General features: G+C 44.0%; 2 long non-coding RNA genes and 1 pseudogene across 2 annotated transcripts; 1 reads left to right on the top strand and 2 right to left on the bottom strand.

Moving 5' to 3' along the window:
* Positions 11,667–79,083, bottom strand: LOC102166040. The gene is made up of 4 exons (XR_002338656.1): positions 78,675–79,083; positions 59,725–59,897; positions 51,277–51,362; positions 11,667–12,326 (listed from the first exon to the last, which is right to left on the bottom strand). It is a non-coding gene; the product is annotated as an uncharacterized LOC102166040 (long non-coding RNA).
* LOC102165957 lies at positions 49,775–60,512 on the top strand. Its single transcript, XR_307378.3, has 3 exons — positions 49,775–49,862; positions 50,778–51,375; positions 60,340–60,512. It is a non-coding gene; the product is annotated as an uncharacterized LOC102165957 (long non-coding RNA).
* On the bottom strand, positions 107,689–108,508 carry LOC100157248 (annotated as a pseudogene).

The raw sequence follows: 119,711 nt of genomic DNA, 5'->3' as shown, positions 1-119,711 counted from the left end.
GCTTCACCAGGGCCCCGAGCCCAGCCTGGGGGCAATGGAGAGCCAGATATATGAGCCCCACTGGGGGGCCCTCCTTTGAATTGGGTTGCCCCCAGGCCCTTGCTCTAGGCCTGTGATGGGAGGGTGGCCCAAATTCTGACTAACAATTGATTAGCGATCCTATCTTTAAGTCTTGTCTCTCTTCTTGTATTTTACTCTAAGCAGTCAGGAGGAGCTTAGAGTAGGCTTCCTTCAACCCTCACTTTGAGATTTTCTCAGACAAGTATCCACTCATCCCTTGCGAGCTGCATCTTCCCCAAAACCCTCGGACATGAACATAATTCAGCCAAGCTCGTTGTCCCTTTGTGACAAGGATGGGCTTTCCTCTATCCCTAGTGACCTGTTCCTCATTTCCGTGTGAGATCTCATCGGAATGCTTTTCACATATTTCCACCAAAATATGGGGTTCCGAAGGCATTCTCTAAGAAGATCAGGGTGTTCTCTGTAGCTCTCTTCATTTCTTTTTTTTTTTTTTTTTCTGGCCATGCCTGCGGCATGTGGAAGTTCCCTGGCCAGGGATCAAACCCACACCACAGCAGCAACCTCAGCCTCAACAATGACAACCTGCTGTGCCACCAGGGAACTCCTATGCTTTCTGGTCTCTTTCCAGAATTGCCATTCATGGTCTGTTCCTGGCAACCAGGCTGCTTCTCTCAGGAACCTCAAAGCTCTTCCAGCATCTTGCTGTTACCTAGTTCCAAAACCACTTCCACATTTTACAGATTTGTTCTGGCAGACTCTTGGTACCCATGTCTGCCTTCGTCCCTTATAGCTGTAGCAGCAGCAGAAGACCACGGGTTGGTGATTTACATGCAGCAGACATTTATTGCTGTGGTTCTGGAGGCTGTGAGTCCAAGACGGTGGTGCTGGCAGATTCTCTGTCTGCCAAGGACCCTCATCCTGGCTGATGGCTATCTTTTCACTATCCCCTCTGACAGGAGCTTTGTGAGGGCTTTTTCCTAAGGGCAGAATTCCCTCCTCAGGGCCCTGTCCTCAGGCCCTAATCACCTCCGAAAGGCCCCACCTCCTCACACCATCACACAGGGTGGGGGTGGGGGTGGGTTTTCAACATGTGAATTTGATGGCATCACTAACATCCAGCCTACAACAGCACCTGCCAGAAAAATTATCTCTGGATAAACGGAAAATTCTTTTTCATTGAACATTGGACATTTGAGTCATGGAAATAGGTGGTTTTTCCTTTTTTTTAGGCATAAATAGTCTCTCATGGTTGATGCAGCTCTGAATTCCAGGCCTTTGGCAAATCACCACCACGGAGTTGATGAGAATGGCTGTGATGCTGCCCGCAGAGCAAACAGGTGAATTCTGCTCCTTCTGTCCTCAGGCTCTATTTCCTCCCCCAAGGAAATGGCTATCTGTCACAGGGCTGTTTATTCTCTTGGGCTCAAAGCACCCTGTCACAGCTATAGCTACTGTGAAGCCGCTTCTTTACATGCTTTTCTGCTGAGATCAGGGAATAGTTGCTGGATTAAATTAGCCACAGGAGGGCTCCATTGCAGTTTCCAGAAAAAAAAAAAAAATGTCTGCAGTTGTACTTTCTTGGCACAGAATTGCATCTCTGCAGTTTCAGTGGGTCAGAGCTATTTATACAGGTGAAATAAGAAGCCAGGGCATGGACATGGGCACAACATTCAGGTGTTCATTTAAAAAGTCCAGAGAATTTTCTGGAAGCCTGGAGTGTATTTCTGCAGGAAATAGCATGACAATGAGACTTGGAATAATAAGCTCTGGTTTATTTATTTCATTTTTATCTTAGGCATTTTAAAACTCAAAGCAATAGTATATATTCAGGATATGCAATTAATTTATAGGTGTGTAATGCATGAAAAACACACTTACGCTAATGCATTATCCAGTATTTTTCTTCCTGTCAACCAAAAAGACTGTTATTATAATCCAGTCTGATGGGCCAGATGTTGCATGCCTTTGTTTTCACATACAACAGTGCTTCCTAGAATGTTCTACAGGATAACAGCTTTTACTGAAGAAAAGCACATAGACTTCCAGGGGAAACAAAATTTAGCAAAATCCTTTATTTCAGAGCTTATCAGCGCATCACTCTGCATTTCCTAGAGATGCATTTCATGCACATCTGCTGCTCTTCTTAGAGGCTAAAATCACAGTTTCAAACATTACCATATGGAAAAAACACACCTGAAAAGAGAGTTCAAAACCTGAGACCATACCTGTTCTGAGAAGTGGTGAAAAACACATGGAAAATAGAGAGTATTGTGTTTCCTGATGCTTTTGGAATTTCTTCCTATTCCTCACTCCCAGAAACCCTACAGGAATGACAGCCCAGGGCCAGGAGGCTTCTGGGGTACTCCCGGAAACACCTGGGACACCCCCGGTTTTGAAGTTCTAGCTCATTCTCCTGCAGCTGTCAAGGGCTGCACTTATCATTTTATTTGTTTCTTTTTAATTTGGAAAAAAGTAGTAGCTGCAGAGTCTAGTAAATGCAAATTCTTGATGATGAATATGACTGTGTTTTTGGATTAAACCATATGAGCCAGATGGGGCTCTGAGGAGAGAAATGGTCCCCTAGCAGAGAGGAAGGAGCAGCAGGTGAACTGCTGATTTTGGAGAAGAGTCACTGGTCTTCTCATTTCACAGGGTAAGAGCTCTATAAGTCATCAAACATAACAACAGGTAATGTGTACTTCTTTAAAAAAAAAAAGGCATTTTGTGGCTGCATGGCACTTAATGTCACGCTTCCTAAGAAGTCACTGAAAATCATAAGTGATTGAGCAGATGAATTACTTTTTCTTAGTTTTTGACAGATCCACCCTCTAGGCCATCCCATTATGTAATTGCCTCATCTGAGTCCAATGACCATTCTTTCCTGAATCTCATACATCCCTCCTCACCCTCACTCCCTCTAGACACTCCAGAAGATTAAACCAAAGCACTTTTTCTTTTTCAGCCACACCTGCAACACATGGAAGTTCCTGGATTAGGGGTCGAATGGGAACTGCACCTGCTGGCCTATGCCATAGCCACGGCAATGCAGGGTCTGAGCGGCATCTGCGACCTACACCAGAGCTCACAGAAATGCTGGATCCTTAACCCACTGAGCAAGGTCAGGGATCGAACCTGTGTCCTCAGGGACACTATGTCAGGTTCCCAACCTGAGTTCCAGTAGGGAACTGGACACTTCGACTGGTGTTTTTACTCATCTGGGTTGAGGAGAAGGGTTAGCTGCCCAGGTTCCTGAATGCGGGATGGTGCAGGTAGAGACCCTTCTTGCACAGGGTTGTCAGATGGCAAAGAAATAAATAGGCTGGAGCTCAGGAAAATGTGTCATGTGGCTGGAAGCTCGCAGGCAGACAAGGATCTTCCAGATGTACTCCTTTGTTAGGGTTCTTAAAGATGCTCTTTTCTTTTTTGTCTGTGTAGGGCTGCACCCAAGGCATATGGAGGTCCCCAGGCTAGGGGTTAAATCAGAGCTGCAGCTGCTGGCCTATGCCACAGCCACAGCAACGCCAGATCTGAGCTGCATCTGCATCCTACATCACAGCTCATGCAATGCTGGATACTTAACCCACTGAGCGAGGCCAGAGATTGAAACCACCTCAATGGTGCTAGTTGTGTTTGTTACCCCTGAGCCACAACAGGAACTCTCCAGCTGCTCTTCTTCAGAGGGGCAGGGTGCAGTGATAGCATTCACTGCCCCATCTAACCCTGAGGTCACCTTCTACATCCCTGCTGGTCAAGCAGGACGTCAGATTAGCCAGACCTGGACCATCTTGCCCCTTCCCTCACCTTGTTTCCTTGTCTCTACCTCCCGTTCTGGAAAGTTCTCTCCAGGGTTTGGAAGTGGACAATATTGGTTTGAGCCCCTGGTCCTTCACCACCACACCTGTCCCCACCCCCCAGCTTTACTCAATATCACTAGGTTTTGATTTTCTCCACTGTACCTGCAGATGGTAACAGTATATACTTCACAAGGGCGTTGAAGGGAATACATAATAATATGCACGTAAGACACCATATTTAGCTATTATCACACAGCCTTCACGTTTCAAACAAGTCTTCTCTGATGATGATCTGTGTTGGAAAGGATAGTTTCCTTTGCTAATTTCTTATAGGACTTACTGTGCTGTGACTATGAGAGACACAGGATACACAGTCTTGTGGTCTAGTTACTGTGTACAATTTCTCATCAGAACTGGAGGCAACATTTCTGGATGGCAGGGACTGTGTCTTACACAGTATCTAGCACAGCATTGGTTATACAGCAAACATTTAAAATTTTTATTAATTCAGAAAGTCAAATGAGTATATTAATGAATTGGTTGAGTCAATAGATGGTTTAAGTGGTCAGAAACCTGTAGTGGTCTTACTCCATTATGTACATGGAAGGTATAAGGGTCTCTGGAGAACTTGGGGGGTGGGATTCAGCTCCTGGGGACCCAGAGGCACCTGAGTGAGTGGGTGCCCAGGGAGGGGGTGGTGGGAGGCCAAAAAGAGCGAAGTCTCAGCTCCCCTTGGCCATCTCAGGCCCTAGCTGAGAGGGAGGATGCTGACTGTGAACGAGGGTTGAAATTTTAACTTACTGCACCCGATTGGATGTGCTCATCACTGGATCAAAAGAAAATTTTAAGGGCCTCACACTACTGGAGGCTTTTTGTTATCTAAGGGTGACTATAAGAGTTTTTGTCCAAATGCAAGAGGAAGAGCCTGCCCAGGAAGTGGATGTGAATGGTCAGGTAGGATTTCACCCCAAGGGGTCAGTGGCCAGGTACCAGCCTCCCAGTTGACTCAGTGTGGCTTTGGGTCTAAACAGCAGCTAAAGTGGAACAGCAGCTAAAGTGGAAGTGTTTGCAGGGAGAGGAAGGAGAGCCATGATCTCGAAGGGAGGAGCTGCCCCTGGCAGCCCAGGAAGGACACCTGCTGCTGCAGGGACACCCCCTCCCTCCCTCCAGATGCCTTGACTGCCACTGAGGATGTGGTGTGTCTGGGATCCTGGGCTGTTACTTTTCTCTCCTCCATCAAGTGACAGACCCCTGTCATCTCCCACCGGCTCCCTCCCCGAGCCACTGCACAGGTTTTGCTTCTGGGCCCCAGAGCTCAGAGCTCGAGTGAGGAGCATACATCCAACTGACCAGGCTCTCAGGGAAGCACTGATTCCTCCGAATCTCTGTTAGATTACTTCTCTCCTAATGTTTCTATTAGGATATAATTGTCAGTTGCCATGGTATTCTGTGCAAACAGAAGCTCTTTTATTCTGTGGGATGCTTTCAGAGACGTCATCCTGCGGTGACTGTCACAGAATGAATTGCTATTAGAGCTAGCTTGTTTATAGGTTACACCTCTAGTTGGCAAGCCCTTGAGATTTAATTATGTACATTAGCTGTGCCTGAGATCCATCTGAGAACCTGGTGCTCACAAATTATTCCACGTGAAACTGGGAACTCTCACTGAGGTGTGGTTGAGATTGGCTTGTGGAGGAAAAGGTGCATTTTGAGGGCTGGCTCAGACAGCAAGTAGGTAGACTGTTTCCCTTTAATGCCTAGGGATGTGGATAATAATTACAGAATGCAGCCTTGGCTGTAGCATCATAACAACTGCTGGGTCAGTGGCCAAAGGTGGAAACTAAATTGAGGATGTTTGTCTTGTCATCTCCCCAGCTTCCTTTTCTTTTCTTTTTTTTTTAATTCGAAGTATAGGGAGTTCCTGTTGTGGCTCAGCGGGTTAAGACCCCAACTAGTATCCATGAGGATGCAGGTTCGATCTCTGGCCTTGCTCAGTGGATTAAGGATCTAGCAGCACCTTGAGCTGCAGCATAGGTTGCAGATGTGGTTCTGATCTGACTTTGCTGTGGCTGTGGTGTAGGCCAGCAGCTGCAGCTCCAGTTCAACCCCTAGCCTGGGAACTTCCATATGCCTCTGGTGTGTCCCTAAAAGGGGAAAAAAAGTCAAAGTATACTTGATGTACAGTATTATATGCTACAGGTGTACAATAGAGTGATCCACAATTTTTAAAGGTTATATTCCAATTATAGTTATTATAAAATATTGGCTATATTCCCCATGTTGTACAATATATACTAGCAGCTTATTTTACAACTAACAGCTTGTATCTCTTACTCCCCCACCTCTGTACTGGTTCTCCCCCTTCCATTCCACTGGTAACTACTCATTTGTTATCTCGATGTTGTTGTTTTTTTTTAAATTCATTAGTTTGTTGCATTTTTTAGAGCCCAAGTATAAGTAATATCAGAGTGTTTGTCTTTCTCTTCCTGGCTTATTTCATTTAGCACAATGCTTTCCAAGTCCATCCATGTTGCTGCAAGTAGCAAAATTTCCTTCTTTTTTACAGCTAATATTCCATTGTATACATGTATCACGTATTCATGTATTCATCACATGTATCACATGTATTCATTCCTCTGCTGATGGACACTTAGGTTGCTTCCACATCTTGGCTATTGTAAATAGTGCTGCCATGAACACTGTGGTGCATGTATCTTTTCAAATTAGTCTGTGGTTTTTTTGGATATATCCCCAGGAGTGAATCGCTAGGTCATTGTTCTGTTTTTAGTTAAGAAACCTCCATACTGTTTCCCACAGTGGCTGCACAAATTTACACTCTCCTCAGCAGTGTCCCAGGGTTCCCTTCCTCGCCAACACTTATCTGTCCATCTTTCATTTCATCTGTGCCTTGTCACTGCCTCTCCGGTGTCACCCACCACTTCCCACCTTAGAGCCCTGGCAGAGTTTGTAACTTCTGGGTGGTGTCCCCTTTCCAGACTTTCCTGTCCTTCAGTGGTCACTTGTCACTGCCAGGAGGACAGCTGGAAATATTACATATAAATCAAAGTCAACCTACTACGGGGGTTAATGGCTGAGGGCACAGCACTGGGGCTTGAGATGCCTGTTTTTAAACTGCGATGGAAAAATAAACTTCAAAAGCTGCTAGTGCAGCAGGGGCCCAGCTGGAGCCAGCACCCCAAGAAATACAGTCTCCTCGAGGATTTGGCTGGAGGAGAGTGGTGTGTGCACCACCCACAGGAAGCTGTGGGAGGCCCAGGGCAGCTCAGTGGGTTAGAGCACAGATTCTGTAGCCAAAGGCCCTGTGGTCCAGTCCCAGTTCTTCTGCTTAGTGGCTGGTGACAACCCTGAACAAGCTGCTCAATCTCTTTTTACACATAGGGATGTTCTCAGTTGTGTGAGAACAGGGGTGTTTGAATTTGTGTCACTGACTTCAAGCTGTGCATGGCTGGATCACGTGCTTTTAAGTGCCAGTCCTCCAGTTCCTGTGTCTCTCCAGCCCTGTGTCGTGGGCTCCTAGCCCAGCTGGCAGAGGAGAGAAGACTTGTGAGATGCCGGATATGGCTGCTCTGTGTTTATTCTCCACTGAAAAAGTGTGGCCCAGTGAGGGAAAAGGATCCATCTGCCTGTTCCCTTGGGGACACTGGATGTGGTGCAGTGAGGACCCCAGGCTTCAGGGCCCCGGGGCTTCCCTCGCTGGGAAGCAATGCAGACTCCAAGGAGGCCCAGTGCTGATGCCGCCTCTGAGGGCAGTGAGGGTAAAGAGGGCAGCTGTCTGTGCATGAAGAGCTGTCCCAGTACTCTGGGACATGGCTTCCAGGGGCTCAGGTGGGATTGGTAGAGCAGGATGGGAGTCAGTTTACTCTGAGCTGTCACTTGCATGGCCCATACGGATGAAAGGTTGGCAGGGCCTTGAGGACTCCAGTTGTCCCATTAAGAGAGAACTCATGGAATCCATCAACTCTTGGAGTCTCTTCTTGCTTCCCTACCTCCCTCTCTCTGTTAGGTCACGCACTTTCCCCCAAACGTCTGCATCTTAAATGCAGTTTTTGTTGTGTCTATGGGACCCAGAAGCCAGTCTGGGAAGCAATTTGCTTATCACTTCTACTCTGGGTTGGGGGGCTTTCCTGCCGGTGCTGCCTCCAATCGACCCCCTTGATCTCCACACGCAATACTGCTCATTAATGAAATACAATTACTAGAGGACTCAGGCACAGGCATTGTTGGCAACGCCAAGATAATACTTCTGGTGCCCCAGGCAGGGCTGAGCCTGCTCAGTATTTCAAACTCTGAGTCTAATTTCTCCCTAGATCATAGCTTTGTATAAGCTCAAGTTCTCTTTCCAGAAAGAAGAGTATTTCTTGGGGGCAAGTGTGCCTCTACACGTCTTCAATATTTCTGCAAAGTCCAGACCAAAGCCTTACTAAACACTTAATTGCTTCTGCAAAGAAATGAGTGCCATGGAGCAAGCATTTCCTTCCTCTTCACAGTTCCTGGGGCATCCACACTGCTCCTGCCTGCGGGCTCTTCCCCTGGAAGGAGGGAGGCGTCCATCTGCTCCTGCTCCACACTGTCCCCTGCGACGTGGCTGATGGGGACTTTTTACACATTAGGGAAGATGCTGCTGCCATGTCACTCATACTAAAACAAGCAATGAGGCTTTATAGGAAAGCCGATTGTACAAAACAAACAAACAACTTGTCACTTATAAACACAGATCTCTTGTGAATCAGGTAAATAAGGAAAATACACCAGGTGCAAAGGGGATCTGGTGGGTCTGTGGAACTTCAGACTCTGTGTGGAAATGAACACGTGCTGGACCAGAACACAGAAGTGTCAAACAAGAATTTACAGATGGGAGTTCCCATCGTGGTGCAGTGGTTAACAAATCCGACTAGGAACCATGAGGTTGCGGGTTCGATCCCTGCCCTTGCTCAGTGGGTTAATGATCTGGCGTTGCCGTGAGCTGTGGTGTAGGTCGCAGACGCGGCTCGGATCCCGCGTTGCTGTGGCTCTGGCGTAGGCTGGCAGCTACAGCTCCGATTAGACCCCTAGCCTGGGAATCTCCATATGCCGCAAGAGCGGCCCAAGAAATGGCAAAAAAAAAAAAAAAAAAAAAAAAAAAGAATTTACAGATGGATCCTTATTTATTTATTCCACAAGAGTACTTCTTTCTGTCCCTGTTTGTTAGAGCAGGTTTTCTGCTAACCATGCAGACATTTGACACTGACTTGCATAGTTGTTCTTATGTGTTTTCACACACACCACATTTTGAGAACATACGCCATGTTTTGAGAGGGCAATAGAGGATGGGGTTCTTGCTCACAATCGCTCTCTTCTGCTGCTCTGACACAGAGATGACTGTTAGCAGACTTCTCTATGAGGAGCGGACCTCTCCTTCTCCAAATATTGAACATGAGGCTGAAGGCGGTGAGTAGGCCAGCAGCTCCTCCATCACAAATGCCACTCCGCCCTCCTGCTCTGCTGCTCCCACTCAGGTGCTCCTTCTCTGCCCTCTTCACCATCCTGCTCCCTTTTTCCAGTTCCTGGCAGGGCCTCCAGGGTTGTTGGAATCTCCCAGATTCCACCTAGGGGGCTGTATGTGATTGCCAGGGCTGCAAAAAACCCCCACTGACTGAGTGGCTTAGACGACGGAAGTGTATTTTCTCCAGTTCCGGAGGCTGGAAGCCCAAAGTCAAGCCATCCACAGGTGGAGCTTCCTGGAGGCCTTTCTCCTTGGCTTGCAGATGGATGCTGCCTTCTCACTGTGTCCTCACATGGTCGTCCTTCTGCTGTGGCTACTGTGTCCTGATTGTCTCCTTGTATAAGGACACCAGGTGTACTGGATGAGGGCCCACCTGTTTGACCTCACTGTAACCTAATCACCTCTTTCAGGGCACCATCTCCAAACAGTCACATCCTGAGGTACAGGACTTATGGCATCAACACAGGGATTTTGTGGGGACACACTTAACCCTTAACAGGCTGCTCTTTGAAAATGTTCTTGTATAGTCTTGTTCTAATTAGAATAAAGATACATAAGCTTAAGCATGATTCTTGAAATATTAGAAGTAGATGTCATCTTTTAAATACGTAGTAAATAATTTCCTTTGCTTCTCTTAAATGATTAAACTAGCGATTTTCAGGGAAGGCAGAACAGCTCCTGGTAGCATTTTAGACATTTTCTGGAAGTTTTGGTTGCCAGTGACTGGAGGGTGTAACCACAAGGCAGAGCTACTGATGATCTCTGTTGCAGCTACACACTGAACTATGTTAGAAAAAATTACAACCTGCTTTCTTATTTCTATTTTATAATTATAAATATATGATGATATGATATTTTATAATTTATATTACAATTAGGGGATTACAGTGGTTTTCTGAATTTATGGGTAAATGACTTAGGAATTTTATATCAAAGACATGATGGTGGCATTACAACATGTTTTGAAATAGCTGTTGGAGAGTTCCTGCCATGGTGCAGTGGGTTAAGAATCTGACTGCAGTGGCTCTGGTCATTGTGGTAGGCGCGGGTTTGATCCCTGACCCAGCCCAGTGGGTTAAAGAATTTGGCTTTGCCCAAGCAAAAGTCATAGCTGTGGTTTGGATTCAGTCCCTGGCCTGGGAACTCCCATATGCCATGGGTGCAGCCATATAAAAAAAAAATTAGTGCTGCCATGAACATGAGGGCGCAACTAGAGGTACTCATACTAAGTAAGTCAGGAAAAGAAGGACAAATACCATGTGATATCACTTATATGTGGAAGCCAAAATACAGATGAACTCACACACATAGAGAATAGACTTGTGGTTGCTAAGGGGGAGGGGGGAGGGAGTGGGATGGATGGGAGTTTGGGTTTAGAATGGATAAACAGGGAGTTCCTGTCGTGGCGCAGTGGTTAACAAATCCGACTAGGAACCATGAGCTTGAGGGTTCGATCCCTGCCCTTGCTCAGTGGGTTAACGATCCGGCGTTGCCGTGAGCTGTGGTGTAGGTTGCAGACGAGGCTCGGATCCCGCGTTGCTGTGGCTCTGGTGTAGGCCAGTGGCTACAGCTCCGATTAGACCCCTAGCCTGGGAACCTCCATATGTCTCGGCAGTGGCCCAAGAAATAGCAAAAAAGACAAAAAAATAAAATAAAAAATAGAATGGATAAACAATGAGGTCCTGGTGTACAGCACAGGGAACTATATCCAGTCTCTTGTGATAGAACAATATGGAAGACAGTATGAGAAAAAGAATGTGTATATGTATATACATACACTGGGTCACTGCCATACAGCAGAAATTGACAGAGCATTGTAAATGAAATATGTTTCAACAAAAAAAAAAAATTAAAAAAAAAGAGGTGTTGGGTTTGAGATTCTGCACTAGATGTTAAACTTTTTTTTTTTTTCTTTTCTCTTTTGGCCACCCTGAGGCATATGGAGTTCTTGGGCCAGAGACCAGATCTGAGCCACAGTTGCGACCTAAGGCACAGCTGCAGCAACACCAGATCCTCCATCCGCTTGCGAGGTCAGGGATTGAACCTGCTCCCAAGATGCTCCCATCCCACTGTGCCACCACAGGAACTCTGATGTTAAACTTCTTTTTTTTTTTTTTTTTTTTTTTGTCTTTCTGCCTTTTCTAGGGCCACTCCCGTGGCATATGGAGGTTCCCAGGCTAGGGGTCGAATCGGAGCTGTAGCCACCGGCCTACGCCAGCCAGAGCCACAGCAACGCAGGATCTGAGCCGTGTCTGCAACCTACACCACAGCTCACGGCAACACCAGGTCCTTAACCCACTGAGCAAGGGCAGGGATTGAACCCTCAAGCTCATGGTTGTTAGGCGGATTTGTTAACCACTGTGCCATGACAGGAACTCCCTGATGTTAAACTTCTTAAAGGCTGGAATGACCCTTACTTGTTTTTCTTTCCTAGATTCTAAACCACTTATGGTGCATAGGGGGTATTCAATGCATAGCTATTAATTAAGTACTTTCCATTGATCTTTTCACTGCCATGGAAATGCTGACGAGGAAGAAATGTCCACAGCTCTATGTCACACTGAATGTGTTCACTGATTTCTGTAGATCTTTGGGTAGCAAACTCTTCATTAATAAAGGAGAATCGAGGGGTTGGCCAATCACAGAGGAAGGAGGAAAGTCAGATCTCCTGTCCTGAGAGGCTGAGAGAGCTCCAGGAGGCGGGCAGTACCACAGCCTCAGTTCCTTGTGGTTGCTGAGATTAATCTGCAGATTGAGGGCTGCCTGGGTTCATGGTCATGTGAAGCTGGTTCTGAGTGTTTTCCTAAATAGAACCCTGTAATCCCTGCCCTTCAAATTCCCCAGAGAAGAGAAATTGGAAGATGAGTAGGATTCAGATCCCAGAACCTCCATTCCTCACCACTAAACCTAGGAAAACAAACAAATCAATCAACATACCAGGGAGGTCACTCAGCGGTGCTGGAGGCCCTGTTCCCTGGACGCCGGCTCTGAGGTCACCAGGTTTACACCTGTGGACGAGAAGGAACATAAGCAGGATTGTTGGAGGAGAAAGGTGGGCTCCAGTGAAATCTTGCCATAGGCCCCAGCCAACTTCATGGGGAGTGCTGACACAGAAGCCTTTGTAAGGTTTTCCAAATTTTGGCTAGGGGAGTGGACTTTTACACCCCACACTGACCAGTCCCTGTGCAAGCTGCCTCCAGAAACAGGGTGACCTTGAGTGAGCCGGCTTTTCTCAGATGAGAATCATTCCCAGAGAGCCTCAAAGAGAGCGGCCAGCACTCAAGGGTGAAGGCAGAGGCGGGAGTGGGGTTGGGGGCGGGGCGGGGACAGGGGTGGGGGCAGAGGCGGAGGGGGCGGGGTTGGGGGCAGGGGCGGGGATTAGGACCGCTGCCCTTGTCCTGTGCATCTCAGATAACTTCCTCGCCGATTCTGCTAAAAGCCAGGGCAGATTCAAAACCCCGTGGTGGGAAATGCAATCAGTAAACCAGGGTGGGGGGACTGTTCTCCTTCTGACTTGTGAAATCTCTTTGCCTTCTCTTTGAGGATTTACAGTCTTGCTTTTCTCTTTTTCCTGAAAACAAATATGAAGACTGAGGCAAATGCACCAAAATCTGAAAACGGTCAGTGTAATAGCCCATCTAAAGCAAATGGAGGAACACGTGTTTGCTGCTCTAACAAAGAAGGCTTTTCTCCTTTATGGGATCAAGGTGATAAAGCTCATGACTCAGTGTGGGAACTGTCACAGCAAATAAAACAACTTTGCTTGGACACTAGCCTCTCACTTACCTTTGAAGTGCATCACCAAATTCAGCCACCACAGTGAGTGTACAGCAACTCCTTGGGCCATTTTTGTTTCCTGTTGGTTTTCTCCCCTCTTCTTGCCAAGATACTTTTATGGGAAATTCTTAAATCGTGTCCTTAGCTGACCTCCCACATCCAAACATGTTTTCTCAGTTGAAAGACTTAGGCTCTTTATTCAAACTAATTCTAGCTCTCAGACAATCCAAAAAGGCTGGCATTTGTTTGCTTGCTTAGGAGAGCTTTCTGCTTTGGGGCTAGAAAATCTATTTTGATTTCCATCCCAGCAGCTGAAAAACGTGTGATTCCACGTTTTATGTTTGTGGGCATAAAAACAGCAGCAAATTCAAGTAATATTTCTCACGGTTTGTGTGGCAGGGGAGGGGGGCTTTCACCCACTATTCACACTGGGCATTTCTATCTTTACAGAAAGGTATATGAATGACAGCTTTCAGGTCCCTTAATTTGTAGATCACGATGTTCAGATAGTGTCACACGCATTATAATGCTCAAAAAGGACGTCTCTTTGTGCCCTGCTCAAAGCGGTTCCTGAAGCATCCAAGGAACTCTGTAAATTTCCTCACTGGTTGGGTGTCTCTAACTGTTGGAAATTTGGGCTTTGACTTTCCACATGGGTTCCCTCTGGCGTGACTTTGGAAGGCAGATGACCTTGGGGTTGTAGGATGCCGCCAAACAGGCGAAGGCTGGGCACCCAGTGGCTTCAGAGAGGAGGGGTGTGAGGGCCACAAGGGGGTGTCTTCTGTGTTGGCCTTGTGTCTGGCTCTGCAGTCCAGCCTCCTGTGTTGTGGGCTATTCCCTGTCTTTGCTGTGTGGGGGTCATTTTAACCTCTCCCCCTTACTTTCCTTTCATCATCCAGTGCTGTCCATGTTATCTTCAGATAGACCTACAACCTGCTCCCCATGCCCTCTCACAGACCCTATGCAGGGCCGGGCACCTTGCTGGCTGCACGGCTGAACCTTGTCCTTGGAGGGCGTCTGGTTCCTTTCTGCTCCCTCCACTCCCACCTGCACAGGCCCAGCCTGGCTTTTAAAAAGACCACAGCCTTTTTAGGGAGAAGGCCCACTGCCCACGCGGGGTCACAGGTCCTGTGTGCCTGGCTTCAGCCTCGCACCACCCACCCACCTCCCGCCAGGATCTCAAGAGGCAGGCTCCGCCCCCTTCTCAACTTTGGGACCTGTTATTTTTCCTACTTAACCTGGCAAATCCCTACTCAGCCATTTCTCGGAGAGGACTTCCCTGATGCCCTGTCCACACTAAACCTTTCATTTCCGTGAACAGTGGTGGCCACACCCCATAACGAACAGTAGTTCCTCTTCCCACTGGGCTCTGACATTGCGGGGCACATGTGTTTTGCTTACAGTATTCAGCGTCTGGCACGGTGCTACCCCTCGCCCGCTTAGTTCTGCAACAAACAACTGATTCAAGTTTCAGGGACATCACCAAAGTTGACCAGGAAATGTATGAAGGGGACTTTCATTTAAAGCTTTAGGATCTGAAGCTTTGTCTTTGAAATTGGGTATCAGAATTTCTGAGTACCGTGTGTCTCGGTCAGTCCCTGGAGGCAGCTCTTCACTTGGGGAGTTGTTCTGGCCAAAGCGTTTTAGAGAAATATAGCCCCTGAATTAGAAGCCGCATGAACGCCATGCCAGAGCCCGGGTCTGGAGCTTGAACACTGATTCCATCCACACGCGCTGCATCCAGAGGCAACGTTTCTGTCCCAGCCCCCTGCCGCTTCCCCAACTGCTGCAGCAAATATATAATTGATTAAGCAAATGTGCAGTGAATAAAATGACCGATAAAGCTGGCCAAAACGTGGGTTGCCAATGGCTTTTTAGGCCACAAGAGGGAGCTGTTTAAATTCCTGTTAAACACAAACAACTGAAAGAAATTGGCAATCATAACGTTGGCCAGATGGACACCTATTTATATGATGTTGACTCCGGAATTCCATTTATTTTTAAGCTACAAAAATTCCAATTCTTTTTGTCTGCAATGCAATTTGCATTTTAAATAGTGTTATTAAAGGCAGAGAATTGTTTTTGCCTTGAAATCTAATTTTATGTCTAATTTAACTAGTGTGAGGAAGTGTAAGTATTCAACGAAGTGACAAAGAGATGAAAATTCCTTTTGAAATGAATCTTTTTTTTCTAAACACTTTTTTTTCTAAGACAGCCTCAGGGATGAAATAAACTTTTCTTTAAAAAGTTACTGTTTCCTTCAATAATTAGCTTGTATGATTTTAAATATTTAAATATCTGTGACAATCATCATATTTACAAAAGAACTGTACATCCCATGGCTTGGGAAACCTATTTCTTAAGAACACAGTCTAGTTACAGACCTGTTTACCTTCAAGAGTTCATTTACAATAACTACACCTGCCAGTCCCCCCACCCCTCTTGCCCTGAGGACACGATGGAGTTGTTGAAAGCCTGCCCACAGAAGCAGACTTTTCTGAGAAGCTAGAAGCTGGTGAGAGGACACGTGGATGCATCTTTGGAGTTCATGACCTGTGATGATAGAAACATATGTGGAGCATCACATGGGCCAGGCTCTGTGCTGGGAGCTTTGTGTGGACCAGCCCGTCATTCCTCACAGCAATGTGAGGAAGCCACTGTTAATTTTTCAGTTTGGGGATGACAAAAGTGAAGCTTAGAGAGAGAGGCTGAGTGACTTGTATTGGGGGGTGGGCACGATTTGCACACACAACCCCCCACCCACCCCCAGGGACAGGATCCTGAATGGGATTCTACTCAACTGGTAAGTCTGAGTGCAGGTCAGGTCATTGGGCCTGGGTGACATGCTTCTTCGCCATCAGAGGCCAAGCCATTGTGACCACAACTCAGCCAAGATTCTCTTCCTCCCCTAAAATGTTTTTTCCTAAGAGGGGAGAGGAGAGCTTTTACGGTGTCTAAAAGGCAGCTATTTCTGGGATGATTGTCAGCAAATAGTAAATGTGGTAAAGATGCTGGTTTTCTGTGGATTCACCCATGTGATGTCAAGCCTTGTGGGAACACAGATTCGTCTGAATCATGATGAACACACACCATTTAATGTCAAACAAGTCATCAAAAATGCTCTAAGCAGATGACTTTGAAAAATTCCTCTATTTCCTGTAGTTATCTATAGCCTGAGCATGCATTCCTGAATAAATACATCTTCCTGGCTCAGGGTGGGAAGAGCAGGGTCAAAATCCTGTTGCTACTGGTATCTTCTGTCAACCCACATTCTTTCCTTATGCTGCCTCGTCCCTGGTCCTGACTGGACTCCTTTAGGTACTTGGGGAGCATTGCTGGTTTTTCTCTTCAGAGTACCCATGCGATAATGGCATTCCTGAACACAAAAATAAATGACCCATTTCTCATCCTTTACTTTTTAAAATGTCTCCTCAGGTCTCCACTCAAGTTTTTATGAACCAGGCTCAGAGTCTGAATGAATTTTAGGAAGGACTGAAAATCACAGTGCCTTAAGATGCCTGCTTTCTATTGTTAATGCAGGGTCAAGCCTGTTTGCCTTTTTTTTTTTAAAGGCCGCACTCAAGGCATATGGAGGTTCCCAGGCTAGGGGTTAAATCACACCTACACCACAGCACAGTGATGTGGGATCCAAGCCACATCTGTGACCTACACCACAGCTCAGAGCAACGTTGGATCCTTAACCCAGTGAGCAAGGCCAGGGATCAAACCTGTGTTGTCATGGATGCTAGTCAGATTCGTTTGTGCTGAGCCATGACGGGAACTCCAAGTCTGTATGCCTTTTAATTTCAGTGGCTGACCAAAGTCCAGCATCAGGACTGGGCCATGACGCTGACCTTAGGAGCAGATTCCAGAAGGTTCTCTGGAATTAGGCTGAGGCTCCAACTGCAAGCATTCCTTCCCTGCAGGGTTGTCAGTTTAAATATAGGCTCTTGGATCAAATTTGAATTTTGGATAAACCATGAATAATTCTTTTAGTGTAAGCATCTCTCAAGTATTGCATGGGAGACACTTGTACTTAAATTATTCCTCACTCGTCTGAAGTTCACAGTGAACTGCGTGTCATGTATTTGCTCAGCCTGGCAGCCTTTCTCCCTGTCTCAGCAACCCCGGAGCTTCCTTGTTGAGTACAGGCCCCGGAACCAGAGCACTGGGATGCCTTGCCAGCTGTGTGGACTTCAGCCAATCACTTGGCTTTTCTGTGCTTAGTTTTCTCATCTGTACAATGGGGACAGTAACAGAATTCCCCACTTCAAGGGTTCTGTTGTCAGGATTAAAGGAATTAATGTATTAAAGACTTAGGAATCAAGGTAACACTCAACACATTACTGCATTATTATTACTATTACTTTTAGAGATGGTCTAAAAGTGGGGGTAGTAGGACTTCCTCGCCATCCTGTGGAGGTTGTGGTGGGAACTAAACAGGATAGCAAGTGCTTGGCTCCAAAACAGACTTCTTTTTTGAAGCTGTCTATGGCATTAGAACTCTTTCAGCTATTTTAAAGGACTATGGGGACCTGAAGATAAAGCCCCATCCCACTAACCACTGATGACAGGTCTCTCTTGCATGTCTCTGATTCCATACACTTTGGGTTGAGCTTATACATTTACCACTCCATGGTATCTGGGAAAGCAGGACCCACTCTTGAGTAGGGGCTTGAGAGCTAGTGGGGCGGGCAGATCAGCCCCTTACTGTTTATGGCCATTGACTGGGCCCCCTCACTCTCTAGAAAGCTCCCACTTACCCCCAGGTGATGGAGAGAGGGGCGTGAGCTTGGCAACTGGCCAACCATTCCCCAGAGGTGCCTTTAGGAATCAATGAATCCACTGGGCAGGCTCTTTCACCCCAAGGGACAGACTTGCATACTAGGGTGAAGCAGGATTCACATAGAGCCCCAGACACATCAGAGGGATGTTGACTATTAATTCAAGGCCTGGTAATTTGTATTATTTAGTAGCAGCTGAAGGTCTGTGATCACTGGGATCCACCGCTCCTGAGAGCTACGTGCCTGCAATGTTGATGAGGCTTTCATCCTATCATCAGTTTTCTAATTTGGAAATCATGAAAAACAGGACAAAAAGAAACAGACTTTTCTTTCCATCCTATTATTTACTCAAAAGATTGCTCGGCGGGGCATCAGAATAGAAACCTCCTGTTCTCCTACTGCCAGCAAAGTCCAGAAACCTCAGTGCCTCGTGCTTGGGCCCAGCTTTGCTGAGAGAAGAAACCAGATGGGGATGAAGATCAAGTCCAAACAAGAAAGCACCTGCCCCTTCGATGTGTGGGAGAGGACCAAGGTCAGAGCCAGGAGAGGCACAAACACCAGCTGCCAGTTTGCAAGAAGTCAGAGCCTGGGGCAGTGATGCGGTTGCAGATGGCACGGGTGGCTCATAAGACCAGGAGGCTTAGAGATATAAGCTCCTATTTAATAGAAGATGAAACATCTGTGAGCTTTTAGTTTACAGTTCCCTGTGCTATACAGCAAATACTTGTTGGTGACCTATTTTACAGACAGTAGTGTGTATCTGCTAATCCCAAGCTCCTTATTTATCTATCCTCCCCCACTATCCCCTTTGGTAAACATAAGTTTGTTTTCTATGTCTGTGAGTCTGTTTCTGTTTCATAAGTAAGTTCATTTGCATTATGTTTTAGAATCCACATATAAGTGACAGCATATGATATTTGTCTTTTTCTGAGACTCTCTAGTTGCATCCATGTTGCTGTGAATACCATTATTTCTTGCTTTCTTATGGCTGAACTTTCTACGTGAATATACTGTTCCTACTTAGAGCTGGAGGGCTGTAAGGCACTGCTAGGGAATCATCAGAAGATAGGCAGCAACATGGGGGAAACTCACAGGAAATATGCTCAGTGATGGAAGCCAGATTCAAAAGATGACATACTGTGTGAACCCCTTACATGACATATTCTGAAAAATCAGGACAGCGGAGGTGCAGACCAGCACCCCAGTTCCCAGGGGCTGGGGTGAGTGGAGGGTCTGACTGCAAAGGGTCAACATGAAGGAATTCTTGGGGTGATGGAGTCATTCTGTATCCTGTTGTGTGATGGTTACAAGAAGCTCAGAGAACTGAACATGAGACATTTTACTGTACAAAAATTTAAAACATAAATAAGAAAAAGCAGGTTAATTATGTTCAGATAGTTGTCTGGAAATAATATTTTTAGCTATCCAATTTTTCAGAACTGATCAATTCTTTATAGTATACATGGCAAATCTACATAAAAATTTAATATACAAATAATTATATATCAATAAATCATATATTAACATATGTTGAATTAATCAGAATAATTACTAACTGGCTATCAGAAAAAAACTTGCTATATATTCTCAAATATTCAGGTATTAAAGATTACACTGGCTCTCTTGTATTAAATAAATGACACTCATGGATAGTACATTTTTTTAACATTTAAAGATTTTTTACACATTCTTCTTCCAATCTTATGTTAGAAACTTTCATAATAAACTTTTGACTATAATCATACTAAATGTAAACCTCAGATCAGATTGGATCTCACGGATTTTGACTTAACAGTGATTTAAGATAAAAGTAGTTTGGGAGTTCCCGTCATGGCGCAGGGGTTAATGATTCCGACTAGGAACCATGAGGTTGCAGGTTTGGTCCCTGCCCTTGCTCAGTGGGTTAATGATCTGGCATTGCCATGAGCTGTGGTGTAGGTTGCAGATGCGGCTTGGATCCCGCGTTGCTGTGGCTCTGGCGTAGGCTAGTGGCTACAGCTCCGATTAGACCCCTAGCCTGGGAGCATCCATATGCCACGGCAGCGGCCTAAGAAATAGCAAAAAAAAAAAAAGACAAAAAAAAAAAAAAAAAAAAAAAAAAAAAAGAAGTTTGAAGTCTGGTTGTTATGCTTTTCTACTAGCAGAAAGTCTCACTAATAGCCGACTATCGACAGCATTGAATTGAAATCTTTCAAACCATGTTATCAATGCGCTGTGGACAGAAAGTAAAGGGCTTTGTTGTTTATTACAGATCAGAAGAAAAAGAGGGATTGACCTATTACAGATTAGAAGTTCCCAAATGATTTCCTTCTGTTTCCTTTGAACCTCCTTCCCAGTTATTCTAACCTCACTCTGTGTTTGGACTAAAATAGTGGTTGATGATTCTTTGAAAAGAACTGCTTTTTGCCTTAAACCTGTGTTTGCTTTGTAGAATAATAGATTTGGGAACCTGAGTGCCAAGTTCCTCAGTGCCACCATGATCACAATTTTTGTGTTAGTCGGGGTGATGCTTCCAGCCAAAAAGGCACCTCCCGCAATCCAACTTCTCTGAGGGCCATGGGTCTGCAGTCATAAGCCATACAAAGTTTGGTGGCTTGGATTGGAATGAACAGTCCCTTGGCATTTTAATTTTTGTTCTCATGAAGGACTGATGATAAAAGGCAATTATATGTTGTTAGAACTATTTCTGAATTAGTAAAACTAGGTTGTTGGGATTTTAAGTTCCTTAAGTGTTCCAGGGCACTGCCTCCATCAGATGTAACTGATCCTGTTCCCTGGAAGTTTTATTTCTAGCATGTTGTTCCTGTTTCTGCCCCTCTGCCACTGGACAGAGCCCCTGAGCCTTCACTGTTCTGGCGACCCCTGCTTGTACTCCGTTGTCTACACTGCTGCAGAATCAATGACAAGCAGGTGTAAACTCTTGAGGGAATCCTTAATGTTCTCAGGATAAAATCCAGATCCTCAACGGGACGGAAGAGGTTGGTGTGGTCTGGCCCTTGCCTGCTCTGGCAGCTATTGCTTCGCCGTGGTTCTTCCCCCCTTAAAGTCTTGGGCTCAGGCTCCCTCTGCCTGGAGGGCCCTCTCTGGACCCCCCTCCTGACTCAGGACACCCCGAGTGTCCCTTTCCAGCAGCAACCTCCCTGAACTTCCGGGTTGTCAGGGCCTCTAGATATTAACATCTTCCACTTCTCCTTTGTGGAACCTTTCAAAGATGTAGTTGAGCAGTTATTTATGCAATTGTTCGTTGCTTGCTTCTCTGACAGAATTAGTCCCTGTGCTTCTAGGGAGCATTTCTGTTTTGTGCTCTGGTGTCTCTCCAGAACTCCCCCAGCTGCTTTGCTCATAGTGCTTCTGCAGTGAATACTCACTGAACAGATAAATGAAAACCCAAGGCAACTATAACTTTAAGTGTAACAATTTTTTAAAAGTTAGTGCTATGGAATGAGTCAAGTGGTGCAATGGGGAGGGGCACAGGTTGATTCCAGCCTGCATATCCATGGGTCTCTTAGTTACCTGGGGAGCTTCTTGAACAAGCAACATCTCAGACCTCACTCTCAGAAACACTGATTTCATGCATTTGGAGCAGTGGCCAGGAGTGTGCACGGGTCCTGTGCATCCTGGGTGACTTGATGCAGGTGTTTGAGGACTGGTCTTTGAGAAGCCCAGCTGTGACATGACCTGCACGTAAAACCAGCCCAAAGTTATAACAACTGCATTTGCGAACACGATTTGGATAGGGTAATGAAATTCAACTAGCTACCTTAGAAACAGGTTTGCTACCTTATGGAAAACTTAAAAATAAACTTTTTATAATCAAGTAGTAATTACGATGTGGAAATAATCGGAAAGTTTTTCATCATAAAGTTGGATTAGAATGCTACAACTAAACAATAAATAAGCCAAAGGGCCTGATGTGGTTCAAATTAAACCAATGAATATTGATACATATAATGGAAAGTGTAAGACAGTTATGACAAAAGACTGATTTTTCCTGATTAATTCTTTACAGAAAAGCCCATTCTTATGATGGAGCATGATAATGTGAGAAAAAAGACTGTATGTATGTATGTGTGACTGGGTCACTTTGATGTACAGCAGAAAATTGGCAGAACTCTGTAAACCAGCTATAATGGAAAAAAAAATCATTGAAGCAAAAAAAAAAAAAAAAAAAAAAGCACACTTCTTCCTCCCCCCACCCCCTAACAGTGTGGGCAGCAGAGATGATGGTTCTTCTGGGCACCTGTCAACAGTGTTTCCTATAATTTCTGGCATATACATCAGTGTGGGTATTGGGCAGGTTGGGGATGGTTTTATACACCTTCCAGTGTGATCACACAATTTCATCTAATTTCACATCAGGTGATGGTGATTCAGAATTCACATGAAGAGAAAAAAATTCAGAGGCAAAAGATTATGATTTTCACCCTGTCTGTTCCATTTGGGGCAAAACTCAAGGCTGATTGGACCTTTCAGGGTTTCCCTTTAATGGGATAACAGAAGGGAAGACTATGAAGAGTACAACCAAGAGGGTGTCCCCTCCCGAAGGTCTGATTCTTCATGACATGTTTTGTTAGAGGTGCCAGAAATGCATTTTCTCTCACTTCTTTTGGAGAACTCTTTACATTGTAACTATCTGGGCAAATTACCACCCTACTAAAATCAAGCATCCTTAAAGAGATCAATTCACTGTCTCCGAGCTAAATTCCATGTAGCAATTACTGCCTGAGAAATTTCAAGAGAGCTCCAGGCTTTGTCAGGGCTGAGTACTAATGATCTTATTCCAGGTCTCAGCATCCAATTTGCATCACAGAGCCGGCTGGCTGCAGGTTAAGTTAGAAGATGTCAGGAGAACGGGAACGACATAAAAGATCATGTTTTGATTGTCACTGCGAATATCTCTGCTGTATAATACATTTATATTTAAGGCTTTGGAATCTGAGAGAATGCAGTTGTTTAAAAAATCATTGCTTCTTGAATTTCTGTCTTAATGTCTTTCTAAATCAGTAAGTTTGTGTGTTGGGGAAGGGTGAGGATGGTGAAATATCCTTTACATTTCTTTTTCTTTTCTTTTCTTTTCTTTCTTTCTTTTCTTTTCTTTTCTTTTTTTTTTATGGCCACACCTGCAGCATACAGAAGTTCCCAGACTAGGGGTCAAATTGGAGCTTCAGCTCCCAGCCTACACTGCAGCCACAGCAACACTGGATCCGAGCTGCCTCTGCAACCTACACTGCAGCTTGCAGCAATGTTAGATCCTTAACCCACTGAGCAAGGCCAGGGATCTAAGCTGCATCCTCACGGACACTATTCCTGCTTCTTAACCTGCTGAGCCACAACAGGAACTCCTATCCTTTATGTCTCACTGAGTCTTTTCAGTACCAGGATTGTTTTTATTTAGATGGAGATCTGCCTTGGAAATGAAGCTGTCATTGGACATGATCAATTATTATTCTTAAAGTGTCCAGGTATCAGTTTGTCCATAATGATATTTAATTTAACAAATATTTTCAGTGTTACTGGCAGTGTAAAAAGGCACTGGAGGGACATCTGGCAGGTCTTGGTGTTCACCTGGGAAAGATCCAACTCTGGGAAAGTAAATTGCCCGAGTATGCTGCCATTTAAGCTAAACTGTTCCCCAGGCGCATGGCTGCCCTTGGGAATCCTAAGTCTGGGGCAGCGGTGGTGGCGGCAGGAATAAGCCAGCTCTCCCACGCTACAGGAATTATAGCTATATGGGTGTGAGACTCTTTACCAGCCCATAGCCTCCTGGGGTGGACCTGTCAGAAACTCAGGGTGAAAGCCCTCAGGCTTTCTGGAAGGACTTTTGCCAGAAGGGAGCTATCCGGGGTGCTGACCGGGAGGCCCTGACCCTTTGAAGCCGCTCTGTTTGCTGAGAATTTGATGTTTTCTCAGAAAGGAACTAGTGCCTCCTGCCTGAACCATGTTTTGCCCTGCTTAGCCTGGCCTGGACCAACCTCCACCTTTCCTGACCTGGGCTGTTGGAGCTGGGACACTGTCCGCTTGTGACCACTGCCCTCGTTCTGCCCTAAATCAATGGCTCCCAGCCTGGCTCTGACCAGTCATGAACATCATGAATCAGAGCACCTGGGAGCAGGTCTAGGAACCTGAAGGTCACTGTCCTGCATTTAATTCTCGGTTCCCTCACCATGTTTCCTTTCAGTGCCAGGTCTAATTTTCCTCTTCTCTCTCTTTCACCAAATGGAAAGTGACTTGTAGGATCTAAAATTTTCAGAGAGGCCATTGGATAAAAGTAAACAAACAAACAAAACCAAACAAACCAAAAAACCCACACCCTATGGAAAAGAGTCTGGAGACTCCTCGAAAGATTAAAATTAGGACTACCATATAATCCATCAAGCCCACCTTTGAGTATTTAACAAAGGAATTGAAAGCAGGATCTTAAAGGGATCATAGCATTTGTATGTTTACTGCAGCCCTATTTACAACAGTCAAGATATGAAAACAACTTAAATATCCATGAAGGATGAAGGAATAAAGAAAATACAGTATTTACACACACAATATTATTCAGCCTTAAAAAAAAAGGAAATTCTGACACATGCTACACTGTGGTTGAATCTCAAGGATATTATGCTAAGTGAAATAAACCAGCTATGAAAAGATAGTTACTGTACGATTCCACTTAAATGAAGACTCCAATGTGGTTAGTCTCAAAGAAACAGAAGTTTGGGTGGGGGTTGTCAGGGAGAGGGGGAGGGGGAAGGGGAATGGAGAGTTGCTATTTAGTGGGTGTAGAGTTTCAGTTTTGCAAGATTAAAAAGCTCTAGATTCTTTTGTATGACAATGTGACTAAGTTAACACCACTGAACAATGAAATATGGTTAAGGTAGTGAATTTTATTTTATACATTTTTGGGCCATATTTAAAACATTAAAAACAAACTAACCCTCCTATTCTGACAAATGTTATATTTTGGGGAGAATCAGTTCAAGGTAGAATATAAATATTTACAGCTGCCTCAACACCTGTTTCTACTAAGGAAAGGGAGGATGCTTTACACTCTCCTCTCTCCTGGGGAAAGTTGTTCTGACTGGAGTTAAAAATTTCTCCCTATGCATAGATGTAACTTGAAAATACTGAAGAAAAATCGGAATTGCTCTGAGAGAAGTTTTATTTCTATCTCAACCTCAGATGTTAGTATCACAGAATATCTTATCATTAGCCAGCTCTGACCCCACCCTCCACCCCTCTAAGGATTCATCTTTAAGGGATGACAGGCAGTTATTTTCTATTCACTTGTCAAGTCCCTTCTGTTTCTCTCCTGCACTAGTGAGATTATAAAAGAATGAGATGAAATGAGGGGCTTTGAACTGCACTCACATCTCTCTTGTTTTCCGAGTGTTTCTTGTAAATCTTCCTTGGGTATCTTAAAGACAATGGTTTCACTTGTCTTATCTACTGACTGTTGATTATCTAAAATTTGCTCCATATTGGGGCAGACCTAAGGGGTGTCACTTCTGTACATCATGATTTAACAATGACTGTGAAACAGCTGAAATCCACTTGACCAGAATGGAAATTTCACCTATACCTCTCTGGGGTCCTTATGGCTGAACTAAGAGTAAAATTAGCACAAAGATTAACAGGAGAAAAAGAAATACATTTCAATTTATGTGCATGAAGGTCTCATAGAAATGGGACTTAAAAAGTGGCTGAAGCCGGCAGTTTTCATACTTTTAAACAAAGAAACTATAACTTTATGAGGAAATGACAGGACAAAGAAACCTAGATTTTGGATGCTTGATTCATGGAGAATCTAAACAGAATTTGGGCTTGGGGTAGTCAATAAAAGAAGCTGAAATGTTCTTTATCTAGGCTTCTTGTCCCAAATTCCTTGCCTCTGGTGATAAGCATGTGCTTCTTCCTCCAGAGGCCGGGAGAACACCTTCCACATGGGAGGTTAATTTCCTGCTTCAGGGAGACAGAGAGGAGGGTCAGAGGGTCCCTCTTGTGCTGGCTGTTTCTTTTCTTTTTTAAGTCTAGTTTACTCAGCTTTCCTTAAGGTGTTTTTTTGGGGGGGAGGGCAGGGAGGGGCTGGGCCCATAGCCTGTGAAAGTTCCCAGGCCAGGGATTAAAACTGTGCCACAGCAATGACGATGCCAGATCCTTAACTCCTGGGCCACCAGTGAACTCTGCATTGGCTATTTCTTAAGTAACATTAATTCAAAATAGTCAACATAACATAGAGACATATTTTGGGGGAGCCTGCTCTGAGCCCCAACAGTGGACTACATGCAATATAAAATCTGCAGGAGGTTCTTAGAGTCTTAGCAAAATCTCCATTACCTCTCTAAACTTGAAAATAGCTTTAAAAATATTTATTATCTTCTGAAATAAGGTCTTCTCTAATTATAAAAAGAACATACACCCTTCCATGTACAAAATTCAGGAAACACTTAAAAGTATTAAGTGCAAAGAAGAAAAAAGAGGTAATATTTTTGTATAATAATAGGTGCTATTATTAAGTGCCTTTCTTTCTTCTTTTGTCTTTTTAGGGCCGCACCTGCAGCATATGGAGGTTCCCAGGATAGGAGTCGAAATGGAGCTGTAGCTGCCAGCCTACACCACAGCCACAGCAACGAGGGATCAGAGCTGTGTCTGAGTCATGTCTGCAACCTACAGCACAGCTCACAGCAATGCTGGATCCTTAACCTACTGAGCGAGGCCAGGTATTGAACCTGTGTCCTCATGGACAGATTTGTTTCTGCTGAGCCACGATGGGAACTCTTATTAAGTTCTTTTCTATGGGTCAAGTATGCTGTTAAGTGCTTTACAATCATAATCTTTTTTTATATTTATAATAATCTTAAGAATTAGTATCATTATCCCAGATTTACAGATGAGGAAAGTGAGCCCTAGAGGCTAAGTGACTTGGTTAAGGTCACAGGCTTGTGAGCAGTAGAGAAGATATTTTAAACTTATGTTGGTTTGTCTCCAAAATCCAGATTCTAACAGGAAGCTACTTTTTTTCATTTAATTTTATGTTGTGAGAATTTTCCCATGTTGGGGAGCAAAATTTGCCACCTCAGAAAGTCTCTTTGGCATGAGGATTAATTTAGGGTATTTTTTTTTTCTTTTTCTTTTTAGGGCCACGCCTGAAGCACATGGAAGTTCCCAGGCTAGGGGTCCAATCAGAGCTGCAGCTGCCAGCCTACACCACAGCCACAGCCACACCGGATCTGAGCCACATCTGCAACCTACATCACAGCTCACAGCAATGCCAGATTCCCAACCCACTGAGTGAGGCCAGGGATCGAACCCACATCCTCATGGATGTTAGGTTCATTAGCACTGAGCCACAACAGGAACTCCTAGGCTGACTATTATTAAGAAACAGAAGATTAGGAATGTCTTTCTTGTTACCTCCCTCTTAAGTGCCTAAAAGAATTTAGCTACGGGTCCTGTTTCTGGAACAGAACCATCACCAGAGATGCCTGCAGTGAACAGGGGCTGGGTGTGGTGGGGGAACTCGGCAGGGTCTAGGAACCAGAGGCCACTGTGGGTTCCACTGTCTCTGCTTGGAACCAGCAAACACGTGTTTATCAAACCCTTGCCTTCCCATCTCCACGTCAATAGCTTTCCTCCCATCTCAGGTCCCAAACCACTACCCCTAGCATCCTTTTCTGTCTTGGATAAAGAAGGTATTTAAGGTGAGAATTTGGGCCATTTTGGTGAATAACTCAGTTTCCCTGGGTCTCTCCCTGTATACATGTTACCAAACTTTTGTGTGATTCTCTCCTGCTGATCTGTTTCCTGTTAACTTAATTCTAAGAAGATCCTAGAAGAAAATGTCTTCCTCCCCAACACCTAAGATAAGATAATCCTATTAAAACTTACATCTGGAGTTCCCGTCGTGGCGCAGTGGTTAACGAATCCGACTAGGAACCATGAGGTTGCGGGTTCGGTCCCTGCCCTTGCTCAGTGGGTTAACGATCCGGCGTTGCCGTGAGCTGTGGTGTAGGTCGCAGACACGGCTCGGATCCTGCGTTGCTGTGCCTCTGGCGTAGGCCGGTGGCTACGGCTCCAATTCAGCCCCTAGCCTGGGAACCTCCATATGCCGCGGGAGCGGCCCAAGGAATAGCAACAACAACAACAACAAAAAGACAAAAAGACAAAAAAAAAAAAAAAAAAAAAACTTACATCTGCATCTATTCTACCAGCTGGATGGGACAGAATCTGTTTAATCATTACTGCTTTGCTGGACGTTCTTTCTGATGTTGTTTACTGACATGATAAATGACCATGTCGTATGTTTTATAGCCATCTCTGATTATTAGCCTGGTATGAATCCCTAGAAGTGTGCTATGGGGAACGAGGATGGCAGTCATAGATTGTACTTATCTGCTCTCAAAATAGTATCAATTTATATGAAAATTATACCCAAACCTCCCCTGATGGCAGTGAAGATTGTTATTAAAATTTTTAGCCATTTTCTAAGTGAGAAGTCATATTGTTTCTCTCAGCTGTCTCTGATGGTTAGGGAGTTTGGATTGTGCTGACACAAGCCTCCAGTAAAGCTGGGCTCTCCCCTCTGGGAGGGACCGGCCCCTCCTCCTGGCCTTTCCTTCTGGCCAGGGTCTGCCCGACCCTCGCTTCTCCATGGGGTGGGCCACCTGGCTGCCCACACAGCTGCCCTTCTCACGTGGTTCCCTTCCGTTCTTCTCAGTGGCCCTGGTTCTGATTTTCACTGGCATGAGCCTTTGCAAGGTTACACTCCTTGGTGCACTGAAATCCTCTCCTTCAGCCCACAGATTCTTACTGCTTCTTAGGTCCTATTCCAGCTCTGGGAAAAGAGCAGCGGACAAAGTCATAAAAGTCGCTGCTTCATGGAGCTTAGGCTCTGATGGAGAGAAAGGGGAAGGCACAGTGAAAATGAACACACAGTTGGCTCTTCAGTGATGAAGCTGTGAGAAAAGAAAGCCTCGAAGGGGATGAGAGGTGCAGGCGGCGGTTGTTTACAATGTTAGTTACACAGGTCAGGGAAGCCTTCCTGGAGAAGGGGACATTTGAGTAAAGACTTAAAGCTTCCCTTGTGTTTTGAGGGAGCAGATTGTGTGCCTGTCGGGGGAAGTACTTCCAGGCAGCGGAACAGAAAGTACAAAGACCCTGGGGCAAAACGTGTTGGCGGTTTAAGGAATGGGATGTCACACAGCACTGGTACTTGGCAGTTGGGGTCTTTAGAAAGGCACCTGCAGGACACCTGTCTGATTCAACTGGTGTGGCTGAAAAACTAACCTCTGTTGTGTTAACCCCGTGAGAACTTGGGGCAGATGTGTTTACACAGTGACCAGTCTTCCCTCATGAATCGAGGGGAGCCCACAGGAAGGTGATAACTACAAGTCTGTGAGGGGATCAGCATCTCTCTTCTTTTTAGGAAACTGACAAAGACCTAAAGGATGGAGTAAGACAAAATCATTTTAAGTAAATAAGAAGGACTTTATCTTCATCCTTTCGGTCTTTGTCAGTTTCCTAAAAAGAAGAGAGATGATCCCTTAATTGACTTATAGTAAGAGACAGGTGTGAGGTGTGACCCCTGCTCACACTGTCTGTAATTAGCCATGAAGGGAGGGGTGGGTTGAGGAGGTGAGCTCCGCTCTACAGAGCTGTCCAGGATGTAACATACAGTTCTTTGCCTGTTCCTGCTGAGAAATTAGAAATTCACAAAATGTGTTGGCTGTACATTGCTTCCTATTGATTACAACAAAACTTCCAAGAAAATGCTCTAGTTACTATTAGTCTAATTCATTTCATTGCTGTATGATGATTGGCACAGATGTTCAGACTGCATCTGAATATGGAGAAAGATGTGAGAAGTGTGGGCATCTGGCCAGGAGACTTGGTCATAACACAGAAATACAGTATGTAGTAAAAGACAAAGACAGATGATAAACTGACAGGCTTGAAAAGAGAAAAGAGCAGTAAGTTTTCAGCCATGTGTCTTGCTTCTCCTCACCTAATACTGCATTATAGAATTATTTAAAGAATTGGAAATGCTTGGTAAGAATGTAACTTGTTGCAACTACTATGGAAAACAGTATGGAGGTTCCCTAAAAAACTAAAAATAGAGCTACACTATGATCCAGCAATCTCATTCCTAGGCATACATCTGGACAAAACTTTCATTCAAAAAGATACATGCACCCCTATGTTCATTGCAACACTATTCACAATAGCTAAGACATGGAAGCAATCGAAGAGTCCATCAAGAGATGAATGGATAAAGAAGATGTGGTACATATATACAATGGAATATACCCAGCCAGAAAAAGAATGAAATAATGCCATTTGCAGCAACATGGATGGGCCCAGAGATTATCATACTAAGTAAATCAGAGAGAGAAAGATAAAACCCGTATCATTTATACGTGGAATGTAAAAAATAATACAAATAAATCTATTTACAAAATAGAAACAGACTCACAGACATAGAAAACTAACTTATGGTCGCCAAGGGGACAGGGAGGGGGGAGGGATAAATTAGGAGTTTGGGATTAACAAATACACACTGTTATATATAAAATAGATAAGCAACAAATATTTACTGTATAACAGAGGGAATATTAAATATCTTGTAATCACCTATACTGGAAAATAATCTGAAAAAATGTAACTGAATCACTTTGCCATACAGTGGAAACTAACACAATATTGTAAATCAACTATACTGCAATAATAAAAGATGGCATAAAAATGAATGGGTTACACTGAAAACATGGAGGCATTACAACTGTATTAAAATGATGTTGAAAATCATTGGATCGAGATGTAGAAAACATGTCTCTAATGTCAAATGACAAAGGCATGCTCTGTGACTTTCAGACATGAGGTGAGTTTAGTAAATCAGGAATAAACAGGAAATGCCCCGAGGAAGTCAGTGAACCAATAAAATGGGCATCTTGAGGCTAATGTTCTCATCTCTTCTCTACAAACGCACTCCCCCCAAAGCTTGTGGTTTCAAAACCCATGAGTACTTATATTCCAATGACTCCCAAACTAATACCTCTTGAACTTTTTCAGTGGGCTTTAGACCTAGACACCCAGCTGTCTACTTAACAATGTCCAATGGATAATACGCATTTCGCACTTGATATGTTCTCCACAGAACCTCCGCCTTCCCCCACCTGCCCCATTTCAGAGGGTGGCACTGTTTTCTACCCAAGGGAGGGTTCCTTGGTTTCTCTCTTACTCTCTGTCCCCACAAAAATCCATCACTAGGTTCCATGAGTTCTACCTTCAAAATCCACCTCGTAGCTATACAATCATCAGAAATGCCTTGGGTTTTTGCACCAAACTTTTTTTTTAAGGGCCATACCCTCGGCATGTGGAGGTTCCCAGGCTAGGGGTCTAATCAGAGCTGCAGCCGCCAGCCTACACCACAGCTCACCGCAATGTCGGATCCTTAACCCACTGAGCAAGGCCAGGGATTGAACCTGCAACTTCATGGTTCCTAGTCGGATTTATTTCTGCTGCACCACGACGGGAGCTCCTGTACCAAACTTTTAACTGCCATTATGTTTTCACACTTGCCCATACATCTCTTCCTCTACAGAACAGAGAGATCTTTTAAAAATAGAAATCATGCAGCTAGATATTCTCATACAACCGAAGTAAGCCAGAAAGAGAAAGACAAAAACTATATGAGATCACTTATATGGTATGTAAAATATGGCACAAATGAGCCTATGTACAAAACTACAATGGACTCACAGACATAAAGAACAGATGTGTGGATGCCAAGGAGGAGGGGGAGGGAGTGGGATGGGCAAGGAGTTTGGGGTTGGTAGATGCAAACTATTATTACATTTAGAATGGATAAGCAATGAGGTCCTGCTGTACAGTACAGGGAACTATGTCCAATCTCTTGGGCTAGACCATGATGGAAGATAGTATTAGAAAAGGAATATATATATATATATATGTGTATAACTGGGTCATTATGCTATAGAGCAGAAATTGGCACAACATTGTAAATCAACTATACTTTAATAAAAAAATTAAAAAAAAAAAAAAAGGGCATGAGACCATGGCCCCCCACTGCTGCTGAAAGCAATGCCTTCCCATCACAGACCCCTGACCGTGGCCTGTGGTAGTCGCATCTGCCCTTGCCCGCCTCCCCCACTGTGTCTCCTGCCTCTGTCCCTTCTGCTTCCCCTGCCTTGTGGGTCCACAGGCCATCCCCAGTCTTGGGGTTTCTGCACTAGCAGTCTTCCTCCCCCACATCCTCAAGTGTTTGCACATTATGATTTACCTCTTATTTTTACTATTTAGCTCTTAGCTCAAATGGTGACCTCTCAAAAAGGCCTTTCCTGACCAGCCTAAGGAATTCCAATCACATGTCTTTCTGTTTTCTTCAAGATACTTACCAATGTTTGAAATCATTGTGTTCATTTATTTGTTTCCTAGTTCTATGCCTAACAATCCCCCGTGAACTGTAAGTTCCAGGGTGCAAGTTCTCTGTCGGTTATTCACCTTTTATACCCAGAGCCTGGAATAGTGCCTGGTTCATGGTGAGCACTCCTCAAAACTATCTGCTCAATGAATGAGTGGATGAATGAATGGTCTGCCTAGTCTGTGCATGGCCTTTGCACCAGGGCCTAGCTCTTTATGTGGATGGTTGGAATGAGACATTTTGTCACCTGTACCTCTATGGGGCAGTCAGGTAGCATGGAGAAGGCAGACCTAAAGTGACCCTGTAAGATGGGTGACCCTGCACGAACTTCCCAGCCTTTCTGCCCTTGGATTTCTAATCTATGCAATGGTAAGAATTATATAGATTTCTGGAGTTCCCACTGTGACTCAGTGGCAATGAACCTGACTAGTATCCATGAGGACTCAGGTTCCATCTGTGGCCCCACTCAGGTGATATGGTGTTGCCATAAGCTTCGGTATAGGTTGCAGACACAGGTCAGATTTGGTGCGGCCGTGGCTGTAGTGCAGGCCAGCAGCTACAGCTCTTATTTGACCCCTAGCCTGGGAAATCCCATATGCCATTGGTGAAGCCCTGAAAATGCAAAATAATAAAAAAAAAATTATACAGGTTTCTACTGCACCCGAGGCACACAAAATTTCCATGGCCAGGGATCGAACTTGCACCATAGCAATCGACCTAAGTCACAGCAGTGACAATGTCAGATCCTTAACCCACTGAGCCACCAGGGAACTCCTATACAGGCTTCTAGAGTTTCTCAGTAACATTTATAGAATTCAAGTCCAACTGATATCAGAACCTCTCTCTGTAACTTATGAATAGCATAACAGCCAAGAATATATGCATGTATAGATATACATATATATTGTTGCTCAGAAGAACAGTTAATTCCTTGAGGGTTAACTTTCTAGCATGAAAGAGTCCTTAACAGCTTTATTTAATTGCTGTTAATTGGCACTAATAGGGTAAATTAAAAAAATTATCTTGTCTTAAAAAAAAGAATTTTGACCCTTGGGGAGAAGAGCCACGAAGCTTACCATTCAAGAAGACCCTGCAGCCTGTGGCTGACATACAGGTCAAGGAGAAAGGCATTGAGGGACCTTTCAAAGTACTTGAAAATCCCCTGAATGTCAGTCCATCAACGGAACCCTCTAAATGAAGCCCATGTCCACTTGGAGGCCAGTTGTAGGTTTACAATCTCTTCCTCATTTTTCTCCCAGAAGAGCCAGTGAAATGTATTTCTTCCCCTTTCCTTTCAGGAACACCTGTTAGTGGCTTTTTCAGATTAGTTTACCCTGCTCCAGATTTTGAGGTTATTTTCTAGCATTTGGTAGGTAGGCTGGATCACAAAACTAGAATTTGACGTTGGAAGGGGTCTTGATATCATTTAATTCGAATCACCTTGTGCATTTTTCTTAGAAAAAAAAAAAAAAGGTGCTGCTGATTCTTTTTTTTCCTTTTTGCCCGCCCCACAGCATGTGGCACTCCCCGGCCAGGGATCAGATTCGAGGCACAGTTGTGATCTAGGCCACTGCTGGGACAATGCCAGATCCTTAGTCTACTGTGTCTGGCTGGGTATAGAACCTGCATCCCAGCACTCCCAAGACGCCTCCAGGCCTGTTGTGCCACAGTGGAAATTCCTGATTCTTAACACTGTTTTCTAGTTTTTGAAAGAAAGAATTTTGCTTTTCAGAATCACATGCCAGGACTCCCTGCATCCTAGGCTATGAGCTCTTTGAGGGTGGGATGGTTTCATTTGTTTTATACGCCCAGAATCTGGCATGGTACCCACAATAAACGCTTGAAGAATGAATCATTCCTAGTCTGTAACTTCAGTAATTAGACAAGCAAGTGAACATTTAATTGCTTACAACAAAATAAAGGTTTAAAGGCCTGGGCACCCTAAAACAACAGGTAATGCAAGAATGATTTTTATCAGGTTTAGGGAGTGAGTGAGAAGGCCCCCAAACAGGCATAAACTTGCAGTTCCTGCTGTGGCTCAGTGGAAGCGAACCCAACTAGTTATCCATGAGGATGTGGGTTCAATCCCTGGCCCCACTCAGTGGGTTAAGGATCCAGCGTTGCCATGAGCTGTGGTATAGGTTGCAGAGGCGGCTTGGATCCAGCATTGCTGTGGCTGTGGTATAGGCTGGTGGCTGTATCTCTGATTCTGCTCCTAGCCTGGGAACTTCCATATGCTGCACCTTCAGTCCTAAAAACAAACAAACAAGAACAAAACAAAACACAGGTATAAACTTTTCCACAGCACTTCCTGATTTCCACACCATGTTACTAGCTTAATATTTCCATTGGTGATTCATGCTTAATTGTGCAGGAGGAACATAAAAGCTCTGAATATCCTCAGATAATTGACAGAGCAGAAAATCGATTTGAGGACAGAAAAGAGAAATCAGGGTGTAAATAATGATTACCATCTAACTCATTTCACCTTCTACAGAACTCAGTGGGGAAGGTACTGTCTTATTTCCATATTCTACGCTTGCAGCCCTCCATTACAAGGCTCATCACGTATAGTGTGGTTCTAGAACAGCGCTGTATCATTTGCAATGGAACCAGGGGCACAGAGAGGTTTCATAATTAGCATAGAAGTCCAGAAGTCCAACTAAGTTGGCCCTTGTTTCCTCGATGGTTCTGCCTGACAAGTCAGAGCAGAAGGGATTTGGACGTGACTTAACCATGAGACTGGTCACTGATGAGGACCCTGGGGCATAGGTAAAATGAAGGCTTCTTTATGTCTACATAAATATGTATTATTGGTGTTCCAGAAATTATATGGAATTCCTGGAAATCATATACATCCTGACCTTAATGTTTTCTGTCATCAGCATTGACTCCCATTAAAGGGATTAAACCTGAGTATTAGAGAAATGCCCTAACCGACTTTCAGACTTTCACGTAAAGACATCAGAATCTGGAAAGATTAAAGCACATGTAGACAAAGTCCATTCGACCTCTACAAAAATTAAGTCTTCCTTATTGTCAGAATTTTGCCAACCTTATGTCCTTGTAAACTGGCAACAGTCTGCTCCTAAGTCAGAGAATTTAAGATGGGTAAACAATTATTGTGAATGAAATAGCCTGGGCCATGGGAAACTCAAGACAGTCGCTTGGCTTTTTCTGGCTCCCTGGAAAATCCCACTTTTTAATTTGATGGGTTAAGACTTCCCTTGCGACAAGGCTGATGCTTTCACAATTAAAAAAAAAAAAATTGGTTAGGCGTTTCTGTCCTGGGTTAGTAGAAATGAATCTGACAAGGATCCATGAGGACTCAGTTTCAATCCCTGGCTTCGCTCAGTGGGTTAAGGATTCAGTGTTGGCATGAGCTGTGGTGTAGTTTACAGACGAGGCTTGGATCTGGAGTGGCTGTGGCTGTGGTGTAGGCCGGCAGCCACAGCTCTGATTGGACCCCTAGCCTGGGAACCTCCATATGCCATGGGTGTGGCCCTAAAAAGACCAAAAAAATAAATGAATAAATAAAGGAAAAAAAAAAGCCTATGTGATCAATTAACCACACTTACTTTGCAAACAATCTTAATTTGGCTATATTTGATTAAAATGAGGGTAATTTTAGAGAGAAAAAGATGATGTCTTGATACATACTAAATTCTAGTTTTGTTAATTGAGGCCATTATTTACTGTCTAAAGCTCACTTCCCAAATAGCTCTTTGTTGTTGTGTTACATTATTTTAAAGTTTATTGAGTTATTAAGAAGATATTCTAAGCCTGTGTCTGAAGTTGTTCACTGTAATCTACCTTTGGTTGAAGATCAGAGGCCCCATACCCAAGGGATTATCCATACTGGAAAAACATCATTTAAAGGACTATCTCCAAATAGACAAAGGCTTCTTATCAGGTACTCTTAAGTATCTCATACACGAAGGAACTGAAGGGAATTAACTCTTTGTTTTGGCCACGCCCACAGCATGTGGAACTTCCTAGGCTGGGGATGGAACCCATGCCACAGCAGCAACCTGAGCTACTGCAGTCATAATGCCAGAACCTTAACCCTCTGTGCCACAAGGGAACTCCCTGAAGGGAATTAACTCTTAAATTCCTATTTCCCCGTTAAGAAGGGCCTCTGCCCTGGGTGGGTCTATAGAAAGAATTGCTGACCCCAAACATACTTCATACCAGGATGAGAAGAAGAGAGCAGTGGTGGGCAGCTGCTTGGAGAATCCAGACCAGGCCTGTAACACTGATGTACTAATATCATTCAACTCTTTACCAAATGATGGTCTTCTTATCAACATTCAAAATTATTGCTTTACTTTTAACCACACCGTTGACCTCAATGTTTAGGATAGGAAAACAGTTCTCCAATGAGTTTTCAGAGTCTAACACTCATGGTGTGTAACACATCTTGAAGCACATGGACAGTGTTTATGTGACAATTGGGTATAACTGAAAAAATGTACAGCCTACGAAGGGCTTCCCTGTCAGCATACCTCTCTGTACTTGCTTGTCACGTCTGACAAGTTTTCCCACAAGGTGGATGATTGGGCAAATTTAAAGCAGTCCTAGCATATGATCTGGACCCAGAGCAGGCAGCCAAACCAGTTTAGCAGTGATGGAAAAATATATTAATTATTAGTGCTTTCTATGGAGAGATTTGCAATCAAAAGAGGAAAGTGGTGGAAGAAATTTTCACATATCATGGTACGGGGAAGTCTTTCTGGCTTATACATGGTTTAATGTGAACTTGAGGCTTAACCAAAACAGCCTGTGTGTGGCCCATTAAAAATGTGTTGTACATCTGCTTCAGCCATTAAGTATAAATATACTTAAAAGACAGAATGGAGTAACTGTGGTTCAGACATCCACATCGGAGCTAGGTGGCCATTGCGGACGTGGGTTCAGACACGTTCCTATAATACTGAGAACTTGAGTTTCCTAAACTTTATCAGACTTGAGGACACCACCAGCCATTTTCAAAACAATATCTGCTAATAGCTGCCAGCTGCAACATTATGGTCTCAAGGTCTCATAACTATGAAACCCTTCTCCTACTTTAGAAATAGCAATGGCAAACCAGACAGGTCAACCTATAGCCTACCAGCAGAAGGCGCTAGATTCTTTAGCCAGAATAGTATTAGCTAATAAAATTGCCTTAGATTATATTTAGGCCGAGAAAAGAAGTAAAGAAAAAGCAAAGAAAAGAAAGGAAAGAAAAGAAAATATATATAATGGCCAATTGCTACTGATATGTACAATTAATACCCCTGGAAAAGTTAAAATCCAAATATAGAATAATTCAAAAGGCTACTATGTTACTGAATATATATAAAAGGGAAACACTCCAAAACTTATGCTCCCGGTTGCAATCTAAAATAGGAGGACTCTTTTGGGAAATACTACAAGGGGGTATTTTGATCTTTATCCTCACTGTAATATGTCTAATAATTTTCGAATATTTGTCTAGGTGCTCTAGACATTAAAGAAGGTTAATGTTTTCGTAATATAAAGTTCTGTTGCTAAGTTTGGGACATAATACAAAAATTTCATAATACAAAATTCTGATGCTAAGCTTGGAACTCAAGATGATTTCCAACTCTGTGTCCATTCCCCAAATTAGGCAGGACTACGCCCCATTTCAGCAGCAAATAGCCAGAGCAGTCATCACCCCACTCCCTCAAAGAGTTGGGGAAAACTGAAACAGAAATGGAACTAAAACAGATCCTCTGCCAAGTTTATGATTCACCTCTCAACCCGCAACTTTTCTCTCTTTCTCATTCTGCACCTGTTCTTCCTCAAGACTGAGGAATAGCAAACAAAAGGGGGCCGGGCGGGATTGTAACCAAGGACCCTGGAGGCCTTCCCAGCATGGATACCCCCCCCCCTCAGCCTTTGTATCTACAGAAAGACTTTAGTCAAAGAACCAATTTAATGAGAGAAGTAGGAAAAAATGCAGAAATAAAGGAAAAGAATCAAGCAATTAGAAATAATAATACTTTAACCATTAAACAAATCAAGGATCTTTAGCTCCTCCTCAAAGGCTATAGATCATATTCTTGGTCCTGTCCTTAGAGATGTTTTGCAGGTGCTGAAGCCCCCACCAGGTGGAAGAAGGTAACTGTGTGCTGCCCACAAGCAGGTAGACCCCAGACAGGTTGGAACCAGAAGGTTGATGCTGATTCCTGATTACTTCACTGCCAGCCAGTCAGAAGTAAGTCCACAAGCTGGTGGCATACCCCCTCCACCCTCTCCCTCCCTCTGTCCTTAAAAGCCTTTCCCTGAAAGCCTTCGGGGAGTTGGGGTCTCTTAAGCATTAACTGCCCTAGACTCCTTGCTTGTCGCCTGCAGTAAACACTGCTCTTTCCTTCATCACAACCCAGGGTCACCAGATCAGCTTTACTGCATGTGTGAGTGGGCCTGAGTTTGGTTTGGTAACAGTGGAATGGGCCCTCTGCTCAATCTGAGGTCTGTTCTTTATATCAGGTATAAAATAAATGTGCTATGTTTGAAATTCCTCTATATATACAACAATCATCTCAACCAGACGTTGGCAAGCTTTTTTTCTTTAGAGGCTTAGGTAGCCAATATGTTATGCTTTGTGGACCATACAATCTCTGCTGTGTGTGAAAGCAGACAGACAGATGGGATTTTAATCAGGCCATTAGGAAGTATGGGGCTGAAAAACAAATCAGAAGCCAAGGTTGGATTCTGGTCTTTTCCCAGCACGCTATGTGACTCTGAGCCACTTACTTAACTTCTCTGGATGAGGCTTCATGTAGGACTCATTCCAAGGTATTTATATATATATTTTTTGTCTTTTGCTTTTTAGGGCCGCACTCATAGCACATGGAAGTTCCCAGGCTAGGGGTCTAATCGGAGCTACAGCTGCTGGTATACACCATAGCCACAGCAATGCACGATCTGAGCCGCGTCTGCAACCTACACCACAGCTCATGGCAATGCAGGATCCTTAATCTGAGTGAGGTCAGGGATCGAACCCGCAACGTCATGGTTCCTAGTCGGATTCGTTTCTACCACGCTATGATGGGAACTCCCCAAGGTATCTACATTTTAAGAGGACACCTAAAAAGGCAATATTATAACTCAATTTTCAGTGCAGCCAAAAGACACAGATGAAGGAGACAGTTCAGAAGATCATCTCAGGTAAGTGTCCTCACCTGGTTTATTAAGACATCCACGTGACCACAGCCACATAAATGATGTGAAAGGCCCTGTCAATTCCAGCCCATCCTTTTGAAGCCAAGAACAAGGTAGAGTTTTCGGGCCAAAGAATAAGATTATTTCTTAATCTCATTTATTTATTTATTTTTAAAATGATTTTTATTTTTTCTGTCATAGCTGGTTTACAGCGTTCTGTCAATTTTCTACGGTACAGCAAGATGACCCAGTTATACATACATATATACATTCTTCTCACATTATCATGCTCCATCATAAGTGACTAGATATAGGTCCCAGTGCTATTCAGCAGGATCTCATTGCTTATTAATATCATTTTATTTATTTATTTATTTTTGTCTTTTTGCCATTTCTTGGGCTGCTTCCGCAGCATATGGAGGTTTCCAGGCTAGGGGTCAAAGCAGAGCTGTAGCCACCGGCCAACGCCAGAGCCACAGCAATGTGGGATCCGAGCCGCGTCTGCAACCTACACCACAGCTCATGGCAATGCCGGATCGTAAACCCACTGAGCAAGGGCAGGGACCGAACCCTCAAGCTCATGGTTCCTAGTCGTATTCGTTAACCACTGAGCCACGACGGGAACTCCCATTAATATCATTTTAAATACTGTCCTATCAAAGGATGAAAATAGACATTTCCTCCCCCTCAAGTTTTACTCAAGAATTAACAACAACTTGCTTATGAAAAGATGCTCAACATCATTAATCATGAGAGATGCAAGTAAAAAGCACTGTGAGACTGTCAGAACAGCCATCATCCAAAAGAACACAAATAACAAATGCTGGAGAAGATGCGGGGAAAAGAAAACCCTCATACACTGTTAGTGGGAATGTAAATTGGTACAGCCACTGTGGGAATCAGCCTGGGGGTTTCTCAAAAAAATTAAAATTGAACTATCATATGACACAGCAATTCTGCTCCTAGAAAATCCCCCCCCGAAAAAAAAGAAAATACTTATTCAAAAAGATACATGCACCTGAATGTTCATAGCAGCATTATTTACAATTTCCATCAACAGACAAATGCATAAAGAAGATATTGTGTATATACACAATGGAATATTACTCAGCCATGAAAAGTATGGAATTTTTACCATTTCCAAGAACATAGATGGCCTTGGAGAGTATTATGATAAGTGAAATAAGTCAGATACTATATGGTATCACTTATATGGGGAATTTGAAAAATAAGACAAACTAGTCAATATAACAAAAAGGCAGCAGACTCACAGATGCAGTAAACAAACTAGTGGCTACCAGTAGGGAGAGAGAAGGGGGAGGGGCAGGATAGGGGGAGGAGACTAAGAGGTACAAACAATTATGTATAAAATAAATAAGGATAGATTGTACGACGACACATTGTGCCACGCAGGGAATACAGCCAGTATTTTATAATTACTATAAATGAAGTGTAACCTTTAAAACTGTGTATCACTATGTTGTATACCTGTAACATAATATTGTACATCAACTATACCTCAATTAAAAATAAAATAATAAAATTAAGAATAAACACTCATCTGTTCCAAGTTTACATAAAGGAATGGGCAGGCAATTGTTTGAATCACTGCCTTATTATCTTTAGATTTTATTAATCAAGGCAGAATTCACAAATTCCCCACATCACGCTGACCACAGGGGCTGCATGTGAACAAGCCACAGTTACTTTCAGAGCAGATGAAACTCAGCACAGGTGCTCAGGAAAGGAGAAAACGGTGCTTTCACTCTGTATGTTACTGACCCTTCTCTTGCAGCAACAAATGTTTTAAGGATAAATTACCATAATATCACCCTTCGTTTTTAAAAGAAATGCATACCAGTTTTTCTCTACATGGCTTGGTCACCTGGGCTTCGCAGTGTCACTGAGGGTCTCCGTGGGGTGATGAGATGCGGGGAGCAGAGGGAGGGAGGCATCTGTCTGGGTGGTTTTCTTCACCATCACGCAGGGCCTGCAGGACACACGTGTTCCCGATTTGCGTGTTCTCAGGGCAACTTGCTGAAAACCAATTCAGCACCTTTTCTGATCTCCAAGCTATCTACACATGAGGAGGGATCATGACCCAGCCACTATTTTAAATAAGGCACATAGCTTCCAGCTGGGAATGAGCTCCTTTCCCAACCTGGCTCTCCTGAAGTTTTGTTTTTTTGTCTTTCTCAGCTACACCCACAGCATATGGAAGTTCCTGGGCCAGGTATTGAATCTGAGCTGCAGCAATGGCATGATATTTAATCTACTGCGCTGGGCCAGGGATTGAACTGGCGCCTCTGCAGAGACAATCCAGAGCAGGAACTCCTCTCCTGACTTTTATTTTTATTTATTTTTTGTCTTTTTGTCTTTCCTTGCACCCAAGGCACATGGAATTCCCAGGCTAGGGGTCAGATCAGAGCTACAGCTGCCGGCCTACACGACAGCCACAGCAATGCCAGATCCAAGCCACATCTTTGACCTACACCACAGCTCATGGCAATGCCAGATCCTCAACCCACTGAGTGAGGCCAGGGGTGGAACCCAAAACTTCGTGGTTCCTAGTCTGATTTGCTTCCACTGCACCATGATGGGAACTCCCTCTCCTGACTTTTAAAATGTCATCTCCAGGCACCTCCTGCACTGCACCTGTCTCCAATGGACTCTGTTCCACCTGCCATGCTGCCTAGTCTGAATGCCTTCTCCTTAGACCCTTCTGCTCTGCTTTTCCCCTGAATAAGCACCCCTTTGGCTCAGAGGCACTGACTTTGGGAAGCTCTTTGGCCACGGTGTTTTCTCCCCACCGTGTCAGGACAACTGTCGAGGGGTGAACGTCCACGGGTGTCAGGCTCCCCACTGGACATAGGGCCCCAACAACACCTGTCCTCTGTGGCCCCAGTGCCCTGGCACAGGGCAGAATTTACAAATGGGTGTTAGAAGGAATGTACGGGTATTTTATGCAGGAGAAGATAGTTTAGATTTCCAAAATTCTGCTGATACAACATTCATATTACAAAACATTTTTTGCTCTTTCCATGGTTTTCAGTTTCTTTTAAAAGTTCTATTTACTGTTATTGAGGTATAATTGGCATCTATCATCAGTTTCACGTGCAAAACACAATGATTTGGCATCTGTCGACATTGTGAAATGGTCATCAAAGTTGTGAGCATCCATCACCTCAGAGTTACAACATTTGTTTTTCTTGTGAGAGCTTTTAAGATCTACTTTCTTAGCAACTTTCAAGTCTGCAACACAGTATTGTTAACTGTAGACACAGACTGTGCTTTATGTCTCAGAACCGGGTTGTTTTATAAGTGGAAGTATGTCTCTTTTCATTCCCTCCAGCCCTTGCCTCCTGCAAACCCCTGAACCCAACCTCTGGCAACCACCACCTGCTGTCTGTATAGACGGGACTTGTTAGAGGGCATTTTCTGCACTCACACAGTGCTTGGTGGAAGGGAGGCTGAGTGGCCCCGAGGCAAACGTGGGGAGACCTCCACTTGACCACACCCCATGGAGAGGAGGGGGCCATGGGTTGTGAGCTGGTCTGTATGGAGACTCCCGGAGACTCGGGTCTCAGAGAAGACACAGTGGGTGGAGCCGTCGGCCTGCGGGAGCGGCAGTGGGCCCTTGTGAATAAACAACCATCAATAAACAACTGATAATAAGAATAGAGTTTTGTGTGAGCAAAACTGCGGACTCTCCCAGAAGCCTGCTTCCTAGATTGCTCTGAGAAACTGCTCCTGAGAAGTAGGGTTTTCAGCAGTTTTGTATCTTGTCAGAACAAAGAACATTCAACAAGCAGGGTTACATTTCTTCAAGGTTTCAAAAAAAAGAGCAGACCAGCATGCACACAGCCGTCAGCATGTCCTTGACACCTGGGAGGGAGGCTTATCATCAAAGGAGGACCAGCCTTGATGTCCCAGGAGGAGGGGCATTTAAGCTTTATTTTTAACACTGACCCTTCTTTACTTCTGGTCAGTGTGCCCTTTCCTTTAATAATTTTTTTTCTTTGTGTTTTTAGGGCCACACCCGAGGCACATGGAGGTTCTCAGGCTAGGCGTTGAATCGGAGCTATAGCTTTCGGTTTACACCACAGCCACAGCAGCACGGGATCCGGGCAGCACCTGCAACCTACACCACACACAGCTCACGGCAAGACCTGATCCTTAACTTGTTGAGCGAGGCCAGAGATCGAACCTGCTCCTCATGGATACTAGTCAGATTCGCTTCTGCTGAGCCACAACGGGAACTCCTTCTTTAATAATTAGCAAAGACGTACGATGTAGGTTTGAGAGCCCACAGACAGGCTACTTTAGTTACCATAAAATTCAAGTTAATTTGTGGATAAGCCAAAATGACTTGCCTGCCTCTCAATATGTGAACACTTCTTTGATCAAACCCTTAGGCCATTTGGTCAATTATATAACAAATATTGGGAGTTTCCTGGTGGCCTAGAGGTTAAGGATCCTGCATTGTCACTGCTATGGCTTGGGTTCGATCCCTGGCCTGGGAACTTATGCCATGGGTGCAACCAAAAACCACCCCCACCCTGTGTTTATTGGACCATGATTCCTAATCTGAAATTCATGAAGCCAGATGTATTTCAGAATTCAGATTTTAGAAGGATAATATTACTATATCATATGTAAAACAGGATCTAGGGCAGCACTATGGAGTAAAGCACCCTAATATTTCTGCAGAAAAGTATATTTACATTTACACTATTTGTGGGATAAGTGAAAACGAAAATAGGCTCACGCAGTTCAGGTTGGGTTTTGACTCAGGTCAGGTCAGGCTTTGCTGCCAACTCTCCTGAAAAACCTCCTGGTTCAGAGCCGGCTGGGTTTCTGAATCGTGGGTAAGGGGTGGTGGATCTATCTCCATGTTCCTCTGAAACTTTCTCCAGAAGAAGAAATTGACAAAAGTATCCGACAAATATATCTTATTCTGTTGTGATTCCCAATGTGGTTTCACTGAACAAAAGTCATCTCAAAGAAGGTTATTAAAAAAGGACTGCAAATGTACTTTTTATTAAAAGATAAACCTTGATATCACGTTATTAGTCTTCACCAACGGCAAAGCAGATCTGGTCAGTAGGCTAGAGGGTTTTTAAATCCACAACAGCTGCTCCTTGCAGTCTTTACTGTGGGAAAGTTGGGGTAGGGAGGGGAGGGAGTGGGTGGTGGTGGGTGCAGTGGCGAAGGAACAAAAGCAAGCAGCTCAAATTAGAGACTGCACCACTCAGGGCCTGGGGGTTGAATATGTACTGTACCTGTAAGGGCTCCAGAATTGTTCCTTTTTCCTGTTATTAAAGGCTGGACATTCCTTTATCTGTGCAGGATGCATTTCTTCATGGCACCTATCCTCCAACCCCCGAAAAAAGTGGATCCAGGAGCACTGCTCCATGTGTAGGTGCAGAACCAAACCCCTCAAAAGCATCTCAACCTCACTGCCTGTCCAGGTGGTGTCTGGAGTTTGACCGCCAGTAGAAACCCTCCTAAAAGGCTGCTCAGAAAAAGACATGAGAGAGTTCCCATTGTGGCACAGTGTAAATTAACCCGACTGGTATCCATGAGGGTTTGAGTTCCATCCCTGGCCTTTGTCAGTGGGTCGGGGATCTGGCGTTGCTGTGAGCTGTGGTGCAGGTTGCAGATATGGCTGGGGTCTCGAGTTGCTGTGGCTGTGATGTAGGCCAGTGGCTGCAGCTCTGATCTGACCCCTAGCCTGGGAACTTCTTTAGGCCAGAGGTGCCCTAAAAAAAAAAAAAAGAAAGAATGAAAAAGAAATAGAAAAAAGAAAGAAAGGGAAACTACAATTTAAGCTTGAATTCCAATGAAAAGGTAAAGAACTCTGCCCTCAAATAAAGGGACTTCAGGGTCAAGTAGGTGGAAGATGGGCTCTCATGGGGCTGGATGTGGATGGAATAGAAGACATTCATCTGAGTGAGGCTGATGCCCAAGGAATGCACATCACTAAGAGTCTGGGCAGGAGCTGGCATGGAGGCAAGCTCAGTCTCAAACTCTTTCCTAGGTGGTGTCAGTGTGTGTTAAGTTCTACACATGACAGGTCTCTCAGCAGCAGAGAGGTTAGGAAACGGCTGTTTGGCAACAATATACAAAGAGGGAAAATATACTCTCTTCAGCACATGGAGCTGGGAAAGTTGGACAATGGCATGTAAATCATGAAGTTAGAACACACCCTCTCACCACGCACAAAAATCAACTCACAATTATATGCAGGTGACATGATACTCTATATGGAAAACTAGGTTCCACTCAAAAGCTATCAGAATAAATGAATTTAGCAAGGTAGCCAGGATACAAGATTAATATACAGAAATCTGTTGCATTTCTTTACACTAACAATGAAATATCACAAAGAGAAAGTAAAAAATTCCCTTTAAAATTGTATCAAAATAAAATAAAATAAAATACCTAGGAATAAACCTAACCAAGGAGGCAAAAGACCTATATGCTGAGAACTATAAACATAAAAACATTGCTAAAGGAAACTGAAGAAAATATAAAGAAATGGAAAGATATCCATTGATCTTGGATTGGAAGAATTAGTATTGTTGAAATGGCCATATTACCCAAAGCAATCTACAGATTTAATATGATCCCTATCAAATTAGCCAGGGTATTTTTTTACAGAACTGGAACAAATAATCCTAAAATTTACACAGAACCACGAGAGACCCAGAATCATCAAAGCATTCCTGGGGAAAAAGAACAAATCTGGAGGCATAATTCCTCCCAGACTTAGATAATATTACAAAGCTAGAGTAATCAAAACAGTGTGGTATAGGCATAAAAATAGACATGGATCAATGGAACAGAATAGAGAGCCCACAAATAAATGCACACATCTATGTTCAATTAATCTTCAACAAAAGAGGCAAAATATACAATGGAGAAAAGAGTCTCTTCAGCAACTCACACTGGGAAAACTGGACAGGTGCATGTAAATCATTGAAATTAGAACACACCCTCTCACCGGACACAAAAAGAAACTCAAAATTGTATGTAGATGACATGAGACTCTATATAGAAAATTAAAGACTCTACACAAAAGCTACTAGAATAAATAAATTCAGCAAGGTAGCAGGATACAAGATTAATATACAGGAGTTCCCGTCGTGGCGCAGTGGTTAACGAATCCGACTAGGAACCATGAGGTTGCGGGTTCGGTCCCTGCCCTTGCTCAGTGGGTTAACGATCCGGCGTTGCCGTGAGCTGTGGTGTAGGTTGCAGACGTGGCTCGGATCCCGCGTTGCTGTGGCTCTGGTGTAGGCCGGTGGCTACAGCTCCGATTCAACCCCTAGCCTGGGAACCTCCATATGCCGTGGGAGCGGCCCAAGAAATAGCAACAACAACAACAACAACAACAACAACAAAAAAAAGATTAATATACAGAAATCTGTTGCATTTCTTTAACTAACAATGAAATATCACAAAGAGAAAGTAAAAAAAAAAAGTCCCCTTTAAAATTATATCAAAAATAAAATAAAATACCTAGGAATAAACCTAACTAATTAATCTTTGACAAAGGAGGCAAGAATATAAAATGAGAAAAACACAGTCTTTTCAGCAAGTGGTGCTGGGAAAGTTGGACGGATACATGCAAATCAATGAAGTTAGAACATACCCTCCCACCATAAACAAAAGTAAACTCAAAATGGCTTAGAAACTTAAATATAATACAGGATACCATAAAACTCCTAGAAGAGAACAGAGGCAAAACATTCTCTGATATAAACTGTACCAACGTTTTCTTAACTCGTTCTCTCAAGGCAATAGAAATAAAAGCAAAAATAAACAAATGGGACCTAATCAAACTTGTATGCTTTTGTACAGCAAAGAAAACTATAGACAAAATGAAAAGACAACCTATGGACTGGGAGAAAATATTTGCAAATGATGCAACTGACAAGGGCTTGATCTCCAAAATATACAAACAGTACATTCAACTCAAAAAAAGCACTCAATCAAAAAATGGACAGAAGACCTAAAAAGACATTTCTCCAAAGAATACGTAAAGATGGCCAACAGTCATATGACAAGATGCCCATCATTGTCAATTATTAGAGAAATGCAAACCAAAACTACAATGAAGTACCACCTCACACCAGTCAGAATGGCCACCATCAAAAAGTCTACAAACAAATTCTGGAGAAGGTATGGAGAAAAGGCAACCTTCCTACACTGTTGGTAGGAATGTAAATTAGTACAACCAATATGGAAAACAATATTGAATTTCCTCAAAAAACTAAAAATTGAGTTCCCGTCATGGCTCAGCAGTAATGAACCTGATTATTATCTGTGAGGATGTGGGTTCCATCCCTGGCCTTGCTCAGTGGGTAAAGGATCCCGTGTTGCCATGAGCTGTGGTATAGGCCACAGGTGTGGCTTGGATCTTGCATTGCTGTGGCTGTGGTATAGGCTGGCAGCTACAACTCCAATTTGACCCCTAGCCTGGGAATTTCCACATGCTGCAGGTGGAAAAAAAAGACAAAAAACGCACAACAGACAAACAAACAAAAAAGCTAAAAATCAAGTTTCCATATGATCCAGCAATCCCACTTCTATGCATCTATCCAGATAAAACTGTAATTCAAAAAGATACATGGACCCCTGTGTTCACTGAGGCATTATTTACAATAGCCAGGACATGGAAACAACCTAAATGTCCACTGACAGATGAATGGATTAAAATGTGGTACATATATACAATGGAATATTACTCAGTCATAAACAATAATGACATAATGCCATTTGCAGCAACATGGATGGACCTAGAATTACATATTAAGTAAAGTAAGTCAGGGAGAGACAAATATTATATACCACTTATATGTGGAATCTAAAATATGACACAAATAACCCATCTCCAAACAGAAACAGACTCACAAACAGTTGCCATGGGGGAGGGGGTGAGGGAGGCATGGATGGGAATTTGGTATTAGCAGATGCAAAATATTAAATATAGACTTGATAAACAATAAGGTCCTACTGTACATATAGGGAACTATATTCAATACCCTGTAATAAGCCATAACAGAAAATATGAAAAAGAATATATATATATTCTTATATATATAAATATGTATGTATATATAACTGAGTCACTTTGCTGTACAGTAGAAATTAACACAACGCTCTAAATTAACTGTACTTCAATAAATTTTTTTTTTTTGTCTTTTGTCTTTTTAGCGCTATATCCAAGACATGTGGAGGTTCCCAGGCTAGGGGTCCAATCGGAGCTATAGCTGCCCGCCAAAACCACAGCCACAGCAATGTGGGATCCGAGCCATGTCTGTGATCTACATCACAGCTCACAATAACGCTGGATCCTTAACCCGATGAGCAAGGCCAGGGATTGAACCCATGTCCTCATGGATGGTAGTTGGGTTTGTTAACCACTGAATCATGACAGGAACTCCCAAAATTTTTTTAGAAAAGAGAGATAATGGTTATTTGGGAGAAACATCATGGAGCAGCTACAAACAGGGGGTCTGAGCACCTGCAGGTTCTTCAGCGTGGTTCTCACAACCTCTGAGATGGGGACTAGGAATACCCCCCAAGCCAGAGACAGGGGCACCAAGGCCTGGAGGATCAGTGATGGGTGCCAGGCTATGAGGTGTCAGCTCAGCACTTGGTGGGTGGTGGAGGGGGTTCTGAACAAGCAGGAGCAGAAGGGGAAGAGAGGGTGCCCGGGTGGAGTTGGGAGCACAGGGTCTGATAGTGAAAACACACAGATGGGTGATAAGGGAAACCTCAGACCACCTGCAGAGTGGGAGATGCACAGGACAGCCCGCCCCTTCTTTTAGGTTTTGTCCATTGTGACAGCTCAGCTACCTGTTTTGGAGAAAAAAACATGGGAGTTGGGGCTGGGCTGGAGCCTGCAGCTGCCAAGTGAACTGTGACCTCATTTACTCTTGAAACACACATAGCACAGGGAGTAACGGGCAGTGAGGATGGTGAGCTGAGGTGAGGGCAGAGGCCACGGGGAGGGGTCCAGGCTCCCACCCTTCTATTGCTGTTGTGGATCCTGCCAAGTGCCCTAATGCTGGAGTTTCAACAGCCTCTTTCAAATAAAACTGCTGCCCTGAAGCCCTTCGGGTATGGAAGCTGTGGGGAAACAGGCCCAGCAGAAGCTCAGTAGGACTGGCTCTATGAAGAAAGCTGCTGATCCGAGCTGGGGACCCTCCTGTGGCCAGAGAGTGGGAGACGGCTCTGCTCTGCTGAGGGAAGTGATGGAAAACTCTGGGGAGGAGGTCAAGTTATTGTCCTGATTCTGCTAAAGACAAGAAAACACATTCCTTGGCTTCCCTTCTCTCCAAGTTTTATGCACATCACAAATGCTGTCCATACAGGTATTTCTTGTATCGTTTTCATAATTTGAGACCTGAAATCAGAATTCTCTTTTGTGTAGGATTAATGTGCCACCGTCAGGCACTCACATGTCTGAAGTTAGCCCTGCCCTGTGACAGAGCAATGTGAGGCTGTGGCAGAACTGCAGGTGCACAAGCTCTGGCATTAGCAGCCTGGAGCTCAAGTTCCGGGTCCTCTTCTGTGTCCTCCGTCACTTTTCAAGCCTCTCAGAGGCTTGCTGTCCCCATTTCTTAAATGGACAGGAGACCTACCTTGTAGATTGTGATGAGGCTGAAACCAGGTGGAGAGAAGGCAGGAGTGGGAAGCAGGAGGCACTGGTTGCCAGGAGAAGATCTCTGACAGGGCAGGTGCCCAGACCGAGGGGAAGCTCCCAGCCTGGAGCTGGCAAAAGGGGGCAGGGACAGCTCTTCCAGAGATCCTTTACATCTGATGTGTCCTTCCTCAGGCCTATTTGCCTTGTTCATTACCTCCACCCAGGCTACTACTGGGCTTAGCTTGTCTTTCTCAGCCATCACTGGCTGGTTTGATAGGGACCATGGCCCAGAGCATGTGAAGTGGATTGGGACTAAATAGTCCAGAGAATGCAGCAGCTACGGTGGGAGGGAACTCTGTTCTCCCAGATGGATTACCTACAACCCAGGATCCATGGCTCTCTTTCAGTCTTTCTCTCCTGTGCCCTGAAATCAGCAGGACCCAATGAGGTTCCTCCCCCGGCAGCTCCCAGGCAGCAGTGAGGCTGTGTCTGACGCCACATAGCACGTGGAGCCTCCCACAGTGCCTGTAGATTCCGTTTTCTCCAGTTCCACTCTCTCCTCTCTAACAGGCAGGAGAAAAATAAAACCCCGCAGGGTGTTCTCACCCATCCTTTCAACACCCTCCTGTTTCCTCCTTGGCAGTGTGACCTCTGCTCTTGGCTCTGGGACCCTCAGAGTTTGATCACCATTGTCCTAACCAAACTGACAACCCTTTGGACTTCAGATGTGGGAAGGCACCTGACCTGTTTTTATTTCGGTTGGAAGAAATACTCGCTGCACCATGCCCTTTAATCATGATAGTCTACAAGCAAACAAGAAAGCCTGGAATGTTGCCTTCATCACCATTTGCTTGCTTTCTGTCCAAATGCTGGGGCTGTAAACTCTGTTCCCTGAAACTAGAGACATCCTGAAAATCGCAGTAATGACCTCAGAACAAGCCTCCCCCATCAGGGGATCATTCAGCAGGTATGCCCCACATAAAGTGGCCTGAGGTTTGTGTCAGTCTTTCAAGCCCAAGTCCAATAGGTACTTTACCTAAAAAATGACAAGCAGCACCTGCTACATCACCTTAGAAAGCACACCAATGTCTCCTGTGTGGACAGGAGTGGAAACAGCTACCCCACCGAGTGTGGCAACTTACCTTACACTGAAGGTGGGGGAACTGGCCCTGCCTCCTCGTGACCATTCACTGGCCTCTGTCTTTAGCATCGTCCTTGGGATAGCCTTCTGGAGAAAAATGGTGAGTCACTAGTGTAGTGAGCCTTAATATTTTGACATTTTGTGAAACCGTTTAATCTATACAATATTATATAAATATTTGTTACATTAAACATGTACTTATTTGAAATATTGTTTAAAATAAAAAAATTACAAAATCAATATTATTTAAACATGAATTAAAAATAAATATTGGAGCTCCCTAGTGGCCCATCAGAAGGATCCGGAGCTGTTACTACTCTGGTGTGGGTTCAATCCCTGACTCCAGAACTTCCGAATGCCCTGGGTATGGCCAAAAAAAAACCCCCAAATATTTAAAAACATTTATTTAAATTAAATTATTTAAATGAGGAATGCTGGGTTTGAGGGGGCCAAATTCTGAAACAATCTAGAAATACAACGAAGAGTAAGGGAGGTGGGAAGTTCCAAGTGTTAGCACGTGAGTCTGTGAAACAAGGACTTCAGAGCCCAGGACCTGCAGGGACAGACCAGCCTGGTAGCCAGATCTGCCCCACACTCTCCTGCAGGGGGTGCTGCTGAGTCCACGTTCTCTGGAGGCAGGTGGGTGCTGGGGTCCAGGCCTAGGCTGTGCTAGGCTCTCTCCACCAACCAGAGATCCCCTTGGTTCTCCACTTAGGGGGAAGCTTCAGAACTGGGGAAAAACCCACCCCAGCCCATATGGTTAACTCCTGAATTTAAGATTTTGATGGATGACAGTCTATCAGGGGATACAATTGATTCCTTTTACTTATTCCTTCCTTATTTATTTGTTCCTTTTACTCCATCGATCCCTTTAAGAGATGAAATAGTATATGAAATTCATCAGATTATTTTCAGACTGCCTGGTTCCCGCTTACTAGCTGTGACCTGGGGTGAGTAGCCTTTCTAAGCCTCAGGCTTCTCAATTCTTAAGTTTACCTGCCTTCAACTCTTGTGATGATACAGGAAAAGCATCAGCACGGTTCTCGGTGTGTGGTGAGTGCTCTGTAAGCGTTACTGATATTTATGTTTGTTTTTAGCCTTCCTGGGTGCCCTCAGGAACATACTGACCAGCTTCTCAAACTTCAGAGCTCATACAGATCACCTGGGAAGTCCTTAAAATGCAGATTCTGATTTAGTCCACCTGGGGTGGGGCTAGAGAGCCTGCATTTCTGCTGCTCTCTGGGTGATGCTGATGCTACTGGCTTAGACATTGCACTTGCAGGCGTGGTACCTGGAGGCCCTGCACAAGGTGCTGGACAAAGTATTTAGTTTTATCTTCCTTGGCTAAAATAAAACCCTTTAATAGAATCCACCATTTCTGTCTTTTGCTACTATCCTAAATATTTTACAGGGTCAATCCACACCTAACTAGGTAGTAAAATGCTCTGGGATGGGTTGGACTCAGTTCTGCCTTTAACATTTGCTGGTTTTGAGGCAAGATTTCAAATGAAGACCTACAGGCTATATGTTCAAATAGTTAAAAGTTAGCATTCAGACTTGAATAAAATCTATGTGATTTCCAGTAAGCACATGGGCAGATGCTCAACATTACTGATCATTAGGAAAATGCAAATTAAAACCACAGTGAGGTGCCACTTCATACCCATCATGAAGGTACTATCAAAAAAACAAAAACAAAAACAAAACAGAAAATAGCAAGTGTTGGCAAGGCTGTGGAGAAACTGGCACCCTTCCACACTATTGGTAGGAATATGAAATCGTTCAGCTGCTATGGAAAACAGTAGGGCAGTTGCTTAAAAAATGAAAGACAGAATTCCTATAGATTCAGCAATTCCACTTCTGAGTATATCCCCCAAAGAATTGAAAGCAAAGTCTTAAAGAGATATTTGTGCACTCGTGTTCATGACAGCATCATTTACAACAACAGCCAAAAGGTGAAAGGAACCCGTGTGTGTGCACACAAGCATGCACTTGCATCACATCTTCTTAATCCATTCATCTGTGGATGGACATTTAGGTTGCCATACATTCACACTGTTGTGCAACAGATCTCTAGGACTTTTTCACCTGGCAAAACTAAAACTGCCCCCATTAAACAATACCTCTTATTCCCCCTCCCTCAGACCTTGGCAGTCAATAGTCTACTGTCTATAAATGTGGCTCCTCTAGCTACCTCATGTCAGTAGAATTACACAGTATTTGTAAGAGGGTCTCACAGCTCTTCAGTGGTGAGACCAGGATTTGATTCTGAGTGGTTGGATAGTACAGCCAGAGTGCCTTCCTCAAGTGTGAATCATGGAGAATATCAGATTCAGAAAGTGTTGTCCCCGTCCACAAGGCTTATACTTTGCTCGCTGAGAAGAGCATACAAGCAAGTTGGGTTATGCAGAGCAGAGACGAAGGATGCTTAATTGCACCAAGCTGAAGCTGACACCTGGCTGGCGCTCCTCTGGCCACACAGCACAGTGTACTGCCCAGCAGGGACCTGCTCCTGCAGCTTGGGGCCAATCCAGATGCCCTCCTCTGCTTACCTCCCTTGGGGACTACCCTGTGCTGGAGGCAGAGGTGCCCCCACTCAGGGAGAGCTTGACTCACAGCGGAAAGCACCTGTTCTCTGGCCCTGGATGGAAAAAGTTTACAAATCCCCGCTGTAGAGCCTAAAAATGAGCAAATAGCAGAAAGCAACAACATGACAAATGAGTATATGGCAGAACAAGCCATCTGCTGTGACGAATGTCTCTAGTTTACTGCTTGACAGGAAGAATCAAATGCCTTAGTTCTTACAAAGCACAGTGCTTCCACTACATGTTATTGAAATTGTAAATATATATTTTAAGGCTTGGGCAAAAATATATAGGTTTGGGTTGGTTGATGGATGGATGGATTCATTTCTTGCTGTTTCAAGTAGTGAGGTTTTTTGTCAAGTTAAAACCAAAAAACAAAGGGCACTTTAGTGTGCCTTCCTAAAAACAGGTCTAGTTTTGACAACAGTGTCATCTGAGCGCACGATGAAGCAGGACATTGGCCGCAGCAGCTGGAGTTCACCTCTCTTTCGCAGGAGGGGGATGTTTCACGTGTAGACGGCATTGTCCTGGCTCTTTGTAAACAACGCCCTTAATGACCTGAATACCTTGCATTCTTTAGCCTGGTGACTGGTTTTCAAATTTCATGTCACAATTTGCCTGAGTGGAAAAACAGGAAGCGAGGCAGCAACATGACCCAGAGGAAGTGGCCAGGGGGTCTGGAGTTCTAATCTCCGTTGTGCAGCCCCCCAGCCAGAGTAGACTTTACTCTCTCGGCCCTCATTTCCTGGAACCCATGTCTGGAGACACAGCGCCTGAGCGTCGGAGCCTGGCCTCCCACCTTCCCTCTGAAAACCGGTGTGGCCCGGGGACCCTGAGGTCCCCGCTGAGCTAATACCATCAACATCTGTTCTACAAGCCTCCTCCTGGCTGTGAAGCGAGGCATCCTAAGAGGTGGTTGGGGTGAACCGGGAAAGAGGGTCTGTGGTATGTGTGAAAATCCCAGGAGAACCTTCAGTTTGATCTGCAAAGTTCTAAATTCTCCCCCCAAGAAGTGGCCACTTTACTTAAAGGACCAAGCAGAGTCTGGCCTGAGTGTCCCCATCACCCTGGACAGCCAGCCTTTCTTTTTCCCTTTTCTTTCTTTCCTTCTTTCTTACTTTCTTTCTTTCCCTTCCTCCCTCCCTTCCTTTTTTCTTTGTAGGGCCGTACCTGTGCCATATGGAAGTTCCCAGGATCAGGGTCGAATTGGAGCCATGTCTGCAACCTACACCACAGCTCAAAGCAACGCCAGATCCTTAACCCACCGAGGTCAGGGATAGAACCTGCATTCTCACAGTGACAATGTCAGATCCTTAACCTACTGAGCCACACAGGAACTCCCAGGACAGCCTTGCTAATCAAACTTCTACCAGACGTGACCCAGTGCCTCACCTTAGCAGTCTGTTCCACTGAGCATCTGGAAACTTCATTCCCTGGAGTCTCTGATATTCCCCCTTCGGAAGTGCTGTGGCTGCTGTTCTTTACAGCTGTCTAGGCTCTTAGCCTTCCCTCTAAGGTTGTTTCCAGCCCTGTCTTTTAAGGGAAGCTGGTCTCATCTGGCCAGTCCCTGTAGAGTCCTGTGGTTTTGGGTTTCTCTCAGGCAACCTCTTCATAAGGCAGGATGTAGCCTGTTCTCCATGGAGATTATCTGGGAGCAGCTACCTAAGTGTTTTTTAGTTCTTATATATCAAGTAATTTATTGACTCTTTGTTATCTCTTGCTGAGAGAGGTGTATAAAACTTCTCTGAGACTATGGATTTGTCATTTCTCATGGTAATCCTATCAATCTTTGGTTTGAAAAATGTGAACCTATGTCTTAGAGGCACATAGGTCCAGGAAGCTATCTTGGCAAAATTTTCCTTTTTAATCAGTACGTTAATCAATATTTAATTTCTTACTACTTTTTTTTTTCTTTTTATCTGAAAGTCTCTGTTGCTCTGTTGTTTAGCCTTGGCTGGTAAAGCTAGTCTTTCCCCCCTTAGGTTTAATTCACTTTATTTTGCTGGTGTGAAACCATGGCCACAGTGGAGTCTTGAGTGCACCCCAGGGAGAGCTGGTGTGGGTCTTGAAGGACCAGAATATTGTTGATGGGGAAGCTGAGCCTTTCTGGACAGAGTCAGAATGAGACAGCTGAGCTTCATAGGTGGCATCGGGCAGCTTCAGAGCAGTCACCCAGGGGTGCAGCAAATGCCACTAACCAGCAGGAGCTGGCTGGGCAGAGGGACAGGGACATTGCGTTACATGGGGCGGAGTTGGAGGCACAAGCACAGAGGCACAGTGCCGGCCACCTGGCAGGGAAGGACAGGCAGGCTGACGGGTCCACAGAAGTCTCCCCTCCAAGAAGTCATGGATGCCTTGCCCAGATCAGATGACACAGGAATGGCAGCTGCCACTTCCTCGGAGTGTGTAAGACTAGAATGATGAGCCACATGGTTCCCAGCATCCCTGGGAGCTGGTTTCTGGTCCTCTCTTCCAGTCGTTGGGCCATCCTTAGTGCCTCATCCTCCTCAAGAAGGGGCCCCAGAGGAAGTCGAAGAAGGAAAGGAAGGAGATCTCTGGGAACTTGATCATCAGGTCCTCAATCCAATGGCCCAGCCTGCTGTCTTAGACAATCTCCACCCTGTCCTTGTCGTCTGCCTATCCCGAGGACCGTGGCACTTTCGGCCTTCACCTTGGGTGATTGCTTGGGAAGGCTGGTATACATTTCCCCATCAGTTTATCTGTAACCTTTCTGTGTTCAAGATATTTCCCTGTCTCTTTAAGCATTCAGCTGATTAAAAAAATCAAAATCAGAGTTCCCATTGTGGCTCAGCAGGTTAAGAACTATCTTTGTGAGGATGTGGGTTTGACCCCTGGCCTCGCTCAGTGGGTTAAGGATCCAGCATCGCTGCAAGCTGCAGTGGCATAGATTGCAGATGCAGCTCGGATATGGCATTGCTGTGGCTATGGTGTAGGCTGGCAGCTGCAGCTCTGAATTGACCCCTAGCTGGGAAACTTCCATATGCTGCAAGTGCAGCTGTAACAAGAAAAAAAAAAAAATCAATATAAAAGTTCCAACTTTGAATAGCTTAATTTACCCATCATTTCCATTTATGACACTGATGTATTTGGTTTTATTTGTCCTACCTGCTGTGGGTTTTCCTTTCACCATTCCTTTTTTTGGGTTGCTTTTTTATTGCTCCTTTCCTGATTTCTCTTTATTCTTTATTTCCCTATTAAATTTTGATATTATATGCTCTATTTCTATTTTTTATGGTATCCTTAAAAGTTTTAACATGCATAATTGACTTAAAGTCCAAAGTGATGACTCTACCTTTCTTGAAATCTTAGCATGTCTTAATTCTACTTTCCCAGTGCCCTTTTTAATATTATTGATGCCTAGTATTTTAAATCTATCTGCTTTTAACTCTCCTTTCGATTTTTTTTTTTTTTTTTTGGTGTGGTGACCTTTTTACAGATAATAGAGTTGTAGCCTCTCTTACTTCTGGTGTTTGCACCCCTGTGGCTGAAGTCGGTATGGGGGGCTTGCTGTAGGCTTCCTGATGGGAGGGGCTGATGCCTGCCCCCTGGTGGGTGGAGCTGATTCTAATCCCTCTGATGGGCGGGGCTTAGTGTCTGGATGGGATTAGAGGCAGCTGTGTGCCTGAGGGGTCTTTAGGTGGCCTGTTTACTGAGGGGTGGAGCTGTGATCCCACCTGGATTGTTGTTTGCCCTGGGGCTTCTCCGTGCTGATTTACGGGTGGGGCCAGATTTTCCCAAAATGGCCACCTCCAGAGAAATCGATTTTTTTTTTTTTTAAAGAAAATACTTAGCTTCATTTACTTTATGTTCACAACCTACCTCGCTCCCTTCCCTTCCCTCACTCCTTCCTTCTAGGTTCAGTTTTCCTCATCTTTCAATTCTTTCTGTAAGGATGTTGTTCTTTAACTTCATCTTCCTGAAAATGTTAATTATGCACTCTGCTTCTTGAAAGATGGCTTAGCTGAGTCCAGAACTTTAGGACTTTGAAGTCATTATGAGTGTTGTTGTTGGGAACTTAAGGTTTTGCCTTTACAGATGGCCTCCTTTTTGCTTTGTTTTTGTTACTTTAAGATTTTTCTCCTTATCCATGATGTGCTGTAGTCTCACCATTTCTCATTTAATAATTTATAATTTATCCTGTTCTGTACTGACAGGGTGCTTTATGTCTGAGGGTTTATACCTTCTTTCAATTCTGAGTCATTTTTCTTCTGAAACCCAATAATAAAAAAGAGTGCCCTCTCTCTTTCTGTATATTCATATATATGTATATATGTATCTTTGTATACATACATATATGTCTTTTTAATCCTGTACTCTATAATTATTAAACTTTTTCATACCCTTTATGACTTTCTTTTTTGTGCTGAATTCTAGTTAATTTCTTTAAGTCTGAGTGGTTTTACCTCTCTATTAATGTCAGCAAATTAATGTCAGTAATTCTACTTTTATTAATCAAGCGCTAAATAAATGTTTGCCCTGATGATCCTTCCTTTAGCGACTTTAGCTGCATTGGTTGCACGGTCTCTCAGGCTGTTCTGATAGCTTGGGTTCTTGGAGGGACTGATGTTCATGTGGTTGTATCTGCTGACTCTTCCTCAGGCAGACTGGTTCTGTGTGAAGTTTGTAAATTTTTAATGTTTGGCCCTGGCCCATTTTTACATAGGTTTCTCTTTTACTTGGGAAACTCAAATGCTGTGGGTTTATGGAGCAATTTGGAGTTTGTTTCTATTGGCTCTGCCGGGGGTATCTCTGGTTTTATATTAATTTTTTTTTTCTTTTTTTGGGGGGTCTTTTAGGACCGCACCCGTGGCAAATGGAGGTTCCTAGGCTAGGGGTCCAATCGGAGCTGTAGCTGCTGGCCTACATCACAGCCACAGCAATTCGGGATCTGAGCAATGTCTGTGACCTACACCACAGCTCGCTGCAACACCGGATCCTTAACCCACTGAGCAAGGCCAGGGACCGAACCTGAGTCCTCATGGATGCTAGTCGGGTTCATTAACTGCTGAGCCATGACAGGAACTCCACATTTAATTTCTTAACTGTGGAATCTAGACCTGCTTGTGATGCACGACTGCAGTTTTTTACAGGATAATTTTTGTATACATATGTATATGCCTATATATGTATGCATGTGTGTGGGAGTGTATAATATTAATATAAACCCAGAATTCTTCAAGATGTTGTGGGATTTGGATTCCTTTATTCTCTATGTCTGCATGGTAAATTTTTAGTTACAGCCAATTATTCAATATTTGGTCTTTCCTTACAACACAAACAAAATCGAACAAACTCCCAAAACTTATGGAAAAACTCCTTATTTTAATTATCCTGAGGATGGTAACGAATTGGACAAGAAGCCATCAAAAAAAAAAAAACCAAAAAAAAAAAAAAAACCCGAAACACAACAAAACACAACAAAGCCCTGACTGCTATAGGCCAGGTGTAATTAATAGAGACTTTCCTGCAGAAGGCATCTAGCTAAGCCCCCAGCACCAGAAGCATCTGTGGAGGCTGCTTATGAGGCCTGGTCCCTGATAACACATGGTCACTTAGGCAACCAAGCTCTATCACCTCCACAGCTCAGAACTCAAGTGTCCCCAGGTCTACTGTTCTTGTGAGGAGAAACTAATGCAACCTATGGAGTACCTGGAAGTGATGCTGTTATTTATTCCCACAAAGTTACATTTTTAAGGACTTCACAGTAGGATTCCAGGGGCTGATGAAAATCACAAAAAGGTCAAGTCTGTGCATCTTAAGACGTTACCCTTTTAGGTGATACTAAATGAAGTGAATCCATTGTTTTTTAAATTTAGTACTTAAGAAAATCCGTTCTTACTCACCTTCCTGGAATCTTCATTTTTTCCTCATGAATTCTGGCTTGTCCTCCTTTAGGTCACAAACCCTGATGCCTCTCCCTTACCGCTCTTGCCCTGATGCCCAAGGTCATTCATAAACATCTTAGATTCCTCTTCATCTTTCTAGGTAGTGACTATCTTATTATGATTCCAAAAGCCTATGAAAGATATTAAGAATTCATTAGGACACCGTGGTCTCATAAATACACCTTTGTGCAGCTGCTGCGAGTCTGAAGTCTTCAACTCAAATTCATCTTGAACAGGGATTAGCATTTCTGGGGCCAGGACAGCTCGGGGGATTGTGAGGGTTCAGTGGTGGTAATGGCGACCACAGAGCCCTTGGTCAGGAGCCCCCCACTCAGGGCGCAGGATGGACAGTGAGCTGTTAGAGATATTCCCTGCTTAGAAGGGAGATTGAACGCCGTTTCCTGGATTCCTAGTCCATTTTTGGTTTCATTTTTGATAGACCTCTAATTTTTTTTGAGACATCTAGACCACTCCCAAAAGCAATACAGAAAATTGTGTTAAGGGGAAAATGTTAAGTATAAATTTTGAACCAGATATTTTATTTTTCAGTTTTGTCTTAACCTTATTTTACAGATGAAGAAGCTGAGGATTAAGCAGGAGAAGGGAGGAGTTCCTGTGTGGCTCTGTAGGTTAAGAACCCGACGTTGTCTTTGTGAAGATGTGGACTTGATCCCTGCCCTCGCTCAGTGGGTTAAGGATCTGCCATTGCTGCAAGCTGAGGCATAGGTCACAGATGTGGCTCGGATCTGGTGTTACTGTGGCTGTAGTGGTAGCCGTAGCTGAGATTGGACCCCTAGCCTGGGAACTTCCATATGCTGCAGTGCAGCTATTAAAAAAGAAAAAAGAAAGAAAATGGAGGAGCTGAGATTTGAACCCAGAACCATCCAGCACCAAAGCTGCTTGCACAGCTTTGTAGCAGCCTCTGCTTTAATCGCTAATAATATAAGGTTGAGTCTCTGTTTGTCTCAACATCATATCAATCAAGGAGCTGTAAAAAATACAGTCCACAGTGCCTGTACTTTTTTATCTGAATAAACTCTGTGGGAGATATTTTCCACCAAATGTTTCAAATCTGTTCAACTTATCTCACAGAGTCTTGTTTACTGACTTTCAGAATCTGGGAAGAAATCACCATTTTGGGTTTTGATTCTGTAGAAGAGACAGATTTGTATTTATTTGGTTTTTAGGAGTCTATTTGGGTAGTTAGTATATAAAAATGTGGTGATATGTAACTGCTAAAATATTGACTTATTTTACTTGACAATCCTGTAATAATTGTAACAATTTGCCTATTAAACACGATACATCATACTTTCTCATTGTAAAGAGTTCAGACAATATGAGACTAAAAACACAAACATCTCCTTTCCTCACCATTACATTAGGGTTTATGCTTATTTCCAGGTGTAACCACCAAAAACAGGTATTTATCATCACAGCCCTTGTCTATAGCCTATACACATGTACACACCCTGTTTACTTATTTACTCATTTAAAATGCAGCTAGACTGTGTTTGGACTTGCTTTTCCTCATTTAATAATATGTCTTAAAGATGTATACATGTCAGTTTGAAGAGATTTACTGTACTCTTTTGAATGGCTACATAGTATCTCAATTTCTTTCCAATACGGAAATTTCCTAAGGTGTGTTCTGTGGTCTAGAAAATTGGGGAAACACAAGGTTAAACACAGTTAACTAGGTTTCTTTTTGGGGTGGGAGCGTGTGCTGTAAATCTCCAAGGATGGGGCATTAACAAGCGTGCTTTACCACTCTAACTCATTTGATTTTGAACTTCTCCAGGGAAGGTGCTGGTTCTCATGGGTGGTGCCAATCTAGGAAGGCAGGCTTAAATTAGGTGACTGGACAGATCCAAAGGGTGTGGTCAACAGGACACAATTCAATAGGGAATCCCAATGTTGCACCTTGGTTTGAAACATCACAAGTATAAAATAAGGATTAGTGACTCTTAGAAAGCAAAGTCTTTACAGTTGCATATGAATGCAAGTCCATATAGGCAATCAAGTGGATTTGACTGCTTAAAAAGCCCTTGAGAATGTAAGCTGCATAAATGGGATCCCGGTATTAAGATCAATGGGGATTTGCCATGCTCCAGCTGTCCCAGCTTCTCACACGGGGCACTTTCCCAAGGAAGGAAGGGAAGGGAAACAGCCACCAAATATTGATGACACTCTGGACTCTACCCATATTGTCTCACCTGACCCTTGTGCATCCTATCAATTGGGTAATTCTTAGCTCCTATTTCAAAAGAGGATATTGGGGTGTGGATTCCCAAATCTGTGCTTTTTTCACTACACACCTCCTCTGTGAAGGCCTTAAAGGTGAGGTCGGCTCCCCGATGAACAGCGTCCTTCTTGGACGAGAGATGAGAAAGGCACGCAAGGAAATACAATGTGTCTTCACAATGAAATAGCCACTTTGGGTCTGGATCAGCTCGTCCTGTTTTCCATGCAGCCACACCCGCCTCATCCATAAATCTCTCTCATATTTAATAAATGTCACTGCCTTTGGCCCTTTGTTGACTTACGAGGTTTTTATTTCTTCATGGCAGTGGATGACTTCACAATCCAGTCGGCATGGGTCCGTGCCTGAGCCATTAGAGAAAACCCTCACTTTTCCCATGAGTTCCTGGAAAGAGGGTGATTCCTGAACACATCAAGTGTTCAGGTCAGCTCTGCCATTAATGGATGTGCAGAATGGCTTTAAGGAGTTAGGACCATAGATTTTCACTTAGCTCACATATATAACTATTAATTGGCTTGAACTATATAGAGATGGATGGACCTGTGAGGTTCAAAGATGCCACGAGATTTACAGAACACAGATGCACTAAAGACTGGTTCCTAATGTCCCTTCCTCACAGCCTTCATCGTAACCACCTGCATTTCATTTCAGGACCACTTATGACTTCTGCTCCAGGAGCCAAGGGCGTCTACAGGGATGTTGATTTAGACACACTTTACATCCCTTCCTTTTAAGGACGTCTCTTTTTCGAGACCTTCAAACATTCATCTTCTTTCTTGTTACCAGAAGAGGCATTTGCATTAACCCATGATTATACTAAAGTTGGAGCTCACAAACTTCTCACTACAATGTTGAAAATCACCAGGAGGCTGTAGCATAAAAACATTTCTTGTCAAATAATCCTTTGAGGTGATTAAAAAACATTTAAAAAAAATTAAATGGTAGTGATCCACAGTGTTCTGCCAATTTGAGGCGATATTTTTTAAAGTAGAATAATATTACTAATTCCACAGCAAAAGAAAAAAGAGAAATTTTGTTGTCAGCTCATTACTGTAAAAAAATTGTGTACACAATGCAGAAAATCAAAAAAAACTCTGAAATCTGGTAAATATTCTTCCATAATTTTTATGCAAATGAAAAAAAGGTACACTTTATGTGGGGTCATATTTTCTTTTATTTACATATATTTTTCGATAATCTATCATAGACATGCTTCTGTAGCAATATAGAAATATCTTTTTTTTTTTTTTGTCTTTTTAGGGTTGCACCCATGGCATATGGAATTTCCCAGCTAGGGGTCAAATTAGAGCTGTAGCTGCCAGCCTCCACCATAGCCACAGCAACTTGGGATCCGAACATATCCTCATGGGTACTAGTTGGGTTGGTTACTTCTGATTCACAATGGAAACTCCTAAATATCTATTTTATGCATTTAAATTCTGCATAGTAATCCATTGTATGTAAACATCATGATTTATTCCAACTGAGAGAAAAGTTGGTTGTTTCTGATTCTTAGCTTTTTTAAAAAAAGAGTGTCATAAATATTAATTTATATATATATATTTTATCTTTTTTTCTTTTGCCCTTATCCTTTGGATGAATTCCCAGGAATTGAATTTACGGATCAAAGGGTATGCAAATTAACAAACTTGATATGTAGTGCTAATTTGCCCTCTAGAAATTTTGTGCCAGTATTCTAACATGATGTAAGGATATCTATTCCCACACACTCTTTAGCACTTGATATTAACCATTAAATTTTGTCAAAATGGCAAAAATTGATAACTCAGTTTTGTTTTCATTTGTATTTCTTTGACTATTACTGATGTTGGGTGTATTTCTTTTGAGTAATGTCTATTTGCAGTTGTATGAATTGTCTATATTTTTTCTCACTGTTCTAATGGAGGTGTATGCCATTATCTTATTTATTTCTAAGATCTCTTTGCATATTATGGCTCTTAAATCATTACCTTATCTGTTGCCACTATTCTTTCCACATTGTTGATTGTTAACTTTGTTATTAAAATATGGAAATCTTGGAGTTCCTGTGGTGGCTCAGTGGTTAAGGAATCTGACTAAGAACCATGAGGTTGCAGGTTTGATCCCTGGCCTTGCTCAGTGTTTTAAGGATCCAGTGTTGCTGTGAGCTGTGGTGTGTGTTGCAGATGCAGCTTGGATCCGGAGTTGCTGTGGCTGTGGCGTAGGCCGGCGACTACAGGTTCGATTAGACCCCTAGCCTGGGAAGCTCCCTATGCTGAGGGAGTGGCCCTAGAAAAGGCAAAAAGACAATAAATAAATTAATTAATTAAATATGGAAATCTTTATAAAAAATTTTTAGATTTTATTAAAGTATATTTGATTTACAATGTCATGCCAATTTCTGCTGTATAGCAAAATGACCCAGTCATACATATATGTATATACATTTCCTTTCTTATATTATCTTCCATTATGGTTTATCACAGGATATTAAGTAGAGTTCCCTGTGCTATACAGTAGGACCTTGCTGTTTATCCATTCTATCTGTATATACTAGTTTGCATCTGCTAACCCCAAACTCCTAATCTTTCCCTCCCCACTCACCCTCCCGCCTGGAAACTACAAGTCTGTTCTCTATATTTGTGAGTCTATTTCTGTTTTGTAGATAGGTTCATTTGTGCCAAAATATGGCAATCTTTACATTCAATTTTTAATATATCTGGGATTTATTTTGGTGTAGTATAGGAATATAGCCTACTTTCTGCCCAAATGGTTCAGTTTTCCCAGCATCATTTATTGAATAATTCATGATGCTAGATCGATTATAGCAATGCATGAGTGTGCTCCCTCCTTCCTGTGTCCAAGCTCTCCGTTAGTGCCTCCTCCTCCACTGACTCTTGGGTATCTGACTTGCTCTGGCCAACAGGACAATAGCAAACATGATGCAAGCAGAGATTTAAAAAGTGCTTGAGCATCAAGGTGCACCCGCTTGCTGCTCCTGGAACTTGCAGGACGGGCTTGCTAGATGATGGGATGCATGGCCCAGTCTCCCCTGTTCCTGCCAGTGACTCTATTTTTTTGCTTTTTAGGGCCGAACCTGAGGCACATGGAGGTTCCCCAGGCTAGGGGTCGAATTGAAGCTGCAGCTGCTGGCCTACGCCACAGCCACAGCAACACCAGATCTGTGGCAATGCTGGATCCTTAACCCACTGAGCAAGGCCAGGGATCAAAGCTGAAACCTCATGATTCCTAGTGGGATTTGTTTTGGCTGCACCGAGACAGAAACTCCCCTCCCAGTGACTCTTGAGTCACATGAGTGAGATCATTCAAAGCCTGTCAGCTCTAGCTGACCACAGACCCAGGAGCAAACCCAGACTGAAAGAATCACCCAGCTCGCTCCTGCCCAAATTGCCAAACCACCGAATTGTGAACTAAGTAAATGGTTCATCTTTTAATCTAGCATTTTTGGGTAGTGTGTTTCTAAACAAAAGATAACTGGTATCCATCATTCGCATACTGATCTCTCACTCTCTCTTTTTTTTTTTTTTTTGCTTTTTAGGGCTGCACCTGCAGCATATGGAAATTCCCAGGCCAGGCTAGGAGTCTTTTTGGAGCTACAGTTGCTGGCCAATGCCACAGCCACAGCAACGCCAGATCCAGGCTGGGTCTGCAACCTACACCATGCCAGATTCTTAATCCACTGAGCTGGGCCAGGGATTGAACCCAAGTCCTCATGGATACTAGCTGGGCTCCTTACTACTCAGCCACAATGGGAACTCCCCCATAGTGATTTGAATATCACACTTTTCGTGCATTAAATTCCCATTTCCACGTGTATCTGTTTCTGAGCTCCTTGTTCTGTTTCTTTGATTTGTTTGCTGCTTCTTCTGCTAACTTCACATTTTTAAAGCTATTGTAAGTTTGATTAGGCCCAATTTTTTTGTTTGTTTGTTTTTATTTCTATTGCTTTGGGAGACTGACCTAGGAAAACACTGGTATGATTTATGTCAGAGAATGTTTTGCCCAATGTCCTCTTCTAGGAGTTTTAGGATGTCATGTCTTATATTTAAGTCTTTAAGTCATTTTAACTTTATTTTTGTGCATGGTGAGATGGTGTGTTCTAGTTTCATTGATTCATATGCAGCTGTCCAATTTTCCAAGCACCACTTGCTGAAGAGACTATCTTTTCTTTATTATATATTCTTGCCTCCTTTGTTGAAGATTAATTGACTGTGGGTGTGTAGGTTTATTTCTGGGCTCTCTATTATGTTCTACTTACTGATCAATATGCCTGTTTTTGTACCATCACCACATTGTTTTGATTACTGTAGCTTTGTAGCTTTATCTGAAGTCTGAGTGAGTTATGCCTCCTGCTTTCTGCCCCCCCCCCCACCACAGTAAAGGAAACCATAAAAAACCGACATCAAACAAACAAAAAACCCAAAAAGACTGCCTATGGAATGGGAGAAAATATTGGCAAACAATTCAACTGACAGAGGCCTAATCTTCAAAATACACAAAGAGCTCATATAACTTAACAACAAAGAAAACAACCGAATCAAAAAATGGGCAGAAGACCTAAATACATTATTTCTCCAAAGAAAACATACAGATGGCCAGTAGGCACGTGAAAAGATGCTCGACATCACTAACAATTAGAGAAATGCAAATTAAAATTACAATGAGGTACCACCTCACACCAGTCAGAAGGGCCACCATCAAAAAGTCTACCAATAACAAATGCTGGAGAGGGTATGGAGAAAAGGGAACCCTCCTTCATTGTAAGTGGAAATGTAAATTGCTGTACAACCACTATGGGAAACAGTATGGAGGCACCTCAGAAAACTGAATATAGAACTATCAGCAATCCCACTTCTGGGCATATATCTTGACAAAACTACAATTAAAAAAGATACGTGCACCCCTACGTTCATTGCAGCACTATTCACAATAGCCAAGACATGGAAACAAGCTAAATGTCCACTGACAGAGGAATGGATTAAGAAGATGTGGTACATATACATAATGGAATGCTACTCAGCCGTAAAAAGAACAAAATAATGCCATTTGTAGCAACATGGATGGAACTAGAGATTCTCATACTAAGTGGAGCAAGTCAGAAAGAAAAAGACATACCATATGAAATCACCTATATGTGGAATGTAAAATATGGCACAAACGAACCTATCTACAGAAAAGAAACAAACTCATGGACTTGGAGAACAGACTTGTGGTTGTCAAGGGGTGGGGGGAGAGAGTGGGATGGACTGGGAGTTTGGGGTTAGTAGATGCAAACCATTACATTTAGAATGGATAAGCAATGGGGTCCTACTGTACAGTACAGGGAACTATATCCAATTTCCTGGGATAGACCATGATAGAAAAGAATATAAAAAAAGAATGTATATATGTGTATAACTGGGTCACTTTTCTGTACAGCAGAAATTAGCACAACATTGAACTCAAATACACTTTAACAAAAAAAAATTTTTTTAAGAAAAACATAAAGCTATTGTAGCTTTGTGGCATGCTTTACTATTTGGTAGGTTATTTTCTTCCCACCACCATGATTTGTCTTTTTTATTTAGCAGAAACTTATCAAATTCTCCCCCCCAAAAAAGTCTTGCTAGGATTTTACTTTTAATTGCATTCATTTTTTTGTAGCATTTTAAATTTTCAGTGCAGAACTTTGTGCAGTCTCTTATCTACTTTTCTGTCCTTCAACCAAATTTGACAGTCTTCTTCATGAAGGCCTCAAACGACTTATTGTTATATTTATTACCTATCATATCAGCTAGTGTTCAACCAGAGACGCAGAGCTGGTAGGAGGTATATGTTAAAGGATGTGTTATAAAAAATTGGTTAGTGGGATTACAGAGGCCAGCCCAAATCTGTAAGGCTGTCAAGAAGGGCAGGAGGAAGGTCTCCTGGGCTGTGGGTACTGCTACAGCTGGAACACAGGTGGAATTCCTCCTCCTCCTGGGAAGCCTCAGTGCTTTTTTTTTTTTTTTCTTTTTTGCTAGGGATCAAATCAGAGCTGCTGCTGCTGCTGTTTACACCACATCCAGGGCAATAGCAGATCTGAGCCACACCTGTGACCCACGCTGCAACTTGTGGCAATGCCAGATTCTTAACCCAGTGAGCACTGTCAGGGATTGAACCTGTCTCCTCATGCACACTATGTCAGGTCCTTAACCCACTGAATCACAATGGGAACCCCTTTATTTTAAGGCTTCAAACAGACTGAATGAGGCCCACCTGGATTACTTAAAATAATCTCCCTTATTTTAAAATTAACTGAATAATGAATACATGATTTTCCACATGTTTACAAATGCCTTCAAATTAGTATTTTATTTAATACTGGGGATATTTAAAAAAATTTAAATTAAAGTCTAGTTGATTTACAATGTTCTGTCAGTTTCTGCTGTATAGCAAAATGATAATACTGGGAATATTTATTTTCCCAAGCTGACATATTAAAAAAAACACCATAATATTTATACTAGTGATTTTTTTGTTCTAGGGTTTTCATCATATTTTCTGTTAATTGATTTTCAGTAGAAAACCAAGTGATTAAAAAATTGTATCTTATACCTCTGTGCTTTTATTATGCTTAATAGACTTTTTTTTCCTGTTTTTCAAACACAAATATTTTCATTTTCTACAATCTTTTGTTGTCTTCTTATTTCATTGGTCAGAACTTCAGAAAAATCTTAAAAGATGATAAGTAAGACCTCTGCTTCTGTGGACCTTAAGGGCATTATGCGAAGTGCAAAAGTCAGACAGAGAAAGACAAGTACTGTGTGGTCTCACCTATATGTGGAATCTAAAAAAACAAATGCAAACTAATCAAAAAAGGGATCAGATTAGCAGTTACCAGAAGTTGTGGGGCGTGGCGGGGGGGTGGGGATTAGAGGAAGGTGGTCAAAAGGTCAAAAGGTACAAAAAGTCAGAAGTAAGTTCTTGGGATGTGATGCACAGCCCTGTGGCATGTTTGAAAACTGTTAAGAGAGGAGCTCCTTAGAGTCCTGGTTAGGAGGGAAAAGACATTTTTTAATCTATGTGATACAATGGAAGCAACTAAAGCTACTGTGGGAATGGCTTCTCAATTTATGTCAAGTTATTATGTAATTTACTCAGGGCTGCAAGTCCGTTACACTCAGTAAAACTGGAAACAAATGACCAGTGACCACTGTTTCAACACAATGACCCAAAGCACAGCACTAGGAGACAAGCTGGACATACTTGATTACTTTAGCTCAAAAAACAAACAAACAAACAAACAAACAAAAAAACCTCTGAGGGTAGACTAAAACAAAAAAAACAAACAAAAAAAGACTTCTGAGTCTGGGAGTTTCAGACTAAGTCATCAGATCCACCCTCTCTCTTTCTGAAGACCCCCTGTCCCCATCCCAAATCTGCGTAAAGTGTAAAAACATCCAGAAACCTTCCAACAGCTCAGGAGATGGCAAAGTATTAGGAACCCGGAGTCTGGGAGTGTTCTGGGATCAGGGAGAGACAGCTATGTGGGGCTCTGCTCCAGGAGCCCCTGGGGCAGAGGCTGTAATCCAGGCCCTGCCAAGGTTGGGTGCTTAGCAAGCCAGCCTTCACTGGCCTGGCTCTTCCAGACCCTGGCCTGGTGAAGAGAATCAGATAGAATCCCATCCCTCTGTGGATTCTGACCCAGTTTCCAGCAATCTCTGGGCCAGCAAAATGCTAAGCCTTACGTGGGCTGAGGTGACCCAGAACACCAGTGCCTCGGGTGCTTGGCAAAAGCAATTCGGTAAACATTCTCTTTGAGAGTAGAAGAGAAATTATTCCTGCAAATGATTTTTCAAGTAAAATAACCAGCATACAATCAAGAAAAGACCCAGTAAGATGACTCCATGAACGGGAACCAGTGGTTATTACCAAAGGCAGAAACAAGCAGGCTAAGAGTCCAGGTAACAAGAATTATTGGGCAGAGGGTGACAGAGATCTTCCCGTTTTGTTCCTGCTTTGGAAGAAAATTACTTTGGTGTCTCACTATTCATTAAAACATTTGCTACTTTTACCAAGATAGGGTGCTTCCTTTTCTTAATTTGTTAAGATTAAAAAAAGAAAAAAAATCAGGAATTCCTGCTGTGGTACAATGGGATTCGTTGTCTCTGAAACTCTGGGACGAAGTTTTGATCCCCAGCCCCACACAGTGGGTTGATGGATCTGGCACTGCCACAACGGCATAGATCCAAATCTGATCCCTAGCCCAGTAACTCTATATGCCACGGGGTGCCCCCCCCAAAAAAATCAGTAATGGGGGAGTTCCTGCTGTGGTGCAACAATACAGGTTTGATCCCCAGCCTGGCACAGTGGGTTAAGGATCTGGTGTGGCCATAGCTGTGGCTTGAATCTGATCCCTGGCCCAGCAACTCCATACACACAGGGTGGCCAAAAAAGACAATAATAATAATTAAAAAAATCCATAACGGATACTAAATCATATCAAATCTCTTTTCACTGTTTATGCTTTGATTGTGAATTCAGTCATGAACTTTGTGGCTTTCCCAACAATAAACCATTATTGCATTTCTTCAATGAACCCTAACTGGTGTTAGTGTGTTTTTAAAAGTATACTTCTGATTTTGTTTAGTATTTTAATCTTTATACTCATAAGTGAGACTGGTGTGTGCTTTGTTTGTTTTTTTGAGCCATCTGTCAAATTTGGGTATTGAGAACATAAAGAGAATTGGAAAATTCCTGCACAAAACTTGTATGTTATGTATTTGTGTTTTACCTCGTCAGACTTACTAAGGATTGTCTGTTCTATTGGTCTGTTTTAGATTCTGCTACTTTTGGTTTATAATTGTAGGCGATTTTGAGCATCTTGGCAATAGTATTTGCTTTATTGTGAGCTGATTTCATCCTTAATGTAACATTTTTGGTTAGTTTGTTCATCATAGTCACAGATTTTGAAGAGATTTTCACATAGTAAGGAAATTAACTCTTTCCATTATGTGTGACAAATATTTCCCCTGGTTTTACATTTTACTTTGTTTATTGCTTTTTTCCTACACAAACCTACAATTTTAAATCAATTTTATCAATTTTATCCTATGTTTTATGCTTTGCTTAGGAAAGCCTTCATTCCGATTATTTTTAAAAGTGCCATATTTTCCCTCTTTTATCATTTCATTTTTTTGGTGTTTGAATTGATGGTCTGTTTGGGATTTATTTTGAAGTAAAGGATAAGAAAGGACTCAATTCTTCCCCCAAGACGGCTATAACAAACTGTGAAACATGATTCAAGGAATCTTTTTGCCTCAATTGATTTGAAATACTGCTTTTTATTCTCATTTTTATTTTGATAGATATCATGACTTTCTGGTCTATTCTATTGCTTTATCTTGTCATTACCAATACTGAACACTGTCACATTCTCTAGATTTAAAATATAGTTACTTTACTTTCCTGGGGCTTATGATCCTGACTTTGTCATTACGTTTATTTCTACTTTGTTTCATTCTGGTTTTATACAATATTTAAAAATAGTTTTGTGATAATCTTCATGGCTTCATACAAAATTAACTTTTATAATATTACATAATTAATTGAAAAAAACATATGTGTGCTGATGAAAATCTCCATAAATAGCTTTGAGTAAAAAATGACAGCTAAATTGTTCATAGCTTCTATTTCCTTATTTGTGTGTGTATTTTCAAAGTGCTCAAATTCTGAGAAAGGTGTGTTAGAATCTCCAAATACAATGGTGGATGTGTCATTCACTAGTCTACCAGCTTTTCAATTCAATGCAGTTGTCACTTGGTGCAAATGTGTTTATGACATATACTTTGTAGGTTGTTAACTGTTAACTTTCCTTTAATCCAGTTAATTCTTTTTGAAGTGTACCAGACATTGATATAGTAACTTCTGCTTTCCTTCTGCATTAGTTTGGGATATTTTTGTCTCTTCCCTATATGAATATGTCCATCTCATTTGATTTAGGCAAGTCCTATAAACATCGCTGACTTTGCTGTGTTTAATGAAGGCCTTTACTTGATCCATACTTAGTTTTCTTTTTTCTTTCTCTCTTTCTTTCTTTTTAGGGCTGCACCTGTGGCATATAGAAGTGGCTAGGGGTAGGATTGGAGCTGCAGTGGCCGGCCTACACCGCAGCCACAGCAAGGTGGGATCTGAGCCACATCTATGACCTACACTGTAGCTCACAGCAATGATGGATCCTTACCCCACTGAGTGGGGGCCAGGGATTGAACCTGTGTCCTCATGGATACTAATTTGTTGGGTCCGTTACTGCTGAGCCTCAGTGGGAGCTCCCATACTTGGTTTTCAAAGCCAGTTATGGGGCTCGTCTTCCCAGGGCTGGGGTGTTCAGTGTGGCCTGGAATCCCTTCCTCTAAGGAGGAGTCCAAGGTGTGACATCCCCTCCCGTTTCGGATCACCTGGGGAGGTAGGTCCTGCCTGGCTCACATCTGCCCCTCCCACCTGGCTTGGTGGTTTTCTCTTTATATACTTGGTTGTAGTGAAGTAAGTTTTAACTACAGAAACAACCCCAAGGCTGGAGAGGCAGCAGCACACCTGACAGCAGCTTGCCTGACAACAGCTTTGCTTCCCACATATTACTCTTCTTGTAATCTTGTAGCAACTATGTACCTTATGTCCTTGCTAGCAGCCCTATTAACCCTGCTCCAAACATTGTTTATCAGCTTTGCTTTTGTAATCTTGTTTGCTCAGCTTCTTAGGCAGGAACTCTGTCTGCTCCAGGAAAGGGGTGGGCCAGGGGTGCTTGCACGGAAAAAACAAGACCGGAAGTCTGTATTGCATAAAAGGTACCCAGAACAAAGACCTGGTGCTCAGACTCTGGAGATACGCCTCTGAACCTGCACAGGTGCTGGATAAACCTAGCTATTCGGCATCTCTGACTGCCATTTGTCTCTTTCCACTGCCACGGTTTCTGCAACAGTGGTAGAGCTGTTCACCTGGCCTTCAGGTTGTTCTGTGTGTGGTTGTGGTTTTGTAGTGTCCACGGTTGGCAGTGAGCTCACAAGTCTTCCTCCTCCACCATCTCCAGTGCTATTAATCATCGTCATTCTTGATCACATTTATTATCCTGTTGTATATTCTTCTCAGTGTCTGTCATGATCTGATATTCTCATCTTTATTTATATTGTGCTGATTGTTTTCCCCCTTTCGCCAGAATATAAACTCCACGAGGGCAGAGACCTTCTCTATTTTATTCACTGTGTGTCTTTGACTCTACAATAGTGCCTGGTACATAGGAGGGGTTGAGTGAAGGGAGAAAAACATAAAATAGCAGAAGCTGCTTTTCCTCATTCTAGGATTTCCAAAAGATTTTCCGTTCCTGTTCTTGTTGTGGTTCAGCAGTTTAAGAACCTGACGTTGTCTCTATGAGGACACAGGGTTGATCCCTGGCCTCGCTCATTGGGTTAAGAATTTGGCATTGGTGTGAGCTGCGGTTTAGGTTATAGATGAGGCTAAGATCTGGCTATGGCTGTGGCTGGCAGTTGCAGCCCCAATTTGATCCCTAGCTTGGGAACTTCCATGTGCTGTGGTAAAAAGGAAAAAAAAAAAAAAAAAAAAAAAAAAAAAGATTTTCCATGGGATCAATTCTCTTTCCTCTATTTAACTTTCCAACCTCCTACAACTTCCTCCATTCTTCTGGTCTACCTCAAGGCCTTGGTGAGGAGTAAAGTAACTGCGCGCACACACACACACACACACACACACACAAACACACACACACACACACACACACACACACACACACACAATCTCACATTTCTGAGAGGGCAAATTCATATACTGAGTGAAGTTAAGGGAGCCCTGGTGCAGCGAGAGCTGAAAAGGTTCAGCTGACTCTGTCAAGTTCAGAACATGTCTAGAGTATTAGGTAGAACTGCCACTCTCCGTTTCACATTATTTAAATTATCTGAAATATGATCCAATTCTTATTTCTCTTTACTGCCTGGTCACAGCCAGAGAGTACTGAATGCGTCTTTTGTTGTTTCTCTGAACATGACTCAACAGGTATCAAGATAATATTGTAAATGGATCTGTTTTTGTTAGGGATTTAGTTAATATGATTTGCTTTGACCAATATAACCAGACTATGGCAATGGAAGTTCCCTGCAGAAATCTAATATTAAAATTTAGGCCACTTTCTTCAGCTATTTGTCTGGAACATGTGGTTAAGACGGGAAACTTGGATCCCCACATTGATGTTTTTGCTTTACCACAACTTAGTCTTCTTTAAAGGACCAGAGTTGAGGTGACAAGCTGTTATGACTAAGGTTTTGCAATGAGGGTGCTTTTTCTATTGGTTCAGGGCAGGTGTGCTGTAATTTTGTTGAATGCATGCAGGGATGACTATAAATAAAGACAAAAAGGAATTCAAACAAATTCTGAGTTATGCTTTACTTTTCTGTAATTGAATCTTTCTGGAATGATTAGGGGGTCTCACTGAAGAAACTGAAGAAAGAGAGGAAAATTCTTGTGCTTTTGGGTAAATACAAACAATGACTTTATGATGAATTTCTGTAAAATTCTCATCATTTGCAATTGGTTCACTATAAAACCAAGTTGTCATGGAGGTTGCTGGGCAAGAAATGACAAAGTCAGTAGTAGTTACCAATATGATTCACAGCATCCCCAGCTCTCGTCCTCTAGGCTTGGGCTAGAATCATGTTTCCCGGGGCTCTTGTGATGCTGTGGTCCTATGTGCCTGCTTGTGGACAATGAGTTGGAAGCAGAAATGATAATGACACATGTCATGGTTAAGCCGGAGCATTTTATCAGTGATGCGAGACCCCCCCCCCCCAGAGCTCCCTTCCTTCTGGCACCATTACTAGGAGCATTCCTGGAAAGGGTGCCAGGGTGGTAGGGGGTGCCTGGGTGAGGGCAGAGAAATGGCCTTGCATGGGTCAGGAATTGGGAATGGGAAATAAGCCTTTCTTGTCTAAGATACTGAGATGTGGGCAGTCTGTTAGCTCAGCCTAAACCAGCCCATCCTGACGGATACATGGAATTTAAATAAGCAGTTCTAAGCAGGGACATGGCTTCCTTCCTTGCTTTGATGCTATGTCCCAACCCTTTGCTCTGTTCCTTACAGCCACCCTCCAACAGCTTTTGGGTTTTATGTTAGCATTCTTCTTGACTCTTACTGCCTTGCCCAGCTGATGGGCTCAAATAAAGTACAACTTTTTAGTACTAAGTTTTCAAGCCTGGTCTGTCTCCTTATCTCTCATTCCTCTCATCATTTCTTCATTAATGAAAAAAAAATGTTGAGCATTTCTCTGAGCCAGTGTTAACACCTGGATAATACGGCAAAGAAAAAAATCACAGAGATTGTATTCTAGTTGGAAAGATAAAAAGTAATCAAATAATTAATCATAAAAATAGGTGTAATATTATCATTGTTGATTATCTGTTTTAGATATAGTAGTATGCATATGTTATTCCCAAACTCCTAATTTATCCCTCCCCTACTTTTCCCTTTGGTAATCATAAGTTTGTTTTCTATATCTGTGAGTCTATTTCTGTTTTGTAAATAAGCTCATTTATACCTTTTTTCTTTTTTTTTAGATTCCACATATCAGTGATACCATGATATTTGTCTTTCTCTGTCTGGCTTACTTCACTTATTATGATAATCTCTATGTCCAAGCATGTTGCTGCAAATGGCATCATTCCATTCTTTTTCATGGCTGAGTAATATTCCATTGTATATATGTCTTTATCCATTCCTCTATTGATGGACATTTAGGTTGTTTCCATGTCTTGGCTGTTGTAAATAGTGCGGCAATGAACACTGGGATATATGTATGTTTTTGAATTAGACTCTTCATCTTTTCTTGATATACGCTCAGGAGTAGGATTACTAGATCATATAGTACCACAATTTTTAGTTTTTTAAAGGAACTTCCATACTATTCTCCATAGTGGCTGCACACGAGGCTGTTAGTTTAAAACAATGACCCTGGGATTTATCCATCCATCCAAATCAGGGCTCACTCTGGAAATTTATGTATTTATTCCAGTGATGTTGGGCTGTTGTCAAAAACATGCCTGGGATACTTCTTTTGAAATTACAGATGGAGTCTTGCAGCATGTAATTTCCAATAATCTCAAAGGTGGTGTGAAGCAGTTATGTTAGCAAGTAGAACATTTGCTGAATTTACTCTTGTTTTTCTGCTGTTCAGTTTGTGACACCAAACCAGATGTACAGTCAAAATGTGTTTCTGGCACTCAGCTGTAGCTTCACAAGATGATATTTCTTTGCAAAATAAGTTGTAATAAGAGTGAACTATATGTGGCAAGAATGTTGTTGGTTCAGAGATTTTAGCTCTTCGGGCTTTGAATGCACCATTCACTCCCACCCCAGCTACCTGCCCAGCAAGGTAAAAACTTTAAAAAAAGTGTTCTTGGAATAAGTTTTATGGGAACATATACCTGCCAATTCATAGTATTGTATTTACATTAGCTACCAATTTTGTTGGCAAAGGAAATCACAGAGTTATGAGGCAATGTTAATTCAGATTCAACTCTTATTTGACTGTGCTAAGAGATGCTTATTGAATTAATGACACATTGAAATTCTGACATCAGAAAAAAATGACACTTAAGCTAATGGTCCTTGCTTGGTAGTCTAAATTTTAAAAGCCATCATGTTGATTCTTGGCACCATGGTGCTCTTTTTTCATCCTATGTTGTGACACCATAGAAGGTGTCCATTTTTCTTGAGTCTGCAGCAATGTTAGTTGGGCTAAAATAAACAGCAGGCTGAAAATCATGGACATTTCCCAAATAGCCCAAACTCCCCCCCACCCCAAAAAATAAGCACCATCAAAACAAAGCAACTGCCCTAATGACTATCAGAATTTCTAAAAAGCTGGACTCCTGTTCTTAGATTCCTTGGAGTCATAAGAGCTGTATTTGTGCCTTTCCCACACTGAAAACCATAAGAGTAAATGGTTCTCGCTGAGACATCCAAGAAATATGCATGGACCACGTATGTAGTCATGCAATGTGATGCAGACCTTCTGTGGGGCGGGGCAGGGAGGAAGGGCTCCAGGTTCCTGCAGCCCTACCTGCTTTTCTGAGAGGACCCAGGGTTTAGGGGTAGGTGGTCCCTGCAGGCACCTGAGCCCCAGTGCCCCAACTCCTTCATCTTCTCCAGGGAATGACGGGAGAGGCAATAATGGATGGCTCGCACTGTCAGAACATTAAAATGGAACGCTGTGGTCCTACTGCTGCTCCAAAAGGGTGAGGTACATGAGACAACTTGGAAGGCCACCTCCCAAATCCTGCTGATATCACCACAGCCATTGCAGGGCAGAAAAGTGTGATTTTCTTTTTTCTTTTTACAGCTGCACTCCCAGTATATGGAAGTTTCCAGGCTAGTGGTGGAATCAGAGCTGTAGCTGCTGGCCTATACCACAGCCACAGCAACGCCAGAGCCGTGTCTGCAAACTACACCACAGTTAACAGCAACGCCAAATCTTTAACCCACTGAGTGAGGCCAGAGATTGAACTGGTGTCCTCATGGATACTAGTCAGGTTCTTAACCCGCTGAGCCACAATGGGAACTCTGAAAAAAATGTGACTTTCTAAAGCACACCCTCTGTAACATGCGACTGCCTCCTGGAAACAACAGGTAATTTCTCCTAGGTTAGGTGCACAGTGCTGACTTTCTGTGTTTTGCATACAATTGCTAGAGTGGACAGAGAAAAGGATGAGATGTTAGTTTTCCTGCTCTTCCTTGCTAGGAAATAGCACCCAAAGGTCTTGGGAGTAATAGCAGTAACCCTCCGTGACTGGCTTTGCAGACCTGAGCACAGGAAGGTGGCAGAGTGGGTCTCTGTCGTGGGTGCTGCAGGACCCCAAGCCTGAGTCTCTCCTGGGCCTTGCTTGGGGCAAACAGCCATTTTTTTGTGGGTGGAGAGCAGGCCCTCACAGAAGGGAGAGCTGGGTTGTGTCTGTGGAGGGGAGACGGGACATCAAGGTGTGTCCTTCCCCTGGAGCCTGGACCCAGTGGGAGGTTTGAAGTCGATGCCTTTCCAGAAGATCTGAGCCCTGGTCCTTGTAGCCCCACAGAGACTAAGCACTGGGCATGTCTCTCCACTCATGGGAGAGTGAGGTACTTTCCCCCACCCAACTGCACAAAACCACCCCTGCTCCCTCAGAACTGGAGTCACCTCATTCTTGGATGGTGTCATCTAGCTTCAGTTCCAAGGGGTCTGAGCCCTTCACTGCACCCCTCTTGTGATCGGCAGTGACCCAGGAGGCCTGTGGTTGGGTCCTGCAAAGATTTTTTCCTTCCAACTTAAAGTTAAAATGTAAAGGACAGCAAGAGGTAGACAAAGATTAATTTAATACAAGCCTAGTGCACAGAGCTATGCTACTCAGAGCTTTGCCATCTGGGGTCTCGGGAAATGAGATTTAGATGGTCTCTTACAAACTGCAGTTCACCTTCAAAGAGGCCAAATGCTATTTCCTGTCAATTTTCTTAATTATCTGTCAAGCACAATTCCTGTTCTTTCTGCTGAGAAACAATTCTGCTAGGGAGGCCACCGGGCAGGATGGCCCAGCATCTCTACCAGCAGAGTGGACAGAGTGGCTAAAATCAGGGTCTAATCTTAGAATAAAATACCTGTGGAGCAACTGTGCTCTCCTTCAGAAACCGTACTGCTTCAGAGGCCTTCACTGGGTTTCCAGATCCAAGCTCCCTCCCCGAGATGTCCCACCGTACAGTGGACAGTCTATCCAGCTGTGCAGGAGCTGGGAGTCGCAGAGCCTGGAGGACAACAGTCAGCTGCAGGGTAAGAAGATGTACGAACACAGTAAACAAGATGACGGAGAACCCGGTCCACCCGGAGCTCAGCCTGAGAATCCTGCTGCAAATTCCCCGGGGACAGCCATGCTCTTGCAAAGGCGCTCATTTCAGTCTTGGGATTTGGAGTTTGTGTTCTCGCATGCACCCTCATGTTCATTGCAGCACTATTCACAATAGCCAAGACATGGAAACAACCCAAATGTCATCAACAGATGATTGGATTAGGAAGATGTGGTATATATACACAATGGAATACTACTCAGTCATAAAAAGAACAACATAATGCCATTTGCAGCAACATGGATGGAACTAGAGACTCTCATACTGAGTGAAATGAGTCAGAAAGAGAAAGACAAATACCATATTATATCACTATAACTGAAATCTAATATACAGCACAAATGAACATTTCCACAGAAAAGAAAATCATGGACTTGGAGAATAGACTTGTGGCTGCCTGGGGGGAGAGGGAGGGAGTGGGAGGGATAGGGAGCGTGGGGTTATCGGATGCAAACTATTGCTCTTGGAACGGATTTACAATGAGATCCTGCTGTGTAGCATTGAGAACTATGTCTAGATACTTATATTGCAATAGAACAAAGGGAGGAAAAAAATGTATACATGTAACTTGGTCCCCATGCTGTACAGTGGAAAAAAAATATAATAAAAATAAAATAAAATAAAGCAGTAGAACTGAAAAAAAAAAAAAAAAAAAAGCACCACAGGAACAGGCCGCGTAGAAAACCAGGAGCAGGCTCAGGGCAAACATATCCTGGGGGGTGGGGAAGCTGGGACAAGATGGGAGAAGGACCAGCATCTTGAAGGATCCCTCCTGGGCACAGATGACTCCACAGGCCAGATGGGAATAAGCCACAATATCCCCCTGGTTCCATATCTCTCGCTGTGGGGAATTTCTGGGTTTTTCTCTGGGAGAACGGCAGATGGGTTTGGTACATTTCCCTGGATGACTCATTCCAGCTCCTCCTTGAGAGACCATAAGGTGAAAGGTATTAAGTCCTGCGCTTCACCCTCTCCTGATGGAGGGAGTAGAAAACCTCCTTCAGGCATATTCTCACCTGGATTTGCACCCTCGACTTGGATGCTGTGACCTCCGAAGGCATCAGACACCTGTTCCCTGTCAGCCCCTCGGGCCTTGGTGCCATGCTGCACTCAGACACACCCACCCTCCCTGTGGCTGGGGCTCCTTCGTCGGCAAAGCCTTCTGACCCACCGTTGGGCACGTGTGTGTTACTACTGCGCAGATTCGGAATTTGATTCTTTCTTGCTTTTGTTTTCCATGAGAACATGAGCAATTCTGAGTCTGGGACACATCTTTGGTGAATGTCCTTTGTGGTCACACAGACGTGGTGGGTCCCTTGGTGAGGATGGAGAGCAGGGCTGGGAATTTGGTGCTGGAAGAAGAAAAGGAGGAGGAACGCAGAAGGGCCAGACCCTCCACAGCTGCTCCCACTGCGCTGAGGAGATGCCTTTATACCTGCTCCCGAGTGGAAGGAACGTGGCATTGTTTCCACATCCTACAGCTGAAGGGTAAAAATGTCCCAGACACTATAAAACTTTTAGAGAAAAACATAGGCCAAACACTCTCTGACATAAACGACAGCAACATCTTCTCAGATCCACCTCTTAGAGTATTGACAATAAAAACAAAAATAAACAAATGGGAACTAATCAAACTGAAAAGCTTCTACACAGCAAAGGAAACCCTAAACAAAAAGACAACCCAAATAATGGGAGAAAATCTTTGCAAGTGCATCCACTGACAAGGGATTGATCTCCAAAATTTATAAACAACCTCTGCAGTTCCATACCAAAAAAACAAACAACCCCATCAAAAAATGTGCAGAAGATCTAAACAGACAGTTCTCCAAAGAAGAAAATGGGTGGCCAAAAAACACATGAAGAGATGTTCAACATCACTCATCATTAGAGAAATGCAAATCAAAACCACTATGACGTACCACCTTACACCAGCCAGAATGGCCATCATCAAAATGTCTACAAACAATAAGTGCTGCAGAGGATGTGGAGAAAAGGGAACCCTAGTACACTGTTGGTGGGATTGTAAATTGGTGCAACCACTCTGGAAAACAGTATGGAGACTCCTCAGAAAACTAAAAATAGAAATACCATTTGGTCTAGCAATCCCACTCCTGGGCATCTACCCAGAGAAAACCATGACTCGCAAAGACACATGTACTCTGATGTTCATTGCAGCACTATTTACAATAGCCAAGACATGGAAACAACCTAAATGTCCATCGACAGAGGCGTAGATCAAGAAGATGTGGTACATATACACAATGGAATATTACTCAGCCATTAAAAGGAACAAAATACCAGCATTTTTAGCAACATGGATGGACCTAGAAATTATCATGCTAAGTGAAGTCAGCCATACAATGAGACACCAACATCCAATGCTTTCACTGACATGTGGAATCTGAAAAAAGGACAGAATGAACTTTGCAGAACAGATGCTGACTCACAGACATTGAAAAACTTATGGTCTCTGGAGGAGACAGTTTGGGGGGTGGGGGGATGTGCTTGGGCTGTGGGATGGAAATCCTGTGAAATCAGATTGTTATGATCATTATACAACTACAGATGTGATAAGTTCATTTGAGTAATAAAAAAAAGAAAGAAAAAATAGCCAAGACATGGAAGCAACCCAAATGTCCATCAACAGAGGGGTGGATAAATAAGATGTGGTACATATATACAATGGAATACTACTCAGCAATAAAAAAGAATGAAATTATACCATTCTCAGCAACATGGGTGGACCTAGAAACTATCACACTAAGTGAAGTTAAATAGTGAAAGATAAAATCTGATGTTTGTCTATGTGGAATCTAAAAAAAAAAATGGATAAAAATGAACTTTTTTGCAGAACAGAAACAGACTCACAGACTTTGAAAAACGTATGGATACCTAAGGGCACAGACAGAGGGTAGAAGGGATAGACTGGGGGTTTGGGATTGGGACATGCACACTGAGGTATATGGAATGATTGTCCAACAGGGACCTGCTGTATAGCAGAGAACTCTACCCAGTATTCTGTGATTTATGTGGGAAAAGAATCTGAGAGAGAATAGATGTATGTATATGTAAGACTAGGTGACTTTGCTGTACAGCAGAAATTATCACAACCTTGTAAATTAACTAAACGTGTGTGTGTGTGTCTTTTTTTTTTTTTTTTTTCTAGGAACCTTCTGCAGCACATGGAGGTTCCCAGGCTAGGGGTCAAATTGGAGCTGTAGCCACTGGCCTACACCACAGCCACAGCAAGGTGAGATCTGAGCCGTGTCTGCGACCTACACCACAGCTCATGGCAACGCCAAATCCTTAACTCACTGAGCAAGGCCAGAGATTGAACCTGCATCCTTATGAATGTTAGTCAGATTCGCTTCCGCTGAGCCCTGATGGGAACTCCCTAAACTTCAATAAAACTTAAAAAAAATAAAGTCTATTTTCTCCCAGTGAACACAAAACACACCCTCTTTTAAAGTTATTTAATGTTTTGGAATAAACAAAACTCCGTGACTAAAAACAGAGCCACTATTTTCCTTCAGTGCTGGAAGCCTGCACTGTCCTGATGGCCTGTGTGAAGTCACAGGATGGGCTGGTTTTCGGTTGCTGCATATGCGTCTGGGGCAGAAGAGGCTCCAGCGGAGCTCTGAGTTGGTGTTACTCTTGCTCCACCATCAAGGTGCAGGTGTGGGCGTCTCACTCAGGGAGGAGTGGGAGCCCTGGCTGGGGCTTGGGAGGCCTGTCCTTGTCCTTGCCCCATCGAGGGGGGATGTAGAGTGGACACAGGCTGCTGCCAAGGGGTGGGAGGAAGGGCCATAGGCCAGCAGTCTGGCCCCAGGTAGATGGGAGGGGGATGTCTGCCCAGGGTGCGGGGGAACAGGGCTTTGCGCCCTCCCCACTCTTGGGTCCCCCCACTGCCTCCCACCTCATGCAGGGGTCAGCTTCCCCACCCCACTCCCATCCTCTCCAGCCTCTGCACTCCTGGCTTCTGACCCAACCCCCCTGTCCCTGTTCTCTCTGCTTGGTAGGCTCTTTCCCATGACTGCCCTGTCCAGGGGCCCCACCCTGGGTCCCCCTTGAAGCTGCAGCCCTTCCTGGGTCACCCTGTCCTCTCTGTCCGTCACCTTATTTCCTTCTTGATGTCCTCGCTCCTGCCACACATCTCTGCCCACACCCACCCGTCTACACATGCTGACACACTTGTTTGTCTGCTATCTCCTCCCCACGTCAGCGGCCCAGGACAGGGCTGGGTTCGAGGCCACCTCTCATCTCACGTCTGTGAAGGAAAAGGCTGGGATCCAGGCCTGGCTACTGACCAGCAGATTTCTCAGTGCCCTTGCCCTGCTCTCTGTTATTTGTGGACCACGTGGCTCACACCCACCTCTGGCCACCATGGACAGGAGACAACACACACAAGCCTGGCACATGGCACATGGCCCCAAATGATGGCCACGATGAGTTCATCCTGGTTTCAGATTTTTAATAGTCCCTGAAAGTTTTTCTAGCTTAAATCCTATTCTGAGACTTGTCTTGATCCAGGGGTGTAGGACTGGGGTGACGTAGGATGGAAAGGCCAGTCTCAGTGAGATGCCCACAGGACAAAACCCCACAAGCTTCAGTTTTCCTTCCAAATAATATGCTGTCTCTTTCCTGGGGAGGGGAGATGCTTGACCTTTCTTCCTCCTGTTTCATGGTGTGGGGACAACCTTGGAGTGAGTAGCCTGTTTGTGTCTCCAAACTTCTCTCTGACCCACCCAGGAGCTGCTGCATCTATGTTCACCATGTCTTTCTGAGAACAAAGTGCTCCCAGTAAGCACCTTGGAACGTGGGCTTATTTCTGCTTTATTTGATTCTTGGTCAGGCTGCAGGATGGAGACAGCTGGGAAGCGTGAAGATATCTAAGAATAGAAAGAACTGGATCAATCTCTGCACTTTTTCTAAAGAGATAGATAGTCCTTGAAATTGTGCTCGTGGAGACTTGGTTTATTTCTTTAAACCACTGCATGTCTATGTAAAGAAAAAGACTCATAAAGAAAACTGAATGAGTGAATAAAGCAAAATGTATGGTCTCAAATATACTAGAATGTGCCTGTTAAGATTAATATTTTATCCTTGAAAAATGTTTTCTATCATGCAGTGTTGCATCGTTTGTGTTTATTTGAGAGTTTATATCTTGGGACATTAGTCACAGGAGTCACTACTTTTTTTCAGCATAAAAGATAAAAAGAAGATCTTGGAGATGCAGCCTTGGGAAAAACAAGGTAAATAGGGGCAGGCTTGCTGTGGAAAACGTCGCTTAATAAATAATTGATCTACCAAATTCTCGAAACCAGAAAAAGTTGAATATGGAGTTTCATGTTTTCTGAAATATCAGTGAGAACATTACTTGCTAAAAGTGAGCATAAAACTGTAACATTTCCCAGGCATTGATGATTAACATTGTTACTTGTTTTGCTTATTTCTCACTCCTTGGATTATCTTTTATTTTTTTCCGATGTTTCCTATTTTCCAAAAGATAGCGTTGGCTTATCTTTTGTGCATGAAAAAGGTATCTGGTGGAGCCCTGGGCTGAAATCCAAGGACATGCTGAGGACATGCTCATTGTGCTGCTGGGCTGCTGGGCTGTACCAAGTCAGGGTGGACCCTGATGGGTGGTGTGACTTTGGGTAAGAAGTGCTGTCTTCTTCCACAATTTCTTCTACAGGAACACGATTATAGTTAATGAAGTTTTTCATTAAATAGCATTGGAACGCCCCCCCCCCCCAAGAAATGATGCCAACGCAGCAAATTACTGAAGTGATAATTCCTTGGGTTTGTACTTGTTTTGGGGAAAGAAGGCTGAAGGAGGACTTGGCAGTTGGATTCTGTTCTGTATGTTCTGGTGCCCACAGCAACAACAGTTCTATATGACGGAGGCTTCTGGTCCTCCTTGTCCCTCATGCCGCAGGTGGAAGCTGAGGCCCAGGTCCTGGGTGTTTTCGGACAAAGGAAGGTACCATGACAAAATAGTTTTCAATTTTCAATGGTAAAACTGTGTTCTAAGGCAATTGTCTTATGGAAAGTCAAGGCCATCCATGAGCATGAAGCACAAGATAAATTCATAGGTGATTTTCCCCCCCTTTTTTGTGCATGAGCTCTGGAAGTCAAGAGTCTAAGCCCGTGCAATGGACATCCCTTTTGGACTCTATACAAGTCACATGCCATGAGAATAAGCTAAAAGCAGGTAACTGCTGACTGTAGCATTCTGGAGGCGTGATGGCCATTGAAGATCATTTGGCATGCTTTCGGTCATTGCCTTGGCGTTTGTTCTTATCTCCTGTCTGCTGCCCAAATGGCCTTGTGCTTGGACCTGTTTCTCAATAGCCCTCTCCTCTGGCATCCACGCTGCTGCCAGAGGGATCCACAAACACAAGCCTGACCTGATCACACTTCATTAAAAATTCTGTACTGGCTCCTCATGCCATTAGACTGAGGCTGGTCTTTACAACTTTGCTTACATTTTAGAAGTGTTCCTGGGAAGGTTACCAGCAGTTTTTGTTGTTGTCGTGTTTTTTGGTTCATTGGTCGCTCTTGCTTTCTAGGGACAGAGATGTGAATTCATCTGTGGGAAACCCCCCGTGTCCAGAGAGACCATGAGGACAGTCACCTTTAGTTACACAGAAGTAGCGAGAGAGGTAGTAAGGACTTAAAAGTTCTTCTTGTGGGTGAAACGGACGAGATCCCCCAAGGGAAAATACTGCAGAGGGAGATGTTAAGTGGCCTACTTAATAATGCAGTGCTTATAACTAAAACTTATTGAGCCAAAGCCTGTGTGCCAAATGCTTTTTGTAGCTTTTCGTATTAATTGATTCAATACTCATCCTAACTCTTTTATAATCCCTTGCTACTGAGGAAGTAGAGACACATGGAGGCTCAATAATGTGCCTAAGGTCATGTAACTGGGATTTCAGTCCAAGTGGAGTAACTCCAAAGCCCACACTCACAAGCACTGTGTTCCCCAGCCTCTGTTAACGTCAGCAGGGCAGGGCCTCTGCACAGTCGAGATTCTCTCCACTGGTCTGGGTGTCCAACGGATGCTTTCCCTAAGCGTTGGTACCTGAGATGTGAGACCTGCAGATTGTGAAAATGGCCATACTACCCATTTCATTTTTTTTTTTGCTATTTCTTGGGCCGCTCCCGCGGCATATGGAGGTTCCCAGGCTAGGGGTTGAATCAGAGCTGTAGCCACCGGCCTACGCCAGAGCCACAGCAACGCGGGATCCGAGCCGTGTCTGCAACCTACACCACAGCTCACGGCAATGCCGGATCGTTAACCCACTGAGCAAGGGCAGGGACCGAACCCGCAACCTCATGGTTCCTAGTCGGATTCGTTAACCACTGCGCCACGACGGGAACTCCCGATACTACCCATTTCAATCTACAGATTTAATGCCATTTCTATCAAAGTACCCATGACATTTTTCACAGTAGAATGAATAATTTTTAAAAATTTATATGAAATGCAAAAGACCCCAGAATTGCCAGAGCAATCCTGAGGAAAAAGAAAAAGCTGAAAGCATAACCCTCCCCAACTTCAAACAATATTACAAAGCTATAGTAATGAAAAAAGCATGGTACTGGCACAAAAAGAGACATACTTTATCAGCGGAGCAGAAGAGACAACCTAGAAGTAAACCCACACAGCTGCAGTCAATTAATCTTCAACAAAGGAGGCAAGAATATACAATAGAGAAATGACAGTTTCTTCCGTATGTGGTCCTGGGAAAGCTGGACAGTGGCATGTAAATCAGTGACATTAGAACACTCCTCACACCCTATACAAAAATAAATGCACAGTGATCTAAAGACCTAAATTTAAGCCATGATACTATGAAACTCCTAGAAGAGAACACAGGCAAAACACTCTCTGACATAAATCATAGCAATATTTTCTTATAATGATCTCCCAAGGCAAAATAAATAAATGCATAAATAAACAAATAGGACCTAATCAAACTTAAAAGTTTTTGCACGGCAAAGGAAACATCGACAAAATGAAAAGGAGAAATGGTTTGGGAGAAAATGCTTACAAAGGATGTGCCACACACAAGGGGTTAATTTCAAAAATATACAGACAGCTCATACAACTCAATAACAACAACAAAAAACCCCAACCCAATCAAAAAATGTGTAGAAGCTCTAAAAAGATATTTTTCCAAAGAAGACATATAGAAGGCCAACAGGCACATGAAAAAAATGTTCAAATCACTAATTATTGAGAAATGCAAATAAAAACAATGAGGCACCACCTCACACCAGTCAGAATGCTCATCATTAAAAAGCTTGCAAGTAATAAACGTAGAGAGGGTGTAGAGAAAAGGGAACACTCTTACACTGTTGGTGGGAATGTAAAGTGGTGCAGCCAGTATGGAAGTTCCCCAAAAAACTAAAAATCAAGTTGCCACATGACCCAGCAATCCCACTCCCGGGCATACACCCAGACAAAACTATAATTTGAAAAGATACGTGCACCCCAATGTTCATAGCATTTGCAGTAGCCACAACATGGAAGCAACTTAAATGTCCATCGACAGATGAAGGGATTGAGCAGATGTGGTACATGTATACAATGCCACTTGCATAGGTCCATATAGATGGACCTAGAAATTATCATACTGAGGAAAGTCAAAGACAAATATATGATATCACTTATATGTGAAATCTAAAATATGGCACAAATGAAATTATTTATAAAACAGAAACAGACTCATAAAAACCAAATTATGGTTACCAAAGGGGAATGGGGGGAGGACAAATAAGGAGTTTGGGATTAACATATACATACTACTATACATAAAATAGATAACCATCAAGGCTCCACTGTATTACAGGGGACTCTACTCAATACTCTGTAATAACCTATGTGGGAAAAGAATCTGAAAAAGAATGGGTATATCTATATATCTAACCTAATCACTTTGCTGTACACCCAAAACTAAAACAATATTGTAAATCAAAAATAATTTTAAAAAAGCATTTATTAAATCATTCCCCCTGAATAAGGAGGCCATTTTGACCAACCCCCAGCCCAGGTCTCTTTCCATTATACTTTGCTTCCTGCAGTAGAGGCCTACCAATTGCCAAAGGAATAACGAATTTATTCATCCCAATGTTTGTTACAAGGAACAAAGAACTCAAGGAAATTCTATTTTCCAAGAGTCTTTCCATGTAAATGGTGTCTGACAATGTGCATTCGCAATCAGATGATTTCGGGAGGACATTCTGGTCATCCTTCCAGCCATTCATTCCTGGAGCTTTGGGGATGTGATCCTTTCGTTTCCTGGACTCTTTACTAAATGTTTGTTGATTACTTCTCATGTGTCAGGCATTGTTTAGGTGCTGGGATACAGCAGGGAAAAAGACGTAATAATCCCTGCCCTTGGGAAGATTAATTTTTTAGAGGAATAGATAATAAAAAAGATTAAATAAGAGTATTATCATCTAAGAAGCAAGGAATCCTATACAGTTATGCAGGTTGAACACTGCACAAGGGCGTCATGTCTAAGGGAGGGTGGGGACATACACACATAGCAGCTTTGTATGTTTATTTCTACACCATGCTGGCAGGTAGAAATGGGGGTGTGGAAAAGAACATCTTTCTTTATTTGCACAAAGCATTGTCTTGGCCAGGGTGGCCCGATCAGCAACAAGCATTAGTAAACAAATGTTAGTAAGCGTAAGATTTCTACCCAATGTTTATAACAAGCCCCTCCCCATTTCACACTTGTCTACATTTTCCTATGAACTGAATGCATGTATTTATTTTAGTTTGCAATTCTGCCTCTTGAAGAGCTTGCACAAAGACTTTGTACAAAGAATTATTGAAAACATCCACTCAGTAAATTATGACATTGTGACTGAGTCAAGTTTTCAACAATTTATCATCAGAGAGAAGAGATGGTTCCTTGAGAGCCATCAAATGTCCTTCAAGGGAATCTAAAGTTGACCATACATGATCCCGCATTTGTAGTTATTTCATGTGTGAGAACAAGGCTTGTTACCGTCAGCACGACCTGCTATCAGTTACAATAGGAATCTCCCCAACATTAATTCTAGAGTTTATAAAATTGGCAAAGTAAGACTAGATGAAATAAAATAGCAGGAGTATCTTACAACACAAAGGAATGAATTGCCCATGTTTGTCAGTAAAACAACCTGTCAGGAGTGGAGGGCAACCAACAGGAAATCAGCTAAAAATACATAGGGCTGCCAACTCTTTGCTGTCCCCAAGCAGACCATCTATATGCAGGTTTTCAGCTGGTTCATGATCTGTGTCCTCCTCTCGAGAGCAGAAGGGAACTGCAGGGCTGGTACACCGGGTGAGTGTCCGTGGATCAAAGTGCTTCTAATGGCTGTTCTCATTGATTTCGGGACTATTTATAGTTTTTGTAATGTTTTCACCTCTTTAGCCTGCTGCCTCGCACAATCAAGGGCAGTTAGGGAAAAGGGTGGCTGCAGGCAGCTTGCTGTGTTCCAGAAGAACTAAGCCCACAGAGGTCACACTTCTGGTGTCATCAGTAAGATATCCAAGATAAATTTTTGTAAACAACGTCCTGTTGGTATCCATTTTTAGACCAAATATCCACTTATTGACACTGTTCTAACTGGTAGTCAGCCTGTCCTTTAAGTTATAATATGGTGTTGAGCTGTCCCTTATAAGTTGACCTCTGGAAAAATGGCTTTATTTGGACAGAAACTCACATTCCATACCATTTACCCACTTAAACTGTGAAATTCTCATTTTTTTTTTGTTTTGTCTTTTTAGGGCTGCACCTAGGGCATATGGAAGTTCCAGGGCTAGAATCAGAGCTGCAGCTGCAACCTACACCACAGCCATAGCAACGCGGGATCTGAGCCACATCTGCCATCTATGCCACAGCTTTTGGCAAGGCCAGATGCATAACCCACTGATCGAGGCCAGGGATCGAACCCACATCCTCACAGAGACAATGTTGGGTCCTTAACCTGATGAGCCAAAACAGTAACTCCCACTGTAACTTAATTTTAGGACATTTTAATCTCCCCTGAAAGAAACTCGACACCCACCATAGTCACTCCCCATTCTGCCTTCCCCCTCATCGGCCCTCAGCCACCACTCACCTACTTTCTATGACTCCGACTTTGCCTATTTGGATGTTCCATGTAAGTGGAATCATTCCATATGTGTCTGTTGTCACTAGCTTTTTTCACTTAGCAAAATATTTTCAAGTTCTTCCATGTCATAGCATTTCTCTGTACCTTATTTCCTTCTATTGCCTAAGAATATTCCATTGAGTGAATATTCCACATTTTATTCATCTATTATTGGACATCTAATTGGGAACAAGTGGGTTGTCACCACTGTTTAGCTCTTTTGAATAATGCTACATTATAATAATAATGTAAATAAATATTCATGTACACATTTTTGCATGGACATACATTTTCTTTTCTTTTTTTTTTTTTTTTTTTTTTTTTTTTTTTGTCTTTTTGCCATTTCTTGGGCCGCTCCTGCGGCATATGGAGGTTCCCGGGCTAGGGGTCAAATCGGAGCTGTAGCTGCCAGCCTACACCAGAGCCACAGCAACGCAGGATCCGAGCCGCATCTGCGACCTACACCACAGCTCAAGGCAACGCCGGAACCTTGACCCACTGAGCAAGGGCAGGGATCGAACCCGCAACCTCATGGTTCCTAGTCGGATTCGTTAACCACTGCGCCACGACGGGAACTCCTGGACATACATTTTCATTTCTCTTGGGTAGATTCCTAGGACTAGAATTGCTGGGTCATACGGGGACTTGAACTTTTTGAGAAACTGCCAAATTGTTTTGCAAAGTACAAGGGTGCTTTAAACATACAACCCAGACTGCTTCCTCTCTCTTAGACTAAACTTTTTCATGAATGTGTACATTTCCAGGTATCATGTATAAGACCTGGCAGAGTTTTCACCTCAGTCGTGTTTTGAAAATAGTGCAATGGCAGAATCGCCTGTTTCTCCCAGTCAAATGTGTTTTTAGGGAACTTTTATTTTTCTGGGACTGCATGCAATTCACGCCATTTAAATTTTTAAGTTTGAATTTAATTTTATTTACTTGCTTTTTGAATAGGAACTAGCGCCACATGGTTCAAATTCTGGGGGTCCAGTAAGATACCTGTCGTAGTTCTCCCCACACTTCTTGCTACAGATGCCCCCCTCCCTCTCTGAAGGTAACAGGGTTATCTACTTACTAGTCTTCTCAGGAAGGCATTTTAGTGCGATTTTAATCTGAGAAGAATAAACTAAAAAAAAAAAAAAAGAGTATGTGGGACTAAGAGGGTTTGTTTTGTTTATTTTGGTTAATGAAAATCAGAACAGCATAGCCTGAGTGGTGGCTTTATTTCAGGGTCAAATAGCATTAAAGAGCTCATGAGTTTAATAAGTGCCTTACAGAGTTGGAGGTCATAGTCAAAGCCGTCCACTCCTTAACTTTCAGCTTTGCCCCAGGGACCCAGCCTTGATCCACGGCCTTCTGGTTATTATTTCACTTTGTCTACATTCCAGAGACTTGCCACCGCTGATTTTATCTTCTCTGACTCCAGTTCTGCGTCAACTGCTTTGCGTTATGGAAATCATCTTCAGCAGTCTCCAGGCTGGCTCCTGCCTGATGCCCAGACCACACCACACACTTGCCTTTCCCAACTGCCTCTCAATCCTGGAAAAACAAGCTCTTTCCGCCAAGACCCTTGCACTTACAGGTTCCTTCCTTTGCCAGGAAAGTTTTCTTCTGCCCTTCTTACTCTCCAAGTCTTGGCTGCAATGCAGCCTTCTCTGACTATCTCCGCTAAAGCCAGCCTCTTCTTTCCCCCACTGCAACTCACAGTTGATTTCACTCATAGCACTTTCTACAGCATTTGTTGACTTACTACTTCATTGCCTGGAATCACCTATTCTAACGTAGTCTACAGTCTCAAGCAGGATGGGCAAAGCACAGATCAACCCTGTTTCTGGATGGCCCTGAAGCTAAGACTTACTCCACATTTTTAAAGTGTTGTTTCCTTTTTTAAAAAAAAAAAAAAAAACCAAGGAGTTCCCACTGTGGCTCAGCGGAAACTGAGGATGTGGGTTCGATCCCTGGCCTTGCTCAGTGGGTTAAGGATCTGGAGTTGCCGTGAGCTGTGGTGTAGGTCACAGACACAGCTCAGAGCTTGCTTTGCTGTGGCTGTGGTGCAGGCCGGCAGTTGTAGCTCCAATTCGACCCCATATGGCAACCTCCATATTCGAGGGGTGTGGCCCTAAATGACAAAACAAAAACAAAAACAAAAAACCCCATGCAACGGAGTTTGGAAAACCCTAAATATTGACTATCTGGCCCTTGACAGAGAAGTTTGCCAACTCTATGTCTGGAACAATGGCAGACTATGTACATTTCAAGGGGTGAACAAGATAATCCAGTGATCTTCACTGTTCACTCCTTTTCAGGTGTTTATCATGGATGCTTTGATTTTTAGTGCAGCAGTATGTACATACAACTTATAAATCAGTATGGTGCTCAGAAATTTTTAAATAATGAGCTTACGGAGTTCTCTTGGTGGCACAGTGGTTAATGAATCCGACTAGGAACCATGAGGTTTCAGGTTTGATCCCTGGCCTTGCTCAGTGGGTTAAAGATCCGGCGTTGCCATGAGCTGGGGTGAAGGCTGCAGATGCGGCTTGGATCCTGTGTTGCTGTGGCTGTGGTGTAGGCCAGTGGCTACAGCTCTGATTCAACCCCTAGCCTGGGAACCTCCATGTGCTGTGGGTGGGGCCCTAGAAAAGACAAAATAAATAAATAAATAAATAAAAAATAAAAAAATAGACAATGAGCTTATGATAAAAATTTGGGGAATAAATGGAACTAAAATGTATATGAGGGCAGGAACCACACTCTCTCCTTCCTTGTTCCCATCATATGATATACACTCAATACAATATTTTTTAAATAAATGATGGCAGCAGACTTTCCATTTATTGAGCACATGTTACATTCTCCAGATGTGAGCTATGCTCTTACTGCACAGTATCTCCCTCCATGATTACAACTATGCTATGTCCTACATCCTGTTACTCCTACTTTACAAGTGAAGAAACTGAGGCCCAGAGAGATTAAACAACTTCCTGAAGGTCACATTGCTAGTGAAAAGTGGAGGTCAAGTTCAGCTGTCAGTCTGACTCTGAAGCCAGTGTTTTGTCCCTAATTTTGTTCCTTTTGATTATTTCTGTGTATTGGAATCTAATTCCATTTGGAACCCTTTATGCCTGGAATGATACTAAGCTGACTGGCTTAGAAGGGTTAATTGTTTTCCCCAGCGGTCAATGAAAATGGAGGGACATATATACAATGGAATACTACTCAGCCATAAAAAGAACAAGATAATGCCATTTGCAGCAACATGGGTGCAACTAGAGATAATAAGTAAGTCAGACAGAGAAAGACAAATACCACATGATATCACTTCTATGTGGAATCTAAAATATGGTACAAATGAACCTATCAAAACAGAAACAGACTCACAGAGAACAGACTTGTGGGTGCCATGGGGGAGAGTGGTGGGGGAGGGATGGATTGGAAGTTTGGGATTAGCAGATGCAAACTATTATATATAGAATGGATAAACAACAAGGTCCCATAATATAGCACAGGGAAATATATGCTATATCCTGTGATAAACCATAATGGAAAAGAATATGAAAAATAACATATATATGTATAACTAAATGATTTTGATGCACAGCAGACACTAACACATTATAAATCAACCATACTTCAATAAAATTAAAAAAAAATAGATCCCAGGCATTCTGCTTCTGGGCTTCTTCTAAACTCAAATTTACTTAATCTTAGTCTGAAGTGCATATGGGTATTAGCCGCAGTGTGGATTTAAAAGAGAAAAATGCAGTATCAATCAGATCCCCTTGATCTACCACTGGAAAGCAGAAGAAGAGAATGAGGTAATTGTCACACCCAGCAACTTGAGAATTAAATTAGAAGCTACTATTTAGATTTTGCCTGTGCAACTTTTTCTTATCAGTCTTAAAAAAGTCCTTCAAGTCCTTTTTATAAGCCATAGCTCTTTAAGCTAATTTTATATTAAATTACAAAATAAAACCCAAAGCATATACATTTTCACTTCAAATAACATCTTTTGCATATTTTGAATACTGAGCTCCCGAGGCCTTAAGCTAAATCTGAAACAAAAACTTTCCGAAGGAAACTGAATTATGTCAACAACAAATCTTTCTCACAGAGTCCTGACATTTTTGCCATAAACCCTTCATCTTCTTCCTTCCCTAAAGTGCATCTCCCAGGAGTTCCTGTCGTGGTGCAGTGGTTAACGAATCTGACTAGGAATCATGAGGTTGCGGGTTCGATCCCTGCCCTTGCTCAGTGGGTTAACAATCCGGCGTTGCTGTGGTTCTGGCGTAGGCTGGTGTCAACAGCTCTGATTACACCCCTAGCCTGGGAACCTCCATATGCCGCGGGAACGGCCCAACAAATGGCAAAAGACAAAAAAGAAAAAAAAAAAGTGCATCTCCCAAATTTTCTCCTGTAAGGCCTTGTGCAAGAGACCAGGTCTTAATTTTCTCTCATTCTCTGCCTCTGTCCTGCCTCCAGTATTGCTGAGGGACTTTAGCAATTCCCAGTACGTGGAGTTTGTCTGCAATGCTTGTAAATATGCACAGATCTCCACTTCCTCTAAGGAGTCTGACTGGCATCACAGGTCACAGATGTGTCTCAGATCCCATGTTGCTATGGCTGTGTTGTAGGCTGGTGGCTACAGCTCTGACTTGACTCTTAGCCTGGGAACCTCCATATGCTGCAGGTGCGGCCATAAAAATATACGTGTATATATACATATTTGTTTTTGTCATATTATAGTTTTTCCCATGTTATCTTCCATCATGGTCTATCCCAAGAGACTGGCTAGAGTTCCCTGTGCTGTACACCAGGACCTCATTGTTTATCCATTCTAAACCCAAACTCCCAGTCCATCCCACTCCCTCTCCCCTCCCCCTTGGTAGCCACAAGTCTGTTCTGTAATTCTGTTTCTGTTTTGTAGATAGGTTCATTTGTGCCATATTTTAGACTCCACATAGAAGTGATATCATATGGTATTTGTCTTTCTCTTTCTGACTTACTTCACTTAGTATGAGAATCTCTAGCTGCATCCATGTTGCTGCAAATGGCATTCTTTTGCTCTTTTTATGGCCGAGTAGTATTCCATTGTATGTACTACGTCTTATTTATCCATTCCTCTGTCAGTGGACACCTTGGTTGCTTCCATGTCTTGGCTGTTGTGAATAGTGCTGCAATGAACATAGGGGTGCGTGCTCCACCCTGTTCTTGATCATTTGTGTCACTCTTTGATCCTCGATGAGCTGGGTGAGCATCCCCCTCTGTGGTTGTCAGGATTGAAATGCATGCTGGTTGACGGCCAGGCTGCAGCATTGCAGGCTAGTGGCTGCTGTCCACAGGACCACGACAGGTTCATGGGCCCTCACGCAAAGCACCCAGTGCATGGCAGGTATTGTTACTGCCACTCAATCCTGTCCACTTGATTTTTAAGGTGTAAAGAAGACAAGCCAAGCAGAGGCCAAGGGAGAAGTATGTGAGTTGTCAGTAGTGAAAGAGATGCCTTGGCTCAGGCTTCAAAGAGCCACATGGATTTTTATTTTAAATGATTTTTATTTTTTCCATTGTAGCTGGTCCGCATGGATTTTAATTGTGCTCAGGGACAAATCAGCTGTTTTTGAAGCGGACACTTATTGTCTCAGTAAGTTTCCTTTAAACAATTGGCTCTAATCTCTCTTTTATGGGACATGAGATTGGGAAGTGGAAAAGGAAGCAGACATGGAGCCACCCAGATCCTTTGCCCTGGCAGGTCCTTGTCCCTGTGAGCTGGTGACGCTGGCCTGTTCTACTGAGGAAAGAGGGACCCAGGCTCACAGCCAGGCTTGGGCACATTAAGATTCTCAGTCCAGTCCTTATGGTTAGCAGCTGACTTAGTTCATCACAGCAAAAAGAACATCATTTGAATGGGATGAAAGAAGCAAAGAGGAAGGCAAGCCCCGGCGAATGGAGATCTGAAGCTCTGGGTGGGTTTAATAAGTATCTAGGATATGACAGGTACTAGGTTGAAGTCCTGAGGGTGGTCTTTGTTTAGTTGGAGGAAAGGAAAGAAGGAAGATGTCCCTGAATAATCTTCGGTGTCACAGAATAAGTGACACTGGGCGGGGGCGGGGGGGTAGTGTGCATGCATAGTGGTCACTTGCAATTAGATTAATGCCATATTACTGCATCTTGTGGGAGAAAAGCTGATGTTGTTAGGCAGGTGCTAAAAGCAAATTACAGGACACTATTACCTGGCTAACGGAGTCCTAGGGTGACAGAGCTGGAGGCACTTGCAGAGGTAACCTTGGCCCAGCCTGTCTCCAGGCGGGGGAGGGGGGAGGGCTAAGCCATCCAGCACAGGCACTTTTTGCATCTCAAGGAGTTCACTGGTGAGAAGAGGCCCCCGTGTTTTCTGTTGGCCCCCGTTTTGCTCTGAGAGTAAAAAAACCTCATCCTTATCCCATCAAAGGCTCAGATGATTAATTTAGATTTATGTTTTCTTTTCCACAGATACTCACAGACAGCTATCTGCAGTGAGAGTACCGTGTAGACAGAGGACTGAGCAAGCACTGCCCCTAGTACCACCCCTGTTCTTCATTAGCAGAAGCCGCGAGGCTCATTCTCTTAGCAGATGTCTGAGCACCAGGCAATCCCGGGCTCAATCCCTATGCAGCGTGGTGGGAGGGGCAGAAGAAGAGGTGACATGTGGAGGGGGTGTGGTGGGTGCAATGATGTCTATCACAAGCACGTGAGCAGTGAATGAATTACCTGCTGGGACTGTGCTCAACGCCTGGCATCCTGTCTCACTCCCCATCACAACCCACAGCTGTCCCACCAACTCTCCCTTCTGGCTGGAACTGCCCTTGGCACAGCCAAGTTCTTCCTGCCAATAGCACAGGGTGAGTTGAGGACCAGCCCTGAGATGTAAAGGAAGTGCTCTAGGCTTGAATTCTTTGTCTCTGACCAGCATTCAGGCTCTCAAGACTATTGTGTGTCTGTGGGTTTCAAAATTCTATTCTGGAGTCAAAAGCTTTCTTTCTCTGGGCGTTTCTACAGTAACAATTCTAATTCTTCTTAAGGCAGATGGAATCTTCTGGTGCAAAAGAGAAATGTCATATGCAAGAAAGTGAGGAAGAAAAAGGAAGAAAAACATGTTTCGACATATCATCTCTCTTTTATAATAGGAATGCATGTTATAGTGGAGCTACTCCACAGTAATTGACTTCAGGATTCCATGCACAAGCTCACGCAAAGATATTTATAATTTAACTGGAGATGATTCTTAAATTTGTGTAATGTAAATTATTTTCAATTGTGGTACTTGAAACATCAAGGTATGGGGTAAGGTTTTCAATGTTCGATCAGTTTTTCTTCTTTGCAGAACCCATCGAGCTAAGGATACCGTAGACAAAGTTGTTCCCTTATGTTAACTAGTTAATTTTCAACATCTGCTACAGCTTCTGTAATGTGTCCCAGGCGCTTCATGCTCTGCCACCGTCCTACATCCAAATCTCTACATGGCTGTACTGCACACATGTAGGATTACAGTTCTTTAAAGCAATCACTGTACTGATGGGAATGATCTAGAATGGTTATAAGGCCAGGCTCTGGTCATACTTAACAACATATGCAGACGCACCACTTCTTGCTCAGGAGTGTTTAATGGCAAATGGCACAATGGTGTGGAGGATGGCTGTATCGACTCATCTGGCCAGGCTGTTCCCTGAGTGGAAAGTGACCATTGTGGGAAGAAATGCCTCCTGCCTCCTTGACTGCTCCTCTGGCTCATCACGTACTGCCCAGGCTCCTAAGCAGAGGACTTACCTAAGTTTGTGCAGAAAGCATGGGTCTGGATCCTGAGGCTCACACATGGTACAGATGCCATGGCAGGGTGTATTAGTCAGTCATGGGGCACCTGGTGGGAGTCCTGTGTCTGGTGCCCACCCCCCGCCCCAGCCTCCCGTCATGGCTCTGTTCAAGCCCTTGACTCCTGCCCTTCCTGAGCCTGGCATTGAGCAGACCAGGATGGAAGTGCAGTCTTTCGGGTTCCTTGTAAGAGCACTCACTGACGGCTCACAATCTTGGGTTGGCTTTTCCTCTTTCCTGGATGAATGGGAACAAATCTGGGGACCTCTTGCTCTGACATGGTGGGCAGACCGTGGCAGCCGTCTGCATACCTGGGCACAGCAGAGAGCTTGTCAGGGAGGCACGGCGAGGGGGTTCTCCTCCTTCAGCTTAGGACTGTACACACACTCTCGCTGTTTCTCAGCCCCTTTCTCTCTCCATGTATGTGTCTCCTCCTCCCTCATCCTCTCCGCTAACACCTGTAACTATTACAGGATGGAGTATGTTTGTGTTTGCCCTGCAGGAAGCATGAGAAACAGCAGATATGCTGGGAGGACAAGGAGAACCCTGTACGGTACACACTACACGTAAGAGTACGTGGGAAAAGGTAACTCTCATTATCATTATTATAATGTGTCCTAACTAAATTGTCAATAATCTGCTGACTTAATATTTCAAATGAACAGTTGAGACGTTTAGACCTAAAACTAAGCTCCTAAGAAGATTATGATTTAAAGACCCTATTCAAACTGTAGGGTGGGGGAATTTTTCCTTCTGAAATTTTTTATTTAATTTTTAAAATTATAGTTGATCTATAATGTTCTGTCAATTTTTACTGTACAGCAAAGTGACCCAGTTATACATACATATACGTGATTTTTTTTCACCTTATCCTCCATCATGTTCCATCACAAGAGATTGGATATGGTTCCCTGTGCTATATAGCAGATGAAAGTTCATGAACTTGTTCTACCCTTTCTTTGGTGAGAAATGGTCACCAACAGATCTGCCTGATTCTGAGTGGGGCTACCCTTGGCTGTTCACAAGGATGCTTGAGGGCCAAGGAGCCTGATCCTGTGGGCATGAACCGCATTAGGAAGGGGGTGGGGAGGGGATGGAAGGAGGGAGGAGAAAGAGAGGAAAAGGGAGAGAGGAAGAGAGGGAGGGAGAGAGGAAGAGGCGTAGGTAGAGAGAGGGGGATGGAGGAAAAGGGGGGAGGGAGGGGGGGAGGCTGCAGAGGGTACAGGTTGATGAGAAGGGAATGACGAAGGGAACTGAAGTCAGAGTCTGGCATCAGAACCTACAGCTCCAGTGGTGGGTCCCATAACCCCACTTTGGCCCAGTGATCACCACGCTAACAGAAACGAAGGCTTCTCTTTTGGAGTAGAAAAGGAAATGAAGGGCTTAGCACTGCAAAGCTGTAAGTTAGGAAATAGGAAACAGGTGCTCCTGCTTCTGTTGGAGCTGGGAGCTGTCCCCAAATGTAATGGTGACCCCCGCGGACACGTGCTGCAGGGCACACCATCTAGGTGCTAGTACCTCTGGGCAAAGCTCCCACCTCCATCTAGGACTCTCTCCTGCCACTCAGGCTCCACACAGGGACAACAAAATATTGCTCTGTACGGTCACTTATCTGAAAATAGTTTTATGGTTTTGCAGTTGGAGCACTGAGGTAAAATCTGAACCTGGCTATCAGGAGATTCGCGAGGGGGGAAAGAAGTACTTAGTAAAGTCAAATATCAAGTCAGCATCTTTCACTGTAAGGAAAACCACACACTGAGCCGAAGGGAAGGCAAAGCTGAAACTGACCTTTGAAACTAAACATTGTACCTTAGGCCAAGTTCACCTCTAATCCATGGGCAGTTTAATCGTCTCCTTTTGTCTGGCTCAATCTGAAGTTAAGTGGTTGGCAGAAGGCCGTGGCTAGTTAGATTTTTTTTTCCCTTACAGATTAAATTTTTATAAATAGAGATGAGTTACTGATTGAAATGTTTCCCATAGTTGGATTTGGAGATGCTCTGTTTTATAAGTCTCAGGCTGGAAAAATTTAGTTCTTCCTGTGAAGGGAGGGGGAGGGCGGCCCAGCAGGGTGGTGGCCACAGAGCAGCCTGATGCAGGGGGTGGGGGGGGTGGGGGGGTGGGGGGCAGGGGAGGCAGTGGAGCCTGGGAAGGAAGGACCTCTTCCGCCCCCTGTTTCATTTTGCCCCAGGGAGGTTTAACCTCCCAGAAATGAGTCTTTATTGAGCACTTCATACATGTGCAAGACAAAGGGAGGAAAACAAAGAATAAAAAGAGAAATCTGGTGCATAAAGACAAGGACCTTTGTCACAGGAATAAGACAGACTAAAGGCCATCCCAACCTTCTCCAGCATAAGCCACTCTTTTTTCTTCCCTATTGAGTTTAACTTTATTAAACGTATTAATACACTTATTAATGTTAATTAATAAAGCTAAACCACTGATGTCAATGTATACATATGTATATTTAAGAAACCATGAATCTGAACATAGCTCTATGTGACATAAGGTCATATGTCACAAAGTGAAGTGAACGTGAAGAATGATTCTGGGGCTGGCTTCTGATAACCTCTCCCTGAAATCACAGCCAGAGCTGTGAAGGTGCCACCAACACTGCCCAATGTGGGTACCTGCTCCCTCGTTCCACTAACTCTGTTGACCCTCCTCTGTCTCTGTTACAGCACATCAACAGGGAGCTTCTGGGAAGCCTGGCAAGTACCAGTTACTGACAACTTGCTGATGAGAAAACATATCTACTACACAAAGCTATTGTGAAGTCACAAATGCTTTTCTTTATATGTAGATTTTTTAACAATTTTTTTTGACTGAGCCTATGCATACAGAAGTTACCAGGCCATGGGTTGAACCCAACCCACAGCAGTAACAATGCCAAGTCCTTAACCTCTAGGCAACCAGGGAATATATACATATGTGTGTGTGTGTGTGTGTGTGTGTGTGTGTATGTATGTAAAATTGAAGTATAGTTGATTTATAATGTGTTAATTCCACTGTACAGCAAAGTGACTCAGTTATACATATATATATATATACACATATTTTTCATATTCTTTTCCATTATGGCTTATCAAAGATTGTTGAACAGTTTCTTGTGCTGTATAGTAGGACCTTGTTTATCCATCCTATATATACTAGTATGCATCTGTTAAGCCCAAACTCCCAATCCTTCCCTCCCCCATTCCCCCTCCTTCTTGGCAACCACAAGTCTGTTCTCTGTGTCTGTGAGTCTGTTTCAGTTTTGTAGAGAAGTTCATTTGTGCCATATTTTAAATTCAACTCATAAGTTCAATATAGTATTTGTCTTTCTCTTTCTGACTTAGTATGAGAATCTCTGGTTCCTTCCATGTTGCTGCAAATGGCAGAACCTTGTCTGATGGCTGGCATCCTTACACTCTCTGAGCAGCTCATCCGGTTTAATGGTACTTTAAAGGGAACACTGCTTCTTATTTCCTTCCCCAAACCTCAGGGCTGCTTTTAGAAGGGATGAGTAAAAAACAAAACAAAACAAAACAAAACAAAAACAAGTGCTCTATTTAAAACACTACTTTTACATTGGTAAATGTGAAAAATTGAATTTTTTTTGGTCTTTTTTAGGGCTGCACCCACGCCATATGGATGTTCCCAGGCTAGGGGTTGAATCAGAGCTGTCGGCCTACACCACAGCCAGAACAATGCCAGATCTGAGACATATCTGAGCCATATCTCATGGAAACACTGTATCCTTAACTCAATGAGCGAGGCCAGAGATTGAACCAGTGTCCTCATGGTTATGAGTCAGGTTCATTACCACCAAGCCACAATGGGAATTCCTAAAAATGTCATTTTAAAAAAAGGAATATGTGGTTTCATATGTAGTATAACTGTACCATTATAGTAAAAATGAAAACAAGTATTTCATGTAAAAAAAATAGGTGGCACCAGATCAAAGTGCCACTGGTCACCAGTGGGTTTTTTATTTATTTATTTATTTTTGCTTTTTAGGGCCACACCTGTGGCATATGGAGTCCCAGGCTAGGGGGTGAATCGGAGCTACAGCTGCCGGCCTTCAACACAGCCACAGCTACGCCAGATCTGAGCCGCGTCACCACAGCTCATGGCAATGCAGGATCCTTAACCCACTGAGTGAGGCCAGGGATCAAACCCTCAACCTCATGGTTCCTAGTTGGATTCATTTCTGCTGTGCCATGAAAGGAACTCCGGCAGTGGATCACATGTGCTCTGCTCTCTGCCTGTTTCTCCAGTTTTTCAAATTTCCTATAATGTGCTGTCTTCTCATGTATAAGTTTTTGAAAATGTTGGCTGCAGGGGCAACAGATAAATACACCTAGTGCACTTCAAGATCAAAAATAGAAGGAAGGAGGGAGGGAAGAAGAAAAAAGAAGGAAGGAAAGAAAGAGACAAAAAAAGGGGGGGTAGGAGGAATGAGGGCAGTTTGGCTTCTCAAGTCAGGTTGTCAGAAAAACACCTGATAAAATAGCCTTGAAAACTTGAAGCTTTGACTTCTGGTGTTGGAGTACAAGGAGCTGTTTTTTTTTTTTTTTTTTCTCCTTCTGTTTATTAATACCTGAGAGATGTTTGTGTCAGCAGTTAAAAATGGAACAGAAGATAATGTCCTTTTTTCTTCAGTGTAACTGTGAGATATGCCTGCTGCCCCGGGGGACAAAGCAGCAGCTTCTCCACTTGGGTTTTAGATTCCAAGTCACTTGACAGAGAGGCTCCTTATCTATGTCTACAATGTAATTAGGTAACGTGAGCAACAAAGACATGTAAAAGAAACCCCCTTCTAGGGAGTTCCCATTGGGGCTCAGTGGAAACGAGTCTGACTAGTATCCATGAAGACATGGGTTCGATTCCTGGCCTTGCTCAGTGGGTTAAGGATCCTGCAATGCCACGAGCTGTGGTGTAGGTCGCAGATGTGGCTTGGATCCTGTGTTGCTGTGGTTGTGGCTGGAAGCTGAAGCTCTGATTCGACCCCTAGCCAGGGAACTTTCAAATGCCACAGGTACAGCCCTAAAAAGGAAATAAAGAAAAAAAAAACAAAAACCAAAAAACCAAAAAACCCTCTAGATCCAAAAGGAAGTGAGCAAACATTGGTACTGAGGAACATCCTTCTAAGTACAGCAAAAGGTCTCTCTTTCAGAATTTTAATGTTGACACATTGCCTCAGGAAATGTTTTAATTAGAGATTTAACAAAACATTTAACATCTATAATGTACAAGGTTGCTATGTATTTTGTTGTCTGGAATCCTGACACCTTCCTTGACATAGTGTGCACACATATTGACACAGCAACACAAGCGGGCTTTCCTCAAAGCATGCAGGAAAGAATGTAAGTGAGTCAGTGGAACTGAGAGCCGGATTGGCCTTCACAAATAAGCTAGACCAGTGCCATCCAGTGCAGCTCCAGGGACAATGGGGAGGCTCTCGAGCTGCCAACATAGTGCCCATGCGTCCTGTCTAATCACTGGACTGGCTGGTAAGACTGGAAAACTAGAACTTTAATTATTTAATTCTATATTACTCAATGAATTTATTACATTGATCATCACAACCCAATTTTATAGCATTTCCCTCCCAAACTCCCAGCGCATCCCCCTACGTCCCAAACTGTCTCCTTTGCAAACCATAAGTTTTCCAAAGTCTGGGAGTCAATATCTGTAGAACTTTAAATTTGGCTGTGGCTGTGTACCGGACGGCACAGATTACGCTTACTTGGCCATTAGAGAAATCAGCGGAGGCACCTGCCACAGGCAGCCTTTCCATCGTCAACATTTCATTCAGGACAGATTGGGGATGGGAAGGAAGGTGAGTGAATGGGTACATCAGTGACCTGCTCAACCTCCCCTCTGAACCTCCTGAAACACCTAGAAACCCCTCCCTGATAGGGGTCCAGGGTAAAATGATCCAAACAGATGAAGGCCCCCACACCCACTCCTATTCTCAGAGTAATCACACATTTGCTGGGACCTCGTATGTTCAAACCTGTTCACCTGTGGGATATTCTCTCCTTTGTTCTTTTTAATAACCAGGTGAGGCTGGAAGAGAGAACTCCCTCCAACCGCCCCTACCACTCACTTTGTATCTCAGGCTAAATGATTGGCTCAGGCTCTCGTATCTTGGAAGCGACTTTGCTGGAAAAGGAGGTTCTGACTCTTAGCTCTCCCTCTTTCCGTTGCATTGGCTGCCCTTCATCTGAGCCCCTGAGAAGGGCTGGGAGTTGGGAAGCTGCCTCTGTATTTAGGGTGAATCATGGGAGCCCCATGGAGCAGGAGCCCTCACGCAGACCATCCTTGAGGCTGTGTAGACCCAGCATTGCCAAGATGCAGGATGGAGGTCAGTCTGCTGAACTTCCCAGTCAGTACCTTAGGCTAGCTCCTCGACCGCCTTACCTACCCCCCTCCTCCACTGGTGTGATGAGGACACAGTGGCCCCTGGTTGGAGAGCGGGTGAAATGACATACGCACCATGCTCAGTGGGGCCCACACTGTTCAGCCCATGTTGCTCTACACCGCCCTTTGACATAGAAAGACGAAGCTGTGGTCTGATGGCTTCACTGCTGTTTGTAGATTCAGAGCCAGGAGTGTGACCTTGGCTTGGAGCTGCTTCAGAACACTGCTGAATCCTTTAGCATTCCCCACACGTCCCCACCCTAGACAGTTCCCGAGGCTCTTTCTCCCACTATGATGCCATCAGGAGAGGGGAGCCAAGTCTCCGCCCCAGAATCTCTCCATCGTTGCTCTGTGGGGCTCACCCTCACTGTGGCTCCTGACATCCACCAGCATTGTGGGGCAGCAGTGTGAAGCCCACGCCCAGGGCAAAGGAATAAATCTGGATGAAGTTTCTAAAACTAAACTCTTTCTCCACTGGAAACACCCCCAGCCCCCTGAGTCCTTCCATCCTCACCACCATAAAAATGGAGTCATTATCAAAATAGACAAGGGGAAAAAAAAAAAAAGAAAAAAGATTAAAAAAAATAATAATAGACAGGGAGTTCCTGGTGTGGCACAGCAGAAACGAACTCAACTAGTATTCATGAAATGCAGGTTCAATCCCTGGCCTCGCTCAGTAGGTTAAGGATCCAGCATTGTCATGAGCTGTGGTATAGGTTGCAAATGCAGCTTGGATCCCATGTTGCTGTGGCTGTGGCGTAGGCTGGTGGCTGTAGCTCCTAATGGACCCCTAGCTTGGGAACTCCCATATGCTGCAGCTGTGGTCCTAAAAAGCAAAAGCAAAAAAAAAAAAAAAAAAAAAAAAAAAAAAAAAAAAAAAAGGAGAGAGAGAAATCAGCCTGGACATAAAGCCTTCTTCCTGAGTTCAGGACCCTGTCCAGTAATCTTCCTGTCTCCGTCCCCAAGCATCCTGTGACTGAGAACCTCCTTCATGGGCTTTGGGAATATGGGGGGTTGACCCAAGAACACAGGGTCTCAAGGATGTCATTTGGGTCCAGAATTCTCCCCCATATGGGCTGCCCCAGTGTGGGAGAAGACAACCCAAATCATTCAGACCCACACATAAGACAGGGTGGTGGGGAGGGGGTGCTGAAGACCAATACACTGGGTTGGAATGCAGCACAGAGGGTGAGGGCTGTTCTGCCTGGTGAGTGAAAACGCACAGCATCTAAAGACGGTATATAACTGCCCCGGCCCTTCCTGCTCTGTCATCAGGTAAGCACAGCTCAGCCTGACTCCAGGAATCACTGCCCTTTTATGACAGCTCCGAGCATTGCACCCTCCCAATGGACGGCTCCCAGGAGCAGAGTGGCTGTCAGACTTCTCCTGCTAATACAGACAATGACAGGAGAGCAGAGCTCCCCTGGGCCCCCGTCTCAACAGAACATGGCCAGTATTTACAACCACTTCGATCTGTGAAGGGCCACATGTCTCTCCTCCAGTCAGAGCTTACATTTTTGTTCCTGTTTGAAATCTGCATCGTAACAGCAGTGTGGATATATACCTATAAAGCTTTTAGCAACTGGAAAGAATGTTCTGGGTAAAGCATGGTGCTAGTGTAATCCAGATCACAATTTTGATCTTCACAAGAGCCAAATAAATACAACAATCCAGTTCACATTTATGGCCTGAACACCCACCCTGGGGGACTGGGCCTTTTAAGCCATGTGCATCCCTAGACATAAGATGGCTGAAAATTTTATGGCACATCTGCCCATCACGATTATGGGAAAAGCAACATAAAGACCTTGGCCTCACGGGTGAAGAACAGCATGTTAGTAACAGTATAGTGAGAAGGTGCTAGACCCAGGTTTAAGCTCAGGCCATTTACCAGCCCTGTGACCTTGGACCTTTGGACCATAGTTATGCCATTTGGAAAATAGAAAAAAAAAGAATAATAGCTTTTCTTCCTTTATCGCTGGGTGTTGTGGGGAATAAATGAGAAATCTCTTTGTAAACATACAGTGCTTCTACAAGTAGAAGATACTATGAATATTTATAGCCCAAGTGCTCAGAGATTTTTTTTTATAGTGGCTGCTGTGTATTTTGTTTTGTTCTCCCAGGGGTTGCTTTAAAAAATATGGTCTACGTTTCCGTTATGATGGCATTTAGACCTCTGCTTTGTCAAGCAGAGGGGCGAACTTTCATAAATTCTTTTTCTTTATTGAACTAGAAAGGCCTTGTGTCTCTGGTGTATAATGTCACAAACACCTGGTTATGACGGATGGGCAAGAGGCAGAGCCAGTGGCTGCAGCATCATTACCTTCTACATCAAGATGGCACTGGAGCACCTCAGGATGAGGCCAGCATGGGAAACATTGTTTTTAGTGGAGAAGGTGGAAGAGATATGGACATGGAAGATGAAGCTGTCTCCCGCCGAGAGAAATGGAGTGGGGGGCTGCTGGCCATTCCGTGTTACACTGACCGTTCCACGCTGCCCAGCTGGGCAGTAAACATGAAAATGGGGAAGCTCAATTCTCTTTCTTCCATTGAGTCAGGCCTCAGTTTGAAAATCACACAGGGCCTCAGAAATGATCTCTTTAAACACTTAAGTTAGGGGCAGAGAGAGGCATTTCAGTGACCTTAAACTTGGACACTGTTGAGCGAATTCCTCCACAATATAAATACTGAGGGGAGTATACGGAAATGCCCTGTTCAGTGAGAAGTAATAAAACACATGGACCAGTGACTGATAACAGAAAAAGGAGGAACCTCCATGATGGGGAGAGTTGGTTCTGGCTCAGGCTGGGTTGATGCTAAGCTGCTGAAGCCAGTCTTATGAAGTCTCTGCAGAGCCCCTGGGTGCCAGGCTGGGGTACCAGCCTCTCAGACTTGAGATGAAGGCTGCCTTGTGTTCTGAGGGACCTCAGGAGGGGATGGGGGAGATGGCCCAACAGGGAGCCGTCTCCTTCTTGCAGGGGGCTCTCACCAATGCTGTTTCCCTCTGGCCTTGAGGTAGAATCTCTAGCTTCTGAGTCCTTGAATGTGGAGCAGCTGCACAGCCTCTGCTGTGGGGAGAGATCAGGAATTTTCCTGCAGAGGGAGGCACTAGACCTCCTTTGGGGAAAACTTCCACTTCCATGGGGGGGGGGCTTGTTTAATTTTTTTTTTCTGGATAATGTCTCATTAAATTATATGGGTGCTTTGACTCATATGGCCTTAGCCCCTAGAGCCTAGAAAAAGATAAAGAGAATTTTTCTTTCTTTTTTTGTCTTTTTAGGGCCACACCCAAGGCATATGGAAGTTCCCAGGCTAGGGGTCAAATTGGAGCTGTAGCAATGTGTTTTATTTTTATTTTTTCAGTTTTAGCATTTACTCCCCCCATCACATTCTTGGAACTATCTTCATTGAAGCTCAACAGGAAACTGCATTGATGGAGAAGATGCTGGCTTTGCTGTCATGAAATAGCTGCTGGAGCTGTCTGGAAGGTATATGTGCCTTGGGGGACCACAGAGATGCTGTGAGTGTGGGCAGCAGGAGGGCAGCCAGCTGACCTGCCACCAGCCCAACAGCTTCCGAGCAGGTACCCAGGGTGTTGCCTTAGTCCTTCACATGGGTGGGGGCAGGGCTTGCACCTCCTCCAGGCACTCGTCATAGGCTTCCTGGTAGTCCTTATGGGACTTGACCATTATCACACAGGTGGGGCGCTTGGAGCCAGCAGCTGCACCCAGGTTCGTCTTAGAGGGGATATAGATGTAGGGCAAATTCCGGTCTTCACACATAACTGGGAGATGGCAGTATACCTCAACCGGTAACGTGTCTCCTGCCAAAACCATGATCCCTTTCTTGCCTTTGTCAATAAATTTCTGAACCTCCTTCACCCCGTGCTGAATCTGCTTCTGCTTTATGGCTTTCTTGATGCATTTGTAGAGCTTCCCCGTAAGTCTGCGAGAAGCCAGGGGGTGCACAGTGGGGTTCAGATTTCACCAGCAGTTCATGGTAAGCATGCTCCCCACAGCATGCTTCTGTCTGAGCCTCTGGCCTGTTGGGATCTGCCTTTATTTTGGTCATGGCAGCGACTGGGCAATCAAGTGCCCAAGAACTGCAATGTGTTTTAAATAGGATCTTTTGCTTGGAGTAGGTATTAAAAATGGTGATGTGGGAGTTCCCGTCGTGGCGCAGTGGTTAACGAATCCAACTAGGAACCATGAGGTCGCGGGTTCGATCCCTGCCCTTGCTCAGTGGGTTAACGATCCGGCGCTGCCGTGAGCTGTGGTGTAGGTTGCAGACGCGGCTCGGATCCGCGTTGCTGTGGCTCTGGTGTAGGCCGGTGGCTACAGCTCCGATCCAACCCCTAGCCTGGGAACCTCCATATGCCGCGGAAGCAGCCCAAGAGATAGCAACAACAACAACAACAACAACAACAACAAGACAAAAAAAGACAAAAAAAAAAAAAAAATGGTGATGTGGGAATTCCTGCTATGGCGCAGTGGGTTAAGAATCTGACTGCAGCAGTTTGGGTACTGCAGAGGTGAGGATTCAATCCCCGGCTTGGTGCAGTGGGTTAAAGGATCCAGCATTGCCACAGCAGTGGCTCAGATGTGATCCTTGGCTGGGAACTTCCATGTGCTATGGGTGTGGCTATTAAAAAAATGGTGATATGGGTGCTTGCTTAGGAATTCACACATGTGGTATCTGTGAGCATGTCAGCCAACACTGAAAGCCTGTCAGCAACCAGGAATCCACTGCATGGGCTTGTTCTGACTTTTCCATTCTCTGTTCACTGCCTTAGTGACTTAGTGCTTGATGGTTTTATAAAGGGCTGTTAGGATACTTCACAATGGCAATTTCACTTGCATTTAGTTTCCACAACCTAAATCAACTGCTAGGCCCTTTTCAAAACCATAAAGCTCCTTTAGAATTATCCTGCAAATAATTCCACAAAAGGCATATTTTAATAACGTGTTGTTTCCTGCTGGCATTTAGCTGTGATGTATATTAATGAAAATAGTGCACTTTTTATATGAAAACAGTCTCAGCTTTCTGCCAGGATAAGATTAGAATGGGGTATTATTTGATGGTATTTAGCCAGAAGACACCTCCTCTAAACAAGGTTCTCAGGGGAGCTAGTGACATAAAGAGCAACAGTAAAAAGAAACAGTGTACCTGCTTTTATAAAAACTTTTAGAGACTGATATAAGCAGAGCACCACCCACGCCTCCCAACATGAATAGCTGAACAGACAGAAAAGTTTCCCAGCAAAGTGATCAAAGTATCCAGATAATCTCAGAGATTATAATCACATACAGTTTATTACTGGCAGCTCCCAGAGCCTTGGAAGCGGAGAGTGAGACAACATTAAAACAAGCCTCAGGGCAGAACAGTGTGACCCTGGGTATTTCCTGATTCTTTGCATTGTATGGTACATCCAGGTGGGGATGCAAAGCAGAAAGAATGAACTAATCCAGAAGCAGCATGACAGAGGGCTCAATGCCTGGACTCTAGGACCATCCTCTTTCGTCCTAATTGAAGTACCATTCCCTGTTATAGGATGTCCACCTTCCTAAGAGGGAGGCTTTGGCGGTGAGGAGCTCTCACTTCTGAATCCTCAAAGTTGAAATCCTGTGCGCCCCAGCTCTGGATACTTACATGGCACAGGGACCTTCCATGTTACCAGCTGGCTCAGGTGGCCATGCCAAGAGAAAGGAGGGAATGCTGGTCCTGAGTCGAGCCCTGGGGCCTCACGTGACCCTCCTCCATGGCATGATTGAGTGTCTCACAGGTGCCTTCACCTGGCTGAGGCTAGGGTCCACATCCAGTCTGTTCCCAGCTACACCCTCCTCCATCTCCCCATCTTAGGTAACAGCACATGTGCTGGGGCCAAGAATCCGAGTCCCTCTGCATTCCTCTCTTTTCCTTCCCCCCACTTGCAGCATCTTTCCCATCAGCAAGTCCTGTTGGTTTTACTTCCCAAATGAACTTGCCCACTTGTTGCTGTTTATATGGCTATCACCTTAGTCTCCCCCTCCCCGCTTCCTGTGGGGCCACCACCACCAAGTCCATTGGGTCTGGACTAAAACCTGCACCTGTGGGCCAATCTGGCCCCCATGGCCTCCAGGGTCTGGGCTGTCTGTCCACTTCTCCCACTTCCCACCCCACCCCCACTCTCTCCAGTCTCATCTGCTCTTTGTGTAAGGGGTTCCTTCTGTTCATTTAGGCTAAACTGCCATCTCCCTGGACACATCTTTCCTGACCCCTTAAACTAAATAAGCCACCTTTCTGCCCCAACCCCATTATTTGTTCTGTTTCATTCTTAGGATCTCTAATCCAAGATGGTATCATTTGTTTGTGGGTGTACTCCTGGTCACCCCCTGTGATAGGAGCACCATGTCAGTTTGCTGCTATATCTCCATGACAGAAGCAGTGTCCATAAAGCATGTTTGATGTGTTCTCAGAAAACACTGGCTGAACAAGTAGGTGATTTTTAAGTCACCCTCCCTGAAGTCAATGTGAGCCCAATGATGCTCTGCAAATGGGATCAACCAATTGTGCAGCATCTCTGCTTCTGGGGAAGATGCAACCAGGTAGGTGGGCATGATGTGAGCTCATGAGTGAGCATGATCCTATCTCCTGGACAAAGCTGTCAGCAAGCAAGCACTGTTTCTGCTCTGCACTGAGTGCACTGTTAGGTGCTACTGAGTCAAAGGGCTCCAGGAACTCACTGTGTGGCCTGGGGGTGGGTGTGACCCCCCCCCACTAAAGGAGAATTAGATGCCAATAATTCAGAGGGATTTAAAGAGGCCAAGATCACTATGAAATGCAATTGCTGGGCTAAGCATTACCAAAGGAGGCAGAGAATCTGGAGGACAGATGCGAAGAGAAAGAGGAGGGCTTGCGGGTACAGGAAGGGGTGCAAATGAGAGGAGGACAGGCTGTGGGGACATGGATCAGCCGGGGCCAAATTTTGCCCTTGGAAAGCCCCAAAGAGACTGATTAGATTCTGCACAAACTATGGGCATTTAGAATGTTCGACTATTTAGGGTCTAAAAGAATTCAGAAACAAATAGGTGGGATGAAATGTGAGTTCTTAAGACATTACTCTCCTCTATAAGGCTCTGGTGGTATTTTTCTTGGGAACTGGGTTCCATTTATTAAACCAAGAGTTACTTCTGCCTCCTCTGTACCGGGTACAGTGCTTGTGGTAGGGGTTCCACAGGCAACAAGATCACAGTTGTTGCACCCAAAAGGTTGTAATCCATCCAAAGAAGCAAATAGTATGTGGACACATTCAAAATGATCATTTAAGTGTAATTTTAAAATTGCTTGTTTCAGGCAAATTCTTTTCTATTAGTGATGTGGGAAGACAGAAAGAAAGAAGATGCTATTCACAGGTTATTTGCAAGGCTGTACCACAGTGTGTTGAAAAGGCAGTGAGGTGAGACACACAGAACAAAACTGTAGGTACTAGTGGGGAGAGGGAAGGGGGAGGGGCAATATAGGGGTGGGGGATTGAGAGGTACAGACTATTAAGTATAAAATAAGCTACAAGATATCTTGAATACAACTGATATTTCATAATAACTACAAAAGGAGTATAACCTTTAAAAATTGTGAATTACTCTATTGTACACTGTAACATATAATGTTGTCTAGTAATTATAACTCAATATAAAACAAATAACCAGTATATATGTGCAGGGCCCATATGATTGGGACCCACATAACTGGAAAAAAAAAAAAAAGGATAGTGAGGTCGAAACTGAGCAGGACCCTATGAGGCCTTCCTGGGGCAGATCCCCACCCCACCCCCAAGTCCTCTGCCCACCTTCTGTCTGTAGAAAAACTTTAGCCAAAGAACACATTTAACCAGAGAAGTGATAAAAATGCAGAAGCAAAGGAAAACAGTCAAAAAAGACCCAATAATAATAGGTTAGCCATTAAACAAAGCCAAGGACATTTAGTTCCTCCTCAAGGACCATAGATACTATTCTGAGCCACTGCCTTTGAAATATTTTTCAGACACTGAAACCCCCACCAGGTGGAAGAAGTTAACTACATGATGGCCTGTCAATAGCCAGGACAGAAACTGCTCTACCTTGCACAATTCTGAGAACTGGCTTCAAGGAAATGGGAAAAAACTGATCCTGGAACTAAAGATCAACCATACTAAAACAATCAAGATGATGCTGATCAGACTCTGGCATGATCAGTTTCAAGATGATGGTCAGAGCTGACTGTGCTGTTTCTGCATGTAGTCCCCACCTCGGCCAATACACCCCTAGCATGCCCCTTTAAAAGCTCTTGCCCTGGATTGACAATGGGCAGTTGGTTCTTTGGGACATGAGTCCACCTTCTCCCCATGTTGCTGGCCTCTGAAATAAAGGAAACTTTCCTTTTTACCCAATGTTTTTCTCTCAGTGTGGGGTTCCTGAGCCATGAGCAGGCAAACTTGGGTTCAGTAACAAGGTGGCCAGTGACGAAACAACCACAGCCATGGAAGAACAGCTGCAAGGGTCCCACATGGAGTCCCAGCTCCCTCTTTTTCTTCCTCCTGCCTTTAGGTATTTCTGCCAGTTTAATCACAGCTGTGTAAAAATACATAAGCTTTGAACAAGACATGATAAACATGTGTCTGGCAGCAATGCCTGCAACTGGAATGAAGCTGGTGAGCATGACTGTCCATGTGCCAGAGGCTGGAGCCAGGTGGAGCTCCTGACCCATGCCTACAAATGAAGAGGGGTGATGTAGCCACTCCCATGATTAGAACAGAGCCTTTCACAAAGGACCAGGCACTGCTTCCTCCAAGACTGCCAGTCACCATCATCACTAAATGGTCAGTTGTCTGGTTCTGTTAGAAAGATTTCATGGAGAATTGTGGTAAGTCGTGGCTTTAACTTGGTCCTCTCCCTTGCCTCTTGGATGAAAATTCAATAGTTGTTACTTCTGCTTAGAGACTTTAACACTCCCTGGTTATGTCGATTCTTGTTTCATCCTAGAGCATTGTCCTCAAAGGTTATGGTGGCCCATGAAGACCTTTTTTCACAATGTAATGGTACATTCAGAAATGTAAATTTTTTATGGAAGTTCCCAGGCTAGGCGCTGAATCAGAGCTACAGCTGCCAGCCTTCACCACAATGTGGGATCCAAGCTGCATCTGCAACTTACACCATGGCTCATGGCAATGTTGGATCCTTAACCTACTGAGTGAGGCCAGGGATTGAACTCACATCCTCATAGATACTAGTTTGGTTTGTAAACCTCTGTGCCACAATGGGAACTCTGAGAAATGTAAATTCTTAAATGTAAAGTCAACTCTAAACAGCCAGATACACTTGGTGAATTATTGAGCAATCATCTATTATCAGATGTCTCTTCTATGGTTTTGTTCTTCCTGTATTTGTTTGCTGGGCCTGCCATGACACAGACTGGGCGGCTCAAACAACAGAAATTTATTTTCTCATGGTTCTGGAGGCCAGAAAGCCAAGATCCAGGTGTTGGCAGGTTTGGCTTCTCCCGAGGCCTCTCTGCATTCGGCTGCCCTCCTGCTGTGAGGAAATGATCTTTCCTTGGTGGTCCCACCCCTGGTGTCTCTCTGTGTCTCCAAATGTCCCCTTCTTATAAGAAACAGATTGGATCAGGGCCCACCTAACCACCTCATTTTACTTCATCACCACTTCAAAGGGCCTACCTTCAAATCAGGGCATAACCAGAAGCTCTGGGGGTCAGGGCTTCAACACCTGGATTTGGGGGAACATAGTTCTGTCCATAACCCTTCTCAGCCCTAATACACAGCTGGTCCTGAGGGGCAGTGACTGGAATTCAGGACTCATGGAGGGCTTGCTCTGGGGCTGGGGAGGCACTGCACCTGCTCCAGAGCCCTGTGAGGGGACATAAGAGCTGGAGGGGGCTGAGGTCCTGCTTGTCCTTCCCGCTGTATCCAGATTGCACAGAAAGCAGAGGCCTGAGCTCTTATCTTGCTCCGACACAGAGACAAAGCTGGAGAGCTGCAAGAGTCCACAGGACACAAGCTTTGCTTGTAGATGTGGAGCCCAGCTCTGTATGAGAACAGGCAGCAGGTGCGAGGGAAGAGACCAGAGCGTTGGTGGTAGGAGGCCGTGGGAGGGGTGGCACGTGTGGGAAGGGGGCTTCTTGTCAATTACCATATGCAGGCCTTTTGTGTAAGAACCCAAATGAACGTGAGGTAAGCTAATGGGAATTTACACCCCTTTTCAATGACACATGGAGCAAAGGCTGGGCGAGGCTGCAGAGCCTACCTGAGATAGGTGATGTGAACACACCTGACCTCAGAGCCCCTCACCTCCCATGCACAAGCACGTACTCTTTTCTTCCTGTGGACCATACTTCATTTTAAATAAACAAGCTAAGGGTCTTACCTTCATTTTCCGGTCAGAAGTGTGGGTAGATTCACCTGGTTTTCACTCTGGGTTTGCCAAGGCTAAAAGCAAGCTGCAGCTGCAGGGCTCTGCCGGGTAGCTGCAGGGAGACATGCTCCCAGCCTCACTCGGGTCATGGACAGGATTCTGCCTCGGGAGCTCAGGTGACCAAGGCCCCCGCTCCCCCTGCACGTTGTCACTTGAGGGGTCATGCCCGGCTGTTGCTCCCCTGGGCTCCTAGTCGTCACCTTCCAAGCCGCAGCTTTTCCACCGCCCCTTTCTGCCTCTAGTGAGAAAAAGTCCTCAGCTTTTATAGGCACATGCATGGGGTATGGGCCCACCTGATAATCCTAGAGAATCTCATTCCTCCAATCCCACCTGCAAAGGTCTATTGCCTCTTTGCAGTGGAGTGGGGTGGAGGTAGGCCGTGCACGCGGGAGGGTGGGCTTGCCCAGCTCATCACAGGAGGGGAGCTCCAGGGTGGGGCTGGGGGCCCAACTTTCCCTTATACATGATGAGACCCATTTGGGCTGAACAACCAAGAGGGAGGACAGGGAAGTGGGAAGGCTTGCGGTCTGGTAAGAAATCTGCTCCCAGGAGATTCAACTGGCCTCAGTGGGTGAAGTGGGTTAAATGGGTGAGAGATTAGAGCCAGGAGATGAGTGTGGAGGCTTTCAAACTATCCAAAGTGGGCATAATGAGGAAATGAAGTAGGGCTAGAAGTCCATCTGCCCAAACTCCATTTCTCCCGGAGTCAATAAGTGGTCCCTTTGGTTTGATGCCAGTTCTCTGCATTTCCAGTCTGGGCAGCACCAGATACGTGGATGATGCCCCCATGAAAATAGTCAACAAAGAGGAAAAAGATTTATAAAAACTTCGAATGGGGAGTTCCTGTTGTGGCTCAGCAGGTTAAGAACTTGACTAGTATCCATGAGGATATGGGTTTGATCCCTGGCCTCGCTCAGAGGATTAAGGACCTGGTATTGCTGTAAGATGCTGTGTAGGTTGAAGATGCAGCTCAGAACCCAGATTGCCGTGGCTGTGGTGTAGGCCAGAAGCTGCAGCTCTGACTCAACCCCTGGCCAGGGAACTTCCATATGCCGTAGGTACAGCCCTAAAAAAAAAAAAAAAAAAAAAAAAAAAAAAAAAAAAAAATCTCAGGAATCAAAATGAGAAAATTAAATAACCAGAAAGAACAATGGTCAAAAGACATTTCAGAGAAGATAAAACCTAAATGGCCTATAAACAAATGAGAGGATATTTAACTTGAATTTTCAGGGAAATTCATTCTAAAACTACAATGTGAGTTGACACAAGCCTGCACTTTAATACATTAGCAGCTGTATTCCTAAGTGCCCCAAACTGGAGCCAACCCAGATAAAAAACTGGTCAGTGGGCCAAGAAACAGGGGTACTTACCATGAAGAAAAGCTGCATAAAAGCTGCTCATTTTAGCCATAAAACCAATGACCTGTGACCCGTGCAAGAACCTGGCTGGATCTCAGGAGATTTATGATGAATGAAACAAGGAAATTCCAAAAGGCTACGCACCGTGTGATTCCAGCTACAGCAGTCTTGAAATGAAGCAGGTTCTGGAGATGTGTGGTGAGTCGTCAGCTGTCAGGAGAGGAGAGGATAGGGTGTGGTGGTGGGGGGTCAGTGGTGTATTGTATTCAGCACCACCAGGGACCCCTGTGATGCTGGGAATGTTCTGGATCCTTCTGTGATGGTGGATATACAAACCGAGACATGATAAAACTGCACAGAACTAAATGCATCTGAGCAGGAAAGTAAGCAGGTGAGCCTGAGGAGGCCCGACCAGGATCAGCAGGTGTGTCTCTGCCGGTGTCCTGGCTGGGACCCTGCACTGAAGTTTTGCAGGTGCTTCCCTGGGGGGCTGGTTGGAGCGTTAGGGAATCTCTGCGTTGTTTCTAACAACTGCATGGGAATCTACATTGTCACAAAATAATAAGTGTAATGAAATAACGGCACATGCACTGTATTTCATCCTACCAGAGTGAAAAACTCATCCAGTTGGACCATATGTGTGGGCAGGGCTGTGGGACAGCATGAACTTTCACCCATGGGGTGGGTAGGTCCAGAAACCTGTTTGCCCGGTGACGAAGTTGGTCTACTTGATGCAGTGATCAGAACTCCCACTCTAGTCGTAGGACCAGCTGTGTTTTAGTGGGGCCAGTGCCAAAGGAAGTGAGGAGTTCAGGAGCCCCTTATTCAGAAGTGAAGAATTCAAGACAGAGACGGCAGAGCTTAGAAGCAGGGCAGGTCATTGTAATTGTGGGGCCCTGTGTGATGGCCTGGGTGTCAGTTCTGTGATGGGGTCTGGGACACGACACCTCCAATTATGGTACCTTGACATATTGAGTATTTTAAGCTGAATGGAGTTTGAGAAAATGGCAGAAGCATGAAGGTCACTCTGACCTTGCTCCCCTGAAGCAGGTCCTCCGGTGAGAGGTGGCCTCTGTGCACCCAGAGGAAGGAGAACATCTGTGACTCCAAGCACAGGGGGACCAAGAAGAATCCCAGCAGGCAGGCCCTGCTGACCCCCCTGTTGCCATGGTTACCCATCCTCTCTGACCCCGCCCTCCCCCAGGGCTGTCTGCTCTCAGCACACCCAGCTTCAAAGGTCTGTTTCTTTGGATCCTTCTGTCCTTATGAAGGCTCCCGTGTCACATGAGACTTGCACTAATCTGTGTGCTTTTCTCCTGTCCCCTGTCTTTGTCACTGTAATTTTCAGACACAGTCAGGAGTCCTAGGAGAATGGAGGAAAACTTTTTTCTCCCTTATACTTACAACCACATTGAAACATCTGAGAAACAAAATACTGACCTAAAAAAAAAAAAAAAAAAAAAAATCCTGGAAATCCACTGCTGGTAGGAATGCAAATCGGTGCAGCCACTATGGAGAACAGTATGGAGGTTTCTCCAAAAAATAAAAATAGAATTACCACATGATCTAGCAATTCCACTTCTGGGCCTATATCTGGAAAATTCTCATTTGAAAAGATACAGGCACCCCAATGTTCATCGTAGCACTATTCATGATAGACAAGTCATGGAAACAGCATAAATGCCCATCAGCAGAGGACTGGATAAAGAAGATGTGGTGTGTGTATATATATGGGAAAAGCCATGAGAAGGAATGAAATACAATTTGCAGGAATGTGGATGGACCTAGAAATTATTATACTAAAATGAAGTCAGAGAAAGACAAATACCATATCACTTATATGTGGAATATAAAATGTGATACAAATGAACTTATTTAAAAACCAGAAACACACCCACAGACATAGAAAACAAACTTATGGTACCAAAAGGGAAACAGCGAGATGGGAGGATAATTATGAGGTTGGGATTAACAGATATATACTATTATACATAAAATAAATAACAAAGACCTATTGCATAGCCCAAGTCAAGGACAGACCATTGGGGAAGGATAGTCAGGAAAAGTGGCATCATGAGTGGTGGCTCGAGGTAGGAAAGGTGTGGGAATATTCCACAGAAGTTCAGTGTGTTTTAGAAAACAGGGGACAGAGCGTGAGTGGCTGCACAGAGTGAATCATCCTCTAGAACCAGACAGTGAAGGCCCCTTTCTGCTCTCGTGAACATTTCGACGTCATCAGTCGACCACACGGAGAATAGCTTCAGTTGAGCTGAGGGGTCAGAATCCAAACTTAGTCTCTAGATGGGGATTTGGACCATTAAGAAGGGCTGTGCATTTGAATAAATGACTCATGGGAGGAAATGGTTTTTGCCGTCACAACCAAAACAGGGTAAGACAGAGCTTCTTTAATTAGCATGCCTCTTACTATGGTATTTTTTTGGTTCTGGCATCATGATTACAGAAGACAGACAAACTTCCAGTGTCACCATGCCCTAAGAAACTTCTCTCACTGAACTGAGCCCCACTCAGATCAGCTGTCACCGTGCCTTCTTCCTACTCACCAGCTCACTGTGGGATGGTGCCTGAGGTGGCTGCCGGAGGGGCCGGGGCGGGTGTGGGGAGTGGGCCTCTGGGGCTCACTGCCTGATGTCAGGCTTCTGATATTCAGGGCCCCCAGTTGTAATTGTGCCCCTCCCCTTGGGTGGACCCATAAGCACCCTTAGGGGTGGGTGGCGGCCCAGTGTTGCTGTGCTCACTGACGACTCAGGCTTCAGAACCAGCTCACACCCGGACCTGGTGGGAATGGATCCTTGGCCCCAGGCTGGCCTGAGGATGCCCAAACCCTTTCTCCCTCAGGCCCTAACCTGCCTCCTTTGCTCCTCAACCATGGATGTAGCCTCTCTTGATTATCCCCTCTTGTCAAACCAAATTCTTCACAGGAAACTCCAAGCAAGGCTTTTTTTTGTTTGTTTGTTTGTTTTTGTCTTTTTTTTTGCTATTTCTTGGGCCACTTCCATGGCATATGGAGGTTCCCAGGCTAGGGGTCCAATCGGAGCTGTAGCCGCCAGCCTACACCAGAGCCACAGCAACGCGGGATCCGAGCCGCGTCTGCAACCTACACCACAGCTCATGGCAACGCCGGATCGTTAACCCACTGAGCAAGGGCAGGGACCGAACCTGCAACCTCATGGTTCCTAGTCGGATTCGTTAACCACTGCACCATGATGGGAACTCCCAAGCAAGGCTTTTTGTCGAGATATTAGTCTGCCATCTTCTCCGTCTGCGAGCTTTCTGATTAAAGTGACTATTCCTGCCCCAACAACTCGTCTCTCAATTTATTGGCCTGTCGTGTGGTGAAGAGAGTGAACTTGGGTTTGGCATTATCATGAGTGTTACCCTTGGGTACGCTGACACTGTGGCCAGTTGGGACCTTGAGTGCCTTCCCCCAGACCCAGCCCTGTTAAACTCGACCATGGGAGGAAACCCAGATATGCACTCCCATCTTCCACAGCCCTGCACAGACCACTAAGGCTTCTGAACGAGTTCACTTCTAAGCAGGGAAGAGGCACCTCTCACAGAATTCC

The sequence above is a fragment of the Sus scrofa genome, chromosome 14 (assembly GCF_000003025.6).
Source record: "Sus scrofa isolate TJ Tabasco breed Duroc chromosome 14, Sscrofa11.1, whole genome shotgun sequence".
NCBI classification, from domain to species: Eukaryota; Metazoa; Chordata; class Mammalia; order Artiodactyla; family Suidae; genus Sus; species Sus scrofa.
The sequence above is the reverse complement of the archived record's forward strand: the minus strand, read 5'-3'. Positions and strand labels throughout refer to the sequence as shown.